This window comes from Corvus kubaryi, unplaced genomic scaffold, assembly GCF_017639235.1.
Source record: "Corvus kubaryi isolate FWS band 111438036 unplaced genomic scaffold, C.kubaryi_AGA036_p1.0 split2-37374, whole genome shotgun sequence".
Lineage (NCBI taxonomy): Eukaryota > Metazoa > Chordata > Aves > Passeriformes > Corvidae > Corvus > Corvus kubaryi.
Window position 1 is genome coordinate 2354971 of NW_024582082.1, and position 141483 is coordinate 2496453.

At 49.5% G+C, this 141483-nt stretch overlaps 4 protein-coding genes across 6 annotated transcripts in view; 3 read left to right on the forward strand and 1 right to left on the reverse strand.

Annotated features, from left to right (window-relative positions):
* Positions 1-4995: 4995 nt before the first annotated feature.
* LOC121658108 (ras GTPase-activating protein-binding protein 1) lies at positions 4996-23849 on the reverse strand. 2 transcript variants are annotated; one of them, XM_042014570.1, is made up of 12 exons: positions 23741-23849; positions 12429-12542; positions 11180-11261; positions 10621-10794; positions 9719-9809; positions 9120-9213; positions 8549-8753; positions 8018-8119; positions 7496-7607; positions 7050-7175; positions 6832-6941; positions 4996-6077 (listed from the first exon to the last, which is right to left on the reverse strand). In XM_042014570.1, the coding sequence occupies exons 2-12, from the start codon at positions 12521-12523 to the stop codon at positions 5871-5873; spliced, it is 1398 nt and encodes a 465-aa protein (XP_041870504.1). In that variant the 5' UTR covers positions 12524-12542; positions 23741-23849; the 3' UTR covers positions 4996-5870. The 2 variants fall into 2 exon arrangements, with proteins under 2 accessions (XP_041870504.1, XP_041870503.1); XM_042014569.1 differs by having other exon boundaries at positions 6832-6962.
* Positions 23850-25899: 2050 nt separating this feature from the next.
* Positions 25900-30970, forward strand: LOC121658098 (copper transport protein ATOX1-like). The gene is made up of 4 exons (XM_042014540.1): positions 25900-26085; positions 27571-27646; positions 28913-29069; positions 30758-30970. Exons 1-3 carry the CDS (start codon positions 25915-25917, stop codon positions 29044-29046), a joined length of 381 nt encoding a protein of 126 aa, XP_041870474.1. The 5' UTR covers positions 25900-25914; the 3' UTR covers positions 29047-29069; positions 30758-30970.
* A 14591-nt stretch (positions 30971-45561) lies between these two features.
* LOC121658097 (SPARC) lies at positions 45562-55843 on the forward strand. Of its 2 annotated transcripts, XM_042014537.1 has the most exons (10): positions 45562-45761; positions 51601-51669; positions 51865-51915; positions 52080-52164; positions 52575-52696; positions 52878-52998; positions 53186-53319; positions 53479-53627; positions 54216-54364; positions 54561-55843. In XM_042014537.1, exons 2-10 carry the CDS (start codon positions 51613-51615, stop codon positions 54587-54589), a joined length of 897 nt encoding a protein of 298 aa, XP_041870471.1. In that variant the 5' UTR covers positions 45562-45761; positions 51601-51612; the 3' UTR covers positions 54590-55843. The 2 variants fall into 2 exon arrangements, with proteins under 2 accessions (XP_041870471.1, XP_041870472.1); XM_042014538.1 differs by lacking the exon at positions 51865-51915.
* A 30720-nt stretch (positions 55844-86563) lies between these two features.
* LOC121658068 (protocadherin Fat 2-like) overlaps positions 86564-141483 on the forward strand; it is a 56602-nt gene continuing 1682 nt past the window's right edge. Inside the window, exons 1-23 of the mRNA XM_042014477.1 lie at positions 86564-86888; positions 98490-101775; positions 102187-102501; positions 108961-109022; positions 109859-110170; positions 110813-111023; positions 113236-113375; positions 115074-115349; positions 115778-115988; positions 116972-121024; positions 123249-123445; positions 124075-124228; positions 124924-125157; positions 125998-126387; positions 127176-127390; positions 127994-128131; positions 128988-129131; positions 129380-129577; positions 130667-131474; positions 132225-132370; positions 135478-135919; positions 138358-138511; positions 140187-140779. Coding sequence (XP_041870411.1) covers positions 98511-101775; positions 102187-102501; positions 108961-109022; positions 109859-110170; positions 110813-111023; positions 113236-113375; positions 115074-115349; positions 115778-115988; positions 116972-121024; positions 123249-123445; positions 124075-124228; positions 124924-125157; positions 125998-126387; positions 127176-127390; positions 127994-128131; positions 128988-129131; positions 129380-129577; positions 130667-131474; positions 132225-132370; positions 135478-135919; positions 138358-138511; positions 140187-140779 — 12658 coding nt within the window. The 5' untranslated portion in view covers positions 86564-86888; positions 98490-98510. The remainder of the gene's footprint in view (positions 86889-98489; positions 101776-102186; positions 102502-108960; positions 109023-109858; positions 110171-110812; positions 111024-113235; positions 113376-115073; positions 115350-115777; positions 115989-116971; positions 121025-123248; positions 123446-124074; positions 124229-124923; positions 125158-125997; positions 126388-127175; positions 127391-127993; positions 128132-128987; positions 129132-129379; positions 129578-130666; positions 131475-132224; positions 132371-135477; positions 135920-138357; positions 138512-140186; positions 140780-141483) is intronic.

Consider the following 141483-nt stretch of genomic DNA (forward strand, 5'->3'; position numbering starts at 1 on the left):
TCTCAGTTTCCCTCTGCATTTACTTCACTGGTCAAACCCTCAAAATCTGGTATCTAGGAAGAATATATCACAAAATCTCCTGAAAAAAAAAAAAAAAAGCCTATTAAGCAGTGGCATTGTGCTGCCCCATTTTCTATATCTGTCCCATCTGCAAGCCATTTGTATGAAGAAAATCTTTGTTTCCAAAGCTTGGCTTACTAAAGCTCATTTGTTTCCAAACACAACAGCGTCTTGATGCTGTTTATAGCAGGGGCAGCCAAGGGCTGGGCTGGTTCAGCAGCCGCAGTGGGAGATGTTACGGGGTGTCCCATCCCGCTGCCAGCACTCCCTGTCCCCCAGGAGGGCAATGCCCATCACCCTCCATTCAGGGTAAGAATGTGGGGTCTGCCAACACAGAGCCAAACCTCAGCTGTAGGACAGAGCCTCCTGCCACACACATCCACCACAGCCCCTTTATCAGTGTTCTTTTGTAAGTACTAAATCCACATTTGAGCTGTTGATTGTGGGTTTTCAGGTGCTTGCTAAAAAAAATAATAAATTTTCCCAAGCTTGTTCATCGTCAGGAAAGGATGGCAACAAGGTGAGTGTTTTCCTTCTTCAATTTTAGCAAGATCTCAAGAGACAGTGACATTAAACTGGCCCAGTTTGATCAACTTTTCAGCATAGGAAAAAAGGAGAGGCTGTTCTTAATAGGACAAAACTTATTGCCCTTTAACTTCACATAAGCATCTTTAAAACAGACAGTGAAGGGTTGCTGCAAATGCAGCTGGTTTCATTTTCTTCCTTGCAAGGTGGGTGCTGACATATCCACATCTCACAGGAGATAATGAGAAAAGTATTCAGAGTAAGAAGCCCTGGAGTTAATGTAAGGAGGAGGAAAGAAGTGGGCAATGCAAGTGCTCTCTGAGTACCTCTACTGGTTCATTTACACAAGTTGAAAAAAGAATGGAGAAGTCAGTGCTTTTTAATTTTCATGGTACTCTCCCTTCGAAAACAAAAGAGGGACTAGAAAAATACAAAATGTAAAGTGCAGTTGTGTTTAAAACCTATGATGTAAAATTCTTCAAAAGGAATAAATTAGTTTAATCATGAAGTACTTACATGTCTTCTCCCTACCCAATCTTAAAAGGGATGTCCCTGTATTTTCTGTATGAGTTGAGTTTACTATATATATATATATGTATAAATCTATACATACACAAATTGGTATGGCCTTACGCTCCATTTAAGGGTATTTTGCTACATTGGTCAGACTGCAAAGCAATTGCTTCCTTTAAATCAGTATTTTTACATCATGAAGAAATAAACCTGTAACTTAAGACAATTTGCATGACCACACAGCCACAGTGGCAGATTATTTTTCTGGCTTGTAAAAAAAGTTTTAAAACAGAAGTTCTATTTCAGCAGTTTGAAGATGGAATGTAAAGTTTCTGCTGTTAAATGTATATAAAATATATTTATTGAAACATACATTCATGCTGATTCCAATAAAAAAAAATTGAAGATTTTTCTGAGATTTCTCTCCATGGATTTTTAGTGCTAGAGGTTCCATGCAGCAGCTGGAAACACAGAAATGTATTTCTTGTACTATTTTTCAAGCTAGGACATTATTTATACATAGCTTTAAAATTCTTTGGTAGATGGAGTGGCCTTGGTGCAAACACCCAAAATGACATTTCAGAATGCAGGGCTGCCTCTCACACTGAATCTCAAAGATGGTCATGATAAAGTATTTTTCCTTTCACTGTCAGGTGCTTTGTCAAGTGTGAAATATCACCAGTGGAACAGCAGATCCCTCTTGGCTTGGGCAAGTGGCATTTTGTGACAGAAAATAGAAGGGCAGCATCCTGCCCTTCAAATCTATTCTGAGAACATGCCATTACTCTGAAAACTGTCTTTAAGGAATGATGGAGTTTGAAAGAATTGTACTCAGTTTCATGTCTCATAACCAAAAAAGCTATTAACGGACCACCTTGCCCCATTCCTCCATATAAGGATAAGGATCTTACTACTGGGAAATTAAATCATCAATGAGGCAACTCCTTCCTCCCACAGCACACACAGCTTCAAACTTCACATAGCGTGTACTCCTATCCCCAAGAAAATCCTTGTAAGGGAGCAGACGCAATTAAGAAACAGAATTTGTTCAAAAATATGCCCTTCCACGATGTGCAGAATAAGCAGCTGCAGAGATCAACTGCAAATCTTCATACCTGCACCCAGAACCATCCTTTTCACTATGGAAAGTGAACTCCCAGGTCTCAAGGACATCTCTGCTGTGTGGCACCAGAGGGGAGTTTCTCACACTCAAGTCAGAGCTCAGTTACCACACAGGCTGTTTCTTGCTCCCAGGGGTAAATCCTCTGCACCAAGCTCTGCTTCCAGCAGCAAGCTCACCATTTCCACACTCACCTGTATGTGGAGAGCAGACACCCAGGAACACCAGAGCTTCAGTCTGAGCAAATTTAAAGAAAAATAAGAGAAGGGAAAAAAAAACCCAACAAACAAACAAACAAACAAAACCACCAAAAACCAACCAACCAAACAAAAACGAAACAAAAAACCAAACACCACTACCAGAGGGCCCTGCAGAGCTAGGAAGTGATCCCAGTCTGAATCCTTAAATGCACAACCAATACCTGCATTCCCAAACACACAAAGATCTCAGTTTGGCTTTACAAAACAGCCCCACACAAGTCTGCTGGTACTTTCCAGTACTCCAGAAGATGTTTCTCCCTGCTCAAGAGGTAACTAAACCTTTCTAATTGTGCAGTGCCCTTGAAGGAAGAAAAGGCAGCAGAGGCAGAGCTTGGCTTCCAGTTCTGGTTTGGGTGCTATCAACCACTACAACTGAAATGCTCTTATTTCTACTTGTCTTACACTATTAAGATCAGCCAGAAGAGGCCAGGTCACACCAGTCATATATGAAACACTCTCTGTACTCTCAGAAGGGCAGATCAACAAGGTATCATGAACACAAAGGTTATTCCAACACTGTCCATGTGGCTGCTGTGGGTACAAAAACCTGATGGCTCTAGACAGCTTTTCTTCACTTCCCAACTCCCTGCACAGCACTGGGACACCAAGGGCACTTCAGTACCACACACCTCCTTGTCTTGATTGAGGTGGAGGCACTAGAAAGGAGACACACAGAGCCTGATTCATTTAAGACTGTAGCATTTGGTTGCTAGAACGAGCTGGACTACCTTGGTTATTACACATCAGCTTTCTTGGAGCTATTGTAGCCCACTGCAGTCAGCTGAGGCAAATCAAATCGTGGTTGCTCCAGTCACCTTCAAGAAGGTATGCAAAGCACTGGAGGCCTTTGACAAGAGATACTGAGGTTGTAACAGTACAGCAAGGCAGGAACCAGAAGGGCTGGAGGCCACCAGCCAGCCTTAACAGCAAAACCAATGTGCAACAGTTTACAGGTCTTTTCAGAGGACTTTGTTATTAGAGAGTCACAGAGCCACCAAAATGCAAATACCAAAATTCAGTCTACAACATAACTTGCTTTTGAAAAGTGTTTCTTTACAAGACATTCCAACAGAATTTTATGTAAATATTTTATTTTGCCTGTCATCTTGGGACAAGAACATCACTTTCTGGGTCAACATATTGAATATGATTCATATGAGAACAAGCATACACTTCACCCTTTTAAATTCATTACTGACACTCTTCTTTCACATCAGACAGCAATGAGTCAGAACTGTCCAGCTCCCACTATGGAAATAGGGGTTCAAGCTTACAGATGCTTTTGCAGATTTGGTTAAAAGTTATAAAAGCTTCTATTAAAAGCACTTTGATAAGTCTGAAGTGCAACCTGTTACTGCAGTCTTCGGATTTAATGTCAAGAACAGTAGAAACCCCACAAAGGGGAAAAAACATATCACAAACAACAAGGACAGGGTTCAGTGAAAGATCTCCATTGCATACTTTCACCTCACAGGCATTCCTGATAGGAAAAATGCAGACAGCTTTTGTTTTTTAAAAAAATACCAGTTACCACCACAAGAGGAAGCAGCAGAATTTCCCCAAATGCTGGCTGTGAGAGCACACCACAGCTCACTTTCCCCCAGTTCACTAAGGTATCAAATCTCCAGGTACAGATGGTAAGCAGGCCAATCTGAGACACAGTTGTAAGGAGGGAAGGGACAAACAGTGTAACAAATGTGAACAGAAAAATAAAACAGAAACCAACACTCTAACAACATTTAGTACAACCAGGTTCAACCAGTAAGTCTGGCAAGTAAAAGGCAAAACATGACTTGAGGACAGGTAATACTGAGGGCAGCTCTGCTCCAGAGCTTACAGCAAGCACAGGGCAAGAGATGACACACTGCATATGCACAGTCATTACAGTAATAAACCAAGAAACATGAAAACAGCAACACCTGACACAGATTAGCGAGCTTCCTACGCAGCTCTGTTGTGCTACCAAGAGATCTAAAGGTCTGGCATAGACACAAATCCACCATTTTCATCTAGATGCTTAACACCAGGCATCACAGAAATACTGCTTTGTGCAGCACCATCTTACAGGATCTCTTGGATTGAAATTACCCAGTTTTGTATTTTGTTTTCAGTTTCATCTTCTTTCAGAGGCAGTGGAGAGCATTCAACATCTTAACACCAGGACACACAAGCACCTTCCATACTTCTGACAAAAATTCCTTCTTATCCACTTCAGGCCTGAAGCAAGGAATGAAGTACTGCAAAAATAACTACTTACAGCAGTTGGAACTGTAAAGGATGTGACACAGGTATTTCTGCTTTCCTTGTACTTTTGCAATAGTTACAACAAGACCCGCCCAGCTTCAAGTTCCAGTTATTAACTTTTGCATCCAAAAAGTATTTCTTTTCAATAATTTAAATGCAGCCAAAGTGATGCACAGAAGGTATTACAAGCTTTAGCTACAACCACCTCTACCTCGTAAACCTAGTGACTGGAGAGCTTTTTTCCCCTGGGAAAAACTCCAACAAACTCTTGACTTGATAAAGCAAATCTAGACCTTTTTTATTTTTATTTTTTTTAAACAATTTGCCAAAACTGGAATGAGAGATAAATAGAAGGCACAACAATTTTGCTTTTTTTTATACAAATACAAACTAAACATGAAAAAAACTCCCTATTTCAATAAAAAATTTCGTAAGTTCAGGAAAAGTGTTTGAAGAGTCAAGTTCTAGACATTTAAAACCTATCCCACAATCCAAAATTTCAAAGTGGTAAAACAGTAGCTTGAATTCCTTGCTGTGATCATGTATCAAAAGAAAAAGATTCTACGGATACCCATTATTCCACTTTTACAGCGCCACAGAGAAAAAGGTGAAAGTCAATTTTTCAAGTGGCAATGTCTCCAGACTGGAGGATGTTCGTATGACCCTCAAAGAAACATCAAGAGTTTTGCTTTTCTGCCCTTGAAATACTTGCCAAGAACTATGTTTTCCTACAGGCTCTTGAACGCATGCACGTGAAATATTATTCCGCTGACTGCACCCAAATTCATTAGAAAGAGGGGAGGAAATTAAAAAAAAAAAAGAAAAAAGAAAGAGACATTCCTTTAGGAAAAACCACTGGTACCAAAAAAACAAAAATCAGTCCGTAAGTTTGAGGTGAACAGGAAAATTCAGTTCTTGTCTTTTTAAAATCCACTTTTCCTAAAACGTTGTTCCACAAAGCTGGAATCTGGGACAAGGACTAGAAAAAAATAAATCACAGAACCATAACACAAACAAAAGGGGCCAAAATAGTATCAAACGTAGCAGTCTATAACAGGCTAGGGCCACATTCCAAGATACCCAAGGCTGAAATTCACAAATCTGCAGGAAAAAGGGTTTGCGCCACCATGTCAACATCTGCGATGAATTCACTGGCGTTGCCCGATCCCCCTTCCAGCTCCAAATCCTGGCTTCTGGGACATTCCTCCACGTGGAGGCCCTCGAATCCCACCTCCCAGCCCCCCACGAGTGCCTCCAGGTCCACGGGGTCTGTTATCTCTACGGTCACCCTCCCTGGCAGCTCGTGTTTTCTTCTCCTCCACATTCAGGCGTACCTCTCCCCTGAACATGATGGGCTGCAACAGAAGCAGAGAAGGTACTTTCATTAACGGGTCACCAGGAGCTCTTCAAGGTCAAGCAGATTCCTGCAACTTTGTCTCATATCCTCCTCTCCATGAAAGACTGAAATGTTTCAGGATCACTTACTAAACAATGGCAATAGTCAAACCATGCAACCAGTCTTGCGGCTTTACTGGAGAAAAAGATGTGAAGGAGCCACCCTTGAAAAGCCACCTCAGGCTTAACACTGAACATTCTGGTTAACCTTTTAGAAAAGAGCTGGGCTGTAAGCAAGCTCACTGCATGGCTGTGAAGGTGCATCCAGAGTCCCTGCCTACCACAGCAGGTAGGCATGGGCACACATTCTGCATTAGCAATCACTGCTGACAGGCTGAGCAGGTACCTCCTGCCTTTGTTAGCAAAATTCTTTTCAGCGTGCACACCAATACGGCTTCTTCCTTTCAGCCTCTGACAAACAAGATTCTATTTGTCCATAGAATCAGACTCTCTCTACCTTGTCCTCCTGAAAGCTATTTATATACTTCCTGTGTTCAGCAACCTCACACTAAAAAAATAAAGCTCTGTAATGAGCTGCTACAAGCTACTTCAATGACAAAAGACTGCACACATCTTGGTAATAGGATGGAAAGGCATCACATCTGCTTTAATATGCTCAAGAAAGACTAAAGGTACCAAGTACAATCTCTTCCTGTTAGGCTGAAAAACACTGTTGTCAACAGACCAAAAACCACTGACTAGAAATTTATTTACCCTGTTGCTAAGGATCTTCTGAACTGGCTCAGGATCATCAAACACCACAAACCCAAAATTGGGGAGCTTTCCACCACTGTTGATGCGAAGTTCAACAACATTGCCATAGCCTGCAAGAGAAAAGCCAAGTTCTTGGGTCATACATTAGAATGCTCTGTTGTCCACGCCCATGGCTGCAACCCCCAACCCCTCAGAGGACAGGAAAGCAACCAACTTACTTTGGAAAAAGTCTTTAAGTTCAGATTTATCCACATCATGGGGAAGGTTCCCAACAAACAGCTGATGGCTGTCTGGGTATCTCACAATCCGCCTGGTTTCCACATCGCCTTGTTCACCCTCTCGAACTTGAACAGAAAAGCAAAACTGATTTTAGAAAAGTCAGTCCTCACAACAAACAGAAACAAGCCATGGTCAGAATTACCACCATTAGCAAGAATCAATTCACACTATCTATCCATTCATATGTAACAAAAGGAAAGCATTCCACATTAGCAAGTTCGTAACTATTTGCTTTTTATCACCAGGCTGAGGCCAAGCTTCAGTTTTCACTTGAGTAAAAATCGTTTACTGACAAAAATGAGATTTTAAAAGCTTTAGTTATCACATTGCTTTCCCAAAAGCCTTAAGCAACAAAAACCAGCTGCTTCTTCGCAGCCTCTCTTACTTGGCCTAGGACCCCGCTGTGGTGGGATGCTCGTTCGCTGCTCCCTCACTCGCTGATCCCTCTGAGGTCTCTGAGGCGGGGTCTGAGATTCAGGCTTTGCCTCAGGCCGGGGCTGTATCAATTCAAAAAGGAGTGAACAACTGAGGGTCAGACAGACATACCAGCAGGTTCAGCTTTTAAGAGCTCACTGTTAAGTTAGTGATAAAAAAAAAATACAGGAAAAGGTAACAGTTTTTTCCACCTGTGACTAAAATGCATGTTAGCTCATGTTGGCTTATATGCTAAAAGCAAGCAGCATTCACATGAACATTCCCTGTTTTCCTCCATGAGAAACAATTAATTCTCAACCTAAAAACCTACAAATAACATCCTGATAAAGTCTATCAGGAATCACAGAATTCTAAAGTCTTTAGGGCCTGGCAAGTCAAATCATAAGCAAGTAGATTTCACTCTATTTTTTCCCACCTCAGTTTACTGTCAGCCAGTTCAGCACTTAAACTTCTACACATGCTGGATTCCTACCTGCGAGACAGGTACTTTCACAACATGAGGTGGTATTCCTGATACTGGGACAGCCCCACTGGGAGGAAGATTCTTGCTGGTTACTGATGCCCAGGAAAATGTCTTAAAAAAAAAAAAAAAAATAGAGAGAGAAAGATAGTAACATAACTACATCTCCTTCTGAAATATATTACTGATAGTACAGCTAACAGACACAGGATAACAGGAACAAATTTTAACTTATACATGAAAATCAGGAGCCAGACAATAGCAGTTTCCTCACAATTTCCTTCAAATTATTGACAATGGAGTCACACTTTACTCTCTTTCTGAATTCCACAGTTGAAACAGGACAGAGCAGTGGCCCAACACCAAGTATCACATCAAGGTTAACCAAAGTATTGGATTCCTGAATATCGATCTGTCCACTTGTACCTTCCTTAACACTGAGAAGTGACAAAAATCCACAGGTAAAAATAAAGCTCTATAAACAGACAGTGGAGCCCTATTGATGAAACCACATCAGAGAGAAAACAGATCCATTGTCATTACCCTGGAATCCTCTTGCACAGCAGGAGCTGGATCAGCAGGAGCTGGAGAAGGACTCTTTTCCACAGTCTCCTCTGGAGCAGATTCCTCTAATACTGGCTCAGACTTTTCTTCCTGCACCTCTGGTTCAGGTTCCTGTTCAGGTTCTGCCTCTGGCTCAGGCTCTGCCTCTGCAGCTGTTTCTTCCAGGTGTTCCTCAATGTCATTGCTATAATACAGCAGCACAATGAGCAGGAAAAAGAGGTGGTACTGTATTTATTCCATTACTGGTGATAAGCAGCACTACTTATCCAATACAGAAGTCAGGCACATGACATCTGAAAGAACAAGGCCAAGTAAGGCCACATTGCACAGACATGCAAATTTTGCATTGCTACACTATAAAGCAGCAAAAAAAAAAAAAAAGATAGAGTCTCCGTGTTCAGCCTAACAGCATTTTGATTTCAGCTGATCAATAAAAAGGAATCTTTTGACTGTCAGAGGAAAACTATTAATAGCAATAAATTCATGTGACCTGTTCTACAAGCAGCCTGTCTCACACAACACCTGACTTCATCTATAAATATATTATTACCTGACAGCCTGCTCATAATAAGCACCACTATCATCAGGAACAGCCTCAGGTGTCTGCTGTCTTTCCTCAGGTTCCTCCCCTTCCTCCTCTGATTCTAAATAAGGTTAGAAAAGAAAACATAATACAACACACGTCTTTAATGTGAGGCTCAAACACAAGGCACCTACCACAATATACAGTTGAAGTTTCTAGCAAAGCACACAGAAAACACTTTCAGGATGTGACATGGAACAGACATTTCCTTGTATTTCCACTATCACTTTGGTTACTCAGTTTTGACCAAGGTTAAAAAAAACCATGTTCCAAATACTTCAGAGAACCAGATTTATAACCTACAAATCTGACTGCAACTGCCAAAATAAGTCTTAAAGAGTTCTTGTAATAGAAACAGAATATGCCAGAAAAATAATCATCTGCATGTCACAACTCCTTGCTGGATTGAAAAGAAACTACAGGCAAGGAAAAAACCTACAAGCATATGAAATTTAACACTGATCTGTCTTCTCCAGCAAGAAGATTTTCTTTAGTCTGGGAATAGACTGTTGATAAAATCTAGAACCAAACACCAACAGAACCATACAAAGATTTCTGCTACTTACCCTCTGGAGGCTCAGTGTCAGAGTCCCCAAAAACCTCATCCTGGTAGCGGAAGATATCGTTGTGGACATAGAACTTGTTTGCAACAGAGCCCTAAAAGCAAATCAAAGGGAGGAATTGATTCAATTACATCAATCCAGTAATGTAAAAACGGAAATAATGTGAAAACAAAGGTTTGAGCGTATCAACCTTCCCACAAGATTAATCCAAATTTGCCTATTTTAAGAAAATAATGTTATTTGGGGCAAGAAAACAATAAAGAAAAAAAGACGTCACTCCTAACAAGTATGCCTGGAACAAAGGAAAAAAAACTGTTGAAGTGCGTTCAATTGCAATAGCTCACAACACTGAAGAAGTGAGTGACAACTTCCTGCTGTCTAAAGTATCAATTCTTATCTCCAAGTCATATCGGAAAATAGAGTGATCTTGCTACACTCCTTTTTCACTATCACTTTTAATCTGTGAGCGACTTTGTTAAAAAAAAAAGTTGTCTATTTAAAAATGCCACTTCAAATGCTGCATCAGCACCTCATGAACAAGAAGATTTGGAACCCATGTTTTCAAGTGACAGGAAGCATTCCTCTCTTTCTACTATTTCTTTTTCAGTAAAAAGGCCAGTTGCTAGGATAGCAAATCAAAGAGAACATAATTTTAATATGCTTAAGAAAACAATGTGTTGCACTACCCCTAGGAGTCCAAAGTCAGGACATTTATAACTGATTTCAATATCCAAGGTCAATGTACAATCATACAGGAGGAGTGTAATTCCCAAAGGAATTTTCAGAACATTACTGCTGAATTTTGTGGCAAGTTACCTTCCCAGACTAACCCTTCAGACTGCAACAGTGAAGCAGACAGAGCTCACCAACGCTGTCAGAACCCCCTGCCAGCCCAGCTGACCCACCTCAGGTGCGAGCACGAAGGTCTGCATGAACCTGCGCACAGGCTGCATGTTATTGGAGAGCTCCCCCATCACCTGCACCACCACGCCGTCATTGAGGGTGGCGTGGGCATCCACATGACGGATCTTTGTGTGGCAATCCTTGAAGTTTAGTGACAGCACCTTCTTGTGGATATCCTAGGAAAGGACGGTACACATGGGTTACACCGCAGAAGCCATTTCTGCCAAGTTAGCAGCTTTCAGAGAAAGCAAAAGCAAAACCATAAAAGACTGGTTTAAGATACATTCCCTAACTTTGGAGAGAAAGCTTGGCAGGATGCTTGTTAGGTTTGCTTTGCAACCAATTTTACATTATGAGCTTTCTATAAAAGAAGCACATTTTGCCTAACTATTGCTGTCTACAGATGAGAGGGTTTTTTCCTCCACTTTTTTTTTTCTTTTTTACAGAAAGCACTTGAAGAGGGTGAAAGCACTGTGAATCACAGCTGGATACATTTCTCTTCTCAACCACAAAGGTGACAAAATAGAAGGAAAGAACAGATTTCTTTTTTAAAGTTCTTACGGATTGCCCATAGACTGCGTCAGCTGGTTTTCCATTGGAATCCAAGCCACCGTGAACATAGGAAGAGTTCTTTCCATAAAACCTGTTGGAAAGAAATATTTTAATGCCAAGCTTTGTTGTGTAAGAACACTGAGCCTCTACATTTGAAGTACAGTATAAATAATACACTTTCAAGTAAGTTTCCTGTCTGAATCACTAGAATAAAGCCACAAAATCTAATAATCCTGTCACCAATCTGGGGGTGGGGGGAAAACACAAAGTTTTCTCACATAAGGTGCAGCATTCAGGTGTGTCAGAGACCCAGGCACTAACAGCCAAAACCAAAGTCTCATGGGAGCTCATGATCCAATCCCATTATCCCCTTTCTGCACAAGGTTCCCAAAGCGACACCCTGAACATCTGGGATGCTGAAGGTTCCCCCTCAAATTCTGATTCCAAGCTTGAGCAAGGAGCAACGGGACTTGTTTTGCTCTTCTACAGCGAAAGTAGTATTGCAGGTAAATCTTCCTTCCTGTAACTGAGACTACCAGCTAAAATGCCCTAAGCACCACAGTATGGTACTGCACTCTGCCAGCAGATAAAAGACTGGAATGGATTCCACGGCACAGAGTCAACTGGCCTCTGACCCAAATGGATGAGGTCAGCTGTCCACCAAAGTGGAGAAACACTTGAATAAGTGTTCCTAAGACTGGAAGGGGGAAGGTTTCAGAAACTGTTTATCTGGCTACTCAAAACACAGCAAAACAAAAGTGTATCTTCATAAACAAGACTAGTTTCATAGAGGACCCATTTGTTTAGATAACAGATTGTAGTTTGCTGCATATCTATAATTTCCCTGACTTTCCTTTAAGAAAGAGCTGGTGTGACTCCCAAGAGAGACCAGTACACAAGCACACAACTTATTCAATGTTTCCTCCTAGTCAGGGAACATTTTATCAAGCCAAAAGAAATGCTTAACTAAGTAGTATTTCTCCAACTTCAATTTATATTGATTACAACCAGAAGTGGAAAGCAGCATTTCAGTTACAACCAGAACTCAGATATTTAAAGAATTCTTGTAATCTTTATTACATCCATCTTTTAACCCAGCTGATCAAAACCAGAAGTAAATGACACTCAGCATCTTGAATAAATCAGGTTCCTAAGTGTCCAAATTCAGCAAGCTAAGTAATAAGATCATTCACCAATTTTAACACACAAGTTAGGGAATTCACACAGAAAACCAGCTCAGACTGAAGCAGAGCTTTACCTGTGCAAGTAGTCAGGTGCTTGGTTCAGCAGGGTATAGTACTGCCTCACGAATTCCCGCCCGACCAGCAGGGGACTTGGCTTCTCCATCACCATTTCTTTGGTCAACTGAAAACTATGGAAAAAAACAAAAGCTCCATAAAGCACAAGCATTTCAAATGGCTGTTCACATCCTGATTCCATAAGCCACCTAATCACAGCGGAAAGCACGCACCAGAACTGTTTTACCTCTGTAAGCAGTTTAAGCACTGTGTTTTCAGAGTCATCAGTGATTCGGTGCCAGGGAGAGGATTCCTGGGTACCAAACCAGAGGTGGGAGAGGCTGCCAGGCCAAGGAAGGTCACCTCATAACATGCCAGTAGTTAGTCATCACACATATCCTCAGTAAAAAGCAGGTGGCAGCAAGTATGGTTCTTCAAGAGGATTTGCTAAGTGGCTAAGACATTTACAGTCGATCCAAATTCTACTTACCTCACTTGACTTCACAATCAGAATTAAAAGTCAGATGTTCTCAGGCAAAGCCTGTGCTACTGTATTAGGGGCATTTTTCAACGGTCAGAATAAGTCCAATCTATTTTTATCAGCAGCACAGCACTACTTGCTCTGAGTGTCAAGCTCTCTGGAGGAATATTGCATTATAAAAAAATTATTATGCTACAAACAAATACATGCTGCTCTTGCCCTGCTTCGACTCTCAGCAAGTCACTTCTCACTTAAATTCAGACCACCACTCAAGTGAACAGCACCAGCCATGCCCAGGGACAATCTGGGTACCTTCTGCCTACATTCTACAGATCTGTAAGTTACAAAAATAAAGTCTTTGCAGGTAAGTTACACAATACATATATCTTCAGGACAGGCCAGCCAAATTCAAAGCACATTCCCACATTTCCTTGCCATCAAATACTCATAAAGACTGTTCAAACTCATTCAAAATAGTTTTAAACTCACAGGGATAAATACCAACACCAGGGCATGATCTTGGTACTGAATACAGAAACAACAGTAGATTTTCTGCTTCATACTCAGCTGTACCAGTGAGCAGCAGAATGGGGGCTTAGCAAACAGTTTTGCTGCTGAAATCACTTTCTCCCCACTACTGACTCCCAATCTCCTTCACCACACAGCCCTTTCCCAAACACATAGTATTCAAATTCCACATGCACATCCTCCAGGTGTGATGTGCAAGTCAAAACCAACAGTATTCAGCTGAGCCCTCTAAAAACCAATTCGGGAATCAGCAATTACTTATCTGCTTTTATTTAATACTGATAATTATAAATAGCTCCAAGAAGTGGTGGCATCAACAACTGGGGAAAAACCCATACTGGATTGCAGCCAGAACATGGAATAGGGGGAAAAAAATGAAGTCAAATTAAGTAGTTTTTAGCATAGACTAATCCAGATAGCTTGTCCTAAGGCATGCCTGGCTTGGCATGAGCATTGCAGGCTCTTTCTCTTGGCACTATATCCAAGAGCATCCCATATCCTGGGAAAACTGAGTTGCCCACAACTTATCCCTTAAACATAGCAAAAGGGAAAGAAAGACTGCCTCTCCCACCTGCTTGTACTAAGCCCTGTTCCAGTTCATCCAAGGATCTTAAACATTTGATACTCACTATATTTAATGAATTTCAGAGAAGTTGTCCTTTAGACACCAAGAACTGATGACAGAGCAGAGCTTCAGAATACAAAGGCGACTAGGTTGGTGTTACTGCAGTGACAATTTCAAACACACAACATACACAGGGCTGCAAAGAAAGTTACAACCACACTGCTGGATGGACCAGGAATGCAAAACAGAAGCTTTAATCCTCAAAGAGATGAGCACACACAAAAAGGTGACACGGAAGCCGTTATTTTGGATGAAGCTAAGTCCAAATGATCCTGGTAAATGCCATACATCTCAAACAACAATCAAACACACAACACACTGCAATCAAAAGACAGAACAACGTGTAGCCACACTGCTGGAACATCCAGGTAATAGATCTGAGGATGTGATCACACACAAACTCCCAGCAGAGGCCAGCATGCATTGCAGCCAGCTTTGCTGGAGGAACGCAGCTAAGGTTCAAGACAGAAGATGTAACAGCAGAGTTGTAATTTTGTATACATTGATGTGTTTTTCTCTGCTTTTAATACAGTCACATTTCACTATCTTTGTAAGTCTAGAAATAAATGAGAAGTCTTCCCATTCTATTTTAAAATACACTTTTTGATAGGTTTAAACACAGGGAAAAAGATCAGGTGGGCTCCAGAGGATGTGCCCATGAACTTTCTCTCTTTCAGCAGGACATGTGTCTTATCACCACCACACAAGGAAACGTTACCTACATGATAATGTGCAGAAAACGCAAGACTAAATATGACCTAGAACTGAAAAAGGCTTTTCAAAACATTCAAAAGCTTTCAAGACATTTGAGGATATTTTCAAGAGCTAACCATGCAGAAAGGAAGTAATAGTCCACAGCTGGGTCTGGCCTGCAGGAAACACCCTGATTCTGCAAAGCACTTTCACTTCAGGAGGGTTCCACTATCTGTGGTTTTGCAGAAGCCTTTGAACTCTAAGTGTGATGTATTATCGGTACAGATGTCCAAAACCCAGCACAGTCCGAAGTGACAAAACCTCCAAGAGATGAAGATGAACTCGTTTGCCTTCTAGTGCATGTTAAATGAGATCCCCATAAAATATTATCATACAGTAAGAAAACACAGCAAAGGTAAAGTAAGGGTAAAGTAAGGCTAAGTGGTGGCTACCACTGCTGACTTCCTCATGCCACTTGCTTCCTCTTGAGTACTTGGGAAGCTCTGTAAGGAGCAGGCCAACCCTAAAGCACTGGGAGCAGAAATGGCAGACAGACATGACTTGCACTTTTTAGCTCCAGTCAGCTTAACTGACAATGCAGGATTTATTTGCTCCACAAGTGTTAAAAAATTTGCTTCTGTGCTGTCAGTTTACAGGCAGGAAGCCAGTCCTACCATATACCAAGATCACCATTTGGAGAATGAGACGAGGTACACTTAATTTCTTTGTGAAGATACAGCTTCCCTGGAATTCAAGCTTATTCCTACAGATGTAAATAGGCAGGTTTTCTATTCAGTTCTGATAAATGATGAATCTGGCTCTTCTGAGAATTATTTTCAAGTGCTTCCTAGAACACCAATGTACAAAGCTTGACATTCTCACATAATGGCAAAATGTTCCTGTAGCACTCAAATCTCAACAGCTGATTCACCAACAGCTCTTTCAGATTTCTGTTCTTCAGTGAAAGCCTTCACCTGCATTAACCCACAGGCACATCATCTTCCATGCTGGTCTCAAGAAATATTGAAAGTGAAGTGGCTTGATTATGTCTGTCATCCTTACATGCTTAAAACAATACATGAGAGAACTTCCCTCCTGCTAAGGGTGAAAAATCTATCAGAACTAACTCCTAACATGAAAAGAAGAATTGCAGAGTGCCCAGTTGTTCTCAAGCAGATCTCAAAAGAAATGGGAAAAACCTTTACATGACCTAATCAGAGGACAACAATCTGTTTTTACTGCTGCCACACCTGCTGCTACGTTGCCAGTTGCCATCTGTTCTTGTTCTCTAGCCAGCACAACCTGAATGGTGGAAGCCAAGCACCTCCTCAGAGAGTATTTGCTCCCTACCATCATGAGCAATTTTATTACTCCACGATTCCCTGATCCAAGAAAAACTGCAAATACTTTATACTACATTTTCATTGCACAGCACATAATAGCACCAAATGTTTGAACTGTCACTACATTACTCCTGATAGAAGCTTATCCACACATTTTCCTGTCAATTGACATAATGATGAAAGGGTGAAAATTGACAGGAAAAACTGAAAATGTGATTATTTAAGATTCATTCATAATCATGCATTCATATTATCCCATATGTAAAACAAATTGGATAAGTCAAATTATAACAAGTACACTATAACAATTCTGCAGCATAACTGAGCCCCTTCCTTAAGCCAAGGACTTAGAGGAAGACAAATACCTCCTTTACAGTGGTTATCACCTGGCTGGTGGAAAATTCCACCATCTGTCACAATGCTCCCACTTGGCAGAAAATCAATGTCAGGCACTGAATTTCTAAAATACTGTTATGTAAATTAGAGCCATTTATGTAAATTCCATATTAGCAAATTCAGATTTAGGTCCACAAAACCTATTAGTATATTAGTATTCAGAAAAATGGACTCAGCAGCTTGCATTGGTTTGTATTTTGTAATTTGTATTACCAAACTGCAACATGGTAAAAGCAAACTAATCATTGCTGTCCCAACTCAATTTGGTTTGGGGGGTTTTTTTGTTGGTTTGTTTTTCAGGTTTTTTTAAATTTTTGAATCAGACAAGGACTTTAGCCTGAATGTTGCTTCTACTGAACTTGCTACAAAACAGAAGTGTGTCTTAAGCACATCACAGGATGTTTGGGCTCTCAGGGCAAACAGTCCCAAGACTCAGGCAAAAGCCCCTTGGCCTGATGTAACAAGCCAAAGGATCAAAACCCAATGAACTAAAACATGCAAGTCAGAAAATCCCAAATTTCACTTCCCAAAGTGTGGCAATTTAAAATATCATCTGTCAAGAAAAGAGTCAGAACTAACAAGAAGACAAGATAAAACTGAATCATAATCTCGACAGGCTCTGCTGTGTTTTTAACGTTAGCCTTGTTTCTTTGCTCTCTACCATCTTTAATTACATTTTTTGACTTGCATTTCAATACAAGGAGCCGTCTCAAAAAATCCAGAGTTCCTACAATGCATTATAGTCCTGACTGAAATAATATACAGCAGTTCACCTATTCTCCTTTGGCTACTCAAGTGCTGTAAGGTGACCATCTGAACTCCACTCCTTCCACCTCTACAAACTGGTGGAGTTTACAGGGTGCCAAAGCAGCCATTCAGAATGTCAAACTTTTCACACAACTCCACTCCCTCATTTTGCAATCAGTGAATTCCTTAACTTAAGAAGGCTTTTTGGAAACTGAAGAAACAGCCAGAGAAGCTCACATGGAGAAGAGGTGTCTGTATCCAAGCACAACGCACTACAAATGTAGTAAACACCAATTTTGCTGGAAATTAAAGGTCTGGTCAATAGTTAATAGGATTGCATAATTAAGCGTCATTTGGGATTTCTCCAAGTTGCTTAGCAACAGGTGAGCATGCTCAAAGCCACAAACCATTTAGCTGGATGGAATAGCACCTCTAGAAGCAGTTACTGCTGCTGTCATGGGCAAAAAAAAAAATCATTAAGAAAATGCCCAGTAGGCCTTTAAGAAGACATGATATAGACTGAAAGTTTAACAACAAAAGCAAACCAAATACAACTAATTCCAACTCTCCATACATTTTACATGACTAGTATCTGCTCTGCAGCTGACTAAGCAATAAAAGAAAAAAAAAAAAAGGCTGGTACCTGTGTGAATCATGATACAAAACATTAGAGTGAACAATGGAACACAAGCTCAACTTGCACCCCTAGGCAAATTCCAGGGCCCATCTCAACTGGGTATTTATATCATCACACCAACTTGCTCTCAAGTAGGAAGAGTGATGTTAAGTAAATGTGCATTTAAAACACAAAGATCACAGATACACTGAGATACACTTCTTTTAATACAGCCTTAGCTATCCAAGGGAACAAAGAAACCCAAAACAATCCAGTTGTTGACCCGAGCCTAAATTATAGAGCTGAAAATGCATCTCAAATAAGCAGGCAAATGAAGTGCCAAAACACTAATGTGCTCTAAAAAACAGGTCCCATTACTTGCTTCCCACTGGATGCAGAGGCAGACAATGTCACTGGGACAGGGTCACAGCAGCACAAGCCTGTATTTTAGACACAAGTCATTACAGCTGCCTACCTGTAATCAGTTCACCTTTTCTGCCTTTGACAGATTCAGAGGGAAAGTATTCAGCGTGGAAGCGTGGAAGAAGGCAGCACTATTTCACAGGAGGCAAGATGCTTGGAACCCACAGGCAGTGGAAGCTCAGTGATGGGGTAACTTATGCAATAAATAAATATCTGAGGATCAAATTGGGACATGTTGTGAGGTTACCAGCATTCAACTCTTACTAGCATCTCCAGGAAACATTCAGATAGTCTGTAAGATGAATGTATTCACTAGGAACTTCCAGAAGCAGGCACCTCAGAGCAGCGTGAATTGTCAGACATATCTTACAGACAGAAGAGGCTTTAATAATCTTCCAAACCTAATCTTCCAGCACCTAATAAAACATGGATCTGGACTGTCCAAACCTAGCACAGCTATTTCTCCTTTCGCTTGTGACTCCTCTCCACTGTATGACCCACACAACCTAGAAAGACAGGCAATGCCTACATTCATAAAATACTTGAGGTGTTACAGGGAACTGGATCCTAAAAAATCATCACACAGCAAGCAGAACCACCAGGCAAACAGCTTTCTCTGTGCTTAATTATCTAGATGCAGCCTAAAGGCAGAGCAATACCTGAGCCCCCTCTGAAGCTTTGAGACACACTGACAAGGGACCCTCTAGAAAAGCCAGGTATTACATCAACATATGGATAAGAAAAATTAACTTAGAAGCTTAACTATTTTCTAATCAAAGCATCCAAGCAATCAAACAAAATTTAAGCAGAAGAAAAAACGTTTTCATCACAAGATTAAAAAATAATTCAGAATTACATTCAGCACTGCCCATGCTAGTACTAAAAAAACCGTCTGCTTGCCAGTGGCAGATGGGAAGCCTTACTCAGCAGCAATGCACAGCCCTTCAAACACTGGGAGAATACAAATAAACAAGCCAACAATTGCTGAAGAGCTGTCAGTGTAGAAGTCTGCCTGTGTTTTTGCTAACAAACCAAAGTGTGATCCACAAGTTGATGGATATGATGAAGTCTGCCATTTCTTAGACAAAATTCAGCGCTTCTTGTATTTTTCAGCTCTACCAAGCAAAAAAGAGACAAACTGAAGACTTCTAATGCTTTCAGTCAGAATCCAAGAGAAAAGAGATCATTTTGGAGAAATGTAATTTCCAGGGCATTAGGCTCAAAAGTAGATTAAAAATACAAAGATCCCCTGAAGTATAAGTTAGGGTAGTTGAGATCAGCATCTGTGCCCCTACAGTAAGGGATGAACATTCATGTGGGTAAGGAAAAAGATACCAGACACTATTCCTCCAACTAAGAGCATACAAGTCTAAAGACAAACAGCAAATTAGGTCCTGTTTACAAGAAAAAAAAATCTAACCCAGAAGACTCTTGAAAATTTGCTATTAAAACTAAGTGATAGAAGAAATTCTCAGCAAGATGTTTGGGGTTTTTTTTAAATTCATCTCTCAAAACACTTTATGCCCTCCCTGAGTGCTGAGCTTAATATGGATGGTGTGGGTTTGGGGTTTTTTTCCTTCCTTTTTAAAGCTGTTTCACCTGGCTTCCAAGTTCCTACTTGATATCACTCAAACATCACTTCAATTCAGCAGTTACCTGCTGTAACATTAAACTAAGGTGATCTGTCCTGAGCTTAACTAGCAACATTTCATATCCTCACAAAAAGAGAGCTCTGTTCCACTTAGCATTACAGAAAAACACAGGGCCCTTGTATTTTGACAGAAGTCCAAAAGGAACTCCTCTTCAAAATCTGAGTTCTCTGAAAACTCAAAGCCTTGAGAATTCCCAGAAATATTCCTACATTTTTAGTAATCCTAAAATCAGATTATCCTAAACAGGCTCTCAAACATGGAGAAGGACTTGCCTTTCTAACTGAACCTACCTCAACCTCATTTACCCTGCAATTAGAAGCAATGTTTTTCTGCACAACTACATTTTAAACACACAAATTTCATCCTAATGGGTGGTAGAACAGTGCTAGCCTGAATGGTTTGTTTACTCTTTCTTTAATGAAAAATAAATCAGCTTTCTGCCTATACTGCTCTCCAGACTGCCTCATGATAAAGCAGCTACTTAGACCCTGTGATTCTGCCATTAGAATAGGTTTTGTTTTGACATCCAAGAGCTGCTCCAACATCTCGATGAAGTTGGCAGCAGGTCCAGTCATCTTCTCTTAGGTCTGCAAATTTTCCATTTGGCTCCAGTGCAGCTTCTTAAAGCAAAAAAGCAGAAGTTACTCATCAGCAGTCAGAAGAGGCAGATCAGAACCCAGAGCTACATCAACATTACAGTGAAATTCAAGCTCACTGCCACTTAGAATAGAATCACCAGGATTAAGATTTAAAATATTTTCTGCATGCCAAGCAACAGATAACTGTAAAGAGAATCAACTCTTTCACCTCTACCCACTTAAGTCATGGAAGACACTTAAACTCGATGTATCAACTGTATCCTTAGGGCTGACCCATCATGGCACTGTTACATTAAAAACAAAACAAAACAAAGTCAGCCCAGCAGCAGCCAGGAAACAGCACAGGGCAAAGCAGATGAAAATGGAAGATGGCCACCAGCATTTTCCAGTGCAGTGCTGCATGTCTGCCTCAGCAAGGAATCAGGTTCATCACAGATCACTCCTACATAACTGACAGCACCCAGGCTCCTGCTCTGAAAGCAGCACTGCACCAGCCATGTCTTCCTGGAAGAGATCCAGACTTAATATAGCAAAAGTAGGACCTCAAACCAGTATAACACTCACTGCCTGCAAAGCTAAGCATTCTTTTACAGTACCTGAGGATCAGACTTAAGTTTTTCTTTTTAATTACTCAATGAGGTAGCTTAAGGTTATCAAGTCTATTAGCAGGTATCTCAGGAAGTTAAAGAATTACTTTAGCTCTGCAGATTTTATATAGGCACCTGTAAAAAAAAAAAAAAAACAAAAAAAACACCCAGTCTTCTAGACCAAACCATCACTTTTGCTTTTGATCTGTTCCAAGCAGAGCAGACTACAGCCAGCACAGCAACTAGTACCACCCTGCTGAAGTCCTGTTCTACTTGGATTTCCTCTTTGATTCTTCGGTCATCACCTTACTTAGTCAGGCAAAAAGGCCCAGGTGCTAATATTAAAAACTAGAATAATGTTTTCAAATTCAAACAGGCCATTATGTCAACCTTATGGGTGCTCTCTCATCAGGTTGTACTGTTTTGAACAGTAGGAATATCAAGAAATATCAGGATGTACTTACAGCAACATCACCTTTGCTTTATTTCACTTTCATAAAAAGTGCTGCTCTGTATGTTTGCCTTACAATTTACAAGGTGAAAAATAAAGCTCTGAACCAAAGAGTTTGCTGTTTCATCGGGTGCATGAAGATTCTGTTTAAAATTCAGATGTTCAAGCTCCATCAGTTGTGTTGAACTCTACTGATGCTGTTGAGCCAGCAGCAAAGTGAGCAGCAGAGCAGTGCTCCTGCCATCACAGCACAAACAAATCCTTTTGTATGCTTTTGTTGTTTCTTAGACTGCAAATGCAAAGATTCCCAACAGAAGATCCTGATGGGCTTGGCACACATAGACTAAGTCTCGTCCACCAGGTTTTCTACTTTAATTTTAATTATGCTTCCCTGCCTTCAACTTGAGGAGTCCACAATTAGAAGAACACAACCTAGCAAAAAAAGGGCAAATTCACACCAGTCAAGAACTGGAGGCCACTATTTACCCTCTGATGTATACAAGATTAAGATTTTTAAAAATAACTATATTTATAAAATTATGATCTACATTTGCAAAGGTTCCAACATTGATTTTTTTTTTTCCCTGACTTTGTACAATTACACTTTCTAGCAGGTTTTAATAGTGCCTTTCAGGCAAACCAGTCCCTGCAGCACATGATGCTGTCAAAAAGGACGTGAAATCTCCATCATAAAGATAAGGATGTAAGACTTAAAGCACATGAGTACTTCCAGCCAACCTTCAAATCAGCTACATATATGCCATCCACTAAGCTTTTTTTTTTAATCTAGGCTCATAACTTTACATTACATACAGTGACTGAAACACCCCAGGAAATGTGAGTTCAGTTCAGAGGATGAGAAGATGCTACCATCAGCACCATGGAAGTATCACAGAGCTACCTAGCAAAACGGTTTGGCTTATTCTGTACAGAGAATAAGAAAAGTGAAAACGTAGTGCAAGGGAAGAATATCAGAAAAGGTCGGAAATGCAGTTTTTGTCTGTCAACTTCTGCACTTCCCTTTATGACATCAATCTAACAAGCCTCATTAGCTAAAAAAAAAAAAATCCAACCCCCCCCTCCCCCCGTATGATTTATGGCGTCTGGAAGCATCAGCTTCCAAAGCTTGATAGCAGTGTCCAGATTTCCTAAAGCTGTCACTCCTGGCTGTGAGAGCAGGGGCTTGCCAAAAATAGCACACACTGGAAACATGGCGGCTTGCTGCAAATGCTGCTTTCCCCCAATGGTAGAACAAAAAAAAAAAAAAAAATCCTTTTTTTGGTAAAAAATACTTATTATATACATGGACGTCTTAACGTAAAAGGTCACCAGGTAAGCCCGCTGAAAATTAGGAACAGGTTAGATCATCCAGATCAACACTGGGAGGTACGGGAAGATGTATCGAAACCTTTTCTCTGGGGTTTCTCCAGCACGTACATCTGGGGCCTTACAGGATGCTGGAAAGTCTCCTTACAAGCACTACTTCGCATTCAAATCTTAGCTTAATCTCGGATTCGGCCAAGGTCATGCGGTAAACCAGGATAAGATCCATGCTCTCTTGCTCGAATTATAACTTCCTTCACCTATAAAGTTACACCAAGGGAACCACCTCGAGCTGATACTCGGGTCCGGACCGTGCGAGCACCCAGCGCTGGCCCTCAATCCACAGCTACAACTCGCTATTGAGCGGGAACACCTCGAGCTTTGGGTGGGCTCCTCCCCGACCCCACCTGCTCAAAACAAAACCCGAAGGCAGAGGGCGAAAAAGCCTCCGAGTCTGAAAATCCGAGAACAAAGCTCTCCCCGCACACCTCGCATCGCACAATGCGGGCCCGCGAGCAGCCGATGCCCCGCCGCCCCCCCTGCCCCGCACCGCTCCCGCCGGGAGCTCCGAGGCCGCCGCAGCACCGGGAGCTCGGGGAAGGCTCCGGACCCCCACGGGAGCTGCGTGGCCGCGGGCCAGGCGGGAGAGCGCCTACTACAAAGCGCCGCGGGGACCGGGCGGGCCCCACGCCGGGCTGGATGGAGGAGCGGGTTAGGGGGGGAGGCGCCGGCAGCGCCGTCCCGCACGGTCCGCGGCCTACTGAGCGCCGGGGGCGCCTCGGAGCCGGGGCGGTGCGTGCGGCCCGCGGCCTCCCCCGGGAAGGCGCGGCCACGCCGGTGTATCCTCGTGCCCCCCACCCCCCCTCACCTGCGGGCGGAGCGGGACGGGAGCGGAGGCGCCGCTTCACCACAGGGCCCGGCGGACGAAAAGCGCCTCACGCAGCGGCGTGCTCTGCCGCCGGCTACATATAACCGGCGCGCAGCCTACCCCAGCGGGCGCGGCGCAGCCAGTCAGAGAGCGGCGGCCGCCCTCGCTCGGATGCCGGTTGGCCCACAGCCGTGAGGAGGCGGGCGGAGACCTGAGGGGCAGCTCAGCCAGCCAACCACGCGGCAGAGCTCCGCAGGGCAGTGAGAGTGATTGACAGGCGGACGAGCCAATGGGCGGCGGAGGAGGCCTGATAGATTTGCCCTTTGGCCAATGGGACGACGCTCCCCGCGCCAGCAGGCGCGCAGGGCGGCGCGCGCCGGACGCCGCAGTGTGGTTGAGCCGCACTGCAGCGCCCTTGAGAAAGTGCTGGTAAACCCCGTTACAGATCGGGGCGGGCCCCGCGGGGCGCGGCGACCAATGGGAGGGCGCGGAGCGCGCTGACGGACAGGCCCCCGCCGCCGCTCTTAAAGGGGCAGGCGGCCGCCACGCGGGGCGGTGTCCCCCGCTCCGTGCCGCCCCCTGCTGGACGCAGAGCGGACGGCGGCCAACATGGCGGCGGCGGCGGGCGCCATGTGCGGGGCTGAGGGGGCACCCAGGGCCCGGCCCTGCCACGGCCGAGGGCTGCGGACCCCCTGCAGTGAACAGGCAGTGGCCACCCGTTTTGGCTGTGTCTCCACAGGGTGCTTGGTGCTCACCTGGCCCACGCACCTGAGAGAAACCCCCAGTGGAGGTGGGTAAAAGTAGTTGCTCACCCCAAAGCACCTCAGCCAGGCACAGCCCCGGCCGCTCACGCCGTGCGGAAGGTGGTGGGCACTGACCCCTGCCCATCCCGGGGGGGCTCGTACAGCTGGTTTTCCCTCACAGCTTTTCACTGAGCAAAGCAGACACAGCATCAACTGCCCCAGAGGAAAGACAATCCCAGCAGGGGCATTTTCTAACACACCTGCAAAGGAGGAGGAAGGCCTGGAAGTTCTCAGATCCTTGCTCACCAGCAGGTGCTAGTCCAGGGACCCCGGAGAGCAGGAGGGAATGGGAACAGGCCGTGAGCCAGAGCTAAGCAGCTTCCAGGCAGCCATAGCTTTCCATTTGTTCGTGTCACGTCCCATCCCACATGTATCTATGACATGAAGCACTCGGAGATAGATCTCACCCTATAAAAATGACTTCCTGCCCACCACCACATCCATGAGCGCTGCCTAAACCCCTCCCTGCCATGCCTTGCAGCAAGAGATACACAGTGGATTGGCGTGGGGCCATGCTCAGCATTAATATCCTCCCCCAATACCTCCTGGCTATTTTTAGCCTAAGCCACGCTGCAATCTGCCAGTCCATAAATCAGCACTGCAGACTTTTACAAAGTTTAACGTGAGCCCAGTGACCCAGAACAACAGCCCGTCCCGAATAAACTCTGCCATGGGGATCCGGGACACGTCTCCACAGAGCAACAGTGGGGCAGGTAATTCTTCTTTTACAAAACCATCAGTGCACCTTAAAACGAGTGCCCTCACCCCCAGCTGGTGTGGCAGCAAACAAGAAACACCCTGGTTGTATTCCCTGCTACAGGTTGGGCTTCTCAACAGGAAGATGCTGAAACCCAGCACGTGGTCAGGAAGCGTCTCACACAGCGCAGCTCCGCCAGCTCTTCTCGGCCCCGATGTGATGCACTGTCCCCTCTCCAGCTTCCCTGTGAAAGCACCTGAGCTGCTCCCGGGCCCCCCAACAGCCTCCTCCACCTTGACACAAGTTTTTCAGAAAGGGACTCGTTTTTCATTCAAAGGACCATACAGCCAGGGAAGGGAAAAAAACAAAAAAAACAAAAAAAAAAAAACCCCAAAACCAAACAAAGCACCGCATCTTCAGGGACCAGCACCCTTCTTCTCAACCTGCTCTGCATTAGAGTCTCCCCCCAAACCTCCCTCCCTCGATATCCAGTCTACAGGACCTCTCCCAAGCCAATAAATCTCAAAACCTTAGAAGACGGAGAGGAACGAGCTTTCTTTAGCAGCCCGGCCCCATCTTCATGGCTCTCCCCACCTCCCTCCCACAGCCATTTGTCCGTGCTGATCTTTAGCCTGGAAGCGGGCACGGCACCCGGCAAGGTTTTGGAGCTCCACATGGACCAGTCCCCATCCCTCCGCCGCTTTTTCCTTCCCCCTCCGCGGCATCCCCGCCTCCCGAGGCCGCGGCCGCGCCATGGGGCCGGGCCCGGCCCGCCCCTTCCTCCGCGCCGCGCCCGCAGCCGCGACCGGCGATCCGGGATCCGGGGCCGCAGCTCAGCCATGCCGGTGGGTGCGGGCCGGGCGGCGGGGCCGGAGGGGCCCCGGGGGCTCTCTGGGGCTCTGTGGGGCTCGGTGGGGCTCTGTGGGGCCGGGGACGTGGCGGGGCGGCGGGGAAGGGAGGGCACTGCCCGGTACCGGGAGCGGCAGCGGGGCTCCCCCAGCCCTCGATGCTCCCGCAGTCCCCGAGGTTCCCCGACTCTCCGAGGCTCTTTCAGCCCCCCGGGCTCCTCATGCCCTCTTCCAGCCCCCGAACATCCGCAGGGTTCCCCCAGTCCTCGGGGCTCCCCCAAGCTCCTCGAGGCTCTCCCAGCTCCCCAGGGCTCCTCCAGCCTCTGGGACATCTCCCAACCCCTCCCCCGACTCTCCCAGTCCTCGAGGCTCCCCCAGCCCACTGGGTTCCCCCAATCCTCGGTGCTCCCCTAGTTTCACAGGGCTCCCGCAGCCCTCCAAAGCTTCCCCAGATCCTGCAGCACCACCACACCCCAAGGGTCCCCCAGTCCCCCAGGGCTCCCCCAAATTCCAAGGCTCCCCCGGTCCCGAACTCCCCCAAACCCCAGGTCCCCCCCCAGCTCCCAGGGCTCAGGCACAGAAGGGGAGCATTGATGGGAACCTCCTTCCCACTGCCCGTACACCTCCCCAAAGCATCCAAGGCCTTTGGGAAATAAAAATGAAGAAAATGGCAATTACACTGAAAAAAAACAAACTAATGGGAACTTCCATCCCAAGCTCCTTCCTGGGTGAATGATCCCAAGAGGATTTTAGCCTCGCAGTGGCAGGGGGCACAGGGTGGTTCTGAATAGAAGGAAATACAGGTTGCTCGTAACAAATGAACAATAGCTTTACTTCCCTTTTTTAAGGAAAGCAAAAAGCATGTGCAAGAGAAAGAAATTAGGACCCATCCAGTGCCAAAGGTTGAAGGCGGTGGTTAGTTACAGGCAAACAATGTTTTGTTGACCCAGTATTGCTCACAAGTGAAGATACTGCTGGGGCCCCAGTGGAGTGGAGGGATGAAAAAACAGCACAAATGCTCTTTAAATTTCTGTTCTATTTATATTTTTATTATTTTGGGGGCCAGAAGCCTTGTAGACACAAGAAGAACAGGGTGGGGAAGCACTGAAAACCTCTCAGACTTAAGTCGGTGAGGAGCTGGAGGCAGGAGATTTGCTTTTCCTGAGCTCCCCTGGGCAAGCTGAGTGAGTCCAGCAGGGGCTGTGGAGATGGCAACCTGTGCTGACTCTGGAGGTAGCCAGACAATCTCCAAAGGCCCCTCAGGATTATGCTGTGGGGGACAGCACAAGGACACCATAGGGAGGAGTACCAAGAGCTCTTGGTTTTGCTGAAGATCTCTTAGTGGGGTGTGTGTGGACCTTTTGGCTTGGGAGGCTTTGAACCTACCTCCACAAGGAAAAAGGCAAGTGTGGAAGACAAGTGCTTGTGGTGTGTTTCCAGCTGTGGCCTCCCTGACCCCTCGACTGCCTCTTTTCTTTCCAGAAACACGAGTTCTTTGTGGACATGACCTGTGAAGGCTGTTCCAATGCGGTCACCCGTGTCCTGCACAGGCTGGGAGGTGGGTCAGTGCTGGGTGTGGGACAGCCAGCTCCAGGGCAGTGCCCTGGGGTCCTCTATCCTGAAGGCTAACGCTGTGGGTGAAAGTTGGAAACTTCTCCTTGCTCTGTTCTGAGCCTGCTCCTTAGCTGGTAACAAGTCACTGGTTGTTTGCAGGTCCGTGACCCTTGGAGAAGTGTCAAGGGAGGAAGGAGCTGCCGTGGCTGCAGGTGGCTCTGAGTCACCAGGGCCTCACCCTGAACCCTCTGGGAAGGACACTGGTAGACCCCAGCTCAGGCTGCCAGAAGGAAGGGAGGTGGATGTCCTGCCTGGCCTTGTTTCCAAGGAGGCCTGGGGTGTCTGTGGTGCTTCCCTGAATGTGTCATCAGCAGTCACAGTGAAGAGCTGCTGAGCAGAGCATTCGGTGGTTGTCTGTGTAGGCTATTTTTAATACCACCTGGAAAATTATAACCCATGTCTCCTGTTTGCTGGCATTTCCCAGAGAGAAGGATCTGGCCTGCACTCGTCAATTGTGAGGACCTGCTCCCCTCCAAGGGAGAACAGCTTCCAGCCACCAAGGCAAAGGCCTTGCAACTTGTTCCAGACCCCATTACCAGGCTGTAACAATCCCATTTTCTCTGTGTGTGGTTGGCAGCACCTCTATCACTCTTCAACAGGCTGGCCAGTATCAGCCTCATGTGATGATGTGGCAGAGCTCTCAAAGGTGATACACACCTACAAGTGTTGTGAAAATACATAACTGGATGGAGACTGCATGTCCAGTTCCTCTCACTGGACTGAGAGTGGCTCACCTTTATTAGCCACTGGGAAATCCACATGTGGAAATGTCTTTTCCCTCCTTCTACTTCTAGCTGTTAGGTGGTACCACCAGTTTAGGAATCCTGTCCTGAGCCTTTCCTAACCCTATCCATACTAAACCAGGCTGAGCCCAGGCTGAGCTGGGTGGAAATCTTAGTGGTTGGTTTAAACTCAGCTTACTCTGATTCCTGCATGAGTGATTGCGTTGATCCAAGGTGGGGTGAGCACATAAAAGCAGGTGAGAGACTGGTGCCTGATGTACAGCTAGAGCAGATCTGGCTTTCTTCACACCACTGCTGGCAGGACACCAGGTTGGTTTTACTGGCTGGTGGTGGTATCAGAGTGCGCTGGCAGAAGATAAATGTCCATTTGACTGGTGGCCTGGGGAGCACAGATGTGTGAAGGTGAGCTTTCTCTGTGCTTACACCATTTGGCTGCTTCTAATTATGCAAAATTTTTTTCCTCATAGGTGTCAACTTTGACATTGACCTGCCCAACAAGAAGGTGTGTATCGACTCGGAGCACAACGTTGACACCCTGTTGGAAACCCTCAAGAAGACTGGAAAGAATGCTTCCTACCTCGGGGAGAAGTCTGCACAGTAGCCTTGCCTGGTGTGAGGAGCTAGGTATATACCAGCTGTATCCAGTGTGGAAGAGAGTCATCTGAGCTTTTTCCAGCTCTCCCAGTAAAACAGGCTTCTTCCTGGAAAGCACAAATTTAAAAAGACCTGCAGGTCCAGCTTCAGCAAACCCCTCATATCCGAGAAGCAGCTGGAGCACACACAGGGACCCCTTAGCTATCCTGCAAAGACCGTGTGATCCCAGCCTTGGCTGTAGTTAAGAGGTAGAACTCAGCCTCTGTGCCATTCCCAGGTGAACCTAGAGTTTGCCAGAGCATATTGCGCATGAAAACAAATCCCAAACGCGCTTAACAGCTGGCCAGAGAGAGTGGTGGGCCCCAGCAATAGCAGTGAGGGTGATGGGACACAAAGACCGCTGTGGGTGCGTGATGCTGTGGGTTGGTTCTTACCACAAGGACCTCCAACAGCTCTTGATAACGCTGTTAATCCTCCACTAAACTCAAGAATGGAAAAACAGCAGCTCCCTGGCACTCTTCTGGATGTAAAATGTTGGGTTTCAGAATAGCTCCCAGTACACACAGTCCCTGGCCAACTGTCTACCCCAGTGACAACCCGATTGTTGCAGCCTGTCAATTTTCCCAGAATTCCAGCACTATGAAGACATGTACAAAACTCTCCTGACTGTAAAATATATTGGCAGACAAGGTTCAATTTCAGTAGGAAAGAATAAAGTGGGAGAGGGCTGCCCACTCACTGCATGTATTGTTCTTTACTGTGCAAAATTATTACATTGCATCTCCTAAGAATTTGTTTCTGTCAGTGGAGCTTTCTGGTCCAATGACATTTTTTTAAATGGTCTAGTTGGATGATCACAAATACCCAGCACAGATGCACTGAAACTAGTTCATGCTGATTTAATTCCCAGTCAGTAAATTAAATCGGGATTTATACCAGCAGGAATTAAACTGATACAAGAAAGAGCTGAGCTGATAGTGATGTGTGTGCAATAGATCTGCATTGTTTAATAGACCGACAACAGATTTAAAATCTGCAGTTTGTATCATTTGAGCAGGCTCTCAGTGCTTCTTAGAAATTGTTTAAAATCATAGCTGTAATCAAATAACACCCCCACTTCAACAGAGAGAGGCGTGCTCTGAATTGATTATTGCCTCAAATAGTTTTCAGTATTGACTGCAAGGGCTGTTACAACTTGCAGGGAGTTGTGGACTATGTGTCAAGTGCCTGCAGAATTTAACTATTACAGCACAGTCAGTCTCAAATAACAGGGATGTGTCTCTTTTCCTGGCCCCATTTTCCCATTTCTTTCCTTATATGACATCAGGGCAGCTGGTGAGTCAGTTCAGCTGGCCAGCGTGGCAGAACATTTCTCTGGATGCGTTTGTTTTCCTGTTGGATTTTTACTGAAGCTCTTTGACTTATCCAAGAATCGTAAGATCCAAAACAAAGGAGAGCAGGGGACTGGACTGCCCTTGCAAGATCCCTTTAGCAGTCAGGCTGAAAATCTACTAAATGTAAGTTTTGCACACCACATAGGGAATATTTTTTAGGGGCCCATCTGTAAAAGGAAGGAGGGAAGTTGCAAGTCCTTGGCTCTGGTGGATTGATTTCCTTTGTCTTGTGACCGACAGAGGGCATCTCTGTATAACATTATCTCTGGGCCTTGGTATTCTTTTCCTTTTATTTATTTATTTATTCATTTATTTATTTTGCAGGAACTCAAACATGACTTCAGCAAAAAGATGGCTTAACTGTTTGCATGTTTCCCGACTTGCTGTGTCATTTGACCTTTACCAGATGTCGGAAAGTAGAGGGCTGGTGGGAGGAGACTGCTGTGCCTTGGGCTTTAGAAGTGGAGAGATCTAGAGGAGGAGGTTATGTCGTGTTTCTAGTCCCACAGTAAATCGAGGCGCTGCTTTTAACTTTCAGTGCATGTCTGTGTGTCCTGTGTGTCTTTGTACTGCTTTGAGTGGTTTTCTGTGAAAGAGATGGCTTTTAGGGATGGGAAACTCCCCTTCCCATGCAAGACAGGTCTCCCAGGAAATTGCAGCTATCCTTAGAAGTTGACTGCAACCTCTGCCTGAGGGACACATCTCAGGAGAACTGTGCTTGAATGTCACTTAGATTCAGGGAATCTGTGTCTTGGAAGTTGTTTTTCCATCACAGAACATACAAGCTTTCCATCTGGGATGCAAGTTCTGGGAAGGGACTTTTGCAGCCCCCATAGGTCAAGGATAACCCGGTGTCCTTTTGAGCTCGGTGGGGCCGTGAGGCACAGGTGTGCAGAGGAGAATGCCTGAGCTGATGAGAAATACAGAAGGGATGGAGGAAGGAGAAGGGTGTGGGCACATCCAAGGTCTCTTATTTCCTGGCCCCAGGGACCAGTGGTCTGGGCTGTACTGTTGCTTTCATTTAATTCAGGTTTTCAGCCCAGGGGAGGGATTGCATGTGTGTGTCCCAGTCCGCTGTCTCTCGTTTCACATGGGGGACGTCTCCCATGCCTACCAGTCACATGGGGCTTGTTCTACAGAAAAGAAAACCAGCTAAGATTTGGAGGAAAAGATTACTCTACATTTTAGAGAATTTTTGCACTTGTACAAAGAGATTGCTTTTGACATAATTGCAATTTATTTTTTCCTAGAGTAGTTTACTGCTTCAAAGTCCTTTACCTTTGATCCAAGCGTGATTAATTGCTGTAGGTGCACTTGCAGGGAGCTGGAGAGGCACTTCAAGGAATGTGTTGCAGACACTTTTTATTACTGTTTAGTTTAAGGGAAGCTAAAGGCCACATCACTGCTTTATTTTCTTCTATTAAAATCTCCCAGTGGCAGGAAGTTTCCAGAGCCAAGACCCAGACTCACAACCTATTTCTGCTTTGTGTCCATGCACTCAGATGCCCAGTGTGACCCCTCCAGGGTCCTGGGGAGTGAGCGAATCCCTTTCCCTAGACTGCCCTTGCTCCTCTGAGCTGATGTTTGCCAATCTCAGTTATGATTTATTGCTTTCAGCTTCCTCCCAGGCTTGGCCAGTGCCCAGCTGGTGCCTGTGGCTCAGCTTTGGTGGCAGTGGCTGGGGGAGGACGTGTGCTGGCAGCTTGGTGAGGAGCTGGATGGCACAGCTGGCCTTGGAGCCAGCAGTCCTAGTGGCACTTGCTGTCTGCCAGGCTGGCAGGGGGACTGGCAGGTGCCCACACAGGGCAGCTCCCACTCTGTCCTGCTGAAACCAGGCTGCTCATCCTCGGTTTCTGTGGTGCTGCTTATGCTGTCCACACTCCCCAGGCTGTTCTGCTCCCTTTTCCTTGCTCTCTTTTGGGTAAAGCCTGCTTATCTCTGAGACAGACGAGGAGAGGTTTCTACCCACAGCCAGCTGGGAGGTTCGTGCTGATACCTGAAGTTCCAGCACCCATCTGCAGGGCTGCCATCTCCCAGCTCTCCCCTCCGTTGTTCAGTGTGGGCAGAGAGGCCAGACACTGCTGAAAGCTCTGGCCTGCTGAGTAATGACACCCTGTGGCAATCCTTACTTTGGAGTGTGGGCTGCACTTGGGCTGAATACAGCTGGGATAGGGAAGTTAGGGCAGGATGGCTGAGTCTGAACAGAGCAGCAGGCCTGCAAGGTGGCTGCTTGAGAGGTTTATGGAGAAGCTTTGGGAGAAAATACAACTTCATAGACTAAAAGTGTAAGAGAGTCCCTGCAAAGTTTCTTTGTTCCACCACTGCCCAACTGCAATGTCTTCATTTATCACGTTGGCCTGAACTTGACTGCATCTCACGGAGAGGGACCCCAGCAAGCCCACATGGATAATGTGGCCACAATATTTTCCACAGGAAACAATATGCCAGACACTGAGGCTGTGAGGCTGTTTTCAGACGCGGAAATGCTCAGTTTGCAATGCAAACAGGAAAGGGTGGCACTTGGAAAAGGAGTTTTCCTATACCACAGACACCCTGGCTCTGCAGGACATCCCAGTGACCTGCTGGAAGAGTGATGTGTCAGCAGGATGAGCAGCTGGTGAGGTCCATGGTGCATTGCCATCCATGAATATGTCGTCCCAGCAGCAGGGAGACTTCACTTCTGATTTCTTTTTTTCTTTTTTTTTTTTATTTCTTCACTTCTGGTTTCTTCAGAAGGGTCTCAGCCCAGCTCCAGCTGAACTGTGAGAATCCATGAACTGCCTCTAGCTGCAGCACCAGTAAGAACTGGGAAAACCCTGAGGGACAGGCTTTAAAAGTTCTTTTGTTTCCCCTGCCTCAAAATGATCTTCCCTTCTGACCCCCCCCCACAGTGTTTCCAGCAGACAGCATTTGCTTTTCTCACCCATCTCTGTAGTGTTTGCAGCATTGCTGCTGTGCTTCTGGGTGTCATTTTTCGCCCAGTGTTACCTTCCCCTGCTTTTTAAACAGAAATCTAATTTCAGTGGAAAAGTCTACAGCCTCCAAAGCCCAATCCTTTATCCACAAAAGAAAAGCCGTGGTTATCCCAGGGCCGCCTTAAGCACCACTGGCTTTTGGGCACTTTCTAATTACCTGATGACAGGCGGGGATGATTTTAGCCAAAGGAGCAGTTGTACTCAGTCAAACCACCCAGTAAATGAGAGAATTTCCAAAATAGCACCGCAGCCTGCAGAAAGCAGGCAAGGGACAGGAGATCCCCCCTCAGTGCCTGCAAATGGTGATTCCTGGTGGCTTGGAGAGGTAAATTGCTGTGAAATTTCAGGGTGGGAAAGATGGCTTCAGTTTGCAACAATCTCAGGAATTTCACAGGCGTGTCGTGTCTGGGTGTCGAGACAGTTACACGGGGGATTCATTACCAAAAGATGGGGATTTTCTGGTCTTACTGTGCTTCTAAATGTTTGCTGTAAGAAACAGCCCGCCCCAGGCTTCCACCTTCACTCACCTGCCTGTTCGCAGCCCAGGCACAGCAGGGCAGAGCTGGGAAGTGATGAGCACCATGACTGATGTTTGGCTGGTGGGCAGGATCATACCCCCACGCTTTTGGGGTCAACATCAGCCCTGAGCAGCTGCACATTGAGCTAAAGCTGTGCAGCTGGACCTGGAGGTTGCCCTGGGCTTGGTGTTCAAAGTCACGAGCGTCACCTGAAGTGGTCAAACATCTCTGCACATAACATGGTCCTTCAGAGGGACTCCAAACTGGCTGGAAAAAGCTTGGTGGTCTCTCTGAACTAAATGTGCTGATCTTGAATCGATAAGGTCTGCAAAGACCCAGTCTACCTCATTGTGAGGCCACAGTTGGGCTGAGGCCGCTCTGTGCTGGGTCATTTGCAGAACTGTCCCAATGCAGCACTGGCATACAGAGCAACATCAAAGGCCCTGGCTGGTTTCCAACTCCCCTGTTGATACATGCAGATTCCCCGGGGTGACCATCACAGGCAGCTTTCCACATTGCAGCTTCCAAAACAGCAAAACACACAGGGACCTGACAGACTCCCCCTCCAAAACAGGAAAACACACAGGGTTCTGACAAACTCCCCCTCCAAGACTGTGGCAGCAAAAATAGAAGAAAACCACCCAACAAATCAAACAAACAAAAACCAGGCTTAATTAAGGACTTCAAGAGCAGGAAATGTGCACACGTGTGCTTGCCAGAGCACAAATATTTTCTTTTGGAGCTGCTTTCTCCAAGGGTTCAGTAAGGTGATCGAGGCTGGGTTACAGAGCAAGGGTAGCAAACAGTTCCCAGCCCCTCCGGAAGGCAGCGGCCACAGGGCACTGCTGTTCTGCATCCTTCCCAATGCTCTGGCTTTTGGCTTTAGGCTCCCACAGTATATACTGAAGCTATTCAACAATTTGGCTAAAAGCAGATGGGGAGGGAGAGAAAACAAAGTCAAACGAGAGGGAGAAAGGCAGCTTTTGTGCAGCCTCTGTTTGCAAAAGACAGCCCAAGCCCCTTTTGGACTAAGGTTTAATTTATTGGGCTCTGGAGAGCTGAGGTTCACAGTCCCACAGCTGCTGCAGGCAGTGGCACATTGGGGCAGCGGCTGGGAGCGGGTGGGAGCAGCTCTGATAAGTGAGGAGCTTCCCCAGAGGGGCTCTGGGATACACAGGACAAGATGCAAGGACCTGGCTGCTCTGGGGGGAGCAGATCTGCCCTCTGACTCTTCTGCTACATGGGCCTGTCCCAGGTCACCTGGAAGGGATGAGGGAAACTGGTCTGCATAGACAGGAGCCTTCAGCCTGGCCCTTCCTGCTATTGTCCCCCTGCTCCTCGTGTCTGTTCCTGAGCATCTCCCAAAGCCCTGCTGGGTGCTGCAGAGCTAGGTTCATATTTCCTCTTCACCAGTCCAGACTAGTGGGTTGCTGTCACTGGGGCAAGACACAGCCAGAAGAGAGATCCTGCAGCATTTCAGACTTTTCCACAATTCCCACCTGGTATGAAATTCCCAGGGCAGGACCCTCTCTCTCAGCCCATCTGAGACCTGCTCACCCATTTTCAACAGATGGGTGAGAAAACACTAAAACAACAAACACAACTCATCCCCTTGTAAAACCTTAAAAAGGAGGTGCCTGAACAGACCAGGAATCCACTGTGTGCAAGTACCATTTCAGATGGAGCAATTCCCCCCCTCCGAAGCTCCTGCTGGGCCGTGGGCAGAGCTTGGCCCACAGAAGCCAATGTCAGCAGAGTGCACAATGCCCAGCAATCACAACCAGGGCCTCGAGCTTAATCTGTTGTGCACAGCTTCAAAAAACCCAGCCCACACAGCTATTGTCAGGGTGATCCCACCGATTGCATCAGTAGTCTGCATGGGACACAGGGCTGTCTCCAGGGCTCCGGGCAGGGGTGCCTGGGGAGCAGCCCTGGGGTCCCTGGGGCTGTCTCGGGCTCTGTGGACAAGCCACAGTGCAGGCTTGTGCTGTGCTGCTCTACAAATAGAGCCTAAGGTCCTTTGGCTTTTCCCTTGCCTTTGTGTCTCTGCTGAGCTGGTGGGAGCTGGTTATTACTATTGTATTATTGTATTATCCCCACAAAGGCATGGGACAAAGGCAAAGGGTCTCCCTTTGGTGGAGAAAACCCTGGTACCAGCATTTGCATCTGTATTTCCCTGTGGTTTTTCCTTCCCCTGCATCTGTCCAGCGCTCCATGCTTGTGCCCTCCCAGGAGCAGCCAGCAAAGCAGGCAGCTCGGTGGGAACGATCCAATTTCCAAGGCAACTGGGATGGGACTGAGTCCAGAGTGTCCTTGACTCACAGAGCCGCTCTTATTTCTCCAGTTTCCTCTCCATTTGCTTTCTTAATTCAGCCTGTCCTTTGCCAAAAAAGCAGAGATGTGGCACATCCAGAGTCCTCCCCACTGGCTTTACAGCTGCTGGGGGATTTTTAGCTTTCCAGTTTCAGTAGCAGCCCTCCAAGCTTGCCTTGCCCTGAGGTCAAAATATGTCAAAGTATGGTCGAAGCAAGAGCATAGGAAGGCAGGAGGCTGGCTCTAACTCTAAAGGCTCTGTGCTGAGCTTCTCGCCAAGGGTCCGTGTACTGAAGACACAGACGTCTATCCCCAGGTATGGATCACTATCCTTTGCCACTAGTGCTGGTCAGCTCTGCTATGAACAGCTGAAGATGCAAGTCCTGATGTGTCCAGAGAAAAACCAGAAACATGGAGTCCAGAAATCATCTTGGCAAAGTGTCTCCAAGCCCCTCCTGCCATCCCCTTGCTTTCCTTCTCCCTGACAGAGAACTGTTCACAATTCCTTCAAGCAGGGTCTCAGCATGCCAGTGGAATGGCATGGGCTCAGCTGCACCCCAGGCCTTGCAGGAAGCCAGCAAACCTTCCCTGTGGGCCACCCAGAGATCCAATGAACAGCAGGAGATGCACTCGGGATCAATGCTGAAGAGCCACTTTGAGGCAAAGGGAGCGGAGCATGAACTGCTCTTTGCCATGGAAAACAATAGACCCAACCCAATGCCAGAGAGTGTTAAAATTCATCCCTAGACCAGGATAATGCTGAAAACCTCCAGCTGTTATTTCCAGATTTGCAACCCCAACAGAGGAGCGGCCAGTTCCTGCCAGAGCAGCAAACTTGTTTGTGTGTCTGCGTCAAACTGAAAGCCAGGCGTTGCTCCCCACACCGTCATTGTCCCTCTGTCCCCGGCGGTTTCAGCCTCGCAGCTGGGGGGGAGCAGGACGGAAAGTGTCCCTGTCCCAATTGCGATGGGCCCACCCTGGTTTGCAGGGCAGACCTTGCTCCCGGGCTGGGGACCAGCGGCTGGAGCCCCTCCCAGACACATCAGGCTGGGACCACACTCCAGATGTGACCATTGGTAGGGGCAAGAAGAGGGGCCAGGAGATGAGATCTCGCTCCCAGTTAGTCCCTCCCTTCATTTCTTCCACACAGCTCCCAAAAACTCAGGAAGACAGATAAACCTTCTGATTTGGGGAGGGGTCAGAAAAAGAGATCTCACTTCTCATCCAGCTTTTTCACCCACACTTTCCATCCAGAAGCAGAACAGATTCCCTCGGTAGCACTCACTATTTGTAATGCCTTGGAGAAAAACCAGCATGAATGGCCCAGCCTTGAGCGAGATGACATCAGTGTCAGGCCAGGCACACCTCAGGCAGTGAGGATGCTGTTCTTGGGGGTTGCAGTGGATGACTTTTAAAGGTCCCTTCCAATCCAAACTCTTCTATGGTTCTGGGATTCCTCAGAGTTGCCTGGGGAGAGAAGCAGGAAAGGAGCCCTTGGGCACAGGCAGGAGCCAAGCTCCCTCGGCAGCTGCCCGGGTGCCCTCGCTGTGCACAGCTTCATCAGCCTCTGTGTGCATTAGCGAAGGGAATAGGTGAACATCCCCACAGTGGGTTTGGTGCCTGGATCCAGCTGGGTGGCCATCAATTATCCAAAAGCACAGTGTGGTCTCCCTCCTGTTTTGCAGCTGAGTATCTCCAGACGGGCCCAGACAATTCCCTGCACCATCCCCCTCATTGAGAAAGCTGCTGTTTCCTTAATTTCCCAGTTCCCACCTTTTCCCCCTCAGTGAACAACAGAATATTTTGAGTGTTCATGCCATTAAAAATCCACTCCATTAATCTTGGTAGTAAATCCTGGGCAATCTTGCTGCCTGGGGTGACGTGGGCAGGCACGGGAGAGGATGCAAGTTGTACCTTTGGGCACATCTGAAGTTAAGGGACTGTGGGGTGACATAACCAATGCTTGTGTCTCATCTCTGTAATTTTCTGGTTAGTCTTTGCAGATGCCTGATACAATTAATGTTCATTAGCAATCTCACAGCAGCATCACACAGGAAAGAGTCCAATGTTCTCTCCCTCAGAGCCCCCATTTCAGGAAGAATTTTTTCTCTCTGCTTTTCCCATAAAATAGAAGCTTAAAAGGGACTTCTCCAAATCTGGTAGGGTTTTTTAACTGTGATTCTGGTCCCTCCATTTCCTTAAACAGCTGTTGATAACATATGCAGGGCATACGGCGTGGGGAAACACTGCTAATTTTAGCAGCAGGTCCTGAGGGAGGGACCCTGCTCTGGGCTAGGCGCAGGATGGAAAGTCACTGTGTTTGCTCAGGGCCCCACATGACCTCGCTATTTTGGGGCTGCCCACGTCCCACCTTGCCCCAAGCTCACAGACACGGTGCAGTATCAGCCCCAAGCCTTCCCACAGCCCTGCCCACAGCACTGCTCCTGCCAAACCCCGGCCAAACGGGATGGTGGTTTTCTGAAGGGAAGTAAACAAGCTTCAGGGCTAAATTGAGATCCCCAGAACTCATCACACCGAAGCAGTGATGGACGAGGTATTTTCTGCCCACATATGTCCGCTGTATTTTCATCCAGCTAAGGGGGTTGTGTCCTCTTGGGTTTCCTTTACTCCCTCATCAGTGAAATTCCATCAAGCTCCATACAGATGATGCAAATGATTCCCCCACTGACTGGCCCTTGCAAGGAGCAGAATATCTGTGCATGGCCTTAAAGATCTGAATTGCTCAAGGTAGGAATATTTTAAGGAACTTGAACTCCCTGGAGTAAAATCCACACTGGACAGGGGAGCTTAGAGTGGTTCAAAAGTGCACTAGGAGATGATTTGAAAGGAGCCAGCAAGCAGAGATGGTGTGGAGGTCAGTGCTTGCACTTGGTGTTGGCCTGGAGTGGCTGTGTTTGTAAATCACAGTCACCAGATGTTAAAATCACGAAGTGGCTCTCAGCACTGCCTTTTACTAGCCCTGCCTACCTGACCCTACACCCTTTCACACGGCTCCTGCATGACAGGGGTGGCTCAGGCTCACAGGATATCCTGCCCCAAAGTCTTGTCAAAAAATATTTCCTACTGTCTCCCCTAATATCCTCTTTGCCAGCTTCTACAGCTGCCTGTGACTGGCTGTGGTGATGTAACCCCAGTGGGCAACCAAGCACCAGCACAGCTGCTTGCTTTTCCCTCTGTAGCCCATCCTTCCAAAAGAATGTCGCCAAAACCAATCCCATTTTGTCTCTTCTAAGGGGCACCCTGTTCATGGAGCCTCCTGCATCTGGCAGCCTGGCTCAGTCATCTGGTACATCTCAAGCCAGGGCTTGTTCTGAAGTGAGCTCAGCTCGAGCAGAAAGTGTCAGAGCAATAGATAGAAAAATGTGGATTCTCAGGGTGGATATGTGTGGGCTCAGCCGGGGGTGGCCCAGGCACCTCAGGCACCTCCCGCCCTGTGTCCTGCCTGGATGCAGCCACAGCTCTCGCACAGCTCAGCTCCCACCCAGGGATGCTGTAGGAGTTCATCCACCAGCAGTGCTAGAGGGGATGTGGCCTCTCGGGATCGCTCTGTCCGGTGCCTGTCCTGGCTTGTGTCACAGCAGGACACAGGCTGTGCAGGGGGCAGGGGATGGGGAGCAGCTGGGAGCACGGAGCCGTGCACACACCGAGTTACTGTAAGCGGGGCAGGGCTGCCCGGGAGCGGGGATATTTTGATAGGGTTTTGCCAGCAATGAGGGTTAATAGGAGGACACTAAAGTCCTGTTTTTCAGCCTCCACAGGGAACTGCTAAACTTTCCAGGCTTCAACTCATATTCCAGCTTGCCTGTCACCAGTGTGCCTTGCCCTCCTCAAGACTGGCTTTCCCTCCTCCTCTTTGCCTCTGGCAATGCACAAGCCTGGAGCGAAAGCAGCCCTCACTTAAAGCCCATGTTCTCAGCTTCTGGATCCTGGGGACAGCAAGTTATGCTGAGGACACCAAATCCTGCTGCCTGCTTTGCTTCAGCTGCAATTCCAATCCATGGCAGCTCTGCCCCATCACTGCTTGGCCCCACAGACACTCACCAGCCTGCCCACTGCATCACATTCCCAAAGGGAGCCTTCTAAATGGGCTCCCAGCATAGACATGGCCCAGAAAAACCATTGCTTTCCTCCCTTAGATGTAAGTTGGTATGGCCAATTAAATTAAGAAGGGTTGTAGGGTAAGTAGCCAACTCATCTGAGAATCAAGCTTCTCTTAGAGGACCTCACACTCATGACCCAAAAAACCCAATGCAGCTGGCCCCCGAGAGCCTTGTGAACCCTCGAATTTGCCTTTCTGGTCTTTTCCTCACCCATGGTTATGTCCACTGCTCTCCAGATGGCATTTGATGTTCTGGGGCTGGCACAGCTTCACCTGGGTATTCCCATCAAAGCTGCCTTTTAGACTGTTTCTCCATGGAAAAGAGCTGCCACTGCAGCCCAGGAGCTTCCCTCTCCCCACATGCCCCAAGGGCTTGAAAGTGGATTCCTGTTTATTTCCTCAAGCAGTTCTATTAATATCCTTCAAAAGCTGCCAAACCGCATCTGTCAGGCCCAAGAGGACTCAAAAGTGCATTGTAGGTAAACACCAGGAGCAAGGTGGGACTACCTGGACGTAGCAGTCCTTCCCTCCTGGAAGTTTTATTTCACCTTCTGCAAGTCACAGGCACAAGTGCAGCACAAAGCCTCAAGCAACAGCAGAGGAGGGCTGAGACACCCGACTGTAATTCAGGCACACAACATCCTCGTGCCCAGGACTAATAGGGAACAGCCCCTTGCAGAAAGGGGCCTTTTGGAACAATCAGGTTTTTTGGATACTGTAGGTGTTGGGCTGGGACTAAACTCAGCCAGGCTGGATGTGCCTGGGTGTTTCAAATCAGCTGAGGACGGCTCTTGTGTGCCGGTGCCTGGTGCAATGTGTCCAGGCAGGGCTGTGGGGACTCTGCCACAGGGACATGGTGAGGGGCTACAGCCAGAGGGGTTTAATCTGCCACCCTCTCTGGGTGTTCAGACGTGATGCCCATGAGCAGCATCCTGGGCAGCGCAGGGGCAGCTGCAGCACACAGAGCTCCTGTCTTGCACCACAGCTGAGGAAGGTGATGGATTTTTTTCCCCTGCTTCTTTGGCCTCAGTTTGGTTTCAGGGAGGACAGACAGGCTTCTCCCAAGCTTGCAGCCCCACACATTTCCAAGTGAGTGAGATGATAATGCAGGGGGAGTTTGAAAGAGGCAGAGGAGAGACCTTCCCCATGGGGCATGGAAGAGCCTTCCACCAGAGAACCCTGGGACAGCTGTGAGAGCCCACACACATCATGGAAAGAGCAAGACATTTCACAGTAAGCCTGTCCTGCTTTCTAGCTCTGCAGCCTGCTCCCAGGCTGTGACTCACTGCAGAGCCGTGCACAGCTGGTTTTCCATCTCCTGCCCTGCTGGCCTCTGGATTACAGCTGAGAATCTGCAATGACATCCACTCCTCCTTCTCCGTCTGCTTCTGACCAGCACCCCAGTGCAGGCACAGGAAAAGACCTTGAGCATCCGTCTGCTCCATCTGAACCAGGCATCAGTCCTATGGCTCAGCTCAGGGGCAGAGTCCCATCCCATCTTCCTTGTCCTACATGAGACACTCTCAGGCATGTTCCCAAGATAGTTTGGGTTCATCCTGCCCTGTGCAGATGGTGCTTTCAGTGGCCCTACATCTGCTTAGTGCGAGCCCAGAGAGCACAGCCCTTCTGCCTCTGATCTGCTTCTGAAATGGAAAAAACCAGAAACCCTCCAGCTGACACACTCCCAGAGAGCAGGAGAGATGGGAAATTCCTGGGATAAGCAGATTCCTGTCTGCTCTGCATTTACTCTCAACTTTTCCTGAGCTGGGTGCTGGGCTCCCACCCCTGCAGCCATTGACTTCCCCCACACTGCCCTGCACCTGTGAGGAGCTCAGGCTTCAGCCACACACCCAGGGATGAAGACTTAGCAAATTACATTACCACAGTGGTTCCAGGGCATCCTGTTTATTTATATGCACTTTGGGTTCATTGTTTTGCAGCAGCCTCCACCAGCAATTAATGCAGACACATCCTCTAGAGAAAAACTCATTAAAGAATCCCTCCCAGAGCAGAGGGAAGGAAAGGCTCCTCAGACTGACAAATTAGTGAGCAGAAGATGGCAGGATTATTAATCCACACTTGTATCACTCCCACAGAGCTGCTCACTTGCCTTTTCCCCCATCTCTTACAGCAGAATTGTTCCCCTCTTGGAAAGCAACAGGATTTTCTCAACTGCGCCAGCCCAGATCTGCCCAACCTGGCTCAAAGCACGATGAAGAAATTTGGATTTTGAACAGGGGTTAGCTGGAGTTCAAACCTCACCCCTCCAGACCTCTTGGCTTTGCTGTAAAATGAGCTCAAGCCTCAAAGGGTCTTGCCCTGTTTGCTGTTTCCATCTGAGTTTGTGCAGTCACTTGATCTGGGAGCGAGCCCCAGGAGCCCTGGGGTTCATCCACTGTGCCCAAAGCACCCACTGGCACATGGTCAGGAGCCTGAGCTGGACCTGCTGCAGCCCTACCAGGGCTCCCAGGGCTGTGGAGGCCCCTTGGGCAATCCCCTGCCCATCCGGTGCCCCAGATGGCATAAGACAACTTTCTAAACGTGTGTGAGGTCCAGTTTTCCTCCTGATAGCCTGACACCAAAATCTCCTCTTTGATGACCCCACTAAGCCTTACAAGAGTGGAAAGGACTTTCCAGGAGTTCCTTTGCAAGCTCTCAGTTGCTTCTGGAGCTTTTTAAAGCTGCTGAGTTTAACGAGCCAGCCAGTTGCTGCAGGCTCTTGTTTCCCCCTCCGTGTGGTCCCCCTGCATCCCACCGCTGATGCCTGGCAGTGTGTCCTTCCCAAGGTGCAGGACCCGGCTGCCCCCACCATGTGGGTGGAGCACCATGAGCACCCCTCACTCCCACCCCGCTGGGCTCAGGGGATGAGCTTGGGGGCCATTTCCAGATGTGACTGCATCACTGCTTTTTGCTTTCGCTCAGACCCAGGGTCTAAGCCACCACATCCATAAAGAAATCCCTGCTATAATTATCTCCATGGCACTATCATTTGTCTAAGCCCTTAGCAGAGGTCTTAGCTTCAGGCTACAGTGCAGAGCAATTGCCACGTTGTCAGTTAGAAAAGTTGTGGTTCCTTTTCTCTTCTTTTTTTTTTTCCTCTCTAAAATTTTTTCCAGATGTCTTTTTTTTTTTTCCTGAGAAGAACCAGCAGCGGTACAATTTCAATGCGAGTCGTGACTAATCTATTGCAGAGAGCATTCAACAGCTGTGTTCAGCTCCTTGGGATATGAATCAAGCAAATGAAACCTTGGCTTAGGGGATGTGTGACCTCTGGAGCCAAACTGGACCTACAAGTGGCACTGGGCTGCACCTGGGAGCTACGGACACTTGTGGTGGGAGGACAAGGTGCTCCAGCTGGTTCCATTAGAAGGACCCATGGAGTCTTAGACACCATTATAAATCCAGCCTCCCCAGGGACCTGGGAGGGTCACATGGAATATTTATGGATGTGTCTGTGAGTGGTATCAACACCCACATATCAACACCCAGGGGTGGCTTTTGGGAAGTGTGCAGCCAAGAAAAGAAATGGGTGAAGAAGATTTTCTTCCCTTGTTCTTTGCCACCAGCCTCCTGAGCTGCCTGATCACAGAGATTGACCTGTTCACTGGGAAGTGATGATGGGTTTTCATGAATCCCTCCCCTATCTTTCCCCGCTGCTTTCCCTTTCTGTTGTGGTTATATTTTGTTCCTTGTTGGCCATGGGATGTTTAGTCTTACATCTGATCTCTCACATGCAGCAGAAGTGCTGTAAGAGATACAGATGATGAGAGATACGGAGATGGATGAGGAGTGAGCTGATACAGAGCCACAACGGCATCCTACAGAGCAAGGAGGCATCCTACAGAGCAAGGAGGCATCCTGCAGGGCAAGGAGGCATCCTGCAGGGCAAGGAGGCATCCTACAGAGCAAGCAGGCATCCTGCAGGGCAAGGAGGCATCCTGCAGGGCAAGGAGGCATCCTGCAGGGCAAGGAGCCAGCACAGCCCAGAGGTCATCACAGGCCAGTCCCTGTGTTGACATCTAAATCCTCAGCAACATCAGTGGGAAGAGTTAAGCACCCAGGTCCATGTCTCAGCCCCTCTCAAAGATAGCACATAATCACAAGGAATGAACCCAAACCCCAGGCAGCCAAAACAAAACATGATGTTGAATTTTGTTATGGTCTTGGGTGTCCTTCACCCAGCACAATCACACTGCTGGTGCCCAGATGTCCTCAGTCCTGCTGGCTACATGAGACACCATCTTTCCAGCAGCCCCTGGAGACCAGCCCTGGGGTGAGGTTTGATGCCACAGGAGGATCACAAGCTGCAAAGGGCTGGATTATCCACAGGGCTCAGAACAGCCCTGTATGGCACGGAGACACTCTTTAGGGATGCCCAAACTGTAGCAATTTTTGGCTGCTGGCTCTCCTTTGCAGTGCAATGCCATGGCCATGCTGGTTCTGAGGGAGCAGATGCACCTCAGATCCTCTCAGCCATGGAGAGAAGCAAGGAGAGAAGAGCTGGGTTTTCACCCTGAGCATAGAGAGGAACAGATGGGAAAACTCAACTCGAAACAGCTTTGCTGCTTGGCTCCCTCTGGCTGGGCAGCTGCTCCAGCTGAGTTATGATCTGTAAAGTCAAAATACTGAGTGATGTCTGAAGAGACCACTGAATTCAGCTGACTGGCAATTCTGACTGTGGGTTTTGTTCAATCAGTCCAGATCTGCTGGACGATAACCACAGCAGAGAGACCAGCCCAGCATTTCTCTGCCTACTTACAGCATATTTCAGATATGTCTCTATCCTCCACATTCCCTGCGTCATTCTTTCCTCTCCCTCTCCACAAGGCAGTCACAGATATCAGCAGTGTTAGGGGACAGGATGGACGAGCAAAAGCTCTCCCGCTTTCCTCTGCATGCCCTCGAGGATGGGAAACACCAGCTCAGGGAGTGAGCTACTCCGCTGAGAAATGACAGCATTTAACATAATTGCAGCAGGTGAAGTGGTTAAGAGGTGCAAAAACCAAGCAGAGAGCTGGCACTCCCCCATCCCCCCTGCTGTCAGTCCGAGAGGGACAGAGCACTGAAAACTCACGGCAGCAGAGCAGGGAGCTGCTGTGACAGGGACTCTGCTGGGAGGGCTGCGCTGAGGGCTGCTCTGTCCCCGCGAGGGACCCCTTGATCTCCGGCTTGATTTCTCTGGTCTATCCTTTGGAGCCAGGCTGTGCCTCAGGAGGGACTGCCCACTTAGAGGGGGAGAGGAAGAGACGGATTTGGAAAGATAGCGAGGAGGAGGAGGGGGAGAGGCAGCGGGAAACCCAGCCCACCCTTCGGCTTCCTCCTGCCTCCTTCTAAAACCCACAGATTCCTCCAGCCTGTCCAAGAGCCTGAAGTTCCCTCAGCCGTGCTGCCGGGACTGCGAGGTATGGCCCGAGATTCGCGTTTGCCTTTGCTGTGCTTTTCCTCCCGACATGGGGGTCCCCACAGCCCGGCTCGTGGGGGACCCTGGCCAGGGGAGTGTGTCCAGGGGAGTGTGTCCAGGGGAGTGTGTCCAGGGGAGTGTGTCCAGTGCTCGCAATGCATCACTCGGGATGGGGAGCTGGACGCTCTCCACCCCAAGCGGTGCATTTGGAAACTCCTCCTGACTTCACCCCTTTCTCTTCTCTGCAGCATTTCCACTTCTAAACTGTCTCTTACTCAGTTTCGCTGCCAGAGCTTTAATGCTGGCATCTGACTGCAAAGGTTTAACCCGCCCTCGTTCTTCTTTCTCCTCCCTTTTTCCCCTCTGGGTTTTCAGCTGGTGGGTAGTTCCTTAGAGAGATCCGAGAGACCAAGGTCTGGGCACAACCAGCCTGCAGAGAAAATCAGATCTAGTTACGAACAGTCCCCACTAGTCCCAGCCTGAGGTGCGTTGGCAGGTGATGTTTTACTCACCAGAGTATCCAGAGGAAGAACAAAAGAGCTGTCGACTTCATCTCAGCGGTTTTATTTTTTCAGTGTAGCCGGTCTTATTCTTCCTTTGAAAAAAAAAAAAAAAAAAAAAAAGACACTCGGCTTTTTGTTCCGAGCAAACTTTGAAAGCCTTTCAAGTCTGCTGCCCTGGCTTGCCGAACTCTGGCTGATCGACTGTTAGGGAGACGGCGACTGCAGGAGAGGAGGAGTAAAGCTCTTTTGGGGTGGTTTTTTAAGTTTTAGGGACTTGGGTTCGGTCAGGCACTATTTTAGGTCCATACAGAAGAGACAAGGGCTTGCTTCCTTTAAAGGCAGCCGCTGTCCTTCCCGGCCCGGTGACGTGACAGTCTAACTGCTCTTTGTGTCCCTTTTCTAAGAAAGCTCCACTCGGTTGCATCCAGCCAAAAACAAGGAAATTTAACCGTTTGGGGGCTGAATTCCCACCCAAACCGAAGGGCAAAAGTTTCAAGTTGGAGCGAAACCGGGCGTACCGGGAATGTCACCGGTGCTCCCGAGCCCTCAGAGAGGACCAACTCGAAACAGCCCAAAAACTCAGCATCCCTCCAAAAGGACAAAAGTTAATTGCAACCGTTTGTTAGGGTGGATCAGGCGACTTTCAAGTGAAAATGAAAGGCTGTTGCATCCTGCGCAGCAGCAAAAGCCAAGCCATTGTCTGCCACATAGGCAGGAGCAGAGGTGCGGGCGGTGTTGGGAGGGGGAAGAGCAGAAATAAACTTTTCGAAGTTTTTTTCAAGCCCCTCCTTCTACAACACTCTGCTCTTCTATGACTCAGCCCCAGAGGAATGTCGGCTCCCATGGAAACCTTTTCTGGGTCCTCTGGTCCGAAGGATGTCAGGGCTGTTATCGCTGGAGCGCCTGTGGCAGGGCAAGTCCAGGGAATGCTTTGGAGATGGTTTGCATTTTTGCAGAACATTTATCGGACAGTTTATTCTCTCCCTCCTTTGTGGAGCTGTGCGGGATCAGCTGGTTACATCCCCCGGGAGCCGGAGGGACCTCTGGCACCTGGCACTAAAATATCCGGGCTACTTTTGACACTGCCTTAGGTCCAGCCCACACAAAAGAAAAAGCTCAGGCAGGACCGCAAAATTCTGTCTCACCTGTCTGCACAGAGCTCATCCATGAGCCGCTGCCTGCAGACCCCGGCTCGTCCAGGCACTTTTCTTTGTACTAATTTGATTGTTTTCCAGTATGGATTCAGTCTGCAACCTGGAGAAACTACGGCAGCTTCAGCACACAGCTGTGATGGGCTCTTGCCGTTGTATCAATAAGCCCTGTAAGATCTGGAACATTTCCTAGTTCAATCAGAGCTGCTCAGCCCCCAGCACAGGGAATGGGTTCACACAGTGCTGGGGTGTAGCCGTGTCTCTGCTGACTCTGCATGGGCACATGGAGTAGGTAGATTTCTTCCCCGCCGTGTTTTACTTGGAGTGTGTAAATGTGTGTGTGAGCTAAAGGGAATTGCACTTCCATCTAAACCTTCCATGGCTGTCTGAGCCTGCACACTGCGTGAGAGGGGTCTGTGCAGGTGGCAGGAGCCAGGCTGGCTTCCGCCCACTCCCCTGCCCTGCTCCCCAGGCACCCAGGGCAGCTGCAGCACATCTGGGTGAGCCAGCACCGAACATGCAGGGACCTGTTCAGCAGGGAGCTTTATGGGGACTCACGCAAACAGCTCCGGCTTCAAATGGAATTTTAGCCTGGGAGTGGCTGCTGAGCAAAGCTCAGAGGGTCTTGCTTGCATAGGGAGGTCAGGGCGAGGCAGTGGGGACCCAGCCCTGGCGTTGTGTCTCTATGGGGGTCACACTCGGTCACCCATCTGCACCTTGAAAACTGTGGCCCCAGTGGGCTTTGGCAGAGTCTTTTTCTGGGCCAGTCTTGCCTTTACACTCCGTGTGAGGTGGGGGAATGTCAGCTCCTCCAGAGGCTTGGATGAGCCGTGAGCAGAAGGAGGGTGGGTGCAGGAGACCCTGCTGCCGGGCTGGGCTGCAGGCAGGAGCTGAGGCATGGGAGGGTTTTGCCCAGCCATTGCCCATTCCTGCCTCCAAGGCTGCAGTGGGAGGAGGCAGCGGAGCCCCTCACCCGGGGTTAGCAGGGGTGGCAGCTGGGGTGAGCCCGGTGGCCTCGGGGAGGAGCTGTCAAAGTGGCCAGGCAGAGACTCCTCCCCACGCTAACGTGGCACCCCAAAGGGCTTACGCAACCCTGGACAGGGCCAGCGCCACATGGACCACTTCCCACCATCCATGGAGCCTCTCCTGGAGGCTGCGCCTGCCTCGTCAGTGTCCTCCCCCGACCCACAAAGGCCCCCAGGCTGGGGTCCCCATGAGAGACCCACAGACCCAGTGGCACAGATTCTCCTCTGTGCATCGCTGCAGGGTGTTTTCCCCATCAGGAGAAACCGATGATGGTGCCACAAGCTTGGGGGGAGCGTGGCAAAGAGTTTCCCAGAGCAGCTTGCTTTGAGTTTATGGAGGTGCTGAGGGTCAGCCTCAGACCTCTCTACACCCCGTGGTCTTCTTCTTTGGGGTATGCAATGAACAGCTGGTGCTGAGGGCCATCCTGGAAAGGGGTTGTTTGTGGGAGCCCCCAGACCCTGTTCATAGAGTGACTGGGAGCTGAAAGCCCCATGTAGGATGCAAGTGGGGTCAGGTATTAAAAAGGCTGTGCAGCCCATGGGTCCTGCAGCCCATGCGTGCCCTGTTGTCTCCTCAATTCACAACCTTCAGGAGGGCAGGCCTGAGGAGAGGGTGGTGACCATGCAGCTTCTCTCATTCTATACTCAGCAGCCCTTTCTGTGCTGGTTTCCAGCATCCTGCAAAGTGCTGGTGTCTGTTGATTCCTTTAGGATGCAGAAGGACATAAGTCCCTGCTTGCTAAAATCTTTTTCCCTGTTTTCTTCTGTCCAAAATGACCCCTTGGCTGCACCCCCCTTGCTGCCCTCTGCCCTCCGTGGGGCTCACAAAGCAGTGCCAGCCACTCCCAGTGCAGAGCCCCTCAGGGATCCTCCCAAGTCCCTCCAGCTGGGGGATGGATGCTGAGCTCGTGGTGCGGCCCAGCTGCCTGCTCCAAAGAGCATCCTCTTGGATAGCAGGACCATGGCTGCTCCACAAGGAGGGAGACTTGCACCACGGACCACATTATCCTGATGGAGCAACTCCGTGTGCAAGGCTCCTGAGCTGTTATTTCAGGACTTTTGACCACCAGGCATTCAGGAATGACCATTTGCAAGCCAGCCAGGGGCTCACAGACACTGCAATGTCCTCGCTGCACAGGCTTTGCCTCCAAAAGGTTGTCGTTTTATAATAAATTTGTTTTACCATCTAAGGCACAAGACAGCTCTGCAGAACTTGTTTGCTCAGACTTTTTCGTGTTCCTTCTTCCTCCAAACACAACACTGGCAGCTCCAACCGTCTGCTGGCTCCTAGCAAACATGTAATTCCCTGACCCCAGCTTACTGCATGTCCAGACTTTGAAATTCAAGGCTTTTTTAAAGCTTGGGGAAATGATCTAAGATGGCCTTGGTGTGGGGTTGGGTTCTTGTTAGTGCCACCTTCCACATGTGCATGCACTGCCCTCTTCTTCAGGCTGGGCACTGCCCAATGAGCATCACTGAACCTCAGAGCATCTTCCAAAGTAAACAAGACCCTTGGGAGAAGCCCAGGAGGAGCCTTTACAAGTCAGGGGATACCAGCAAGAGGGGAGATGGCCAGAATCACCAGTACTTTTCCACCTCCCTCCCCAAACAACCCTTCCAGGAGTGAAGAACCAGTGATCTCTGCTCGCAAATGCTGGCAGAGCTCACAGAAGCCTCCTGAACAAATCAAGACCAGGGGAAGGGACAGCTCATACCAAGCAGGAGAGGAGGGAGCTGCTCAGCTGCAGCCTTGATAGAGCAAAAGGGCTCATCACCCCCTCCCCACAGCTCCTCTGCCACAGGTCCTTCATGCCACCACAGCAGCCATCCCCAGCACCCCCTCCCAGCCCTCTGACATCCCAAGGAAGCTGCCATCCATTCCCTATTTTGCACAGACACCCCACTGGGGGCTGGGTGAGGTCCTGAGATTGGAAAGAGGATTTTCTCTGAGTGGCCAAACCATGCTAAGTTCGAAAGCAGAGCCCAGCCTGGCTGGCGTCTCGGCAGCACAGGTTTGGTGTGGTTTTACACCCAGAGAGCTGCTGTGCATGGAAAGGAAAGGATGCAGTGACATCAGATATCCTGGGAGAGAAGAAGAGACCTTGTCCAACACTTTCTGTCCCAGCAAATCCCTCCCTTTGCTGGCGCCAGGGCGGGCTGTGCTGGCCCGGGCGCGCAGGTGGAGCGGAGGAGCGCAGGCGGAAGGGAGACTTGGCAGGGGGACAGGTCCCCTCGCTGGCACAAGCGAGAACGGCGGAGTTCCACTGTCCCCGGGGCGGAAGGGAGCGGGCAGCCCTCGCTGCCACCGGCATATTAAGCGGCCAGCTGAGCTCCTCTCCGCCCGCACACAGAGGGGCTCGTCCCTGCCAAACAGGAACCGGGGGGGACAAGGCCAGGGGGATGTCACCAGCTGCACTCTCCTCCTGGCTCACATCACAGCCACTGTTAGCTGGGCTGCCTCGTCCTACAGAGGCTCTGCAACAGCCCAGACTGGGAAGGTGCAAAGGGCTCATCCTTCTGGAGCTCGTCTCCCAGCAGGACACAACCCCCAAGTGGTCTTGGGTCCCTCAAACCCAGTCTGGGGACCCTCAGGTCTGAGCAGGAAAGGGAAAAACAATAGTAGACACCTATACATGTTAGGCTTTGATATCCCTAGGGATGTCTGTGTCCATAGGGGAAGGGGTTTTCTAAAGGATTTAATTGTCAAGTGCTCTGTCTCATTGTCTCTCTGTTATCTCTTTCCTTCCTCCACTTCCATTTTTCCTCTGATTGACAAATAAGATGATAGAGCTTCATTCCTTTTACCTGGCACTCATAACAGGGGATTTCTAACATGAAAAATATGGGGTGATTTGTAAAAAAAAAGCCTCCAGAGAAGGAAAGAGCCAATTTGACTGTGATTTTCCTAAAGGCATCCAGGAGAGCAACAGACATCTAAACCCCACTGTCTCATTTTGCAAAATCAAATGAATTTATCTTGGAAACACGATTTGGCCCAAGATTTTGGCTAGAAGAGCCATCATGTGGGTCTGTAATGCTGAACAGACAAGGCAGGAAATGGAGAGAACGCCCTTCTCGAAGTGTCTGAGTGCTCAGCCTGGAGCCCAGCGGTACACAGTGGCCTCCTTCCTCATCCCTCCTTTTCCTCTGCTTTATTCAAGGTCTGCTGAAAGATGAGGGCCTGGATTTTCTTCCTTCTCTGCCTGGCAGGCAAAGCCCTGGCAGCGCCGGTAAGTGCAGGAGACAGCAGAGCCTCTGCTGTCGGGGATGTCCATCTGGAGTAGCCGATGGGGATTTTCTTTTATAACAAATAAAGTACTGAGGGATGAGGGGCAACTTGAGGGTGGCCCTACTGCCCATTCCAGTGGGTCACCCCCCTTGGGACTGCCCCACGGATCCCCACTCACGGGTCTTTGCCCCTGCAGCAGGAGGCTCTGCCCGATGAGACAGAGGTCATCGAAGATCCCACCACAGAGGTCAGTGGTTCTGTCCCTCCTCCTCACCCACCCCCTCAGCACCACAGCTCTGGGCAGAGCATCCCCAAAGCGCTGGGGAGCCAAGGGGGAGCTGCTCTGCCCCCCAGGCAGCTGGGGCTGTGCTCTGTGTGCACCCACAGCAGAAACACCAACCTCTTTTGCAGGAGCCTGTGGGGGCTAATCCTGTCCAGGTGGAGGTGGGAGAGTTCGAGGAACCCACGGAGGATGTAGAGGAGATTGTTGCAGAGAGTAAGTCCCTCTTTCCCTGCCCTCCTGCTGGCAGGGACACCATCCCCTCCCTGTGTGGGGGAGTTTAAGCCACCCCAAACACTGAGGGGCTCCTTTGGGAAGGGCTGTAGCACAAGGACAATGCCAGCCTGGGTGCACATTTAAAGCAAAAGAGGCACATGGCCTCTTCCAGCCCTGGGCTCTCTGTAAGCCCATTTTTGCAACAGAAGAATGGCTAAAGAAAGGAGTTCAGGATTAGCTCAAGGGCTAGCATGGACTTCTGGAAACCTTCACATCTTCCTGGTGTGAGAATAGATGCTGGGGGCTGTCCCTGGCAAAGTCTCTGTCTTCCCTCTGTGCTGAGGTGCGCTGAGCATCTCATGGGAGGTGAGGATGTGGCTGGCTCTGACTTTGCTCCCCTCCTGCTGCAGACCCCTGCCAGAACCACCACTGCAAGCACGGAAAGGTGTGCGAGGTGGATGATAACAACTCGCCCATGTGTGTGTGCCAGGACCCCTCCAGCTGCCCCGCCACCGCTGGCGTCTTCGAGAAGGTGAGGGCAGCAGCTGCTGGGTGGCCCAGGGCAAGGAGGGACCCACATGGGCTTTGCCAGATGGAGACAGAGTAAGGGTGGCTGGTGAAGAAGGAGCCATTGCCCACCCCAGGAAACAAGTCAGACATCTCGTTTGGAGGCTCTCCCTGCCTCTCATGCAGCATCTGCCCTTCCTGTGCAGGTCTGTGGCACTGACAACAAGACCTACGACTCCTCCTGCCATTTCTTTGCCACCAAGTGCACCTTGGAGGGAACCAAGAAGGGACACAAGCTGCACCTGGACTACATTGGGCCTTGCAAATGTAAGTGGGGCCAAACCCTCAGACAACAGGATCCCTAACTGGGCACACCCCCCCCATGTTCACAGTCTGAGGGAGAGCAAAGGTCCTGGCAGGCTCGGGGCTGAGGTGGGAGGGCACTGGGGCTGCATGTCCAGGGTGTGGAGCTGCATGTCCAGATGCTGCACTGACCACTGTGTATGACCTGCAGTCATCCCTGCCTGCCTGGACACAGAGCTCACCGAGTTCCCCCTGCGCATGCGGGACTGGCTCAAGAACGTGCTGATCACCCTGTACGAGCGCGACGAGGACAACAACCTGCTGACCGAGAAGCAGAAGCTCAAGGTGAGGGACAGGGGAGGCAGTTCACCCCTGCAACGGAGCCAGCACAGACAGGGAGCCTGTCCACAGTGACCTGTGGGATCCCTGTAAAGTCCCTCCCAAGGTCCCCCCTTGCACCCCATTTCCCTACTGACAAGGTCTCCCCGGCCTCTCCCATGGCAGGTGAAGAAGATCCATGAGAACGAGAAGCGCCTGGAGGCTGGTGACCACACCGTGGAGCTCCTGGCCCGGGACTTTGAGAAGAACTACAACATGTACATCTTCCCCGTGCACTGGCAGTTCGGGCAGCTGGACCAGCACCCCATTGATGGGTGAGTGCCAGCAGAGCAGGACAGAGACCCCACCATTTCTTGCCCAAGGACCAGGGTGATTCGGCAGTAGAAGGTGCCAAGGCAGGCTGGAGATGTGACACAAGTGGGTGGCTGGTGGCAGAGTCACATCTTGCAGAGGTTGTGGCAAACCAGGCTGGGGTAGAGGCACCTTTGCCTCCTGCAACCAGCTCTTCTGCAGGCCTCCCCCAGCCCCAGCTGCTCCCACCTCCCTTGGGTGTGGAGTTTCTCTCTTCTCAGATTTACTGTTCTATGATAGTCCCCTAAAATATCATAGTCCAAAGGCCCCGGGATAACTGCAGCAGCTGAGATAGCAGCTGCTGGCTTAGCTGTGGGCTGGAGATGGGCATGAGAGTGATCACACACGTGGGCCTGTGGGGTGGGGGCAGCTGGCAGGGACCCCCAGCTGGTGGCTATTTCATGACCAGCACAGCCAGCTGCAAAGGCAGACACCAGCCTTGACCCTGGTGACACTTAGGGGCTGATACTGGGAGGGCACTGGGACAGCAGCCAAAACAGAGAGCTGGGGCAAGCATCTACCCTCCTGTGACCACGTGGTCACCTTGGCAGGTACCTGTCCCACACCGAGCTGGCCCCGCTCCGTGCCCCCCTGATCCCCATGGAGCACTGCACCACTCGCTTCTTCGAGGCCTGCGACCTGGACAACGACAAGTACATCGCCCTGGAGGAGTGGGCCAGCTGCTTTGGCATCAAGGAGCGTAAGTGCTGAGGAGGGCAGGAATGGGGGTGGAGGGGAGACTGAAGAGCACCCCCAGAGCCCCCACTCTGGCTGAAGCAATGCATTACAGCCTGCCCTGGGTGAGGGAGAGCAGGGGGGAGTGGGGAGGGTGCAGGAACAGTGGGACCCTGGCACCATCCACCTCCTGACTTTGTCTCTCTCTTTTCCTTCCACAGAGGACATAGACAAGGATCTTGTGATCTAAACGCTCGCCTTCCTGCTCTGCTGCCAACTTTGTCATGTTTTAACCTTCCCACTTCCTTTGGTTTTTAAATTGCTTTTGTTTTGTTTTGTTTTTCCCCTGGGAACAAGGTGCTAATATAGGTCTAAACATATGTAGTAACGGTGCTAAGAGAAATAACAGTCCTCCTTCATAGCCTTATCTATCACCACTAGATTACTCACCCAGCTGTTTCCACATGTTCTTACCAGCCTTTTCTCTCTCTGATGTGTCTTTACCGCGGACTGTTCCTGTGCTAAATATCCGCTCTGCGTTGGCATCCGCTCTCGGATTGGCTTCTCCTAACTTCTCGCTAACAGCACGTTCCTGACATGTCAGACACAAAACCCTCTCAGCTGATTCACCGCCCCAGTCACAGATGCCAGCGAGGGAAGGCAGAGCCAGAGGATGTAGGAGGATTGGGTTCTCAAGCAGAGCAGCTGCAGGTGACATTGTGGCCACCCAGCTCGTGGTAGGAAGGATGGAGAGGGGTGAGAAAGACGGAGTGGTAGGATTTTGTTTTCCCTTTTTTTTTTTATTTTTCCCTCCCATTCCCAGGGCTTGAATTTAGCAGTTATTGGGCACAAAAAAAAAAAAAAAGAGAAATCGAACAAGTGAATAGGGAAGTGCACAGAATTTCAAACAAGTAAGATGAAATGATTCCCAACCTGTAAAATCGTCTTCAATAATAAAGGTTTGAAAGTGCTACATGCTTCACCATCACTCAATGACCACGCTGCTGTCGTGTTTTCTGTGCTAGATGGGGTGTGTGTGGCTCACCTTGACCTTGTGATTCAGCTGTAGGTGAGATAAAGCTCTTGGCTCTCCCCAGATCACAGTGCCCATAAGCACTGCTCACCCCTCTGCCTTGGCTGTGCTTAAATTCCAGCCCTGCTCTCCCAGGGAAGCCGTGTCACACTTGGAAGGAATGTTTCTGCCCAGAAAGTGGCATATTTGCCACATGCTCGAGGGAAAGGCTGTAATATTTTTTTCCTCTTGTGGATTTAAGGGATGCAAAGGATGGAAGGGAAAAGGTATTTGGATTTTGCTTTATAAGAGAGGGTCCTGACAGGAGCAAAGTGATGGTTAAATCTCCCAGGCTGAGAACTCTTTTTTTACCTCTGAATGTTCCCCGTGCCTTATATTATTAAATTCCTGCCACAGTGTGAGCAACCTCATGAGTCTCTGTAATAAAAAATATTGATTTGAAACACTGACAATAAACCAGACTGCAATGTTCCTCTGTTTCATCCCATCCTGGTGAGGGGGGTTGCCCCCTCAACACCAACCTCATGGGTTCAAATTGTTACCACAGGTCTCCCAGCCCCAGAAAAGGTTCTGGTCCAAGGTAAGCTGAGGTGCTTCTGCCCATTCCAGCCCATCACTGCAAAGGGCTTGGGGAATATCAGATGAGTAGCATGTGGGTGGAGATGGGGTCACTGCAGCAGCCAGCACAGACACTCATGTGGCTCTCAGGCCCTTGCTTTCATCAGCAATAAGATCCCTGGGAAAGGCAAAAAGGCACAACAGTAGGAAAAGAAACACCCCCATTTGCATGGGCTAAAAATAGCCAAGTTGCAAGAGCTCTGGCTCAGCTGTGAGGTCCCTGTTGACAGCCCCTGTGGGATGTGCTGCGCTCCCAGTGGAGCTGTCGGGTCAGATCCTGCACAGGGTCACTCCCAGCTGCCCAGAGCCCTGGGCAGATCCCACAGGAGACAGTCACTCTGCAGTGTATTGCCAAGGTGTTTCACCCCAGTGGGAAAGCTGTTGCCCAGAGTGGCCAGGGGAGGGTTTTCTACCCCTGCCTTGAAGCACAGCACCCATTCCACCTGGCCACACTGCTTCCCAGGGCTGTTAGCCAAAGGGGGGTTCTCAATGGAGACACAGTGAGTGTCTCCCCACCACGGGAGCAGCCTCTGCAAGCAGACCTGACACAGAGAGGGGCACCACCACCCATGACCCCTGCAAGAGCCAGCTGGATGTGACCCACCTCCAGGCCTGGAGAGTTGTTGAGAGAAGGTTTGGGCAGGAGAGAGGACAGGAAGACAGGCAGGGGCTGGAGAAGATCAGCCATCCTGTGCAAGCCTGCTTTCCAGCCACTCCCTCTCAGCCAGAAACCCTCATTCCACTCCCTCGCCGAGATGCAGCTGCATTCTTTCCAGCTCAGCCCTCTGCCAGCGCTGCCGGACAGGCACCGGAGCTTCCTGTGCAAGGGAAGGCTTTCCAGCCTTCCTGTCCCCTGCCTTCAGTGCAGGAGTCAGCTCTAAGTCCCAGCAAGCTCAGGAAAGCCAGCAGGAGAGCTGGTTATCACAGCTCTGGAAGGTGATCCATCTCCAGGGCCATGTCCCATCCCATGGGACAATACCCATGTCCCAGCAGTCTGGGAGTCCCAGCCCAAAGGAGCCAGTCCAGTGCTATAACAACGTGCAGCTGCCCTGGCTTTAACTGAGCATCAGAATGAGCTCAGGAGGTTGAAGCTGGGGCTCTCTTAACCCTTCGAAGGTCACAGCCTGAAGTATCAAGTGGCTGGAATTTCACTGCCTTGGGGCAAATGCCATACAAGGGGTTATGTCAGGACTCGAGGAATAAGCTGGCCTCTTTGAGCTTTCAGACCTAGACAGTCCGCAAGGGTGGAACAGAACAGCCCTTTCCCTGTTAGAGCCGAAATGGAGCCTTCCCGTGCCTGTACAGCAGTAATGAAACTCGCCTGTACTTTCCGAGTGGAAATTCTCCCTGTGGTTAGTGCTGACTGAGGACACAGTTTGCAAACCAAAAAAAAAAAGGAAATAGAAAAATAATAGAGAGATCTGGATCCAAAGCCAGCATCAGCCTGACCCGAATGCTACAGTGCATCTGCAGAGATGGTTCATTTTGGTGCAGTTACTCGCTGAGCCATGTCCTGCACTCAAGAGAGGAAAGATGGGACAGACAAAGATTTCTGTAGAGATTCGTGCCGTCCTCTCTGTTTTCCTGACCCTTGCTTTTGTAAGAGAAACAAACTGTGGCATGAATACTGCATTAAGCTTTGTGGATTAAAGGTACAAAATGCAGGTGATGAAAAAGGTGACAAGCCAGGGATCACCGTGACTACTCCAGCCACACACCTGGAGACAGCCTGGACTCAGAGCCTCACTGTCTGCAAGGTGTGGCTACACCTGGAGCTGCTTCTACTCTAGCTAACAGTGACACTGGAAACCCATGGAATTAAACTCATCCTACAGCAGAGAATCATGGAATCACAGAAAATTCTGAGTTGGAAGGGACTCACAAGGATCATTGAGTCTAACTCCTGGGTCTGCACAGGACAACCCTAAGAATTACACCACGTGCCTGAGAGGCTTGTCCAAATGCTTCTTGAGCTCTGTCAGGCTTGGTGCTGTGACACTCCCCTGGGGAGCCCCTTCCAGTGCCCAACACCCTCTGGATATTCAATAATATCCAACCTAAGCCTCCCCTGATACAGCTTCATGTCATTCCCTCAGGCTCCATGCTGGTATTTCACCCAGGTTCAAGTCTCCTCAGCTAAAATCAGCCCTGCAAAGGAAGATTGAACCATATAACTGAGGGCTTTGACCCGTGTTCAGGTACGCAGGGTGGTGGGGTTGATGGACCTATCATTCCCGGTGGGAATCTCACACACGGGTCTCTCTCCCAGCAGTTCAAGCACACCCAGAATTGCTGCTGAGGGGGGATCTCATCATGGGTCCCCCAGTGCCAGGATCACCTCCACCCCTCTGCCCTGCTCCGGCTTGTGGCACAGCTTCCAAACTGCCCGTATCCCTGCGGAGCATCCTTTTGTCTTAAAATCTCTTACGTATTTCAAAGATGGACAAATTCAGTAAAATCTTGCCCAACCTCCAGCAAAGAGACAACACCAGGGGAAACACTTCCAGGGACGCATCTCCCTGCGGCCGGCCTGGACGGAGGGCAGAGGGGAAGGAAGCGAGCACCCCTCTGCCCCTCGAAACTGTGAGAGGCGCGTCCTCTTCTTCCTCCTCCTCCTGCTCCTCCTGCTCCTCCTGCTCCTCCTGCTCCTCCTGCTCCATCCCCAGCAGCGGCAGCGGCGCGGAGCGGCCAGCGGGGGGAGCGATGTGGCCGGCGATGGAGCGGGGAGGCTCTGCCGGAGCGGGGTGCGGCGGGCAGGTTGTCCCGGGGCTGTTCGGGCGCCGGGCGGGAGGACGGACCCGCTCCCGCATCCCTCAGCCGAGGGCTCTGCCCTTCGCAGCGGAGCGGCTCAGAGCCCTGGTCCCTTTAGGGGCTACGTCCCCACCACGCTTGGCTATCCCATCTCATCCCATCTTGTCCCATCTCATCCCATCCCGTCCCATTTGCTAAATCCTTTCGACATAAAGCAGTGTATCAAGTCTGAGGCTAAGTTTGGCCAGGGGGTCCACTCTGAACCTCATGACTCAAGGGGAGGCTCTTCCTTACCCTTTGCACTCTTATCCTTTTGTACCTCTGGTCTCCAGGCAAATCCCTTTAAGACGGTTCTGATCGATTTTCCCTGTGTATGCTTCATCTGTGTAGGAAGTGACAGAGTGGATGTTAAGCTGCACTTTCACAAACTTAGATTAAAACTTTCTTTTGCCGATACCTTTGTCAGTGACTCTTTAGGTGACCTAAGCCACTCATTCATGACACCATCCCACCTCACCGAGAGGGGTCTGAGCCCCCCCAGCCCTTCTGGAGCACAGACCATTTTTCACTCTAAAGGACTCATGGCTTATATGATCCCAAACTTTGTGTTTTGCAGCTCAGTCTGTCTCTCTCAGTACCATTCCCTCTAATTTTTGAACCTACTGTCTGGTTTTAACTTGATTTGATGGAGCATAAAACCACAGCCATGGCATTCCTCAGGGTGGCCTGAGGACACAGAGAGGATGCAGACAGACGGACAAGTACTTCACTGCACAGTGATGCTGAATTCTAACAGGAGCTGGGCTCAGTCTGATGCTCTGGTGCCAAGTTAATTGCATGGTAAGTAATTATTTGTGTCAGGTTTTATCCAGTTTCTGCACTGCCCATGGAGGACTTCCATTACTTTCTATTTTATGTCCTACCACATAAACCAGGGCCATTTCCCAATTAAGCCCATTTTTTGTCAGGCTCAGTATTATGCTCCCAATCAAAGAAACACTGATTCCGTGATTCTTGGGAAACAACTCGCCCCAGGACACATTTTTATGTGCATTCCCTACATTTTTCTTAATTTCATATTCCTTTTGATTGCTGCTCCATTTGGACTCGAGAGACTGTACAAGTCTCTTGTTGTTTCTTGTCCAAACACCTCACTGATCACCTTTACTGCCTGGGTTTTGGAGACTCTGCTGCGGTCAGCTCCGGGGCCGAAATTCTCCATGCACAAAGCCAAGCCTGACCGCAGCCTGATGGTGACTGTCTGCGGCTGCCCAGGGCAGTCATGGCACCATAACCATGCCTGGCAGGGCAATTCCTGGTGGCTGGGGCTGTACCTGAAACTCACAGGGCTTTTCACAGCCAGAAGCAGTGTCAAACCACCACAGGACTCCTACACTGAGCATCCAGTGCCGACCAGCCAAGTGATGCTTTCCTTCCCATGAAATGAGGGATCTCCTGGAAACTGGAGGCTCTTTCTCCACCAACACTAATGTCCCCAGAAGAGCTGCTTTGGCTCACAAGTGCCTGAACTGGATGCAGTCTGGAAGCTGGGTTAATATCTGGGCCAAGTATCACCCCTTGTTTGCTGTGCTCCTTCTCCCTGAAGTATCTGCTATTGAGTGCAGAGATGAGTCAGGGCAGACCTTTGGTCTGACCCAGTCCTGCTGCTCTTCTGCACTAACCACACCTGTAATCATGCCCTGTCTGCTTGAGCTTGAGCAGCACGATTCATCCTGCAGGACTCCTGTTGTTTCCTCCTGGCCATGGTGTCCTTAATGAAAACCTTACCTTATCTACCATCAGATATTCCCCCATCACTTGCGAGCCAGCTCCAGGTTTTAGCTCTGGTGTGGATTTTCATGCCCTTCAAAGAGCTGTTCCCTACTCTGAGCACTGCCCACATGCTGTCTGTTTGGTGAGCCTTTATCCTGCTCCACAGGAATAATTTCCTTTTCCTTTACAGCTTGCTCATCCTGGAGTATTTTACTTAACATGTCTTGTTTGCATCCTTCTCCTTTGCCTGGCAGCTGGCATCGGATGAACTACCTCTGGCAGGAAGAAACATGCTGTAATAATCAGAGGGGAAATCTGGAGGGCTCCAGAGGTTTGCTTCTCTTCAGAGGCAGATGCCCATATCCCCTGCACGTTAACCATAACACAGGGCCTGTGCATGCAGATGTTCTCAAGCCAGTGCTGGCAAACTACAACCCCTGGCCATGGAAACTCATTTCCCCTGGAGATCCTGGCATGGTGGACAGACTGGAATGAGCACAAATTTCCCTCTCTGAAAGAGCAAAAGAGGATGGGAGGAGAAGACCATCCTTCCCTCCTTGGCTGCCTCTGCCTAAAAACTGGCAGGGATGAAAGTGGTGCACACAGAGCTCACACCTGCAAACCCCTGCCTGTGCTGCCCACATGGGCAGCCCTCCAGGGAGGAGAACACGGGTGGGAGCCAAGCAGCCTCTGCAGCCCTCAGCACTGCTGGGCTCAGCCTGGCGCTCCCACACCGCTGTGTCCATCCCTTCTCCCACCTCCTCCAGACCCCATCACCACCATGCAGCTGCAGTGCCACAGCAGTGACCCCTTGGCAGACCCCTGGCTTGTCTCCCCGAGGATGCTCAATTCTGGCTTGAAAAGCCAAATGTTGGCTGAGGAGGAACTCCTTTGGAAAGGAGCTGGGCTGGGATGTCAGGGCACACCTTGCTGCTCCAGCAGCCAGCCCCCCTTCCACAGCCCCAACCTCGGGGCTCTGCTGAGGGCTTCCCTTCTCCTCCACACTGAAGCCGTGGCTGGCTTCCCTGCTTCTCGCCTCCAGCCGTACCTTTAACATGTGTGGGCAAACCCAGGTTCCTGAATGCAACTCGGTTCAAGCAAAGGTGTTGGGGCACGTTCCGTTTGGGAAAGAAGGAATGATTGAATTGCTGGGGAAAGGCCAGCCTTGGACTGCCAAAGCTGGGAGAGGCCTGGCTTCCTGATCCAGCCCTGTCTGGGAAGGCTTGTGAATGGACCCAGGGAGGAGCCACAGGGACAGAGGAAACAAGATGGGGTTGAGACATGCCCCCTGCTGCAAAAGGTTCCTTCTGTGAGGGTGCCAAAGGATCTGCAAAGAGAGTGAATGAACCTGCCTTGGCATCCCTGCTTCTTTCTAAATGTTTCCTCTTTCCATCCAGGTGGGAGAGCAAAAATCTTCCCCTTCCATGCAGACCAAACTGAGACCACATGGCAGAGCCGTGCTTCACACACACGTGTGCACACCCACGCACAAACAGGGGTTCTTGGGTTATCTGACAAGTTCCTACTTCTTCTTCCATGTTCTGTTCCCTCTCTGCTTCTCCCTGGGCTCAGCTCATCCTTGCACAGCTCCTGCCATCTCAATGAGTTATACCACAGTCAAGCTGCGTCCAGGTGTTTCTGACTCTTCCCAGCCCCACAGAGAACAGGAGTGGGGCTTGTTAACCCGAGACAACTCTGTGGGTGCCTCTGTCTGGGAGCCATCCATTCAAACCCTCCTGCCAGCCAAACCCCATGTCCATCTCTGCACACCCTCTCCTTGCCTCTGTCCCATCCTGCCAAGCCGGCTCCTCAGAGACACAGATGCTCCCAAACTGGCCCCCACACACGACTGGAGAGCTTCTCTGAGCTTCTCTGAGCACCCCTTTGTCCTGTCCACTTTTCAGCCTGCCTTCTCCAGAACCCAACCAGACTTCCCAGTAAATGCTGGAAGGGATTTTCTGCCTCTCTGTGCTGGGGTTTCCGGGAGCCAGAGAAACCTCCTACACATCTTCAGATCTAAATCACCAGAGACGTGCCAGAGCCAGCAGCCACCCCAGCACTACCCCCATCTCTCTGGAGTGAAGCCAACCTTCCCCCAGAGCTAAACAGGAGGCTCTGCTCCCCACCTCCTTGGCAAGCCCATTGCTCACCCACAGGGGAATATCAGCCTTCATTCTCCTGGCCCCGTCAGTTTCTCCTTCCCCTCTCAGCCCCAGGTGCTGGGAAGGAGGAGGCACTGATCTCTCAGCACGTTTTCCTATCAGGACCCTGCCTGTGACCTCTGCCTACAGACCTGCGGAGGAGCAAGGTTGAAAAACATGAGCACAAATTGAAGGGTGTCAACGTTCCAGCTGAGTTGATTCATATGCAGGCACCCCAGGAATGGGATCAGCTGTGGGGTTCAGCTCTTATCTGAGTACTTTTGGCTTGACCCTGCATTGTTGAAGAAGTGATGGTTGGATTTCTTGTAGATTATTTAGGGTATCAGAAATAGCCTGGCAACAACCTTTTTCTTCCTTGCAGAACTCAGAATTAAGCCATGTGCTGCTTTGGGAGTGGTGAAATGATGATCACACAGGTGATCATTGAAAAAAACACACCGAAAACCTCCACTGACTTCTACTCATTTCCAGTTTTGCTCACTTCCAGTGCCTCCCATTTCTCCTGACCCTGATGATGACAAGTGTGATTCCAGCACTGGGAGGCATTGATTGACCAAGCTCTTCATCCTTTTATTTACTTTCTCATCCACCCACACGTGGCCAGGCTTCGATTCTCTGAAGAATCAGCCCCTTGGCATTCTTGGAGATTCACCTACAGCAATAATCAGCACAGATGCCCTCAGCAGGGTTGAACAGTTTGCGGGAGGGAGTGCTGATTTTTTGGTGGGAATCCAATGAATGATCTCATCCTAGAAAAGAAGCCAGAAATCACCATCTCCACCAGGCAAGTCACGGTGTTCACTGTCACGGTCAGCTGCACAGACCACCCCATGCTCTCTGCAGATGGTCTGTCATGCCTCTCCACCCCTCAGTCCCACCAACACCTCCACCTCCACATTCTTCAGCTTTGATTTCTTGGCAGGAATAGTCAGGACTGCTGTCATGGCTGTGACTGCTATCAGAGCCACTCTGCCACCAAATACCAACTGGACATCAGTAGATGAAAAGTAGAAGAAAACAAGTTCAGTGTCAGAGTAGCAAAACAAACCCCAAAGAAGGTGGCAGAAGCAAGCGGTCTGTCTGATAAGGGCTGGCTCAGCATGTGTGGTGTGGTAGATGCTGCTGGGCCAGAGGCAGATCATGTATCCCTGCAATAGTCCCATCCCTGCACTGTCCCTTCCCCATTTCCCTGCCCTCGTGCTGGCAGGGCAGCCTGGTCATCATCCACAGAGCTGGGGGCTGTTCTGCACTCCAGGTGTTGTCCCAGTGATGCCTTAAGGACCTAGAAATGGAACAACACACTTTCAAGATATTAGTACAGGAGGTACTGGAAAGGTTGGGGTTTATTGGAGGCCTCCAGGGGCAGATATGGAAAACACCCACAAAAGCCCACCCCTACAGGGTGAATACAGTGTTATAAGTTTAGCAAATTAGCGTAAGTGACAAAAATCACCAATTAGAGACATGAGAGATGAGGTAATTCCTCCCCAGTCCAAGCCCTTCTAAATCCTCCTCCCTCAGATGGGATTAAACTTTGTTGATGAAAATGTGTCTCGAAGAGCTGGTTTTTAGCCTTGGTTCCCAGAAAGATTGGGGCTTTAGAATGTGTTTTGTCTTTCTGCCTAGGAAAATACTGAAGCTAAGCGACAATAATAGACTACAGAGCTACAAATACATGTGTAAAGAATACAGAGAATATATAAAAGGAAAAGGCAAAAATCAGTAGGGCATCACCAGTCACCCCTTCTTTCCTCCGTTGTGGCACTTCCTTAGCAGGCCCAGGCAGCAGCAAATCAATGGCACCACGCTGGGGCACCATGACTCTGCTGAAGTCCTCAAGATGTCCCTTCTCAGCCCTGTGGGAGGAGGCCAGCAATGCCATGACTGATCAGCACCTGATTTAATTTCTCACCTGAGCCCCCTCCTGCCTCTAAGTCCCTTCCTGTCTGCCTCGCAGCTGTGTTTTCTAAAAAGGGGCTACAGGTTCTGTCTGTGAAACACAGGAGCCATCCAGCTCCTCCGATGGTCACTCAGCCTCCATCCATCACGCTGCAGCCACAGCTCTACTTTAGACCGAGCCCTCAGGCTTTGGCTTGCTGAAACAGCCTGCTCACCTCCTGGAAGCAATGAGACAGAGCACCCTGCCAAGGTCATGGAGAGGGCAGGGAAGAGATGAGGTTTGTGCCTGTCCACAAACACCCGTCGCAATGCTCCCACTGCCAGCGGGTCAGAGGCTCAGACTGGATGGGAAGAGATCCCTCCTCAAGGTCCCTCCCTGTTGGCAGCAGGGATGCTCCGTGGTGCAGTGGGGCCCACCTGCCTCTCACACATGTCCATCCTCTTAGAGAGATCTCGTCTTTGTTCTCTGTACCCCTGTGACATCTTTCTTCCCCTCCTCTGTGTGTCTCCATACAGACCTCCAGACCTCTGGCTCTTCCTTCCAGACTCTACCACATTCACCATCTTAATTCTGCATTCCAGTGCCTCTTGTCACAGCCACCCATTTCACACATCTCATCTAATTATTTCTGCTCTATTTCTGTCACTCACCAGCACATCCCTCACTGGCTCCACTTCCCTCCCCAGTTCCCCAAAAACCACCTCCACCCCCCTTCCATCTGCTCCCAAGTGTACTCTCTGCCCACCTCCACCCACAGCTTCCACAGCACTGCCTACCTCACACGTGGCTTTCCATGCCCACCTTCAGCCCTCCCATCTTCAAACTCTTTAGGAGGGCATGGAGCCACCAGAAGAGGTTCTGCCCTCCTGGAGAGAAATCAGCCTGACCCAGATCCCCTTCCACGAGTGTAAGAGCCAGCCAGAGGGAGAGCTACTTTGGAGGGTGCCTCCCTTTGGTGGGAGGAATTGGGGTCCACAGGCAACAGGTTTTGGTTTCCTGGGCTGGAAAGGTCCTGTGGGACCTCCTACCTTCCCTGCCTACCAGCCAACTCTTTCCAGATAGCCCAGGGTACCCTCTGCTGAATGTGGTGCAGCTCCTTCTCTTTGTTTCTTTTCCAAACCTTTGCAGTACCTTTGTTCCCTGCAGATTTCAAATTGCTGAAAGATTTATAAGACCGCAGTAAATCACAAGATGCAACACCCAAACAGGGGCATTAATTATCATCACAAAGGTATTAAACATACATCCAAAAAGAGAGGGGGACTGCTCATCTCTTCGTGGGTATAATTCCCTGTTGATGTGTTTGGGTACATCTCTTCCCCCCACCCTGCATATTTGTATACCAGTGCATGAATTCATCTTTGAAGGCTTTACAAGAATGTGTAATCTCTGCCTTTTATGTGCTTCCTTATCTTTTCTCATCTCGATTAACAGGCCTCCCCTTCAGTCATGTTCATGTTATGCCATGAAAGGCATCTGTGCACATACATGGAGAGGAGCATAAACTGCTGTTTACTACCTCCAGATGTATTTCCACATAAATATATTCTGCATCAGCGCCTGCTTTTGCACCTTGCAGAGATGTTTTGACACATGTGTGTGCTATGTGTTTATTCCATGTCCCTAAAACCACTCATTTCTGTACATGCACAGCTTTGGCATGGTTTTCTCCACTGCTGGTGTCGTATCCTTGGATCAGCACCATTCCCCACCAACCTGCCCCAGCCTCTGCATCCTGGCTGCCCAGCAGAAGAGAAAGCAGAGATGTGAAGAAGACCTGGTGTATTTTCCAGGTCACTTATTTTATTTACAACACCTACCTTAGGTTAGCCTAAGATGCCCAACCAGCTTTGAAGGCAATCCCTTGATCCTAAAAACACCCAAATGTCTGTGTTCTTTCCCTTGGAATTAACTCTGCCTTCAGAGTTGGCTCTCATCAAAGGCCCTGGCAGAGAACAGAATTTCCCTCACCTTCAGTTTACTGTCTCCTGAGCCCCACACAGGTCCACATGTCTCTTTAAGAATAAAAGCACACTCAGGAAGGTTGACTCCTCTGTAACACCACAACCTGCGGTCACTTTGCCTTTGTCCTCTGTTCACACAGTCCATACATGCACAAATCCACCGCAGAAAAAGACTTTGGCCAGGTGAGGAGTTCCCAGGGTATTTGTCCATCTGGCATTCACATGCCTGCTGAAAACCCATGCTCCCAGTGCCTTGCTGGTCCATTCCTGTATAAACAAGAGCAAGCTGTGTCCATGCTGTTGTTGTTTCCACGTTCCCTACAGCCATTCTGCCCTCTGGTAATTTTGGACAGAAGCACTTTGGAAATTATAAACCACAGGGTAATATAGAGGGCCCTTTCAGTGCTGCTGGCAGCCAGGCTTTCTGTTCCTCATCCTTAGTGATTTCAGGTATGAAGAGGAAGGAGATAAATCAGAGATACCAGAACTTGTGAGGATCCACATACTCTCCTGTTCTGCCAGAAAACAAAGAGCAGAAGAATGTCAAATCCTGCAGCCAGGAAGCAAATATCCCTGCTGTGCACCGTGGGGCTCGTGTCCATGCACACACTCTCTGCTGGACACACTGGGCCACATTTGGAGCCAGCCTGGCCAGCAGGCACACCAGCTGCCACAGGAAGCCTCCCAGCCTGCCCCACTCTCCAGGAGTGCTGCAAGCTTTGGCTCAAGGCACATTTTGTGAACTAGGACCTGCCCCTCGCTTTACACCAGCCTTGGCACTTATGCTGATGGATGTTCTGCTTCCCAGGACTCACAACCAGAGACACAGCACAGGCCCAGCACAGTCACTGAGCACCTGCTTCACCCCTGAAACTGCATCCCCCTGAGGAGAGCACAGCTCAGCAGGTAGTTCCTGTTCACCTTAAACCCCTTGAATTCAGTGGTTTGAAGCCACCCTGAATCACGACCCTCAGGAGTTCAGTCAGAACAAGTGGTCAGCTGATGGCTCTTCCCCTCCCCTGAGGATTCAGTCACAACCACGGATACCTGACGGGTCCTTGGTGCAGGAGCTGCAAAGGCTGATCTGATCTGCCCTGGGATGGGCTCCTGAGGGCACAGAGAAAACTGTGCATAGTCAGGGGGCTTGGCTCTCCCCCTTCCAGCTCAGCATGCCCCATGTCTCCCTGTACCCAGCCCAGGGAGCTTCCACAGGTGCCCACAGAGTCCCACTCCACTGCATTTTCCTGTACTGCTCTGTCCTTTCCTGTCTGCTGCAGAGATACATTCCCTCCTGATTCCTTTATAATTTCTCCCATTAACACAACATGCTGCTTTTGCAGAAGACAATCCTTTCCAAGTGCCTAACAAAGCAATGCCCGGTAATTTTCTATTTATTTGGGAATCCTGCATGTTGCTGAAATACCCCGAGCTCTGCTAAGGACTGGCAGGGAGCGCATGGTAGTGTCTAAAGTAGAATTTCCTCTATAACCAGCTTAGGGAGCATTAAGAGCATATTAATAGCAATCTGGGCCTGGCTGAGGATCAGCCAGTACTGATCCACACCTGAACACCTCACGCTGCCACGCTCCCCAGCAGCAGCCCGAGCAGAAGAGGCGAAGTGCATCGACGTGGAGGGGTGTGTTCCCAGCTGCAGCCAGCCTGGGCTCCTCGCGCCCTGGGGCTGCAAGCATGAAGTTCTCCAGACTTAAAACTGGGTGAAACACTTGGCCCCGAGCTTATCTGAGAGCAGATGTGCGTCTGGAGTGGCTCTGTGCAAGAGCCACAGCCCCTGTGCCTTTGCTCAGCTTTGAAAAATGTTAAATGAAGAGACAAGGGGTGGACAGCAAGAGAAGCACCTCAACCAGCTGTGTGCATTTAGTGACAACAGAGCAAAAGAGAGGGAGCAGGATCTGTCCTCTGAGCCCAGAGCAAGACATGAAGCAGCACATTGTGCCCTTCACCATGCTCCTACAGCTCTGTTCAAGCTGATCACAGCCAAGCAGAGCTCCAGCTGAGGCACTGGGACACCTGAAGAATTACCCCTCCCTGGCTGTGCAACACTGGTGTGATTTGCATAACAGCAAACTATTGCCCAACAATCACTTCTAAGCTGCTCACAGTCATCCTTCGTACACATACAGCAAGCCATGTCACTATTGGCCAATGTTTGTTAGATCCCAAGCATCCATCTGCCTGCCTACATCTCTGCAACACTTGTGCTGAAGCTCACCAGAAGGCTGGGTTTCCCAGGATCAGTCAAGGAACTGGTTATTTCTCAATTCCTGGTCTCCTGGTCCTTCAAATTCCTTATTTCAGGGGCTTTACCCCTCTGATTTGATACCGAGGATGTTCCAGCTGTTCCCCTGCAGATTACTTATTTTGCATTAAATAAAACCCTAACAGCAAGAAAATGTAACTGAAGTGAGATGCACTCCAGATACCAGGGAGAGCCCCTCCGAAGGCAGAACGACCCCGGTGGTCAGCTCAGCCACCTGAAGCACAGACACCCCCTCCAGAGCCTGGTGTGTGAACCCTTAGGTTAATTCCCTAAGAATTCTCTAAGAGAAGCCACCTAATACCTGATGACCTCTCCTAAAACTCCGTGTCAAATCTCCGCCCTCAGCCCCAAGGGGCAGTGGTAGCACACAACGTTCCCCTTTCAGTGAAGCACTGGGCTCCATGGAGCGACAACCTCCTACAGAACCATGCAGAGAAGGGGTGCACCAGAGACTGGAGAGGTGGGGACGCTGAACAGGAAGATGATTTATGCCAACACACCAGCCTAGGCTTTAAACGTCAGCCTGGGGTGCTCTGGTGCCCTGGAAGACGGTCCCTTTGCTGCCCAGTGCCCTCCACAGAGCCCATTTGCTGTTATTTATCCGAGTACAAGTCAGCCAGGCTCAACACTCATTGTGACAGGAGGGACGCAGGTTTTACAGCAGAGCTTCCTTCAGGCAGCTCGATAGATGGCCGGGAAATAAAACCCAGACAGAGCTTCGCTCTGAGTGCCACCCACTGTAGATAATTGCTGCTGGATGCTTGCCTGGGGCTAGGGAGAAGTTCCTACATCAGCACAGCAGAGCTGCTCCCCAGGTACCCCTGCTCCTTCACCTCCACATCTTCCCCTTCCAACCTGCACCAGGGCAAATTCAGCCACAAGGCGAGTGAGATTGCTGTGAGAGGGTGCAGCAGCACAGCCGGGTGAGATGGGCTGAACCGCAGTGCCAGCAGCAGGATCCCACCTCCCACTCCCCCTCCTTGTGGCTCCTGCCTTTTCCTGCTCCCCCCAGACGAGTTCTGGTTTGTTCTGAGGTTTGCTTCTTGCTTGCCTTGTTTATATGAACGATAATTTTGGATGTGGTAATGGCAGAACTGTAGCAACATGCCTCCCTCCCACCCCCCTTTCTCCATCAGTGGTGTGGGGCACCAAGTTGCACATTGCTGAAGCCCAGACATTTTGGGGCCTGGGAAGGACCAAGCTCCTCACCACTCACCTCCCAGCCTCCTGCTCACTTCCTCTCCTAACCCCAGGTCCCGTGAACAAACCTCAGACCCATCCTGGCCAGTGCTCTGGTGTGTCCCTGGGAAGCCTCCCTGCAGGCTGCCATGCTCCCACCACCCTCACTGCAGCAGCAGGGATAGAACCAGCTCTGGGTTTCACCTGATTTATTCCATATGCCTTCTATGGGCCTGTCCCACACAGGTCTAATAAATCATGAACCAGATCCTCTCAGAATAATATTAATGGCCATGTTTATAGTCAGCACTTTGCAGGAAATTCCCTCCCCACACCTATCACTGTCAGGCTTATCACTGAACTTTCAGGGGCTGCAATTTTATTCTTGATTCCTGTGCCAGGAATACACAAGCTGCAGGTCCCTCACCTTGCCCCAAAGATGTGTACCTGAGATTCATCCCCTGCAGTTATTGATCACGTGAATCACCACAGCACCTCGCAGCCCTTGTCCCGGGATGCTTCAGCACCAGCTGCATGCACGTGCATGTGTCTGCCAGCAGCAACAACACCAAGAAAGTGCCTGAAGAATGGTGACACCACCAGGGCAAGGTTCCCTTCTGCCCAAGACCAGGAGGAAACAAGCCCATCGCTTGGTATCAAATAAGGGATACATGGATGGGTGGGATAAGCCAGGACCCATCTTGACAATGAAGGCAACGAGCAGAGTCTGATCTGATGCAGGACAGGGAGATACAAGTGAGTGCATCCATGCTGTCCTTCAGGGACCTGTTTCCAGATCAGACACAGCTTTGCTGCTGTCCAGATCACTCCTTGAGTAGACTGAAAGGAGCCAGCAGCAAGACCCAACAATCCTGGCCAATATTCTCAACAGCAAACTCAAGCCAGAGTCACAGCCAAGCACAGAGCAGCTCCACATAGGGGAACCCCAGGCAGGATGTCTGTGGTCCCCAGCACCTGGTCCTGCCCTTTCTGAGTGCAGCAGGCTTTTCAGTGACTGGTCATGGGGTTGTTCTGACCTGTTAGGGACATATTTTTGTGAATCCCATCTATACAGATGCTCACCAGACTTACCCATCACATCAGCTTTTTGGGGAGCCCACAGCAGCCTTACCCTCAGCTCCTAACTCCCTCCTCCCAGGACCTGGTAGTGCAAAGAGGATTTTGCTCCAAGTGACTAATGCTCATTATGCTACAGAGTGCACCAAAAGCAGACAGGTCAAAGAGGAAGACTCACCAAGTGGCTTTCTTTTAAAACTGGTGTCATTGCCACAAGTTGTTTTTATTGTAGTAGTTCTTAAATTAGATGCTCTTAACTGCTCTGGGCCAGTGGACAGCAAATGCAGACCACAGCAAATGAAATAGCAGAACAGAAAGAACACAAGGAGAGTTTGTTCCATCCACACAAAATGCCACCCACTGCCTGTGGGAGATAACAGCTGGGCAGGCAGGCCCTGTACCAGCTTCCCCACTTGGAAAATCCCCAGCCTACAGCTCCAGTGAGAGGCTGTGGGAATGGGCAGAGAGATCAGCCTGGCATCAGCTCAATGCTGATGACACAGCGACGTCCCCTCTGCGGTGGCCGTGTCCCAGCTTGCCTGAAGCACCAGCAGAGGATGCGCCCGGGGCTGGAGACAACCTGCAGCCCATGCAGCCAGCACAGGGCAGGCTGGGCTGCTCCCTGCTGCGGGGTGACAGCCACCAGAGTGCCCCGCAAGGCTGTACAAGAGCAGCCAAGTGCTCCATCCCCGCTTGATTCTTCTTCCTCTGCACCCCAAAACCTGCGTGTTGCATTGCAAAGCAGCCCCAGTCCCAAGTGCAGCAGGCAGGCTGCCCTGCCTGTGAGTCCCCAGCCACATTCCTCCTCTCCTCTCCTCTCCTCTCCTCCCATTCCCCTTCCTGCTCGCAGCAGGCAGGGCTGGGTAAGCCACTCCTGGGTGATTCACTCCCCAGTAGGCAGAAATGCTTTCTTGGATACACACAGCTGGGCACAGGGAAGAGGCGCAAGGCCTCTGATCCCAGCTGAATCACTGCACCCCAATGAGCTCCTGCGTGCAGGGACAGGGCTCCTGCTGAGGTCGTGGCCAGGTGAGTATTGCAACAGTACAGCGTGACTCACCGGCAGAGAAAAATGCCATTTGGGGTAGGAGTGGGGAACGGGGGAGGAGAGCAGCCCGCCGGGGCACAAACCAGGGGTGGAAGGCACGGAAACACCCAGCTCTGTCTCAGGGCAAGGAGGAGAACAAACTTGTGCAGACAGTGAGAGGGCTCAGGGAATGGGGTGGGGCGAGCAAGCCCACCCTGAGAGCCACGGGCTCCTCATCCATGGCTTCTGCATCCCAACCCTGTCTGAACTCAAGTGGAAAAGATCCTCAAGCAGCCATGGTGCTGGGAGTTTTCCTCTTTTTGCTTCAGGACAGGATCTAGCCACATAAGTCCCCACATGAAAGGGATGGTCACCTAAGGTTTGGGCTGGATGGTGCCAGGTGCACCTTGCTGAACTCTGCCACGGAGTCAGACTCTCATGCCAGACAGTGGCACTGCCGGGCTCTGGGAAAACCAACACCTGGGACATTGTCCCTCTCCTCCCCAGTCCCTGGGGCAGCAAGACCTGCACCTGTGCCCCAGCACTGCGCCAATGTCCCCAGCACCCAGAGGCCTCCACGGGCACTGCTTTGGGTAATTCCAGTGGCATGCCCTGCACCTGCCCTACAGGGTAACAGGCTTTTTCCCACACCCATGTTTTCTTGCCTGTCCCTGAAGGCAAGGCAGCCTTGATCAGCATTTCCATGTTGTGTTGAAACAATACAAACTCCCTCGAGTCAACTGTCCTAACAGCCTTGCCAGGGGCAGCAGGAAAACGGGCAGATATTCCCAGCAAGGTAAAAAGACTTCCCTAATTCCTGCTAGGAAATGTGTGTCCCTAGTCCAGGGCACAGCCCCATCCCTACTTCCAAGGGAAGGGTGTTGGCTGAGAGCAGCAATGCTGAGTTGACAGGTCATGACGGAAAGCTGCATCCTCCTGCATCCCTCTGAGCCAGCTGGATGTCCTGCTGGGGAGTGCAGAGGAAGGGAAACAGGGCACCATGAACCACCCACACCCAGACCAGCAGAGGGGTTCCCCTGTCTCACTCTAGTGACTGCGGTCCTCCAAAGATTCCCGGTTAATTAGGCTGGATCATTAGCTCAAGCTGCAGCCCCTCTGGTTCATGGAGCCCTGGGACCTATTGTTCCAGAGCTGTGTCCCCAGAGAGGTGGCAGTGTTTATGTATATGACAACAGCATGTCAGAGCAGGGGTACAGAGCCAGAGCCCTGTTGTGCAACATGCTGTTCAAATGGAGAACAACAACAAAAAATAATATCTACCTATATAAATAAACCAGGCACATCTCCATTGGGAATTTCTGAAAAAAAAAAAAAATCATCACCCTTTGGGATGCAAAGCAGCTAGGCCTGGAGAGCAGCTAAGAATTGTTATTAAATAAATTAATTAGCTCAGCAGAGCCCGCCAGGTACTGAACACTTTCCACTTCCAAGCAGGTAAATGAGTCCGTGGGAACGGAGGCTGCTCCACGCCTGCCAGGCAGCGCAAGCTGCACTTTAATATTAATGCAATTTCTGCAGATCTGCCCCTGGAAGTGGCACACCAGGGCCTGTGTGTCCCCCAGGAGGGACCAAAGAGCCCCTCAAATGTCAGGGGCCACAGCCACCTTCCTGTGTGCCCCAATGCAGAAGGGGGTTGTGCAAAGGGATGGATGCCTGTGCTCAGCACAGCCCGGAGCCTTCCCTGCTGCGAAGCAGCAGCTCTGCAGCCAGGGCTGTGGGGGGGAGGCACAGAGCAGGGCTGGGGTGGCGAGGAGTGCTGAGCATCCCCTTGGAGAGCACAGCCCCACACTTTGCATCGCCAAGTGCTGCTGCAGGCGGGCAGGATGCCTTTGATCCCCTCCCCAGCCCAATCTCGCTGCCTTTAAACACTAACTTTCATCACCCTGGGGTCTGGCAGGAGCAGGCTGAGTAAACTCCTCTCCCATCCTAATTGCAGCCGACACTGGCAGGCACGAGCCGGGCTGGCAGCATGCAGGGCAGGTGACAGGGCAGCACTGCCCTCCCTGCCAGGGCCAGAGGCTGGGCTCTGATCCCGGTCAGCAGGAGGTGACCCAGGGCCTGGGGTCAGAGCATGCTGAGAGGAGGCAAAGGAAAACAGGAGCTGGGAAGGAAAGGTGGAGGTGGTAAGCAGGAACTCTCCTCCCTCCATCCTCGTACCAGGGCAGGTCCAGCTGCAATGACCCTTCCTGCATCTCCCGCCCCAAATGTTCTGCATCAAAAGGTGAACAAATCTCTGTCCCACACCAGCTTTGCTAAAACTGAGAATTTCAAGGGGACTGTAGAAAACACCAGCAGTGCTCAAGCCGCCCTTCCAGGGAAGAGGGGAGGTAGATCTCTGTTGTAAGAGGAAGTTCACAATTATAGCACAAGTCGTTGCTGGAAAACAAAATTCCCTGGCATGTTGCAAATAAAATCTGAATTCCCCAGTCTGGGGTACAAGACAGCCCAAAGCCTTCATTCCAGGGCCCATTTGAAAGATGAGATGATATTTATGATGGCGGAGACAGATAAAAGTTGGTAGGGGAAAAACTCTGGGAGGGCATTTCAAACAATGACTATTCCACCCAAAACAGCACAAGATTCACTTGCAAAAAGAAGCCCACAGTGCTGAAAACTCCTGAAATTAAATCTCTGTGCACACCCTCCCCTGTAATCTGAGCAGAACTACTACAAACAGCTCCAGAGAGAGCAGGAGCAGGCTGCCTCTTCCTCTCCTTGGGGAAAGAGGGTTATTAAGTCATTGAGAATCTCTGAACATTCACCATGGGTGACAGCAGCTGTGTCCAGGGCATACCAGGGTGTCCAGCTGCTGCAGCACACCAAGCTTGGGGTCTGTGCTTTAATTCCAGCTCTGAGGTACCAAGAGTGACCCACAAACAAGCAGCCAGTGCTCTTCCCACCCAGCAATGGATGCCCAATCAGGCTGATTCCTTAATGGACCCTGATACCCATCCTGGATCAACCCTCAGCATTCCCCATGGGGGCTGTCCTAAGAACAGAGCACAAATCCAACCTTCCAAGTGCCTGCCCATATAGATGTGCCTGCCTGTACAGATGTGTCTCCCCATATAAGCATATCACCTGCCCTTTCCTCCCAGCCTCCTCCAGAGCCACAACAAGCCTCAGAAGCTCCCCAAGGGGCTGCAGAAGCATCTCATGTCACCCCACAGCTCAGCAATCCACAGATTTGCCACAACTTGGGCAGGATTAGGCAAAGCTGCTGCCAGGCTGAGCTGCCCAGGGAGGACAGATTATTCCTGCCAGGAGCCAAGACTCTGAAAAGGGACATTGTTTCAAGGATGATTTGCCGTTTCCCCCTCGCACACACACAAATCTGTAGCTCCAATCTGGCTTTCTTGCGAGGCACCTGCTACCACCTGCAGTCAGCGACGAGATCAGAGAGGGATAAGCAAAGGAAGGAGGGAGCCAAAGCCAAGCTGGTCAGACGAACCCGGGATGCCCTGCAGAGGGGCTGAGCTCTGTCTGGGTGCTCAGCCTTGCCCAAGCCCAGCTGCTCCAGGCGCTGCACACTGATCTGAGGGCACCCCAGAGCAGAAGATGCTCTGCTCCCCTTCCAGGCCAAACCCTGGCTTCCCTTCCAACAGCTCCTGCTACACCCAGGAGCCACATGTGCAGTCCTTGGTGCAGGGAACGGGCTGCAATACCTCACTCCCCTCCCCAGCCCACCTTGGCTCGGGGCGTGCTGGCAGCTGGGAAGAGGCAGCGTTGGAACAGCGATCGCAGGTCCTGCAGGAGCTCGGCTGGGAAGGCGATGCATGCTGTCCCGGCCTCCTCATCCAACCAAACCTGTGCCGAGCCACAAGGACCAGGGCACAGTGCAACCTCCACCTCAACTGCTCAGGGATGTGGGATCTGATTTCAGGGGCTCTACAGCAGCAAACCCACATCCCCGAACACAGTCCCTCTGTCAAGCCCCAGCCTTCCCCAGGAGAAGGCAGCAGCTCAAAGCTGATCTCACAGACACGCTCTGGCTGGAGAGCTCCGTTCCTATTTCTCTCTGCCCTGTGAGATCCCCTGCACCCCCTGCCCATGGCAGCACTTCCCTCCACTCCTCAGCACAGCTAGTCCCCCTGAGGTGGGCTTACCCTTGTCCTTCTCCTGCTCCAAAACCAGCGCTCCAGCCTGGCTTTGGTCACACCAGTCTGAGAAGTGATGGGCAATCTCTTCTCCTGCCCTTAACCTTAACCTTAGTCCGAACTTTAACCTCCAGCCAGCTGCTCCCTCCCCTTTACCAGGCAGCAAACTGCCTACCTGCACCTTCTCCCTGTATCCTTTCTCTGCCAGCACAGTCCCTGCCCAGATGTGATGCAGGCAAACCCAAATCAACCTGACCTCTCAACTTCAGCAACTCAAATTAAAATGGGCCTGAGAGATAAACCAGCCAGGTTTACTTTTAAGCTCAGTGCAAATGAGTACAGAGGACATTTTGCAAAAGTCAACATTGCCTCCTGCTGCAGCACTTCAGCTCTGTTATTAAAACAAAAAAAGAAACCCCTTGGATTTTGGGATGGCTCGGTACCAGGTTTGGTCAGTGGGTCAGAAGCATCTGTCAAACGTGCAGCCAAAGAGGTTGGAGAGTGCCTTGAGGTCTCTGCAAAGCTCCTGCAAAGGACTTGGTGGGAGGATTTGCATCTGCTGAGCAAAGAACAGTGCCTGGGGCTGTGCCCCTGTCTTGGGGTGTCTTTATGGTGCTCCATCCCCTATCGTCTGCCCTATGCCAGACATGAATCCTGTGCCTTCCTGTGTCTTTAAGCTGTTTCTCAGGAGAGGGGGGAGAGAAGCCAGGCGAATTTTTCAGAGCGGTTTTGTGCTCAAGGACACATACACTCCCCTGCGTTCTGCTGCTGCAGAGCCAAAAAAAAGCACCTTCTTGCTTTTTCCCAGCTCTCGGCTCCTTTTCTCAGGAGAGACAGAGAGTTAAAATTCTTTGCTTTTTAGCTAGCCTGCTAGCTGAGGCCAGAAAGAACCTTTCCTGGGACTTCAGTTTTTCTTCTTCTTCTCCTGGAACCGTTCAGCTCCGGTCCAGAATAACATCACTGGGAGGCCCCACACCGTGGCCTGGAGGGGCCCACGCAGGTGTCCCCCAGCTCCAGAGAGGGCACAGCCACACCTACAAAGAACTCTGAATCTTCCTAGGTCTTCTCCACAGCGAGAGGTTTTATTATTTAACATTATTCATTCTTTTTTCCATGCCTGTGTGCACTTCGCTTGTTAAATAAATAGGGTTTTTTCACTTTCCTCTGAGGAATTTCTTTCCGAACCTGGTGGGGGAGGGGCTGCTGAAATCTGTCTTCTATTAGAGGGATGTTCATTTCAGGTGTTTTCCTCCAAATTTGTCTCAAACCAAGACAGCCCCCAAGACCCACGGGTCCCAGTGGTCGGGGTTGCTCAAGCTCCAGGGTTCTGCTCTGCTGTGAAGGGGGCAGAAGCACCGGGTGGAGGAGTCACGTTCGCACCCTGGCTCCCTCCAAAACACTCACGGATGTTTGGAGCAGGATGCCAGAACCACCCATCATCATACTTCACTTTTTTCCTTTAGTCTTTGCCTTAATCCTTTAATGAATTAAGTGAAGCAATTAAGCAGGATTTTTATTTCTTTTTAAAGTGAATGCGCATGAAAATGGAGATGGGTATTTTTGCCGTTTGAATGCTTAATATGATAATTAATGCAAAGCCCCTCAGCTTTAGGAATTCTCCACACCTCTCACCCAGCCCTTTTTCTGTTTATCTTTCTGGCAGACTGCCTCTCGTACTTATTCCAAGGAAGGTTGCCCCTTCCTCTTGCTCACGCTATGCCTGAACTGCACAGATCAGGGGAGGAGGGAAGGGTGGGTACGCAGAGCTGCTTCAGAGCAAAAGCCCCAACCCAGCATCAATGGTGGAAAGCACTGCAGTAGCAGAAAATGGAGAAACCTCCTTTCTGGGGAAACTCAGAGGGCACCAGCTTTGCTGTCCAGCAACGTATCCAGCTGTCACCTCAAGCAGCTGAGTTGAGCCCTCACGCCCAGCTCACTGGGGAAGGGTTTGCTGGACAAGGCGATAAGGGAAGTGCTTTCTCTGACAAAACTGAGAGGTTGGCTCTGCAAAGGAGGCTGGACAGGCTCACCTTCCGAGGCAGCCTTTCCATAGCCTGTATCTTCTGGCCCCACCAAACCTTCCAGTCCTCAGGTCCCTGCTCCCTTCCTCTGCTCCTCCTCATCCATCTACTCCCTGTTTGGCTTAAAATAATTGCAAGCATGGCTGAACATCTCCGTGCCTCAGTTTCCCTACCAGTGAAAAGGAGGTTAACAGATGCCCTTGCTTCCCTGGAAGGATGCAGGCACTGGGAGATGACAGACGTTTGGGGGATGCTGTGGGCCCAGGTGAACACCTTGGGGGCTCTGCCACCCCTGTTCTCAGCACAAGTTTTTTACCAAGAAGAGTGTCAGCCCTACTGAAATCCTTATCCCCTGTCCCAGGAATGAAGGGAAGGAGCCTGGGACTGATACAGATCAGAGAAGCACAACTCCAAAGGGAAATTTCTCGGCTATTTCTCCAAATGGTTGGACAAAGCGCTTCAAGGACGAGCAAAGCCTTACTGTAGCTCCATGAGGTGTTACCAAACACAGATCACTTGAAAGCAGGCAGTGGGCCACCAGTGAATCCCAGGCAGACCATCCCAACTGGGCTGGATGGTATCCCTCAGCACTGGGATTTGCTGTTTGGGCTGGAGAAATGCCTCTGCAACCTGCGTTTCTTTCGTTTTTCACTCTTTTTTCTTTCAATTTATTTTTAACTTCTTCCTTTTTTTCATCAAAACACATTTCTTGATACAAAAAGGTCTTGGTAAACGTCCTCTGACTCACTGAACTGCCCAAACACATCTCCTGCCTCCACAGGAACTGGACCATCCTGTTTGTGGGTACAACAGCCACCCCCAGCCATGTGCCAAGGGCTGAGGAAAGCAGTTCCCATTGTGAAACACTCCCTGCCAGATGTGGGCAAGCCATCCCTTACATCTGGAGACCAGTCAGGCATTTTGATTTTCTCTCTCAGTTGTTTGTTTCCTAGTCCTGAGCAGGACAACCCTTGGAGATGAGGCTCTTTGCCTCTTTCTGCAGAGCAGTCCACCAGCTTTTTTTTTCCTATAGGACTGTGTTTTTGCAAACCCAGAAGGAAGACAGTAATACCCCCTGAAAAGTAGCTTCAGTATTGGGAGAGAAGTTTGTCTCCTCTCCTTTGCTACCCTGTGAGGAATCTGGGAGTTGGGCAGTGGATTTGTTCAGTAGTACAAACTCATGGAGGTTTGGGCTGCTGGTACTGCGTCCCTTAGTGACCACTGCCCTTTGCCACATGCCTGAGACCCAACCTTTTCCATCCCAAGGCACAGAGTTCTGCAGAGGTTGCAAACCCTGTGGTGATCATGGCCAAACATAGCAGTCAACAAAGCTGATGACCTTTGCTTGGTTGTCCAGCCAGCCAAAGGAAACACTTTTCCCCTTGGGCTCCTGTACAAGATGCTTCAGAAATTAGGGAAATTGCTCCCATAACGTCCCTGGGAAATCTCAGGGACACACCATCCATCAATATTTTGCAGTCTGAGACAGCAACAACATCTCCTGCTACATTGGTACAAGCCCAGACACCGTGCTCTGGCTTCCTGTAAACAAAAGCTGTTTAGCTCTAAATTCTTCTTTTGGCTCAGGCTCCCCTGGTTCAGTGAGGATGGTATCGAGATAATCATCACATGGATTGTATTCCCGGTACAAGGCTCGTTGCACAATGGCGCCTCTTTATAATGCCCTTGGAGCAAGGAACTTCCAGGTTGGTTTCTCTGCCAGGCAAGACTGGGTGTCAGGTCTAAGCACCAAGGCAAAGGAGAAGTAGAGAGCAAGGATCCAAGAGGGGAGCATGGAAGTCTGGGATGGAGCGTTAACAGATCAATAGACAAACATTTACGGACTGCAATGCAAAGGAGAGAGTACAACAGATCTGGGCTGGAGTAGAACAGAGCTTTTTTCCCAGAGCAAGGCAAAGCAGGAGAGGAGTGGTCTTTCCTAGGGAAAAGAGTTAGTGGTCCAGGATTTTTCAGGCCAGACCAGAACAAACACAAATTAATTCCCTACTTCAAAATTAACCTCCACTTTGAAAGAGTTTCTGCTTGAGCCGGGCAAACCAGAGACATTTGAGTGAAGCAAGACAGTGGGCAGACCCTGCTCTGCCTGTGCCTGATCTCCCAGTGCCTGTGCAATCCCCAGCACACAATTCAGTGTACTGGACTAAAAGTTAAACATCCAGTCCAAACTGGTTGTGTGGCATCAGTGAGGGGAGAGAGTCATCTTCTGGGTATGGCTCATTCTCCCTGGACAGACACCTGAACTATCGAGCTGTAATTTAACCTCTCGTCCTTGCTCTACCCTTCAGATAAATTAACTCACTGTCCTCTTTCCCCACCTCCTAGTACAGACCCAAGCAACTCCCATGTTGTCCCCTCCTCTACTCTTCACTGCCACCCCCACCAGTCTCTTCCACAAACACCAAGCTGAAGTCTGGTTTCTCAGCCAGGGTGGTGGAAAAGCACACCTGTGTTAATCCACCCAACACAGCCCCAGCCCCTTCCTGAGGACTTGGGCCAGGAGGAGGCACTTCCTGGGTCCCTGCCTCAGCCAGAAGCCACCACGCCTTGCAGTGCATGGTGGGGAGCAGGGGGTCCAGTGCAGTAACTTCAGAAAGACTTACGGTGGCCAGGGACATTCCTGGTGGACAAAAGCATGACCCAGCAAAGTCCTGTGAAGGGGACCAGCTCCTTAACTAGTCACACCAGGAGGGTTAAGGAGTCTGTGGTACACGAAGCATCTGGGAATGGCCAGCTATACTGAGAGAGAAACCTCCTGCCAGACCTGGAAGTGAGATGCTGTTCCCTGGGCATGCCAGCAAGGAATTCACCTCGTCCCCCACCACCCACTCAAGTCTGGTGGGCACTTTTGCTTAAGATCATTTCCCCAAGCCTCGCTGGGAGATGGTGGCTCCTCTTCCCACGGTGTCCTGTCAGGGACTGCGGTGACACACTGCTCCGGAGTCAGTGCCGGTGGCACAGCCAGCGATGAGATCAGCCATCCATGAGATCAGCCATCCGGCACGTGGCGCAGGACGAGCGGCTTGGGATGAGCTCATGCCTGCTCTGCACGGACGGATGGAGGGGGAGGAGGAGACACGCTGACTCGCTAGCTCATCCCATGACGAGGGCCTGGACCAGCCCACTGTCCTCCCAGGGAAACGCGCAGCTCCAGCCTCCCAGCGGGGCTCTGCTTGGCGTGGATGATGGCAGTGGGGCCATGGCACACCTTGGGACTCTGCTGGAGCGTCTTCGCTGCCTTCCCCGCGACACCAAACCTTCGCCCGGGCTCTTGCGCAGCATCTCTCCCCATCCCATCAGGGTCCCATCTGTCTGTAGAGCGATGACATCCCCTCTGCGGGCTGGCATCCCAGCCTTCTGTTGCTCTGAGCTTCTGACTCTGTCCTGGTGCCAGATGGCTTTGGAGGCAGATGACTTCATCTCTTTTAAAGGGGCAAGAGATCTGTCAGCAGTGCCCTGTAGGAATCAGCGTGCATCATGCTTGGTGGGAAGCCAACACAGGGAGCATTCCACAGCAGTCCTTGTAATCCCACACAGGGCCCAAAAGGTCTTGGACTCCAGTCCAACACTGCCAACAACCTCGTGTCCTTCACTCTTAGCCATGCGTCATGTTTGAGCCGTCCCACACAAAAGACTTGTGGAGTGGGGGACCCAACTGCAGCATGAACTCCATGGTAGTGCCCTCCTGAGTGTCTAAGGGCAGGGACTACCCAGTGTTCAGCCTCACGAGCCAAAGATGTCTTAATAGAGGCTACACTGAATGCAGGGGAGTGGTCTGCAATGCACCAGCCTCTACTCCCAAAACTAAGTATGATGGGTGGCCTGAGTCACTCACTCATCATTGGACTCCTCCTGGACTTTAGGCCAGGATAACCTGGAGCTCAAAGGAAATCCCAGTTCAAATTTGTACTGGGTACAAAGGGTTGAGTGTCAGAGTGAGAATTAAGTGTGCTCACAGAGATATGATTCAAGGTTTGTGATTACCACTCCGAGGGTCTGCTGCAAAGGGAGAGATGGATCCAGCCCGTGCCCCTGGGGAGATTCCAAGCAACCCAAATATCCCTCTCAAGACAGCACCCCCTTATTCCCCCACAGATTCGGTCTGTCTGGGAGCTGCAGGGTGGTTTGCAGGCCTATAGGAACGATCCTGAGTCATTGGAGCTGCTTCACCAGCGCTGGTCAAGGAGGTTGCAGTCAGACACAGCTCAGGGAGCTGATCCCTGCACAGGACTGGATCCTCCCCGCCCCCAGCACAGGCTCCCGCTTGCTGGGGAAAGTGCTGCCGCCGTTCCAGGCAGATAATCGCCCCTTCCCTGGCAAGTCCCTGCACGCTGCCGTGCAAACAGACCCACAGAGTGCTGCAGCATGGCAGCAGATGCTGGGGCTGAAAGGCCAGACACACAGACAGGCTCTATTCTCTGCAAAGGGGAAACAAAAGTTGTTTGTCCCTGAGGGAGGTAACTCACAGATCCCAGCACACTTCTGAGCAGACATTTGCTCTAGCTTTGGAGAGGGACTGATATATCAAGTAAGGCACTGTGGGAGAGCAGTGGGAGCTGGGATCTCTGAGGAAATGCCCACCAGGAGTCTGGCTGCCCACCCTCACCAACACAGCAGGAGCATTCCAGTCCCCAGCTCTCCCAGACCCTCAGGAGGGATGATCAAGGGGGTCACACCATCATGGCTCTTTCTGAGGGCAGAAGGGTTTGGAGAAACAATCCAGTGCCACAGGTCAACAGCACTGCCCTGACCTCCTGGTCCATGGAGGCAACACTCCAGTGGGGCCAGTTGCAAGCGTTGCCAGGAATGGCACATGTTTGGGAGGATGAGCTGGAAGATGGGCCTGCAGGCATGTCTTCAGGAGACAGGCAAGGCTGGTCCCCAGGGCAGTGAGTACAGCCATTGGCAGGGAGGCCCCTCTAAGTGTTTCTTGTTGGTCCAGAGAGGCCCGTGGTGATTTCCCTACCCCAGCCTGAACATGCTGCCTCGCTGCAAAACTCTGCATGCAGGTAACCCACAGCAGAACGTCTTGCCTTTATCACATGGAGATCTTGGGTGGAACCAGGAAATGAAATCTCTCCCCATGATTAGGGAGAAAGAAGCACTCTTGCCAGCCAAGTGATGGAGCTCTGACATTCCCCACACCCTGGAAAAGGTCCTATTGCTTCTGACAGGATGAGATCCCGACAGCAGGACATGGTGGCATGAAATGTTGATGGCAGCTTATGGAGCTTTGTTGGCTTGTTTAACTGACTGTCTGAGTGGTGTGAAGAAGGACAAAGCCAGGGATCATGCACAGCTCCATCCTCTTTCATTCCTCCTGGCACAGTTCCTCCAGCCAGGCCAACCCTCTCTGCCTGCAACCACAGGTAATTCTGCAACCCACCCCTTTCTGCAGGAGCAGGAGTTGCTCCTTGGGATAAGCACAACACTTTTCTTCCCAACCCAGCCTGACTTCAAGTTGAGCAGGAAAGCTGAGGAGGAGGCAGAACCAAAAAGTTTCCACCAGTCCCAGGCTCTCACCCACCACTGATACGGAAGTAACAGCCGGACCTCAGGAAAAGTTCTCCTGTGCCTCTTGTACTTTCTGGATCACTGGGATAGTAACCAATCCAAACGTGCTCTAAGAGACCATGTTTGTCTTTGTGTGGAAGGCAGAAGTCCATCTTAGTATCCTAGCTAACTATAATATGAGGATTTGGGGGGTTCCATAGCTAGATGGCTGCTCACCCCAATGCCATGATTGAATTAGGAAAGGTATTGTTTGTTATTACACCAGCTGGTACATTTGTAGGAGTAGGTGGGCTTTAGGACAATCAAGCTCTCCTACAGTCATGTCCCTCATGTTCTGCTGCTCCATAGCCAAGGAGCAAAGTTTTCTCTGAGAGCTGAGTCCCCTGCAGCCAAGAATGGTACCATGCTCTGCCACCTCTGTGGGAAGGAACACCCAGTGCCACCAACCTGCTGGCAACAAGGCGGAGCTGTCAGTGGCTTTTGCACTCACTGGATAGTGTACACATTCTGTAAGGGGATCAGGTAATAACCAGCTTATGTCCAACATTTCTGCAGGGCCTGCCTGATACAGGGTTCTACCATGAGCACCAGCTTCCCCAAAGAGCATTTCATCAGCAGAGCAAAGAAAAGGGACGAAAGAGGGCCCCTGTCACCACCTGGGAGAGCAAGAAGACAGTGCAGACAGGAGAGCTGGCTTGTGGGTGGCATTGCTGAGATCAGCACTGCTGGCCTTGCTAGCTGAGGGTTCACACCTTGCTACGCAAGATGAGACCAAGTCCCCACTGCTCCAGACTCAGGCAAAAGGAACAAGGCACCCATCCAGCCGTGAAAGGCTCCAAACGCAGGGAAATGCTGGTTCTTGCAGCAATCAGCTGATGCCCTGAAGCCAGAGGTTTGCTCACTTGCACCTTGGTATGTCTAAATATAATACAAGTATTGTTCTGAGCCCTGCGTCAGCCCTGCTGAAATCCAGCCACCAGTACCTGATTTTCTCGCCTTCCTCAGCTGCAAGACATGAGACATGCAGCTGTGGGAAGGAACTCTTCCTTTCCTTCCTCCCAAATGCGCCTCCCATTGCCATCACTGACTGATCACCTGGCCTCCTCTCATGAGATGTCCTAAAGAGGAGCTAATTTGCAATTTCAAGGTACTATTACTTCTACTGTCACTTTTAGAATCCTTTCAATTTCACTACAAGTTTCCCTAGAAATCATCTGAATAAACCAGCTGGAAAAAGGGACAAGCTGCACATGTAAATCCAACTGGACTTTTGCCTTCTTCCCATTCAGTTCAAACTGTTTCTGAAAGGCCATGATAGGCTTGAAATCAAGGTCACTTTCCAAGTGGCGTTAAGATGCTGTGAGCAGAGTACGCACCATGAACATTTGTAGTACAAAATCCATCAGCGATTTCCCAACCCAGCACTGTCCCACAGTGACCCAAGGGAGATTGTTCAGTCTCACCATGCTGTGCACATTTCCTCTCTCACTCCTGGTACAAACTGTTCCCTAGATTTAATCTAAGTTCCTGACCAATTTTGATTCCATCAAAACTGCATTTTCTGGTGAATTTACCATATTGCTCTCACTCACCTCTACCCACAACTCCAAACAGCCCAATATATCATGGGTCAACTTCTTCACTTGGACTTGCACCATGAAATCACATGGATTTTCCAAGGGATTGGTATCATGTGATTTAAACTAGTCTGAGACAAGTTCCAGTCGAGGCTGTACGTGTGGCCAGAGGATCAATAACCTGCTGTCCTGGGGGCTGGCTGGTGACCAGTGAGGTGCAAGTTTGCACCAACCACTTCTCCTCAAATGGGATGTTAATAGACCCTGTCTCTCTCCTCCACTCATTCCTGTGCTCAGTGCCACCATCGTACGTGCAGCCTCACGAGGAGCAGCCAGGCACCTACTGGGACAGTTTGAAGTTAAAAATTTCCACTTTCCATATTCTTTTTGTTTTCCTAAAACCATACAGAAAGCTTTCTGGTAATTTCATCTGCAAAAATACACCAGAGGGGGAGGAAACTTCACCTAAAGCTGAATATTCATTTCCCATGTTGAGAACTACCCCTGTATCTGTTCAAACCTCACTGCAATCTAAAGGGGGAATGTTAGCGTTTACTGGGGTTTGGGGTGGAAAGGAGAGGAGGAGGCAGAAGCAGACTGGGACAAAGAGGACTGAAGAAGGGTCCATGTCCCTTCACCTTGGTCCAGCCCTGAACAACTCCCCCACAGTCAGGATGCTCTATTTGTACAACAAAAATCCCCCAAAGCTCCTGCACCGTGTCTGGTCTCCCCACACTGCCATCTCTCCTTGCTGCCTCCCTTCTCTTCCCTCTGCCTCCTGCCTTTTCAGGACAGGACCACCTTTTCATCCTCTCCCTGCTGCCTGTGCAGCATGGAGCACCCTGGGGCTTCTTGGCGGCAGCCGAGGTTTCTGGGGGCTCCCCCAACCCAAACAACAACAACCACCTTCAAAGTGCCTCTCGCATGCAGCTGCTCTGAGGGCAGATTCAGGTTTCCCCCACCCCCTTCTCCCCATCCCTCCTTACAACACCCACCTGGCAGATAGTTAAAAACAATCTTTGAGTTTTTCAGGTGTGTTGGAGGGATTTACCTGACATATTCCACCAGCCCACCACCCCCCCCCCCCCCCCCCCCCCGTGCAGTTGAGGTCCTGGATTTCATGGCAATGCTAGTTAATCTAACAGTAAAAAGCGCTGCAATTATTTGGCTCTAAGGCTTGGGTCCTTGCCCAGCTCTGACACACGCACACATACACACACACACAACTTCACTTCTGCAGCGAGGGAGCGGGCGATGCCTCTCCTCCTCCTCCTCCTCCAGCCCATCACGGAAGGGCTGGCGCTCCTGCGAGCCAGTTCCACCCCTCGCAACTTTCTCCTTCGCTGCTCCCGACCGGTGCCGCCGGAGTTTTAGCCGGCAAAACCCCTTCTTGCAGGAATTTCTCGGAGCCCTCTCCTCTGATCTGCAAGCACCATGGACCCCCGGCAGCCAGCGAGGTGCTGCTGCGGGAGAGGATTTTCAGCGGAGGGAGCAGAGAGGCAGTAAACTTCAGGAGAGGTCTCTCTCCTGTTGCAACAGGTAAGGCACGCTGCTAGCCGGTGTGGGGAGCTGAAATGACTCAGGGAGCAGTCTGTGCAGCATGGATGGAGGAAGGCATGGAGGATGCAGAGATTTACTCGTGAAACTGCTTTTGCACGTGAATAAATTTCGCTGGAAGCAGCTTCCTCCTACAGAGAGAGGTTTGGGATGCAGAGCTCTTCGTCCCTTCCTCCCTTCTGGCAGCCTTAGCATGGGGCATATGGAAGGAGGCAGGAAAAGCTTCATTCGTGTTTGCATCTGCTCTTAGCTGGGAAGCTTCAGCAGGCTGCAGCCAGTGCAAGCAGGTGGGCTCCAGGTATCAAAGGCGAAAGCGACGCTGCAGAGCAAGGCAGGTGTGGAGGGACTGAGCAGAGAAGCACTCCAGGTGTCTGAATGGGGCAGGATTTCTGCAGGGAGTGAGCTTGTGCTGGAGTAAGTGGATGAGCTGGGGCAGGAGCAGTGATGGCGTCTGGCTGTAGGCTCAGCTATTGGCCATGTACAACCCCACTAACCGGGCTGAGGTGGAACCACTCCAAACTCTGTCCCCACATGCCCTGTTAAGCCACTTCCACTGTCACCTCGAACTGGGCTGTGCCTTGGGGATCCCCGAGTGCAGTCACAGCGCTGGTGTTTCCCAGCCCAGCTTCCCTGTACACTCAGGTAAGAGCTCCTCACCTGCCCTTGTCCCCCTCCACGATGGGCAGCAGAGCCAGGGAGCTGAAGCCAGAGCCACCGTTTGTATCTCTGCACCTTTGTTCACTGTCAGGTGCCTTGTGACAAGATGAAATCCCACAGCAAGCCCAGTCCCACTTCAGGGCGTGCAGGAACTATTTCCTATGTACATGTGCAGGACTGATAAAAGAGGTGGAAATACAGGGAGGGAGGCCTGGGCACTTGGAGCCAACGGCGCCCTTCCAAACTGCAGTTATCAGCTAATCAGCCTCCCGGGGAACTGAAGGCGGACTCGGTGGAGCACAGCACTCCAGAGGGGCAAAGATCAGCGGTCACGCGACTGGGGTTGCTTCAGAGAAAACCCTTAAAAAAAGCTGTTGCTCCTTTGCGTTTGTGGCTGCGGAGGGCTGAGAGTTTCCAGCATGTGTGGAAATTCAGGCTGTGTGGTGGTATGAGCTGGGCAGGCTCTGCTGGGCAGGTAGGGCTGTGGCCAACTGGCTCCTGCTTCGCCCAGGGTGCCCTGGATCCCGGCAGGAGGACATGGAATGCTCTGTGCCCCCTATTCCGGCACTCAGAGGGCCAAAGAGCAGGCAGGGGATGTGTAGGGAACTGCCGTGGCTCTCTAGGCTGGCGGCTAGAGAGACCTGGGAGGTTATCGGAGCTTCGGGACGGAAAGCAAACAGTCTGTATTGGGCTCCTGAGGAAGGCTGGGCTGTCTCGGTATTCGAGACAGCAAACTCTCCGGGCTTGGTATTGTGTACCTTTATCATCTCCTAAAATGCAGCGCACTTCACCTTACCGGGAATGGTTCGGGGACATCCTCGTGTCTGGTACGGGGTTGGGGTTCCTGCGGGTCTGGGCAGGGGAGAGGTCTCTAACCCAGCCGGGGGGTTCTGTCTCTGCTTCTCCCCATCTGCCTATTGTGCTCCGGCATGCTCTGTAACATTCCCAAAATGAGCCCAACTGCCCTGCCTGTGGAGGAGAGAGCGCAGCAGGACCTGCTCTTCTCCCGAGCCTTTCCCGTAGCTACAGCTCACACCATGGATGCATTTCAAACCCTAATGTTCTCAAGCCAGTGCATCTCCCAATCCTGCAAACAAACAAGCATCATTCATGTACGAAGGGAGAGTTCAAAGGAGGCACAACACCTGGAATCAGACATCTGTTAGGAACTAATGCATTTTGCATCCTGCTCTCCTGCCAATTGCTCCAAGGCAAGTCCTACAGGATTGTTCCAGCTACCTCCATGCTACAGCAATGGCATTCCCTGCTCCGTGCACCTCGCTTTGTTTCTTGCCACGTGTGGAGCATGCAAGTGCAGCTGCACCTCGAGCAGTTAGCAGTGGGCTTCCTCCTGTACCATGGACAAACATAAGAGTATTAAATACCCCTGAGCCCTTTTAAATTTTTCAAACTGGGTTCGCAGCATGGATGCTGCATTGTCTACTAACAAGCTGATTTGCTGAGCAAGCAATTTTTCCTCTAACCACACTTTTTCCGTGGTAATGAGGCAGGTACTGGTTTATTAGCTAAGAAACTTTCTTTCCTAATTCTTGGAAGTAGGAGCTCCAGGGAGGGGCAGGCTGTTAGGAAGGTTTGTAGCTCAGAAATGGACAAGCAACAGGATTGAAACAAACCAAAGGAAATAGTTTCTTTTTCTATACAGAGAGCATAATTACCTTGTGGAATAAATTGCCACAGGATATTGCTGATACCAAAAGTTCTATTTGGCTTCAAGCAAGGTTTTGATCCGTTTGGGATGGATGGCTCCAGTGAAGGTTTTTAAATGCAACAGCCCAAGATCAGCCATGTACATGCACTAATGCTGAAAAGTGGGAGAAAGAGCAGGTTACCTGAGCCTTCTTTCTTATGCTCCTCCACTAAGTAATCAAAACTGCCCATTTTGGGGCAGAGAATAGAGAGGTAGCCAAGCAGGGCTATTTTGATGCTCTTACATTGTGTGACTATTTTTGAGTGGCTGTACATTGGATAGATGCTGTGACTCAGGCAGGCTGGGAGGTGCTGGTTATGCCATGAATAGATACTCCATATGGCTCAGGTTGACAGGGACACTCTGTGCCCAGCCTGGTTGTCACAGGTGCTCCAAGCAGTGTCCCTGTGCCACTGCTGGCTCCACAGAGGTGCTGCAATGGCAGGAGATTTTAGAAGTCTGCTTCCAGCAGAGTCCGGAGCAGGAGGGAGTGACCAGTGCTGGGAGCATAATGAGAGCTGACAAGGACACACTGTGGCAATGAGACCAGCCTGGGCAAACGCGTCTGTCCCGGGGGTTAATCTTTTCTCCGGGGAAACCCTGAGCTCCCCAGGGCACGGGCTGGCCTTGCAGCAGCTTGTGCAGCGCTGTGGACACAGCACAGCAGGTGGGTGGCTGTGGTTAGGTCTGGGAGCTGAAGGTTTTCTATCAGTTTGCAGGTATCCCTTTGCATTGAATAAATGTCTGCTGCAGGGAATTTTTGTGGCGCAGCTACTGGCGTCCTGGCCAGCCATCCTTTTACGAGGGAGGGTCATGCCCTGATTGTCTCGTTCATTTTCTGTCCTCTGTGTCCTTACGCTGCCTCCAAACACAGGAAAGGGACGGGAAGGAGCAGCACAAGGCAGACAGATGGCAGTGGAGTGAGAGAGGCTGCAGGCAGAGCAGAAAGCTGCTCTCCGTGCTCACCTTCGGGCAGCAGAAGGGAAAGACCAGCAGGGTGCTGGGCAGGGGAAGGAGAAGATCGTCAGATGAGTGCAGGGACAGGTCTGCGGGTGAATGAGAATTGCCGGGCAGGAGGGAAAAGGTGAGGGAGGAGCACGGTGGGCAGGGCTGTGCTGCAGGGCAGACAGAAGCCTCTCCTGCTGAGCGCTGGGGCTCCTCACCTGCATCCAGCCGGGCACAAGGTCCCTCACGCAGCTCTTCGTGCCAAGGTGCTCTTGGGCTCCTTCCCAAAGAATTTTAGCGATTTTAGGATAACATGTATGCTCCTCACAGGGAATCACAGAAAGGGCACTGGAGGACTACCAGCACTCAGGGGATGAGGGCAGTGGCCTCATGACCAACACCAGGTGGAGTTAAGGTGAGCATGAGGACTCACAGGGTCAGAGCCCCTTCAAGACTGGGCAGAGCTGCTGCTCTCACCAGGCCGGGGTGAACTGAGCCCTGTTTGGATTTACAGCTCTGGTGGGTCAGATGGAAGTTGTGTTCTGGGACCTCAGCTCTCCCAGCTCTGCAGCACCTAAGTAAACAGCTGTTTTGTGAGCAGCAGAATTCATGAAGCTTGGTTGCCTGCGGCGCTCCCTCTTGTGTGGATTCTCTGATGTCTAATAATTGGGTTGGGCTCACATTAGAGCTTTTTCTTCCAGCTGGGAGTCCTAATTTGGATTTCTCTCCTCTCTCCTGCTACTTTTCACAAGCTTGTGCAAACTCCTTTCAAGTCTTTACCTATCTGGTTAAATTTGGTTGAAGCTGGCCAGTGGATCTGAAAGGTAGCAGGATTGACAGTATGGTCCCACACACCAGCTTCCCTCAGCAGTCTGCAGACAGGGGAATGGTTATCAATGTAAGATAACTTGCATCCCATGCATGAGGAAAAAAGGCTCAGTATGAGTTTTGGCAGGAGAAAGCAATGAGAGAAGATCCCTTGTGGGCTCTCACAGCTAGTTTGCAGTGACTGAGGTATGTGGTCCTTGGTGCTAAAAAGCCTCATGGCAGCTGAATCACAGGGTGAGTGCTGCACAGTCCCAGCAGCAGCAGCAGAGTTGGGGCACACTCATGTGAGATCCTGGCACGCTCCACCTGGCTCTTGTGCCAACATGTTTGGGCTGCTGCAGTGTGGGGCCCAACCCCAAGGCCCCTCACACCCTGCCTGGTGAGCAGCTCCCACCAAGACCCTTTCCTACCAACACTGCTCCTTCTCCAGCCCCCAGGGCTGTTTCTTGTGCCAGGTACTCCATTTGCATGAGAGCCACCAGTGGGATGTGCTGTCTCCTTCCTGTCTTCTGGCTGTCATAGCTGCTGTCCTTGTCCACCCCTCAACATTTCCCTGGTTATCTGTGCAGTGGCAGCTTTTGGATCATAAGCAGGATTTATCCCCTGGCTCCCATAACTGGGGAGAGCAGAGAAAAGACATTAGGAATAATGCATAAGAATGCTTCCCTCTTGGCACAAGCAAGTCCACCTCCCTGATGTCACACTTTCCCTGGGATAGGAGCCAGCAGTTGGCACTGCAAGGTTCCCTCACCGCCCAGACCCTACTGAGGGCTCTGGAGCTGTTTGATTAATTCTTGCCCTAGAATGATGTTGCAGTGCCAAGACAGAGAGAGATCATTGACCCTCACAACTCTATGGAGAGTTCAAGCCTGTTCTAGTTCTCCTGTGCCTAACAGGTGAGCTTACAGCAATGACACCTCAGCTAGGTGACAAATCTGAGCTAGGCCTGGGTGTTGGCAGCAGTACAAAATCCAGCTCTCCCTGGATTTCTCACAGAGCAGTGGACAGAAATGCACATTACAGGTGGAAAGACAGCAAGAGAAAACCTTTGCCTTTGTGTACACTGATGCTCTTGGACAGAGGATGGCTTGGAGGCAAAGACACACAGCACCTGCTTGCTCCAGGGCAGTAGGAGCTGCATCAGGGCACAGCCAAAGCCCCGAGGATGGGGGAATGGGTGAGATGTCCAAGGGGGAAGGGGGTGAGTGTCTGGCTGGAGGAAGCCACAGTAAGATGTCATGGAGCAAGGTGCCTTTAGAGCCAGTCTGGGTCTGAGCATGCAGCCTGTGAAATCTGGCAGTGACAGAGGTGGCAAAAGCATCCAGCTGTAATGGACGGAAGGAGGAGTTGGACATCAGAGTAACTAAATGCTTCCCAGATACCCTTCCCATGTGGAAGGCCATCCTGCCCTCTCCTCTCCTGCTCAACTCATCCTTGTCTTGCACCACTCAAGGGACAGCATCCCACCCTGTTCCCACTGTCAGCCCTGAAGGGTGGTTGTTGGCAGGACCCCTGGCAGGTCCCCTGGCCATGGCAGACCAGGCCTGGGGAAGGCAGGGCTGCCTCAGAATGAAGCATTTTTACCAAACCCTGCAGCAATACACAGAAAAAAGGCTATCTCTGCCATATCTCCCAGCCTGGTCCCAGACTGCCCCACAGAACTCAATGTCTCACAGGCTTCCCCCAAACTCCTTCAAGGGAGTCTCTCTTCCACCAACCCCCCATAGAGGCTGCCTATCCAAGCTCCCTGGGGTACCCAAACCCCCCAGGGTTAAAGCACCTGCCTGGTTTGGCTGGGGGATGATGGAAGGAACATCTCTGTAGTGCTTTAGGACTGTGCCTGCTCTGCTCAGGGACATTTGTGTGACCCCCTGCCATGCTGGGCAGGCCAGAGAAAGAGTCACTGCTCTGCATGCCAGCATGAGACTCATTAATCCCACGGCTTTCCGTGGCTCTGCAGCTGAGGAGCCCTTGGTACAGCCCACCCCAGCAGTACACAGCTGCTTTACCCCCAGGAGCAGAGCTGAACCGTGACAGGGTCATGGCGCAGGTCTGGCGCTGCCACTCACTGCCGTGACAGGATTTCATGGGACTCTCCAAGCAAGGGCAGCCCTTGGTTGTAAAAGGCACGTGCACCGGGTTCTACCTGAGCAGCCACCTCGCTCCAGGCTGTCCAGCAACCTGGAAACAATTTCCAAAACTCTGTCCAAGCCATTCAGGGATTGGAAAGTCGACATGGGGAAGGAACAGCCCAGCCGTGCCTGGATGGAATCTGCAAGTCCAGCAGAAAGCTGCACCCACACTAACACAGCCCCCAAGCAGGCTGGTGCAAGCAGTTCTGCACACATCAGCCCTAAGAAACCATCCACAGGCGCTGGAAAACCCCGAGATACATTGAAGAAGGAAACACCGTAACTTCAGGGGCTTTTTCATTAGTTTTCTGGCTTTGTGTAGTACCTCCAGGATGTGTTTCTTCTGCTTCGCTGCAGAACCAAGCAGAGGCTGCACAACCAAATGCAGGAGCAGGATCTCCAAGGATGGGATGGTTTTGTTTGTTCTTTTTCGAAGCCCAAGAAAAAACAGTTTGAAAAATACCCATCTCCACAGAGAATTCAAACCCCACGGGGCTGTGAGCAACCATCAGAGAACTCCCCAAATGGAAAAGCATCCAATTCCCACTAAAATCACTGTGGCAGAGGAGAGGGCAAACATTAACCCAGCAGCATAATCCCCCTGGCAGGGTGTACAGGGGCTATTTCAGCATTGGGAAGCAAAACATCTCACACGTGGCTCAACACCGCGTCCATTTAACTCTGTGCCTTTGCAACACTGAAAGCCCAGGGACTGCTTTCTAGTTGATGCTATGTGGCAGGCAGCTGTAAGGATATTGCCCCACCTGTAGCTGAGCCCCTTCTGCTCTGCCAAGCCAGCAGAAGACAGTGTCCCATCTCCTATTACCTTTCCCAAAACCTTGCACCCACCATTTTATGGGATTTACTCCCTTTGCTTTCTGTCTCTATTTCACAATGACAGTTGAATTCTTTGTTAAACTGATTACTTGAACAGCCAATCTCATCTCCCGTCTTTCCCTGAACTCACTCTTCTTGCAGCCTCTGACAAAGAAGCTGATGTGTTTGGAGGTGATTTGGCTTGTTCCTATCCTGGGGAAGAGGCTGTTTCTTGTAGTGAAGAAAAAACTGAGAGAAAATGGAGGGAGGTGAGGGAACAAAGCAAGAGAGGAAGAGAACTTGGTATACATGCTGGCAAAAGAGTAATAGGGGAACAGTTGTCCTTATTTTCCAATGAAAATGATGATTTTTCTTTAATCTTCTGATCTCAAAACCTTGGGCCAAACCTCCACCACAGCTCATGACGGGAATGCTGCTCTGGGTGCACACAGCTCTTGCTTTGTTTTGTGTTTTGGGTTTTTATTGCTTTTAAATGCTCCTCTTGAAGGGAATCAAAAGGAGGGGCTGGGGCCACACCTGCTTCCTGGCAGGCTGCAGCACTTTTCCATGATACAGCCAACAAACATAGCAGCCCACATGGTGCAGGAGACCCCTGGGAGGGCCCCCAGAGGACCCCCTGGCTATGCCCCAGCCACTCACACCAGCTGGCCAGAATAGCCCAAATCCCTCTAAATCGCCCATCTCCGTGGCCTCCACACACACACACTTCGAATCTCAGCACTGTGTTTGTTCCCTCCTTTTAAGCCAACAGATTTGGGCATGTCTTTGACAGAGGTTCACAATTTGGATGTTAAATTTAGACGCGCGCTCAGGCTCTGATTAGAGATACACCGACTGTTTACTCGCTTTGCGGGGAGTTTGCATCTACAGGGCTGAGGGCGAAGCCCCCCGAGGCTCTCTGATCCTTGCCTGGTGATTAGCAAAGGAGGCTGAATCACTACATAATGATGCCCTGGTATTTCCCTCAGTCGGGAGCGTGCCCTACCTTCCACACTCCATCCCACCCATGGGCTTCCTCCAGCACTTCTACCTCCCCATGTGCAACCAGCTCCAGAAGGCCATGAAAGGGAGAAGTGGAGCACTCAGGAGTAGAAATAAATGATCCCATGGAATGGCATTTCAGAGGTAGGTAAGGGTGTTCAAGTGTTAGATGCTTGCAGCTGATCTGGCAGCCCTGAAGTGGGCGTGGCCCTTGCCACAGGTCCCATGGATCACGCACTCATTACTGTCAGCACAAGAACATGGGGTAGCACAGCTCAGAAAAGCAGGAAGAATGGTTCTCTTCATCTGCATGAAAAATCTCTTTGCTTCACCCAATTTCAACTTGGAGATCCTTGAATTCCATGGCAAAGACCCCTGAGCTTGGCAGTGCTGCCCCTCCTTGGTAGCCATCTACATTTGGGACTAAGGGCCCATAAATTGATTTTTTTGCTGGTTTCATGCTATGCACAGCTTTCAACCCACAGAACAAAAGTCATAGAAACCCACCTCATTTCTGCTGGTTCATTGCTGTCACCTTCCAGGGCCAGTCCCAACAGGATTTTCCCTGGAGCTGAGCCAAGGGAGCAGTTACCCAGATTACCCCTCTGTTCAGAGCACTGTCCCCTGTTTTTCTGTTAAGTTTCACCACAGCCTTTGATAATGTCCCAGTCCCACTTCTGGGTAGTTGTGCATTGTGAGTGGGGCATAAATAATTCCAGAAGCAGGAGGCAGAGCAGGGACAGGACAGTCATCTCCTGGAAGATCTGTTACACTTCAAATTGCACTAAAACCATGCTGGGGAAAGAGAAACAAGACCTTAGAGCATGATTGCTTCCCAGTGCAGCCTACTAAAGGAGAGACTCCAGGCTGCAGGTTGTAGGTGATTGTTTCCAGGCCCAGGGTGGGAAGTTGCTGTCAGGGAACGCAACAGAGACTCTCTGTGATACTGTTCAAGCTTTGAGCATGCTCCTGACACAAAGAGAAACTTTTAGACTTGAAAAGTTGATGGTGATGCCTCCTAGACAATTCTCCCTAAGTTTTGATGGTGTTTTTCAAAGTTTCAGATAATTTCCAGAGGAAATGAGGTTTCTGCCTCATGCCCCAGATGCACAGTCACTCTCCATCCCTCATAATAATAGCTGAAGCCATTGATTGCTTTCAGTCCAGCTTGTAATGGAGAGCACAGCTCTAAGAAATACTGAGGTCACAACAGGTTTTGCAAAATAATTATCTGGACAGAGGAGTAAAACCCTGCTAATACAGAGGAAAAAAACAGCAATGTAAGTGAAGCCCTTCTTAGATGTCAGGAAATACACAGGGAAGAGTGAGGTTAAGTACATTCCAGGAGAGATTCAGACGAAAGCTTGCATCTTGTTAAATGCCAGAAAACCCACTCCTTGCTCAAGGTTATCCTCCCATTTTGAATTGCTGGTGCCCAGGAAGGCATGTGCTCTGGCTCCTGCTTTTCTTGTGGTTGTGGAGTTCATAACGTCTCTGCTTTGTGGGTTCTCTGATGTCTTACGCGAGATGAGTTCACATTGCCGTTTCAGTACAATTCAATTAAAAAGTCAATTAGCCCAGATACAAAGCGATCGGCTTCATTAAGTCTGCTGTTCGTGGAACAGCTCTGGTTTTGTTGCGGGCTTGTTCTGCTGCCTTACTCCGCTCTGGATTGTGTGGATTACCCCGCTCCCAGTGCTCGCAGACACGCGCGCGCAGCCTGCGAACGTCTTCTCTCCAAGTTCAGCAGTTGAAAAAGTTGGAAGGGAGTAGCTCTAGGCAAGTTCCTACATGCTGCACAGCTCTGAAGCACTGTTAAGCAACAAGCAACAAGCAGAGCTTTTAAGAACATGGTTTTCAACTTCTCAGAATGAGCCACATGCCTTTCTGGGTCACCCATCCCTGCCCTCCAAGATTTTCTTTAATTTTCAGCGCATTTGGGACTATGCTGTGTTTCCTAGAAGTGGAATGATGGCATGAAAAAATGAGTCTGAATTTTGTCACACCTGAATTTTGTTGATTTCTCTTCAACTTCTGGTAGTTTGGCTTCAGCTTCAAACCATTTGTTTCAAAAAGGAAAGACCACAGAGATATTTTTGGATGGTTGGCATCTTATTTAGCAAGGGAAGAAGGATTTGAAGCAAATATGAAACTTACAGCTTTGTATTTATCAGTAATTAGATACCTCAGTGAGAAAATGTGACACATACTGTTAGTTGGGCTCTAACAATTTGTTCCTAACATTCAACTTGAGTTACAAATTGAACTAGTTCTGGCTCTTAAAGAGATGAGTCTTGAAAAAGTGTCTGGAAAAACAAGTCTTCCCTGTTTAAATTAGGAATGTGCCAAATGACTGGCAGGTACTTGATATATAATTTAAATTTAAAACAGGAAGAAACAGTTCTAGATAAAGATCTCTTAGGATATCTAGGGGAAATATATGCACCTATATTTAGCTTATCCCTGGTTTCAACCCCTAACTGCACACACAGCAGCACGCACTTAGCTTTTGAAAAGAATGGGCCTTGATCCTTTAACAAGCTCTGCAAAGCTCCCTAATAAAGTTACATCCCTGTTAATCACATGTGTGCTCCCCAGTTCCTTTTTGATACACCTTGTGCACAAAGATAAACCGTGGAGCCGCAGATGCTTGGGAGTTGTTAGAGAAGGAAGCTGATGGCGGGTGGTCATGGATGGCAGATCCTCCTCAGGAATCCTGACCCTGGGGCTTTGCCATGAGAAGGCAGGAACCAGAGACATTACTCAAGGGCTGAGGGTGACATGGGCAAAGTGTCTTGCTGGAAACCTTCAGTGAACATAGAGGAGGCAACAGGATCAGGCCTATGAATTAGAAGAACTTTGAGGTAACTGAGACACGGCTTGACTAGAAACTGAGTGAAAGCTGTTGGAAAGGCCACACCGTGGAGGTGCACATTCAGAAGGAATTTATACGACATGACATCACTGCTGGGGAAGGACAACACATCCTGTAGCACAGGGAGAGAAAAGGGAAGACAAGCCACGGAGAGGCACACAAAGCAGTTTGTATATTGACTCTCAAAAATACTTAGCAAAAACTTGTGTGGAGAGAGAGGTTAAGATGGAGAAGGGAGGCTGGAGAAACAAAACAAGAGGGAGTTTGGATTGGGGGTGGAGGGTTTAGATATGCTGTTTGACTTGGGAGAAGGCAGAGCGAAGGGAGAGCAAGATTTTTCACAGAATAGCAAGTCAGCCTGATCAGAGCATCTTGCATGACTTTGCACATTTTGCCCTCCATAAGGGCAGAAACTGAAGCAGAAAAAGTGAACAAATCTGAGCCAGCATAGGGATGTGGGAGGACGCTGAGACGGAAGGAAGAAGAGCTGAGCTAACAACTGCATCAATAAAGGTCAGGGTAGAAAGAGCAGGGAGGTGAGGCTGAGCCTATGCAGACTTTCTTCTGTAACACACTGACCTTAATGAGAATTACCAGTGTTCTTCCTTTGACACCTGCAGGGCTCAAGGAGACACCACACCATGGAAATCTCCATCAGGAGGCACTTGCTGAGTGTTGCTGTTTTCCTGATGCATTGTGTGGTCCACAAGGCAAGCTGTGAGAAGGGCAACACTTCCCCTCTGCACTTCACCCACTTTTTCTACAATGCCACCATCTATGAGAATTCAGCCCCCAAGACCTACGTGGAGAGCTACGTCAAAATGGGTATCTACAAGAAAGACCCTGAGTGGGACATCAGGTACAGAATAGCCTCTGGGGACAACACTGGTCTGTTTAAAACAGAGGAGCACGTGATTGGGGATTTCTGCTTCTTGAGAATAAGAACCAGGAGCAGCAACACAGCACTTTTAAACCGTGAGGTCAAAGACAGTTACATGTTAATAATCAAGGCCACAGAGAGCACCTTTGCCTATGAAGCCTGGGCCAAAGTCTTGATCCATATTCTGGACAGAAATGACTTGAAACCTCTCTTTTCACCCCCCTCCTACAAAGTGTCCATCAGACAAGACACTGCTCTAAAAACAGTGGTCAGCATGCTCAGTGCCACTGACGCTGACGCTGGCCAGAACGCGGAGTTCTACTATGCCCTCAACACCAGGTCCAACCTATTCACCGTGCACCCCACCACAGGGGCAGTCATGGTCACAGGCAGGCTGAACAGCACCCATCGAGGCAGGCATAACCTGCAGGTTTTGGCTGTGGACAGAATGAGAAAGATCACGGAGGGGAATGGCTTTGGGAACTTGGCCAGTCTCACAATCCAAGTGGAGCCATCTGCCAGGAAACCCCCCTCTATCTCCTCGGTGGAGGTGACATCACCTGACTCAGACGAAGACTTTATCTATGCAACTCTCTCTGTAGAAAGTGGTGACTCAGAAGCAGGGATTGATTCAGTTGAGTTTGTGGATGGAGATCCGGGAAGACATTTCAAAGCCATCAAATCCTACTGTGGGAGCACTGAGTTCGTGATTGTGTCAAACAAAGAGATAAACTGGTTACTTTACCCATTTGGTTTCAACCTCAGCATGCAAGCCAAGGACAAGAGCAAGCCACCACTCTTCTCTCCTGTCAGAGCTGTCCACATACCTCCCTCCAAGTATGTTTCTGCCAGGTTTGAGAAAGACGTGTACCGGGTCCAGTTCAGTGAATTTTCCCCAGCTGGAAGCCAAGTTGTTATGGTGAAGATCACACCAGTTTTCCCAAATCTTAAATATATTTTGAGACCTACTTCTGACAGCGCAAGCTTTAAGATCAATCCTCGCACTGGACTGATAACTACAGTCAGAGCAATGGACTTCCATGAGCAGTCTAGTTTTGAGCTTGAAGTTACAACCAGTAACAGTCACACATCCACAACTGTTATCGTTGACATCACTGACTGCAACAATCACGCTCCAAGTTTTACTCAGTCTTCGTACCATGGGGCTTTTGATGAAAATGTTCCTCCTGGTACCAGTGTCTTAACAGTAAGGGCTACAGATGAAGATAAAGGAGACAATGGCTTTGTCACCTACAGCATAGCCAACCAGAAATCAGTTCCCTTTGTCATTGACCCCTATTCTGGTGTCATTTCCACCTCCAAGTCGATGGACTATGAGCTGATGCAGAGATGGTACCACCTGCGAGTGTGGGCATCAGATTGGGGCTCACCCTTCCGCCACGAGACAGAGGTGTACGTCTCCCTCACGCTGAGCAATGTCAATGACAACGCTCCTGTGTTTGAGAAGGCAAGCTGCAGTGGCACCATCCCACGGGACTTTCCAGTTGGGAGCCCTGTGGCCACAGTCTCTGCAATCGACAGTGATGAGCTGCAGCATATCAAATATGAAATCAAGTCTGGCAACGAGTTAGAGCATTTTGAACTGAATCCCATCTCTGGAGTAATATCCCTTAGAATATCTCTGCGAGATCTTCCTTCTGAACAGCCGCTTTTCTACTCTTTGAAAATAACTGCGACAGATGGAGAGAACTACGCTTTGCCAACATCTGTAAACATCACTGTGGTCAGCCAAGGTCTCCCCGTCAAAATGCAGTGTGAGGAAACAGGAGTCTTGAAGCAACTGACAGAAACCATCATACACTCCATCGAGTCTCAGTCTCAAGGGCATGGGCAGGATGATGAAATGTCTCCGAACTTGCACCTTATAAACCATAATACTCCTAAGTTCGATGACAACTTTCCACGGTCTATTGATATCATAGAGACTGTTCCGATCAACTCAACTATTGCTGACCTTTCAGCTATTGATCCTGACACTGGTTTTAATGGAAAATTGGTCTATGTGATCTCAGATGGAAATGATGACAGCTGCTTTACCATTGACCTGGAATTGGGTCTCCTTCAAGTCATTTCTCCTTTAGATCATGAACAAACCAGCTTCTACATTCTTAACATTACTGTGTACGACCTTGGCACACCACAAAAATCATCTTGGAAACTATTGGCTGTGAATGTGTTGGATACCAATGATAATACTCCTAAATTCCCTCAAGGTGCCTATTGGGTGGCAATACCAGAACATGTAGCAGCAGGGACAACAATAGCTCAACTGAAAGCAGAAGATGCTGATACAGATGACAATGGGAGAGTAAAATACTCTCTCCTAACCCCCACAGACAAGTTTGCCATTAACAGTGTCACTGGAGAAGTGACGGTTACAGGTGCTCTAGACAGAGAACTGTGGCCTTGCTATGTGCTGAAAATAGAAGCTAGGGACCAGCCCAAAACAGGCTTCCAGCTGTTCTCCATTGCAGACCTCATTGTGACTCTGGAGGATGTAAACGACAACACCCCACAGTGCCTCCCAGCCATCAACAGTGTGAAGGTCCCCGAAGACCTGCCCGTGGGGACCATTCTGCTGTTTCTGGAGGCTTTTGACCCTGACGCTGGCTCTGGGGGGGAGGTGAGGTACAGCCTCATTAACAATGAGGAGATGATGTTCCATGTGGATAAGCTCACCGGGGCGCTCCGTTTGGAGAAGGAGCTGGACTATGAGAAGAGGGACTCTTACAATCTAACGGTGCAGGTCAGTGACGGTGGGAAGCCCTTCTCTCGCTCTTCCCTCTGCCGCCTGGAAGTGAACGTCACTGATGTCAACGAGAACTTGCACCCACCACGCTTTGCCTCCTTTGTCTTCAAAGGCTGGGTGCAGGAGAACAGCCCTAAGGGCACGTCGGTGATGATGGTCACGGCAAAGGACATCGACAGGGGCAAAGATGGAGAGGTTCAGTATTTCCTCCGAGAAGGCACTGGCCTGTCCATCTTCCGCATCGAAAAGGACACAGGTAAGGACATCTTAATTTAATAGTGTACCTTGAAGGCTTAAACTACCTGCTGTGTTTGGCCTGGCTGTTTGCGATGTTGAATGCATTCAAGCCTTTCTTGCTTGTGCGGGGTTATACTAAGTCTATCCCTGTATCTGGGTAGGAACAAGCAGGGGTTTTTCTCCTTAAAATAATGGCAAATCAATGTCTGTCCTCCCCAAAAATACTGAGATCTTCTCTTTCACTTGTGTAACAAAAATGACCCTCAGCACAAGCAAGCCCTCAGCTTCCACACAGTCTCACAGCCAGACACGGTGGGTGCTAGAATTGGTGTCTGCAGCAAAGAGCAGGAGGCAGACTTGAGATACAGACTGCTCTGGCATCAAGGACTGGTTTCCTTAAATCCCTCACAAACACTCTCTGTCCTTCTAGGCACCATACGGACCATAGGATCACTCGACCGAGAGGCAACGTCTCACTACTGGCTGACTGTGCTAGCCCTTGACCAGGGAACAGTTCCTCTGTCTTCCGTGACTGAAATTTATATTGAAGTTACTGATACCAATGACAACCCACCTCAGATGTCCAGACCTGTCTTCTATGCCTCTGTGATGGAGAATTCCCCACCAAATACATCTGTCCTTCAGCTTGATGCCTTCGATCCGGACTCTAGCTCAGAGGGAAGACTGACTTTTCACATCCTAACTGGAAATCCTCAAGGACTCTTCACCATTAACCTCATTACAGGTAAGACTGACCCAGCTCAGCATCTGTTTTTTAGGCTTCCAAGTACCCAGAGGATGTTACATATTCAGTGTAAACAGCCCACACAGTTGCCTTTGTCACACCTTCCTCCTGCAGCAAAAGTCCCAGTCTCCAAATACACTCTGTGGGGGGCCTGAGGATTGAAACCCTCAACCTGAGGGCTGCGATTTGCATCCAGATGGCTCTTAGAATGACACAAATGTGCTACTTTCAAAGCCCTGAACAGCACCAAGCAGTTGTTTTTAATCTTCCCCCTTATAAACAACTGGCCTGTTGCACAGCCTGAGCCAGGCAACACCCTTCTGGAGGTGACTGTTCCTGAGACAGACCCAGGCAGGATTAACGAAAATGAATTCCACTGCACTTAAAGGCTCCACCCATTCTCCAGCACTATTAATGTAGTAAGTGTAGTAAGCCTCCTCTGCCATCTTCCTAGACTGTATCTTTCATCTGAGGATTATTTACCAGATCTTCCAGAGCCATCAAAAACCCACTGATATTTTGTGTAAACAGCTTCCTCAAACTATCCCAGCAGAGCTGACATTGGGCCAGTCTGGCAAGGAAAGCTGTGCCGAGCCCTTCACACCATCAGCTTCTGGGAGAAGAAGGAAGGGGGGGCACAGAGCCTGACTATGGGAGAGGATTATTGCATGACTTTGATCTCCTGCAGATGATAAAAGCAGTTCAGCTACTGCAGCGGGATAGAAGCTTGCTCTCAGGTGAGGAGCTGGATGTATTGAAAAAGGCTAGAGCTGCTCTCAGCTACGTGTTACCAGTGGTGTAATGGCTCTCTGGCAGTGCTCTACAGCTGGCTAGGAGGGGAATGGAAGAAAGAAATTAGTAGTAGTAGTAGTAGTAGTAGTAGTAGTACTAGTATGAAACACTAAAATCCTTTTGTCACAAGAACCTCACAGGGTGTATTTACATGACACTGTATAAATGCACCTGGAGATGTCAGCTAACTGTGACCACTGCTGCCCACAGCTGTAGTTGTCTGCGCTGCCAGAAGCTTTTTAGCCTGGTCAGGACATTGCTCTGCATCCAACTTTCCCACATAATCCAACCAGCTATGCACAACCCAGCCCTGGGACAGCTTGCACAATGTGGGGTTCTGCAGAAATGTTCCTTCAGAAGCCTTGTTGCATAAAACCACTGCCTTTTCAATGGGATGTGGAGCAGGATGGCTATCAGGACACCAGGCTGGCTCTCCTCATCAGCAGAGCAGCCATGCACCCTGCAGGAAATTCAGCCTAATTTATGCTGCAGGCAAAGCTTTCACCTCAGTGTGAGTGCAGCCCTGCAAAGTCACTCATGTTCCATAGCAAAATGAGTGACCCTGGCAAAATCCAAATGTTTGCTAATGAGACACCTCACCTCTAAGCCAACCCATTAATCCCCATCTTAGACAAAAAAAGCTCTCTCAGGTATGAGTCATCTCCTCTCCATCTCTCCCTATACTCAGGTGATTTGGGTGAGAAGAGTGATAAGTTTGTCAGTTCTGAAAGAAACCCATGGGCTGATCTTATCTCTTGGACAGTTGCTGGAGGTCTCTTCTTTAAACCCCGAGCTTGGAGGTTGTTTAAGGTCCTGCTTCCAAGCCTGATGAGGATTCAGTTATCCATTGTTTTACTTGCATGTCACCCAAAAGAACCTATAATTACCTGTGAACATTGGCATAAACGGAGCAGTTATTCCCTCATCTTTACAGTATCTAAAGAGAAGTCTGCTGCTGCTGCTGCTGCCAGGAGCAGTATCACAGCTTGTCTAACGTTCAGGGCTTTAGGCAGCTTGTTGGAAACTCAGTGGTATTTCCATTCTGCAGGCTAGTTGCTCCATTAAGTAGAATAAAACAATAATCCTTGGTGTCAGCTTGATAGTGCAGCACTGGAAGATGAACTTCTGGTCTTTCAGAGCCTGGTCATCCCCATTAGTGCAGGATTGTATGCAAAAAAAGAGGGTTATCCCAGTCCAGGGCAGAAGATTGTGATCAAGACATCTCTTTTTCTCCTATCCCACATGGTCATTGTCATCAAAGGACAAATAAATCACACTGGCACTGAAATAAGCCAGAGCACAAGAGGGCCAGAGGTCAGTCTGGGTCTCTCCTAGGTAGGACATTCCTGGTAGTGGCCTCTTGGCAAAGGGAGAGCAGGAGGAGGGTGAGGAAGCTTGTTCTCATCCTGTGTCCTGATAGGAATGGAGGTCCTGATGTAGTGCTACAACAGGAGTATCTACACCCGGAATAACCCTACAGAATAGCCCTGGATAATCATTTAGGGCACAGTGGCACACTATTGCAAGTAACCTAATTCTGCTCCTGGTTCTGTGTTTGATCCAGTACCTTGACACGGGGGTGGATTGGCCAGTGGAGACATAACCAGCAAGGCCCCTTGACTTCTCCTGAGGCCTTGCAGGGAACCAGGAAAGGCCATGGTAACTGTCCTGGGCATCTCCAGCATCCCCAAACTACCACAGAAAGGCTCTAAGATCTTCCAGGTCTCAGTTCCTAAAGAGGGTGGAGAAAAAGGGGGAAAATACATGAAAGGGTAATGAGAAGAGGGAGCAAAACTGAGCACTGAGATGAAAGCTCTGTGCCATTGGCGATGGAATCTCTCCAGCCCAGCCTGGCAGCTGGTGTGGAGCAGTGTTTGTGGGAGACAGGGATAGATAGCTGCACGGAGAGATGGACAGATAGTAGGGTTTGGGGTATTCTTCTGCTGGAAACGTTTTCAGCTTGTTTTGTGCAGGGTTTGATGTGAAGGGGGTTCAAGTCCAGACAGGACCAGGAGGAACTGGGAGGCCGTGGCAGGAAGAGTCAGGATGAAGCCATTCATCCTGCTGGAAGGCTGTTTGAAGAATCCTTTTACTTTGGATTATTTGTCTCCAGCTCTTATCTAGTGCTTGTTCTTCTGGTGTTTCTTGTGCTGTGTCAGTGTCCATGGGCTTCCCCAGGATGCCTGTGGCTCCCTGCATTTCTCTTACGAGGAAATCCTGCTCTTTAGGTCTGAGGGATGGCTGCATGGCTGCTCTCCAGATCAACATAACACAGAGCTGAGCATGGAGCAGTGCACAGCAGGGTCAGAACAAGAGGTGGGGTGGTAGGTGGAGAAGGAAAAAAAGGTTAAATGGAAGCAGGAGTGAGAAAAGAGAAAGAGAATTTCAGGAGAACAACCTCTTCCCTTCTCAGGCTCTTGTGAAAGCCTCAGTGCCTGCAAACCTGATTCTGGCTATTTTAACTATCTTAGATTTTCCCCCCTGCAGCAAGGGCAGGGGGCCAGCAACCTCCACCCCAGCCCTGTTCTTGCCAGCAGAAGTTATTATTATTTTTTGTTCCCTGACAACAATGCCCTGGTAATTTTGGTGCTCCTGTTCCAACATGACCAGCCTTCCTCTCTGCCCTTTCCAGGCAGCAAGCAGGAGAAAGGCAGACGCTCCTTTCCCATTGCTGTGTGCAGACAGGCTGCTGGAGCACAGTCTGTGCCTGCCTGCATGCAGGCAACAGAAGGGACTGTTTCTGGACCTTCAGGTGGATGCAGAGCTTGGCTAATTGGACGGGTGTAATTAGGACCTTTGACAGTTTTGTTCAGTCTCTTTAGGATTCAGCAGAAACCTTCAGGGCCTCATGCAAGAACACAAATAAAGGACACCCACTCAACTCCATCACAAGTCCCATGGGACAGGCTGGATGGGGTTTTCCAGGAGGGCAGGGTGCTGATAACTCACACACATGCACATGCACACACAAAACACTCATTAAAACTAAACATGCACTTCCCAGGCCTTGTAGTGGACAGCAGAAAGAACCAAGGAACTGTGTCCCCAGGCCACAAAAGCTGATGGCAGATCCCCTTTAATAACAGCTTCCACTTCCATTTTAGCCCTCTGGCCTCACAAGGTGTACAACCAAGCAGCAACAAATGAAAATGTGCATTCATTCCAGGGGGCTTCTCTCAGGAGTCGTGTGCAGTGTCCATCTCCCCACCTCCGGCTGCTCCGTGGCCATGTGAACGTGGCTGTCCGTTTGTGCATCTCGGCATCGCCCAGCATTGCGGCTCCAAACGGGAATTAGGGTGATTAACCCTAATTAATTAACCACAAGGGCTGTCAGATCCCAGGGCAGAGTGGTAACTGGCTCCAGAGGGGAGAACTGGGAGCCGCGGTTGGGCGCAAAGGGACAGAGTTTGCCTGAGGTCAGGAGGAGAAGCCAACCCTTTGTCTTGTGGCTCAGCAGATGTGAAGATAAACCAAAAAATTCCATCTGGTGAGACTCCCAGCTGGGATACAGTACAGGTTATGTGACAGAGAGCAGAGTCAGCTCTTACTCCCCAGGAGATCTGAGCATCTTCAGTGGTACAGACATTCAAGAGTGTCATAAAGTCCAGTTCATCTGCCTTCACTGCAGTCCTCCTTCTCCAGCACTAGAAAGCTGAGCTATGATTCTGGTTTTTTTCATTTTTTTCATTAAGTCATGAAAGGATTTCAGGGTGTGGCCAGACAAATCCAGATAGTCACTTCAGAGTGGTTAAGTTCCCTTCCATCAGCTGGCATGCAGTAATCCAGTGCAAACAAGGTGTAAGTCTGCTGCAAGTGGATTTTGCAATCTGATAAACCAGAAACATCCCCAGTGTCCACATGGGTGTCAGGCAGCTCTCTTGTCAATATCTGTGTGTCCTGTGGGCTTGTTAGGCCAAGATTATGAAGCATTCCCTGAGGTAGCTGAAGTTCTGGGCTCAATAGCCAACCTGTTGGGACAGGAGCATCAGAGATCTCCGTGAACTGCTGCTGCAATTCCTTCTCCAGGCCCCCATTAGGAGAGCATTTCCATGAGTTTTGCTGTTAATGGACCCCTACAGCCTCTCACTAACCTGGGAAAGTTTTAAGAGCTCCAGTGGGCTCTGTGCTGAGTCCTCTTCACCTGCTGAGATGGTAAAAGGATGATTAGGGAGAGAATAAAACCACTATGACAGACAAGCAAACAGAATTTTTCAAGCCATCTTGTCATAACACATAAAGGAGTGTTGATTTATGATTGTAAAGGCATCAAATAAATGTTTAGCGCTGTGGCTGGTGCCAAGTGTGAATAATCCCAGAGAACAAGTGGAAACGGTGAACAATAGTCATGCTCCAAGCAGCTTCTCCTTGCTCCCTCCTTCAGCTGCTTTCCTGCAGCCATTTGAAGTTTTCTCCTGCCTGTCGTGCTCAAAAGCATGGTACACCTGAATACAATAGTATTAATTAAAGCTTTCTGGCCTTGGACCAGAAATGAGAGTTGAGGTGGGTTTGTGCAGTTGGGATTTACAAGTCTCCCAGGACACACAAGTTCACATGCTCACACCACTGCACATGCACACGGCATCACATGCAAAGCATTTCCCAGGGTAGCATGAGCCTGGGTCACTGCTTGCTGTACTCAGGGAAACTCACCCTGCCTTTTGTTGGTGTGAAGAAGCAGAACTTCCCTTCACAAGGAAGAGGAAGACCTTGATAACTGGGAGTGGACAAAAACACTCACAGGTGTCAGACTTGATGACTTTCAGGAGGTCAAACATTACATATACAATTTCCATCACTGGTAAAGCAGTTGTGAAAATGATCTAGAGCTGCTTTTCCCCAAAAGTGAAGAGTCAAGGCACTCTGCAATGATTGTTATGAAACCAGACATGGAAACAGAAGCCTCAATTCCATCCTTTCCACACTTGTGTCTAGTCAGCTTAGTCGTGGACAGGCCAAAAAGAGGCAATTATGATGATTTTGTTTCAACTCCAGTTTATTATAGCCACAGTTCCTCCCTCCTGCATCCATCCTATTCCCTGTGGTTAAACTGCTGTGTATTTTTCAGAAATCCCTCAAATATTGCAATTGTTGGAGGACTCATCCTGTCTCTCAGCATGGCTTAAATAATACACCAACATTATTATCGACCGTGTACCTTATTTTTAGCCCCAATGCATTTGTTCTAGCAGTTGAATAGAGGGTATTTCCCAAGACAGAAGACAAACTTTTGTCAAAACACTGTAAATTACAAAGAGCAAAGTTCAGCACAGGGAAAAGAGGAGTTGGGACTTGTTAAGAGGCCAGGCTTGTGCCAGCACATGCAGAATGTTTTTTACTTAGAGGCATAAGAAAAGTTTTGTTTTCATGGTCCTGCAGCTTTTCTCACCTAATGCCTTGCCAACCCTCAACTGATGCAGGCATCTGGTAGGTGTTCCCCCTCCTCCATGGTCTCTGTGATCAGAGAGCAAGAGCAACACCTCCACAGAGGGATTCACGCTGGGAGGGGATGGGTTACCCTCTGGGGGTATCTGTCTTTCTCCTCTGATCACAAAGGGAACCTGAAACGGGACAGGTGGGCAGGCTGATCTTGGGCATTGAGGGATCTGATCAGCCCTGGCTTTTCTTGCATGCTGAGTCTTGGAGCTCAAACGGTTTCTTTCTTGGCAGGTCTGATTTCCACGACTTCACGGCAGCTGGATCGAGAATACAAGGCTGAACATATCCTAGAGGTGGGTAATGATGATTGTAATTAGCTTTATTTACCTACAAGTGTATTAAGTCCTCAAAGAGCTTTCCTTGCAAGTTGGAGCACAGAGAAGGAATCTCATCCCATCAGCTCCCAACTGCTGGGAAACTTAATTAAATGGTGTGTGTTAACCCAAGAGACAGCTGCAGCAGTACTGTGGGGTTTATTATTTTCTTGCTGAAGACTGGAGCAAAAGTTCTGCTCTGGAAGCTGTGGGAATGCAGAAGAGGACTGGAACTGTCCTCTAGCAGGATGGTTTATACATTATGGGGGAAAGAGCAAGCCAGAAAAATCCACCCTTGTTTATCTCATTGTATCAGACATTGCTGTGTAGCTTTGGTCACCGGCCCCCATCCTCAGCTGCTCCCAGCTATGAGTATTCCCATCAGAGGGATCTGGAGGTTTTTGAGTCCATCGGGGTGATGGGGATAACACGTTTCTCTGTGCAATGCAACATGCTGTGAGCATGCACAGGCAGGGCAGGGTGAGGATGGCTGGTACCTCGCCAAACCATTGCAATATGAACATTTTCAGCAGCGTGATCTCCAATGACCAGCCTGACCCACTGCCCAGAGCAGCTGGGAGCAGGAGCCCTGCAAACTCATCCCCCTGTGCATGGACAGGCCCTGCACAGTGCCTGCTAGAGCCACCAGGCTTTCCCCTGCAGAGAGGAGCAGCACCTTTGAAAATGTTGAGATAAAATGCAGACCCACACAAAAACCGCTGGCTGAGTCATTGCCCACCAGGATGGAGGCTGGCTGGACACACTCCAGGTCACGTCTAAGGGCCCTGTCACCTACTCCCTTTGCTTGCTGACAGGTGGCTGTCTCTGACAACGGAGAGCCAACCCTGAAGTCCACCAGCAGAGTCGTGATCCAAGTCTTGGATGCCAACGACAGCCCTCCCAGTTTCCCCCACAAGCTCTTCATGGTGCAGCTCCCCGAGAGAGAGGCCTCGGAGACCCCACTGCCTGTCTACAGGCTGATCGCTTCCGACCGTGACCAGGGCCAGAACAGCCAGATCACCTACACCATCGAGGAGGAGGAGGAGGGGATATTCACCATCAACCCCACAACTGGCACAGTCTTCTCCAGGAAAGCTTTTCCTGCCTCTGAATACAACATACTCACGGTGAGAGAAGAGGGAAACACAAAGAGCTGATGGGGAGAAGTGTGTGGAGAGGGAAAGAGAGAAAAGGGTTCAGAAACAGAAAAGATAAAAGGAAAGAGATGGAGAAAATGCAGCAGTGGGAGGAGAGCTCGAATAAGGGAATTGTTTTACAGGGAGAGAAACTGGAAGGGAATGATGGGAAATGCAGAAGGTAGGAACCTATTAAAAATGGACAATAAATTTAAAATTAACTGTCCAACCTAACCTTCAGAAAGGAATACAGTAATCCATGATCCCATATGGTTATGGACCCAACCTGAACAGCCTTGAACATCATGCCTCTGTTTGGCATTCTGATCAGGCCATGGAGCTTGGATGCTCAAAGCCCTTTCAGAGTCTGTGGGTCCTTGCAATAAGACTTGTGATCCAGGTCTCTGCTATGGATAGAGCTTGGCAGATTTACTTGATGGTAAAGAGGAATTTGGGTTGCATGGCTCTGCCTCGGAAGCAGCCAGAGCATGGACCACTGGCTCAAGATTTGTTTCATGGGATTTTGGGCACACTGGGAGCTGAAATTCCTGGTGGGTGGGAGAAGAAGCTTTCCGTGGAGTTCCCATGAGCTAACTCAGCCTTCTCCCTGACTGCATGCGCCTTTCTCGGCAGGTCAAGGCCACAGATGGCGGCAGCCCCCCACTCTCCTCCCACGTCAGACTTCACATCAGCTGGGTGGCCCGGCCCAGCCCTTCCTCAGAACCACTGGCTTTTGATGAACCCCACTTTAACTTCGCCGTGATGGAAACAGATCCCGTGAACCACATGGTGGGAGTGATCAGCATCGAGATGGGCCCCAGCCAAGTGTGGTTTAATATCACAGGTGAGACACAGAAACTAGAGCAGGGCAGCAGTGTCTGGGAGCCTTTGCTCCGGCTCCCTTGGCTTTCAGCGCTCGCATGCCTGAGCTAATGAAGTTGTTTGCTTTAGGTGTAGGTGAGCTACAGGGAGAGCTTTCTCACGGGCACCAGAAGGTTTAAACAGCCATTAGACAAAGCTGCCCATCCAAGGCCTCTGGTGCCAAGTGCAATTACCTAACACGCTTTTTAAATTACATTCTGGAACTTGCCCGTGTTTGAGGTGCTCTCCGATGTCGCATGAGAGGCAGGGCATGCCAGTGCCAGCTCCTCCTGGGAATCAGGTGACACTGTTGGTTTTGTTAAAACTGCCTGCAAGGATCCAGGTGTGTGGCTGGGTGTTACGGACACCCCCTGTATTTCCCTCCATGTTGAGTCTTGAGCAGGGAACTGAGAAGGAAGCATTCCTCAAAGACCTGGTCTGCCCTAACTTGTGGGGCTCTCCCTTCCACCTCACCACATCCCAGGGATGATTTAGACATGGAATGTGGAACTCTAGGGCCTCCTCTAAGACACACGATTCAGAGGGGACGTGGGCTGTCACCCCAGGGGACTCTCCAGGCAGCGTGTGCAGAACTGGTCCTACCAATGAGGGCCAATTGTGCTCACGTAATTTGATGTTTTGAAGTGGTGCCCCAATCTACCTTGCACAGCCTTTCCCTGGTACTGCCTGCAGGGCCTGCCCTTGTCAGACAAAGCCTTAATTGGGCAAGCGAATAGTTTTTCCCCTTACTGTGTTAGGGCAAGGATATTGGTGTATAAATACAATTAAGCAACAAGAGATACAATGCTACAAGGAGCAAGACAATATCAGTGAAAGGTTTATCCAGCATTAGTAGTGTCTGCTTGGGTCTGAAGAATTAATGGTGTATTCCTCTGAATGCTACCCCATCATTTCCCTGCTGAGTGCTGGAGCATAGCTTGGCCTCATCTTTCCCAGTACCCAGTGTACCAAGTGATGCTCAAGGCTCTCTTAGTTTCTATCCTGGTGGAAAAGGACAGGATTTTATTTTCCCTGCAAGGGAAGGAAAGTTCACGGTAGCTAGCAAGCAAGAGGGTGATGGAGAGATTCAGGAGCCTTCAGCACCTCATTCAAAGTTTCACCTTTCCCAGACCACAAACACTCTGTCACTGGGGTTGATGGAGTCTGCAAAAGCTCTGACAAAGCAACATTGGCCTTCCCTCTTTTGTCAGGGAAAGACATCCAGGCATCTCTCACTCTCTGTCTGCTTCTTTCTGTCTCCTTCCCAGGAGGAGAGCAGTGGTCCAGATGGCTGGTGAGCACTGCATTCCTCCAGCAAGGGAAGATATGTAATTTTACAACCAGCAAATATTTTACCAGCTGGTAATAGAATAAAGCAGAATCCAGAGCATCTAGTAGCCAGGAAGAAAGAAGTTGAGACCTGGGATCAATCACAGAAAACTGTTTCAGCCTCTCCATATCTCAGAGGAGCTTTGCAGGGTTTAATGTGCAAGAGGGGCCCAACTGACCCCAGCAAGCGAGGCATGAGAAAGGAGCTGCCATGCCAGGGCTGAGCAGCAGTAGAGTGAGGGACAGCCTTCTGCTGCTGAGCTGCTCAGGCCTGCTGTTCCTGGCACTTCTCAGCCATCTGGGTTGGAGGCAACAGGCTCTGCTCACCCTGGAAGCACCGTCTGCCTCCCCAACTGTTGGTGTGTTGGGAATTCAGGTAGCTCACAGGCTCCCAGCCATGATGATGAGGACCAATGCTGATATGCCCACAGTGTGACCTTGAATCAGAAGCCAGCAAGAGCCCTGTTCTACCCAGCAGGTCCCTGATCCATGCTAAGCCAGTGATGCTGCATGGCTGGAAACCTTGTGCAAATAAATCAATGCTCAAATGTGCCTGTTGCCAGTCTAGCCAGGACATCACATGCATAAGTGCATCCTTCCCCCTTCTCTCCTCCTCTTCATTTTCTCTAGTTCTGTTCACCTTCCTTTTCACACTCCTTTGTCACCGTCTGTGAGTACCTCTTTGTCCAGCTTCTCCTTGTTCTCCCTGTCTCCTGTGTCTGTCAGTCTATCTATCTATCTATCTATCAATCACATGTTGTTTTAAGTTTCCAGATTTGGGAGAAACCTTACCTATGGCACTATCCCCAATCTAGCTGACAGTAACTGCCCTCCTGTTTCCCTTTTCCATCTCTCCCTTGTCCCAGGTGGTGATGATGACATGGATTTTGACATTGAAAAGAGTACAGGCAGCATGGTCATTGCAAGACCCCTGGATGCAAGGAAGAAGTCAAGCTATAACCTGACAGTAGAAGTCACTGATGGGTCCAGTACAATCAAAACCCAGGTAATGTTTTTTTCTTTAGTAGAGACCCTATTGAGAGGGAGCATGTGCCAAAGGGAACCTTTATTCTGAGTCTACTGAGCTGTGGATCAGGTGCCAGGCACAGGAATCTCCTTACCCTGTGATCTTACATTACACAGTGACCCAAGTCTTACTTACGCCAAGCTAAGATTGTTTTTATGTTGTTGGAAACACAACTGGTCTAGGAAAGCCTGGGTCTTTTCTGTTGATCCCAGCCAGCATGCAAGGACACATCTACACCACCAGCCAAGCTGGGCTGGCAGTTCACACACTCACACCTCAGCTTGGTCTCAGCTGCTCAGGCTGAATTCCAGCACAGCTGGGACAACGGCTTAAGGAAAGTGTGTACACAGTTAGGTCAGGCTTGGGTCCGTGTTCCCATGCCAAGGGGTGTTCTTGGGATGTGTTAGCCCAGGTACAGCCAGCACAAATGCATCTGCAAGAGGTGAGGTCAGGCCCAGGGAGTGAGTGGGGCAACTGCAGAGATGCTGTGTGCTCTGAGTTGCCACGTAAAAAGTAAGTGCTGGTGAAAGGAGGCACTTCACTCTCAGGCATGTCCCTGAGCCCCAGCTAAAATGATGAGATTTGCCCATCTTTACCTACCCTGAGGAGGGATGTTCAGGGCTCGATCTTTCACTCATCATTCTCTCCACACTTCAGAAGCAGCCAAAAATCCAGCCCTTGCTGCACAGGAAGACCTAGAACGTGAGTCACCTGTCAGTGACGCTTATCATGGGAAGTTCACTGTGGGGGGTGATGAGTGAGGAGCTCCACCATTCCTGTGAAACGTGATGCTAAGATGCTAACGGATGGCCACTTGTCTCAACTATCTTCAAGTATTGTTCCAAATAAACAAACAAAGCCCCACCTTGCCTGGTGTGCATGCCCTGCCACCTTGCATCTCATCCCCACGTTTATTTTGGCACTCGAGGCCGCTAGCAGATGTCAAGAAACCTGCTTCTGCAAAACCCCCGTGGCATGCTCAGGTCTGCTAAAGGAAGCAAATTATTACACTTGGTTGGGACTTCCTAAGATGCAGGAAGCACATCAGTAGGAGGGTCAGGACAGCCAGAGTAGGGGACCACACAGAAGAAAGTAGTGACTTCCCAGGCAGGATTCAGGATTCCCTGGGGGGGGCTGTTAAATGCAGAGAGGAAGACTTGGCTAAAAAGGGTAGAACAGAAATTTTTGAAAATATCAGAAATATTTTGAAAATACCAGAACAGAAATATCTTGAGATAGGCCAGCCCCTCCCTTCTTTTACCAAACATCCCCCTTCTGTCAGCTTTCTGGTGAGTAAATAATGGGCTTGCTGTGTAGGCACCAGCCAGCAAAGCTGGCACCACAGCTGAGCCACTGCTGCTTTCCACAGCAGGCTGTGACTGTTTCCCCATGTGCCAAGTGCAGGCGTGTTCACTCTGAATGCTGTGCCAGACTGGAGAGATTTTAAAAAAGGAGAGGAAGCAAACTGAAAAACACGAAGGGCAAGGCACAGCAGGAGTTCCTTCGGATGAAGGACAAAAGGGCTCCCAGTCATCGCGGATGGGAAAGCTCCAAGAGGTGGAAAACTGTGGTGGTTACGGCACTCAGAGTGTGTCAGTGCCCAAGAAGGATTGGTAGCTGAGATTTTACATGGCTGCATGTCCAGTTGCTGCCCTCACTGTGCTGTCTCCCCCACAGGCATTTATCCACGTGATCGACATCAACCAGCACCGTCCCCAGTTTCTTGAGAGCCATTACGAGGTGCGGATTCCTGAAGATACCCCCTCAGGGAGAGAAATCCTTCAAGTCAGTGCAACAGACAAGGACAAAGGAAAGGGGCTCATCTACACCATCCATGGCAGTGTGGACTCCAAAAGCACAAGACTTTTCCAGTTGGATCCAGGCAGTGGAGCCCTCACAACAGCAGAAGGCTTCAGTTCCCAGCCCATGCCTCAGCACACCCTCACAGTGATGGTGAGTCCTAACCAAGCCCTGCTGAGTCCACCAGCTTGGCTGCAATATGTGGGTCACTGGAGAAATTAAAAGTGGTTCTAGTCTTTGAGGGAGGATTTGTCTGGAACAATGGGGAAGAGGAAAGCAGGGTGTTAACCCTCACTATATGGCTAAATGTAGTTAACACCCTGCATTCCTCTAACCACCTTCTTTGGAGGGCCACTGGATTCTTACAAAAGAAAACAGAGTGCATAATAGTTAATGTTTGGTTTCAAACTCCAGGCTGAGGTTTGGTGCTGAAACTTCCAGGCTCATTCCCAGACAAGGGCTTGGTACCACTGCAAAACACCCCCCTCTGTAAGAGTGCTGATGAGTTACTTGGAAGATGGTGTAGGCAAGACTGGCTTGTCCCTGAGTGTGACTGTTCCTGCTCTCTCTCTGCCATTCAGGTACGAGACCAGGAGGTCCCCATCAAGCGGAACTTTGTCCGAGTCATCATCCACGTGGACAGCTGCAACCTTCACCCTCCCCAGTTCAGCAGCATCCATTACGAAGCAGAAGTGCTGGACTCGGCAGTGGTGGGCACAGAGGTTATACAAGTCAGAGCCCTTGATCAGGACCAGGGAGCCAATGCTGAAATTCACTACTCCCTTCAGGCAGGTGAGAGCCATGCAACAGGACAGTTTAGGTTATGATCATACCTGCATTACCATGCTCTAACTGGTGGCCACTTGACCAGCTTTTCTCTAGCTGTTGCAAAGAACAGCAAATGGCTGCACAGTTCTAAAATGTGATTTTCTTCCTACCCAGGAAAAAATCTAGAGTAGGTAGTTTCTGTATTATGGAATATTAGCATCTTTTCTTAAGAAGACAGCTTAATGTTGAGTCACTGGTCTAAGAAAAAATGTGACTGGACGAGTTAGAACAATCTAAAATCTGAGTTCATGGACAAAATTCCTCTTTGTCCATGGGAACTATTCAGTTGTTAGGCAAAAGTACTCCAATTCCCACAGCAGTCATCATCATTCCACTATTTCTACCAAGAAACACATCCTCAAGGAATGGCGAGAACCCTTTCAGCATTGATTGGTGGTGGTTTTGAGTCATTCGTGCTCAGTGGGCAAATATTTTATCATTCACTATAAAGGTTAAAACTTAAGTATTTATGTCTGTGCCACACGGCCTATTTAGCCTGTAAATTCTTCACAGGAGACAAGCCATCCTTTGCTCCATCTTTCTCACTGCAATTTAGATGATCAAGGACTGAGGAATTTAATTGCTCCTGAAGTATTGGTAATTACAAGCATGACAGGGCTTGAAGGAACTAGTACTGTGTGTGCTACCATGTTCTGCACACGAGGCAAAAGCTTCAAGCACATGCTCTGCCACCACTAAATATGCTTAAATTAGAAGGGTGTTTATCTCCAATTTACATTTTGATTGATTCAAATGTTAGTTCACAGATCTCAATGGGTTCATTGTTCTTATAATTAAAATTGTTTAGAAATGAATTAATTTCTCCCAGTAAAAGAAACAGATGTTAATCAGGTCTGAAATCAGGAGAATCTATGAAAAAAGAGGTTCAGAAAACCAAGACCAGTAAGGTGTCTGCATTCTTCACTCTGTAATTTCTGTTCTTGCAGGTAATGGGGAAGGCTTATTCAGCATCGACCCATATTCTGGAATTATTACAGTTGCCCAGAAACTGGACCCATCCAGGCAGGAGCGATTTACTCTTATTGTAAAGGCAGAAGATCGGGGGTTTCCTCAGCTTAAAGATTCTGCTACGGTACATGTCCACATTAGACCCTCGGATCGAACCCCTCCAAAATTTCCAGAGGCCGAATACATCACAGAGATCAGTGAATCCACTCCTGTTGGCTCTCCCCTGATCCAGGTTTCAGCCACAAGCTTGTCACCAGTTAGCTATGAAATAAAAGATGGAAATGGAGATGGAGTGTTCTCCATGAACTATCAGTCAGGCCTGATTTCCACTCAGAAGAGCTTAGATTTTGAGCAGGTGTCTTTTTACCAGTTGAAAGTCCGTGGCACCAACATGGCTGGAGCATTTATGGATGCAGTGGTGCTTATCTATGTCATAGATGAGAATGACAATGTGCCTGTCTTCGTTAAGCCTTTCTTCCTTGGCTGGATCATGGAGAATGCCCCATCCCAAAGCATGGTTCTGGATGAAAGCAATGCTCCTCTTGTGACCTCTGCAACAGATGCTGATCAAGACTCCAATGCTCTGCTGGTCTATGAGATTTTGGAACCAGAGGCACAGAAATATTTCACAGTGGATCCCAGCACAGGGACGCTGACTAGTCGTGCTGATATAGACTATGAGCTCACCCCAGTTTTCCACTTCAGTGTACATGTGCATGACAGTGGAAGTCCCAGCTTGTTTGCATCCAAGCCTGCCAAGGTCACAATCCACGTTAAAGATGTCAATGATTCACCTCCAGTCTTTCTCAAAGACGCTTACGACATTTCTGTCTTGCTGCCTGCCCACCCAGGGATGGAGCTTCTCTCAGTGCAGGCAAAAGATGCAGATTCAGAGGTGACCTACAGCATAGTGGAAGGGAACCTTGATAATGCTTTCCATATCCACCCACTCACAGGTCTCATCTCCATTCTTAACACCACTGGCCTGAGAAGCTACCGAGAGCTCACAGTCAGAGCTGGTGATGGCTTATATAAGAGTACTGCTCTGGTTAAGGTAAATTTAACTCAGGTACAAGGTACTGGCTTGAAATTTGATCAAGACATATATACAGCAACTGTGATGGAGAACTCTACAGACGAGAAGACTCTAACCATTCTTGGGGTCAAAGGGTATCAGCTAAATGAACCCCTTTCCTATTCGCTTTTGAATGAAAAGGAAAGGTTCAAAATGATCCAAGCCTCAGGAGTTCTTCAGACCAAGGGTGTGAAATTTGACCGCGAAATGCGAGACATGCACGAGGTAGCTGTGGAAGTGAAGGACAACAGGAAGCCACCGAGAGTGTCCCAAGCCACAGTCAGGGTTTATGTAGAGGATGTCAACGACAACCCCCCACAGTTTCAGAATGTGCCATACTACACCTCCGTGCAGGATGGCACAGAGCCAGGGGATGTCCTTTTTCAGGTGTCAGCAACAGACAAAGACATAGGGGATAACGGAGCTGTTACCTACTCATTTGCAGAGGACTACAAATACTTTCGGATTGACCCTTACCTAGGAGACATCTCCCTTAAGAGGCCTCTTGATTATCAAGGTTTAAATAAATACAACCTCCGGGTCATTGCTAAGGACAAAGGAGAGCCTCCCCTGCATGCTGAAGAGGAGGTTGTGATCAGTGTGAGGAACAGGTCCAACCCTCTGTTCCAAAGTTTGTACTACCGAGTGAAGGTGCCAGAAAACATCCCCCCATACACATCTATCCTCCACATCCAGGCCCGCAGCCCTGAAGGCCTGCGCCTCATCTACAACATTGTGGAAGAAGATTCCCTGAAACTCTTCAACACCGACTTCAAAACTGGTGTCCTTACTGTCACAGGGCAGCTGGACTATGAGCTAGAGACAAAACACACATTCACTGTTAGAGCCACAGACACAGCACTTGGATCCTTCTCAGAAGCCAGAGTAGAGGTGGAGGTAGAGGACATTAATGACAACCCCCCCATATTTTCTCAGATCATTTACACAGCATCTGTCTCAGAGAGTTTGCCACCACAGACCCCTGTTGTCCAACTCTTTGCCTCTGATAAGGATTCAGGTAGAAACAAAGTGGTCTCCTATCAGATCATGGATGATGGTTCAGATGCTGCCAAGTTCTTTAATATTGATGCCAGCACAGGGCAAATAACAACAGCTCAAGCACTTGATTATGAAACAAATCAACAGTTCCGCATGAAAGTCAGAGCTGCAGATCATGGGGTGCCTCCACTCAGTAGCGATGCCCTGGTAATCGTAGATGTGACAGACATCAATGACAATCCCCCTGAGTTCAGCCAGCTTCAGTATGAAGCCAAGGTCAGTGAAATGGCTACGTGTGGGCACATTGTGATCAAAGTCCAGGCCCTGGACCCTGACAGTGGAGACACCACCCGGCTGGAGTACGTGATCCTCTCGGGTAATGACAACAGGCATTTTGCCATCAACAGCACTTCTGGGATAATATCCATGTTCAACCGCTGCAAAAAGGACTTGGAGCCATCTTACAATCTCAGAGTTTCTGCTTCAGATGGAGTTTTCAAGAGCACTGTGCCTGTGTATATCAACACCACGAATGCCAACAAATACAGCCCCTCTTTTCAGCAGAATGTGTACGAGGCAGAGCTGGCAGAAAATGCTGAGATAGGAACCAAAGTGATTGAGCTGCTGGCTATTGACCCAGATGGTGGCCCATATGGCACCATAGACTACACCATCATAAATAAACTCGCCCATGAGAAGTTCTCCATAGACAATAAAGGCTGTATTTCCACACTGCAAAAGCTGGACAGGGAAAATTCCACAGAGAGAGTCATTGCCATTAAAGTCATGGCCAAGGATGGGGGTGGGAAGGTAGCCTTCTGCACTGTGAAAATAATTCTTACAGATGAGAATGACAACCCACCTCTGTTCAAAGCCTCTGAATACACACTGTCCATCCAGTCCAATGTCAGCAAAGGCTCCCCTGTCATCCAGGTACTGGCTTACGATGCCGATGAAGGTGCAAATGCAGATGTCATTTACTCTGTTGACTCTGTGGAAGATGTGGCAGAAGACCTTGTGGAAATTAATGCTGCCACTGGGGTTGTTAAGGTCAAGGAGAGCCTTATTGGTTTAGAAAACAGAGCCTTTAACTTCAAGGTGAAAGCTGAAGATGGCAGACCCCCTCACTGGAACTCCCTTGTTCCAGTGAATCTCCAGATTGTCCCCAGGGAGGTGACATTGCCAAGGTTTTCTGAGCCCCTTTATACATTCTCTGCATCTGAGGATCTTCCAGAGGGGTCAGAAATAGGGTCAGTCAAAGCTTTTGCAGAGGATCCCATTATATACAGCCTGGTGAAGGGAACCACTACAGAAAGTAACAAGGACGAGGTGTTCACACTGGATGAACAAACAGGGGCTTTGAAAATCAAAAAACCCATGGATCATGAGACCACCAAGTGGTACCAGGTTGATGTCATGGCTCACTGCTCACATCAGGAGACTGAGCTGGTGTCTCTGGTCTCTGTGAATATCCAAGTGCAGGATGTCAATGACAACAGACCTGTGTTTGAGGCAGATCCTTACAGAGCTTTTGTCATGGAGAACATGCCTTCAGGAACCACAGTCATTCAAGTGACAGCTATTGACCAGGACATGGGAAGTGATGGGCAGGTGACCTACAGTCTGGAAGCAGAATCTGGCAACCTCCGCGGGCTCTTCACCATCGACGGTGAGAGCGGGTGGATCACCACACTGAAAGAGCTGGACTGTGAAGACCAGGAGATCTATCGCTTTTATGTGGTGGCGACTGATCACGGCAAGAAGGTCCAGCTCTCTTCCCAAACCCTGGTGGAGGTCACTGTCTCTGATGAAAACGACAATGCCCCGCAGTTCACCTCAGATTTCTACAAGGGGTCGGTCATTGAGAACGCAGAGCCGGGCCAGGTCGTTGTCACCCTGAGCACCATCGACGCAGACATCTCTGAGCAGAACCGGCGGGTCACGTGCTACATCACTGGTGAGTTTTTCCTGACTTTGAATCTCCAGTGGGCAGGAAGAGAGTATCATCTTAAAGTGAGGATTTGATACCTTGTCTTACAGCTTATTAGTGCAGAAATAGTGTTATGCTGACAGTCCTATGAGAAGCAGGAGATGAAGGCTGAGCTCCATCATGAGTTGGACTCTTCAGTTAATATATCTGGAGAATACAAAACCCTTTAGTAACTAACTGCAGTGGGAGGAATGATCATTAAAATAACTATCTCACCACTGAATCGTCCTATTTCTTTGGGAATAAATAAGTAAGATACATATAAGTAATTACACTGTACTGTAGAAATATTTATTTACACTTTCTCAAGAGAGGAATAATTAAGACAGTGTAATTGTAATATCTATTGGAAGAACAGAAGAGGTGGCACAGCAGGAAGGACGATTTTTCTCACATACAGATACTGTGATCTGTATTTAAGTTCTTTGACCCAACTTTTTCTCATGCCAGCAGTGCAGTCAGTTTACACATGACACATATACCTGTAGCCTGTCTGTGTTTTTAGTAACTATATATAACTTTTTGGTATTAAATGTGTTTCCTACAAAACCACTTGGAGTCTGGCTTAATAACAAAGCTGCAGTTAGTCACTCTGCACTGGGGGATGTTTAAAACGCTCACGTCAATCTTAGTAAAGGTTGTGGCTAACAAGAAATACTAAAACTTACACTTGCATCCCTGAAACATCACATAAGCCAACTAAAATTAACCACTGCTGTAAAATAGCAAGGTACACTGGAATGTTTGTTGTGCACCTGCACAAGTAGAAGCTTGATTTTATGGTATTTTTTGACCCTAAAGGGTCTTTCTAAGACCTGGAGCAGATACTTCAAATTAAAATGTTTGTTCAGACTCAAATGAGGACCCTTCAGGGTCAAAACATTAGGCCAGATCATGCTGCAGCCCGTTATCTATTATTGTAACCATCCAAAACAGGGGAGGAATGCTGGTACTTTCATTTGGTTTATGGCATGCCTAGGTATTTGAAAGCCTTTGGGAGGAAAGATTTAATCTATTATGTATTCACATTTCTGCCATCTTAAAGGTAGTAGTAACTTCCAAGTACTTTAAACCTGAGAGGATGCACATCGTGTTAGGGGGTGAACACCTTGTGCTCTCTGTGCTCTGCACAGAAGCAGCACAGGTCAAACACTACAAATAAATGTAAATGCAACGAAAGAGAGGATTAGGTGAACACAGAGCCCAGCTTCCCCCTGTCCACATTGATTTCAAACACTCAGAAACTAAATTGGGGCATAGGCTGGTGCTTCCCAGCATCAGAGGAAGAGCTAGTAGAGGTGTCACTGTGCCTCCAGCTCCACCACCTCATCACTGCAGCACAAATGAAAGCAGAAAGGGAGTGAATTTAATTTACCCCACTGTGCAAGACCCTTCAGAGTCCAACACAAACAGGATTCCACAGCCAGCTCTCTTCACTGACTCCCATTTCCTGCCGTGCTTCTTCCTGGGTCAGGAGAGGACACCAGCTCCTTCCCAGGAGAGGGGGATTCTCCAGTGGCAGCATCCAGCCCATTTAAAATCCAACATGTGTAACAACAGTAGGAGCAGGATTAATCTGGTGGACCAGAGAGCCTGCCTAGTCTGGATTTACCTCTCATCATTTGCCTCTTACAGAAACAAAAAGTAGCCCCAGAAAACAAAGCTATACATTAAATACCTATAGTTTAAGAGGAAGTACAACTACATATGGTGCCATAACAACAGGATCCAAACAATGTCTGCAGGGTATTTACAACTCTCAGATCCCTTTAGGAACATGCACCAAGAAAGACTGACAGGCTTTGGGAAGGTGAGACACTGGTTTTGAGGCAATGAATATGCACATCTGCAGAACATTACTGACTTTTCTGCAATCAGTTGTTTCCTTCTCCCACTGTAATGTGCAGACAGGGAATAACTAAAACATGCAGGGTATTTCCCAGCTGTGCAGTGAGGTTGACCAAAAGCTCCTCAGCTGCTGGATGCACCACCAGTGCCCTCTCTGCATCACCAGTGTGAGTCAGAGAGTCATGGAATGATTTCAATTGGAACAGACCTCTAAGAGCATCAAAGTCCTTCAAGTCTCCTAAGGAACCATCAGTTGGACACACCTATATTCCCTTTCCTTGTCACTTCTGATTTTAAGCATTTAGTAAATGCCTTTTTTTACTTGCTTCCTGCCCCCTTCTAGAAGGAGACGTACTGGGACAGTTCACAGTTGACCAAATTGAGGGTGAATGGACAATTTCTTCCAAGAAGCCTCTGGACAGAGAAGATACGGAGAAATATCTCCTCAAGGTTATGGCCTCTGATGGGAAATTTCAGGCTACCACTGAAGTGGAAATTTTTGTACTGGATATCAATGACAACAGCCCTGAGTGTGGCCAGGTGAGATGTCTGTTCTGGGACATCAGGGGCATAAAGGGAGATCCTGGGAGGGAAAGAACACAATAGCAAAGAAGAAAGAACAGGCAGAGCATGTTAAAGGGTTTGGCTTGTCATAATTCTTCTCACACGATCCTGTTGCTTTGATTATGCTTAACTATTTTAATTAAGCTGCATGTCAAGCAAGAATATTAAGTCTAGCCTCCAAGCGTGTTTGCCAGCAGCAAGTGAGAGCCTAAGCATTATGAAGAGTAATTTTTGGCGATAAACAATGCCAGGAAGCCTCCTGGGAAGGGGCATGTAAATTACTGAGTTTTATATCCTGCTAAGCTGGGAGATTCCCATCAGGAGGTTTGTTGCTGTCGAGAGCTGATCGCTGGTGTGGACGTCACCCCTGGTGAGAACGAACAGAGGTGGTTACTTCCCAAAGGAGATTTAAAGGCTTGTGTGAAATAAGCTCACTGGTCCCAGTCCACACCCCAGCAGCCAAGAATGGGAGGCACATTGTGTTCCCCTATAAACCACAGGGTTTATCCTTCTCTGTGAAGCTTCTGTTGGTCTGTTCCCCCCCATATGGGATGAGGGATTTTGGAGATGGCTCAGATGCCAACGATTTCTTCTGTCCTGTCCAGATATTCTACACTGGGAGAGTTTCTGAAGATGCTGGGCCGGGTCTTTTCATTTTGAAAATATCAGCGACCGACCCCGACGTCGGCAGCAATGCCCAGATAACCTACAGCCTGCACGGCCCCGGCGCGGAGGAGTTCCGGCTGGGCCCACACACAGGTGAGAGCAGGGCAATGGGATGCTTTTGTCCTCTCCCTCAGCAACCCCCAAGAAATGCAAGCTCCCAACATGGCTCAACACTTACCTCCTCTTGAGCAAACACAAGGAGCTCTTCATTCCAGCTGTCCCAAGCTAGGAAGGAATGGCCACAGCATCCAGGAGAGTGAGCTTCGCATCTTCCTGCTTGCTCTCTTTACAAATGTTGTTAAAATGAAGGGCAGACACTATTGCTAACAGCCAGGTCTCAAGGAGGAGAGAGCAGCAAGTATTTGGCTTGAGCCAAAGACACAAGTTCTAAATTCCAAAACACCTCTTGTCCCATCTTGGGCAGTGTATTTACCCAAACAGACTTTGTGATCATTCTAGAGATCACTTGGAGTTTGCTACATTGCAGAAAGCTCAATGCAGTGCAGTTTAGAAGTACAATTTATTTATGAACAGTTTTATCCCATGATGGTATCCCTTGGATGAAGTTCAGCTGAACTTGCAGGACTCCCCATGCGAAGCCTTGCCAGGGCCCTGGCTGGCAGTGATCCGAGGATAGCCCTGAGCAATGTGGCGTGGACACATCACCACTATTAGCTCAATTATTGTCTCCCACGGTTCATCCAGGAAGGCAGCTGAACCTCTCTGAGGTCTTGTAGGCTGTGGCTGTGATTGCTGGAGACAGGACCACCTCCTGTTCTTTCCCACAGGGGAGCTGACCACATCTGCACCCCTTGACCGTGAGCAGAAGCCCACGTACCACCTCGTAGCCAAAGCCACCGACGGCGGGGGCCGTTCCTGCCAGGCTGATGTGACGCTGATCATTGAGGACACCAATGACAACGCACCAAGGTTCTTCCCCAGTCATTGTGCCGTGGCCGTTTTTGATAACACCACAACAAAGACACCCATTGCCGTGGTTGCTGCCAGGGACCTTGATGAAGGTGAGTCAGAATGGGATTTATGTGTTGGTAGAGTTCATCTTTCATTCTGAATAGAAGCTTTTGAAACCTAGGGAAGTGCTACAGCAATGAGTTTAGATGATTGAATCTTGGCGAAGATGTGCCTGGATCTCATCACTGACATGTTCTTGACTACTGGGCTGGCATCAGCATTTTTGTGACCCTGTTGGGAGTGCAGTATCTGTAGAAACACGCAGACCTTCTTTGAGAGCGTGCTCAGTAACTGTAACTGTGATGCACAGCACAAACTGTGACACAGGGATCCAAACTGGACAGAAACTTTATCAAGGGTGGGGACTGAGAATGTGTGGAGTAAGGAATAAAAGGAGTTTTAGATATGGGCGAGGTAGGTAATCTGGATGGAGAGGTCCTCCTGAAGACACAAAGATATAGGTAAGGCTCCTAAGAAAGGAACTTTCAATAAACCTCTCCAGCAGAGACTGAATTTAGGATGACAGAGAAGCAAGATCGTATTTATCTTCTTTGGAAGCAGATATGAAGGGAAATTACATTTGAGAACAAGGTAATTCAAGAGGGGAAACGCCAGTAAAGGCAGGCAGGTGACACTGGTGGATAATGGTGAGGGTGGCCAGATGTCTGAACCTTCAGATGAGCAGGGGCGCACTCAATGTTCATATGATGTTCATAGAACATCATATTGTCCCTGGGAACTCCATTGTCCCTGGGAACTCCATTGTCCCATAGAACTCCATTGTCCCTGGGACTGAAGGTCATTAAGTTCATATAGTCTTAATAGATTATAAATAAACCCAGCAGCATCCCTACCCATGAATTACTGCAGCCTGTCCCTTACCCTTCCAGGTCTCAACGCTGAGGTGGTCTATTCTCTGTCTGACTCTGCCAATGGACACTTTTCAATTGAGGAAACCACAGGGGTGATCCGCCTGGAAAAGCCTCTGAAGGATTCCCAGCACTCAGCGTTTGAGCTGACAGTCTGTGCCACTGACCGAGGCACCCCGGAGCCCCTTTCTTCTCTGGGCACTGTCACTGTCTCTGTTGTGGATCTCAATGAATACCTGCCTGTTTTCCTGGCCTCTGAATACGTGGCCATGGTAAAAGAAGACGTGGCTGTGGGTACTGAGGTCCTCAACTTGTCAGCCCTGACGAGGGACAATGCAGAAAACACAGAGATCAAGTATGAAATTGTGAACGGCAATGACCACGGGAAATTCCAGCTCAATTCAAACACAGGTAAAATGATCTTGTGCCCGAGCAGGTCCAGGTTGATCCAACATCAAAGGCTGTCTCTGTGTGCATCTTCTCTGGTTCTTCTCCATTTGGCTCCCACTTCTGCTCCCTTCTGTCTGTACCCAGCACAAGGGTAGGGAATACAGTCTTCCTTTCTACTCCAAATTTTGCCATCCAGGTCACTTAAGGAGTGATCCAAATCTTGCTGAAATTAATGGAAAGATATTTCTATGTGTCTGAGACCTGAGACAGGTCCATGTGAATGAGGGATACATGGAGAACATGATGAGGAAATTTTCCCACTTCAAAACGCAGGAGAAAGCGGTTTCATTTAAAAAGTCTTTCCATCAAGGTCCCACGAGGAACCTCCAGCCCAGGGTAACAGGCAGCTTTATTGAGTAGCACTCAATGAGCACAGATAATAGCACCCCAACCATGGGCAGGTGTTGAGCCAGGATTACCAGACAAATAAAGCCCTGTTCTGTTTGCACAGTGATGTGATAAGAGCTGTTATCAGAAGGCCAGTGTTAACTCCCTGAAACGAGCCCTTGGCTGCGTCAGCAATGGCCTTCTGCCCTCGGCTGTAACATCCTCATCAATGGAGCCTCAGCCTCTCTGGTCACACAGCTCTTACTAATTATTCCACATCAAGGTGGTCAAAGTTAGGTCAACTACACCGTTTCAGCTGGCAGTTTGGCAGTTGCCTTGGCATATCTGAAGTATTCCAGGAAATCTCATGTGCCATTCATTCAAAGTCTTTTCTGTCGTTTCTTCCCCATCTGACAATGCAGGTGCCTTATACATAAACGGGAGCCTGGACTTTGAAGCGAGTCACGAGTATTACCTGTCCATTGAGGGCACAAGGAAGGGCTCAGCCTCTCTCAGCGATGTGACCATGGTGGTGATCAACATCACTGACATTAATGACCATGCACCAGAGTTCATCCAAGACCCTTACTTCACTGACATCCGGGAGGATGCTGCCGTGGGAGAAATCATCCTCACGGTATGATTATGAACCAGGCCAGCTGTCTTTACCAAGTCTTTATTTGTGCTATGCATTATTCACTCCTCTTGTGCACTTTTCCTTGGACACAGCGACCTCAGTGGGCTTGTGACATTCAACATCTAAAAATAAAGCATGACTTTAAAAAAGGATGATTGGCAGAATTCCTGAGACTCCATAGACAAGGAAAACACTTTGCTTTATAAGACACCTTTAAGGGAAAATTAGGAGTGGTCTCAGGAACTTTGAGAACATCCCAAGAAAACTAAAATGCTTGAAAAAAGACAATGCCTTTGTGACCTGAGGAAGGCAGAGGCTTCTCTGGGCAGAATAGCAGAGCCCAAGGGGATGTGGAGTTCCCTGTCCAGCCTGTTACCATCACAGGCATGGTAAAGTCAGGAAAGGGACTAGGAGAAAGCTGAGAAAACTATGTTGTCTTGAAAAAACTATTGGATGATACTTACTCAAATCACCTTCCTTTCCCCCTCCTCATTTGAGGCAAGCTCAAACCAATACCCTTAAATGACAAAGTGGTCCCTTTTCTCCATGGCATGTCCTTTTTGGCCCAAGGGTCCTAGCAGGGTTTTTTTTTTCTCCAAACAGGTGTCAGCTGATGACTTGGATGGGTCAATGAACAATCAGATCACATATTCCATCGTGGAAGGGAACCCTCTGGGACACTTTGCCATTCAACCCAAAAATGGGCAGATCAGCATTGCCAAGCATCTGGACAGGGAGGAGGTGAGTTCAGGAAAATGAGAATGGGAAGGCTGAAACAGATTTGTCCCAAAAGACTGAGGGAGAACAGTATGCTCAACTACCTCCTGTTTTCTGAATTATTTACTCATAATATTGTAGGTAGAAGACAAGGCATTGATTTGTTTTCTAGACTCAAAAATACTGCAGTAGGAAGGCTGGGATTTAGGAAAGGCAGTATAGCATCATAGAATGGTTTGAGTTGGAAGGGACTTAAAGGATCATCTAGTTCCAGCCTCTTCCATAGGCAGGGACACCTTCCACAGCTCTGAGTTTTGGTCTGCTCCACTGGTACTTCAAGCTGGCTGGGTGAGAGTCAGCCCCAAACTGGAAACCAGCATAGCTGGGTTCTGCTTCTCTGCATTACAGCATTAGAGAAAACAGGTGTGGGGAGGAGAAAGGTCACCTGGAAAATCTCTCATTCATAAAACACCAGCAGCTTGTCTAAGCCTGCCAGAGTTAGAAGCCTTTGGACAAGGTGGTGCAATTCTTGGGATGTCCTGCACAGGAACAGGAGCTGATCCTGATGGGTCCCTTCCAGCTCAGCTTATTCTGTGATGCTACTATTCTTAAACCACTACTGACAGGTGTTTGCCCAGCTTAGTTTCATCCATCTTTGCCAAGTTGTTTCTCTTCTCTGCAACTGTTGTAAGGCTGATTTAGTTTAGCAATGAGCTTTGATTGAGATTTATGGATGGAGAGCCCTAGCCAAGGGCAGAGCTGTGAGGCCATAGTGCATGGCCTTGGGCATTTCAACAAGATGCAGCAGAATAAAACTTCATTGTGAAAAAGCCACCATTCTGCCATTTCTCCAAGTAATCCTGCACTACAAATCCTCCAGATCCCCAGTTACTCCCTGACAGTTCGAGCCACAGACAACGGCCACCCTGCTCAGTTCAGTGATGTCCCTGTGCACATCCATGTGTCTGATGTCAATGACAACCCTCCTCGGTTCTTCCAGCTCAACTACAGTGTGGTGGTGCAGGTAAGCCAGGAGACACTTTGTTGTCCCGATCCCTCTCATGGCACTAAGGAACTCATGCCTGGGCTGCTGTTGGAGCAGAGTGGGGAGACAGTGATGAATCATATTGCTGCTTTGTGCTCTGTGTGTTCTGGGGAGGGAGTGGGATTCGTTTCCCTGTTCCTGATCCAGCAGCTGCTGGGGCACTGTAGGTACCTCTGGGCCATTTCTCTTTGCTTACCTTGCTCCAACAGCATCTTTCTCCATTTCAGGAGAAGGCTCCCGTGGGGACAAGTGTCCTGGAGCTGATTATGAGTGACAGAGACTCCCCAGAAAATGGACCACCATACTCATTCCAGATCACCCAGGGCAATGATGGGAAAGCCTTTGAAGTCACTCAAAATGGTCTGCTGGTGACATCATCTGTCCTGAACAGAAGAATGAAAGAACAGTACCTATTGCAAGTCCAGGTAGAGCCTGTGTTACTGTCCTGGTGTCTGAATTCCCCAGCCAGCTTAAGTAGCAATAAAATGTGATTAGCATGGCCCAGCTGAATGAAAACATCTCTGGCTTTGAAGAAATCCAATCCAGGCACAAATTGTGCAGCTTGGAGCCAGCTGCAGAGCTCATTTCTCCACACAGTCTGCCCACAAGAAGCAGGGGGCCAGCTTCTCTGTTGATAAAATCAGATAATATGATCATGAGAAATACTCTGTCAGCAGTTTCCTTAGACAGATGCTTTCCCCATAATCATTCTAGTGAATTCCAATTTAGAGTGAGACCTGGATCTGGTCCTACAAGCTTTCTCTAATTATCCTTGTCATTTAAGAAGTGGTTCAAGTTCCTCTTCAAAAAGGATTTGTATTGTTGCAGAATGAATTCATTATTTTTCAATGTTATCAGTAAGGATAGTCCATTACAAACAAAAGGATAATAACATGTAAAGTACATACTTCTTCAGTAATGGCAGTTGTTGTAAAAGCTGGGTACTATTATATTACAAACCTCAACCTCTAACTGCTTAGCATTAGGGAGAAACTTATCCCATAATCTGATTATTCGCATTTTTCTGTTTGAGGTTCCTTGACTCAGTGCTAGACAGACATTGTCAGAGGTGGCACAGGGGCTTAAAACAGCCCGGAAGGTGAGCGAATGTGCTGATGTGCGTAACTGCTTTACACCTCTGTGCACTCAGTTACGCGTGGAACTGCAAAGATTGGCAACATCACCAAAAATTGTGAACCCCCAGGAATTCAGAGCCACTCAGAGGTGCCCCAGCTGTTGCTGAGTGCACAGGAAAGTGAGCGTGACCCCATTGCTAGCAGAAGGCCTCAATCAGTCTCCATCCTGGAAGGGATGCTGCTCTTTCCCTGGAGCCTTCTCCAGGCAGAGCACCAACACTGCTGCCAATTTTTCCTATTCCTTCTTCATTCCCAATCTGCTGCCTGAGAGCTTCTGCTCACTGCTCCCTGAAAGGCTCTCTCCTTTGCAAGACCTCGCCAGTCAGGTGAGGTGGCAGTACATCAGCATGTGGCTATAACAGATCCTTCTGTTGCCAGGTCTCCGACAGCGGCATCCCTCCCCTCTCCTCATCTGCATTTATAAATATCCAAGTGACTGAGCAGAGCCAATACGCCCCCTCGGCCCTTCCCCTGGAAATATTCATCACCACCAACGAGGAAGCCTTCCGAGGTGGCGTTCTGGGCAAGATCCACGCCACGGACCGGGACCCCCATGACACGCTGGTGTACACTTTGGTGGCACAAATGCCCAAGGAGGGTCTCTTCTCTGTTGGGGCTGCAGATGGGAAGATCATTGCTGGGGACAAGCTCCCCCACGGCCACTACCTTCTGAACGTGACAGTCAGTGATGGAACGTTCACAGCCACCACGAGCGTCAGCGTCCACGTGTGGTGCTTCACGCAGGAGGCCTTGGACAAGGCAGTGGTGCTGCACTTCCGACACCTCTCCCCCGAGGAGTTTGTGGGGGACCACTGGCGCAACTTGCAGAGATTTCTGGGGAACATCCTTGTCACCCGGCGCCAGAACATCCACATGGCCAGCCTGCAGCCTGCAGCCGCCTCTGATGGAGTGGATCTGCTCCTGGCTGTTGGAGAGCCACACGGCTCCCTGTACGAGCCACGGGTGTTGGCGAACAAGCTCACTGGGTCAGCTGGGGAGATGGACCAGCTCGTTGGGCTCCGGATGAAGAAAGCGATCCATGTGCCCTGCCACGGGTCAGACTGTGCCCACCGTGTCTGCAAGGAGACCATCCAGCTGGATCCAGGCATGATGTCTACGTACAGCACTGCCCGGCTCAGCGTCCTCACCCCACGGCACAGCTTGGAGCAAATTTGCTCATGCAATGGTGAGCCATCCTTCCTGGCAGTGTCTGACCCTATAAACCTGGGCATGTTGTGTTTTCCTTCAGTACATTGTAGAGCATCTGGATTTTCCATGGGATTAGGTTGCCCAGTGACCAAGAGCTCTACCCACAATTTCAAAGACTCTTAGAGTCTGAAAGTTTCACATAGTCTACTTCTAAAAATTAATCTCCTGTAGCATTTAGTAACAGCAACATCTGTCTCTGTCATTGAGAAAAGTCACTCATACATAGCTGGTAATGAAGGTCAATGACCAGAATTTTGATCCATGATCTCATGTGTTAATCCTGGGCCTGGAAAAGCACAGAGTGATAAATTTGAGGAAAGCCAAATAAAGCATATTTGTTATACTGGCTCTAGAATACTTCAAGAAATAATTGGAGGGAGCAGGGATCAGTAACACTAAGGCAGGAATGTAAGGGGATACCACAGAATAATATAAAGACTTATTAAGGATGGAGAAATTCAAGGGTGTTGTAGACCACACTGAGAGCACTTTGAAGGACAGAAATAGCCAGGCTGATATTTCAGGGCTCCTTCACAGCTGAGTACATAGAATACCAGGAGCTCCCAGTGGGACTGTGGTAGATGCAGTGTGGGGATGCATGGGTTGCCGTGGGTGGGACTGCTCCTGGACAGCTGTGGCATCAGGCTAGGAAAAGAAGAAAAGTTCGATGCAGTCCACAGGCTCAAAGTGCCACAAAGATGAGACCTTTCTTTCATTCTCCTTTCAGGAACAGCTGTGAGGTTTGGAGGCCACAGTTTCATTTGGTACCAGCACTCCCAGGCTGGCTCCTGGCACATGCACTTTCGCCTCAAGACCCACCAGCATCACGCGGTCGTGTTCTACGCCAACAGGACTGACCACGCCACTCTGGAGGTGTGTATTGCAGTGCAGGGGGATTTCTCTCCAGAGTTACAAAAACCTTACTTTTTCAGGGAAGGGAATCACAGAAAGGATATGCAAAAATATGTACCCTTAGCAATTTATGTAGCTGAAATGTAAGACTTGGGAAGAGCAAGTGAGAGCCAAGCACAGTTTGGCAATTGCTGCAACCACAACTGTGAATTGTTCTTTACATCTGTGAATGCACGTGTTGGTTTCTGGTGTGAAGTCATCAGACATCCACAGCAGGTGTACATCACCTTCTTTCCTACAGCTTGCTTCTTCATTCCTCTCTTGCACCACACCTCCCAGGACAAAGAATTTACCAGGTGGAGTTGTCCACAGACTGATCTGCTTCTACTTTAGCAAAGGGCAAACTTCCCCTCAGACCTCAAATTAAAGGTCCTTTACAATAATGGGCAGAACAGACAAAACAGGAGTCCTAAATTATATTTTTCACACACACCCCCTCTTTTCAACCACTTTCTTCAGATGGTTTCACTATTTTAGACACCTGCAGAGACAGGAACATTTCATTTTGATCACTCTCCTCCCTTTGACTGAACACTGAACCTACCAAAGCATTCAAAGATCATCTCCCTCTTCTGCCTTGGCAACAGAAGGAAAGCAGCAGATGACTTAATAGGGGTTTTGTATATTCCTCATCAACTGAACTCGGACTAACTGGAGGCTAAGATCACAGGACATGCTTACAGCTTACAGAGATTTGTCCTTGAGACTGATCACATTGAGATCTACACACTATATCCTCCCTGGAAGTGTTCATCCTGTCCTTGAATTCCCCCATCCCTTCTCATGGTTTCACAACTCCATCTTCCTATTGTGAAACACTTGTCTTTCCACTGTTACAAAAGGCAGGGAACTGCACAGCAGCCAACCCCCACACACATAACCTGTCACACATATTTCAAGCTCCTGCTGCCACAGCCATCACTCCTGAAGAGCAGGAACAGAGAAATACCATCCATATGTCCTCATCTCTGAGAGTGACCTTATGCTGCACTGTAAAGGGCCAGTGAGAAAAATTTCTCAAGAAGGGTCTCAAGCTTTCTACCTCACCTCTGGGAAGGAGAGTCACCAAATAGTTCATCAGAAGGAATCCAGCACTTTAGATGGTGCTCAGGAAGTACAAGAAGGCAAGGAACTCCATTGATCCAGGCCAAGGGATCAAGGGAGTCAAGGGAGAAAAGGCTCATTGTTGGTGGAGTTCAGTGAGCCCATGATCTCCTGTGCCCAAGCTTGTCTCCACAAGCTTTTCAATAGGAAACATTCATAAAGCCTCCTCCATAAAAGAGCCTGTGAATCATTTCTTTCCTGACTCACTTTATTAGCAATATCTTGGGGATAAAAACATTTCTAAACAACCTGGCCTGATAAAAATGAAGGAATCCCTCAAGATTTTAAACTTCGTAAATTGCAGTACTCCGGATAGGAGCCAAAGCCTTGAAACGACCATAAGTGATGGTTTGTAGATTTGGTGAAGAGGATGAGCTCTCCCAAGAGCATGAATATCATCACTTTTCCAGTCTCTCAGCTCTCCTGATGTTCAGAAATAGGTTGCAGCAAGAGGATGGCAGACCAGGCAAACTGGGAAAGGTTTGGCAGCCTGTCAGTTCTTGCTCCAGGGAATCGAGTTCTCAGCTGTCTCCCAGCCCCAGAAATTGATAAGCCAAATCTACAGACCCATCTGAAGTGAAATCATGTTCCTGCAGATGAAGTGAAGTGACAAAGTTCTCTGGTGTGCTTGCCAATTGTGCAAAGGGATTTACACACGTGTTGCCCTGAGGCCCTTCCATGGCATGTGCCAGCTGCTTCTTTTTCTTCCTTCCTTCAGCAGTTGCTTTCTCCTCCTACTGGGATTTATTTATACCATGGGCTTCTCTAAGTTAACTATTGTGCTGCTCTGCTTTTTTCCCCTCCAGAGTAGCCCTTTCATATTGTATGTGGGTTTTTCTAGAGTCAGTGTAGCCCATGATCATTCCTCCTCTTCTAAACCCCTTCCAAGAATCATCCCTCCTCGTCCCCCATGGACATCACTCTTGCCTGGGTTGAATTGCTTGATGTTACACAGCAGGCTTTGCAGGTTTCCCACAAACACTTCATTCCATCTCTTTTCTCCTTTTCCATAGGCTCTTGGCTTCTGTGAGAGAGAGGTTTTATCAACAAAGCACTGGGGAGATAAAGGTGAAAAAGGGGTTTAACCCTGACTTCACCCTGAAACAACACAGCTAACTTTTCCTTTCTCCATCCTCTATGACTTTTAAAGATGAATCTTGGGCCAGGAATAGGAATTTCTGATGTTGTTGTTTAATGCAGAAGACATTGGTCTGGTTCACTTTCAGCAGCTCAGTACCTTGTCTCTCTCCAGTCTGGTGGAGATCAAGGATTGGATTGCAGCACGTATCAGTAGCTTTGGCCTGGCATTCCAGCATGGGTACAAAAGTAATTCCTTTCTCTGCCTCCCAAGTCCTCCTTTTCTCCTCCAGAGAAAGCTGCCAGTGCTTCTCCTCAACAAGATTCTTTCAGCATCCTCACCCCTGCCAGAGGGGCCACTGCTCCAGCACCTTTCCCTGCCACTAATGAGACATTGAGAATAGAACAAAAACCACGTGGCCCAGAACAGGAGTCCATCTGTGACTGGTGATGCACTTATGGATAGTCTGAATGCAGGGCTCTGATCAGGCTCAAGAAGATGGGAGGAAGGGCAAGCAGCTGCAGCAGTAGCGGTATGATCCCATGGCTCTGCTCTCTGTTACGTGGAAAGATGAGCTTCCCTCCTTGCATGCTGGTCAAAGGCTGCAGGGAAGGACCACAGCTGAAATTGTGTCAGAGGGATATTTTGCAAAATAAAGGAAGTTGCAGTCACTTAAACAGGCTTTAATTGATCCAAGCATAGGTCAATACTGGTGAAAGGGACTGCATTTGCCTAGCTGGTACTTCTTGGAATCAGAAAGTTGGGAGTCATCTCAATTGTCAATGTGAAGGCAGGGAGAGAGGGGAACAAGCAGCAGAAATGTTGAAACCCTTCATAAACACCAGCCACCCGTGTCACAGCTACCTGTGACTTGTGTGTTTTACAGATGGTTAATGGAGTGCCTCAGCTTGGGTACAGCTGCCAGGGGATCTCCGCTGGGAACCTCTCCTCCTCACGCTTTGTGAGCGACGGCGAGTGGCACTCGGTGTTCCTGGAGGTGAAGAACACCTCGGTCCGCCTGCTCATCGATGGCCTGGGAAATGCCTCTCTCCAGCTGCCAGGGACCTGTAGCATCTCCCAGGGCAGACAAGACCTGATTTTTGGGGGCCTCCGGCAGTCGCTGCAGTCGCAGAGAGTCACACAGGGGTTCAGGGGCTGCCTGGACGTGGTTGCCATCAACGGCAGAGAAGTGGTTCTCCTTCCTGGGAAAGGGCAATCGAAGGAAGTCTTGGAGGAGGTGGGGATAAGGCAGTGTTGCTCCCCCACTGGTGCCTGCAGCAGCAACCCTTGCCTCAACAACGGGATGTGCTCCGAAACTCATGGAGGAGGTATGTGAACATCCCACGCAGAGCTAGAGGAGGGCAATAAGCAGTGGGGGGGGGAAAGATGCAGCAACTTTATTCATCCCCATGGAGGGGCTATTCCAGAGGGGAAGCAGAGGTCCTCTGTCCCAGGGGACCTCAAGTGACTCAGTGCAGCAGCAGCTGCAGGGTATGAGATCATCATCCTGGCTCTCACCAGTGGACCATGGCCCCAGAGGGCAGGAAGGTGTTTCTAAGGAGTGTGCATGACATAGGAGAGCAGAGTGTTGCCAAAAACTCGAATGCAAATAGAAATTCCACCCACCCCTCTGCATCCTTTTTGCTTAAGGAGCTGTTAACAAAGGTGGAATCAGGCAAGATGGGATCATGCGGTGATGGCATCTGGGCAGAAACAAGCCAAGATCTTGGCCTCTTCCCACTGCATCGAGCAGCTCCCCAGGGCTATGCAAAGGGATATGGGAAAACCATAAGCTCAGATCCAAGAGTCCCAGGCTAACATGGTGTGCACACCCCCAAAAGAGGTTTGATACAGGCTCTGCCCTAGGCAGTGTCACTGCTGCCCCGTTCCTGCCATCAGAGGGGCTCCTTGCAGTGAGCTGTATCACAGGAACAGGGGCTGTGAGGAGAGGAGCTGCTCCCAGTGATGTCCACCCGTGTGTCACTACCCTACACCTCGTCGTAGCTGCCAGCACAGCAGGGCTGCACCCCATAACACCCCGTGTATGAGATGGGTACTGCCTGTGCCTCGGCCCCTCTGAGGGGCAGTGGGATGCTTCCCACGCTGCTGCGTGGGGCAGAAGCTGCTCCTGCAGCTCTGTGCTCTTTGGGGCCCTTGCCAAAGCACACCCTGCCCAGCGAGCAAGTGAGGACAGAGGAGGCACCACCTTCTCCTGCCGTGCCCGCTGCCTCTGGGAACAAGATTCCCAGCCCTGTCGACTCAGCAGCTGCCTGGTTCAGGTGAACTTGTTTGACACCAGATGTAAATGTACAGAACAGTTAAGTCTGGCTGGCACTCACAGCTCAGCCTTCAGACCTTCTGCAGAGAAAACCTCTCTGGCTGGGCTGGAAGGGGCTCAAAGCCCATGAGGGGAAAACACATCTCTGCAAGGCATCCCCTGCTTTGAGAGTGGGAGGGGGAGGTGAAAAATCACTCCCTCAGTAATAACCTAATGATCATCCAATGCCCTTCCCATAGTTTCCTTCCAAGATGAGCAATTTCTCCTGCAAATGGCCCAACTGACCAGGAAAGAGCTTGTGAGACATGGCCTCAGGCAGGACACTCCTGCAGGGAAGGGATTGCTCAAGGGATGTTTATTTGTGAGGTTATCCTGGTTGCTTGGCTTCCCTGAGTGCCATGGGCTCAGTCCTGGGGACCCTGGGCAGGCAGCACGAGTTTATGCAAAGCTGTGCCCAGGGATCTCAGGCGTGGGATTAGAGCACAGGCAGGGACTCGCCTGTGGGAGCGAGCCCAGGGAACCACGTGGCCGTGTGAGAACTCACCTGTGGGGAGAGAGCCCGGGCCAGCCCAGCACCACCCCAACCACAGCGCTCAGGACCACAAACACCAGTGAGCCCCACATCCAGGACATGTGTTTGGGCACACACAGCCCTGTGGGCAATGTCCAGCACCTGCTGCACCGGTGTCAGCACGTCCCTCTGGTACAGCCACTGACACACATGTGGGAACAGGCCCACCGTTGTTTGCCCCATGCTCTACAGCAGGGTTCAGCTTGTGGGTGAGTAGCAAAGACTTTTCAAGTGTGCTGCAAGGTGGAAACTCTGGATTTCCTGCATGACAGCACCAGCCAGGTGACGAGCAGGAGCTCAGCACAGCCAGGGACATTCCCATGCTTAGGGCTACACTAAACAGCAGCCAAAAGCACAAACAGCCGGAGCCCCCTCCGAGTCCCTGGCTGTGCTGGGTTTCTCTCTGGCTGTGAGCAGACAGCTCCTGTAAGCAGGAGAAACTCGGCATGTTGAGACAGGCACTTCATACCACGAGAACTCGCAGGACCAAAGACTCCTGAGAACAACAAATTACAGGGGATTGCACTTAGCAGAGTCAGAAACGGTGAATCAGCCAGCCAAGTTCCCTTTCTTGTATCCCAGATTTGTCCCTCAGCTTCTCCATGCAATAAAGCTGTGCCCTGACTGCATCTCTGGTCTGTGTCAGGAGAGGACAAGCTTGACTTGTTGCTCAAACAGCTCCCTAGTGCCACTGCATTGCCCCAGAGTGGCCACCCAACCTCCAGCAACTACACCAGGTCCTGTAAAACACCCACCAGGCCTCCAGGGATGGTCTGGGTGCCCCACAGCACCTGCTGCAGCAGCAAATACCTGCGCCTGGGTAGCTGTGTTGAGCCCTCTGTGGGGGCACCAGGCACTGCTCCTCCCTGTTCCTGCCCGTTTTTCCACACAGATATGTTCACTCTCACCCTCTCCAGGTTACACCTGCATCTGCCCCGGGCTGTTCTCTGGTGAGCACTGTGAGCTTGGGGACAGTCCCTGCGAGTCCAAGCCCTGCCTGCACGGGGGGACCTGCACCGTCTCAGCCACCGGCTACTCCTGCCACTGCCCTGACTGGTACCTGGGCGAAAGGTAAGGCCTGGGGGGGCTTTGGGACAGGTGGCATCCCATGATGGGCTGCAAACATGAGCATTGCACATTTCTGGAGCTCGCCAGATCCACGCACTCTGGGATTAATTGCAAACAGCGGGTACCTGAGCATTGCAGCTGGGAGGTGTAAGGGCAGAGCTGAGCGGAACAGGACACAAATAACTCTGCCATCGTGTGGCCATTGCCCCTCTGTGCCCATCTCCTCTGAGCAGGAGGGAAAACAGAAAAATCTCCTCTGCTTAACAGCTGCTTTGGTGCCTGCAGGTGCTGTGGGGTAGTTCAGTGCCTCTCCTTGCTGGGGGAGAGTCTCTCCCCGCACGCTGCTGCTCCCCATGACGGGAGCTGAGTTCAGCAGTGATGGGAACACCTTGGCTGTGGTGGGGGCAGCTCAGCTGTGGCGGGGGGCCTGGCAGCAGGGTACAGGCAGACACTGCACTGGGTGGCAGGAGGGTGCTCTGAGGTTGGGGGAAGCTGCCTGTAAGGTGCCCCCTGCTTCAATAGCCTGAACACCCATCCTGCAGGTGCTAAAGGCACCTTTTCTATCCAGGACCAGCTCTACAGAGCTCATGTAAAGGAAATCTCTGTCCCAGCTCATAGCTGTGATTCATCCAATTCAACCAATTCAAATCTCAGCTCAAGGCAATGGGCATTACCACCCCACCCAGCAGCCCCTCCAAGACCCCCACCCTGCCTCCAGCCCGGCCTGGTCAGAGATTTCCAGTGCAGGCTCCAACAGCATCACACCCAGTTCATCTTTCTGCCTTGCCCATTTAGCCAGGATGAGCACTGGTCCTGTGGATCAAGGCAAAGACAGAAAGTATCCGTGCAGCTCTTGGAATAAAAGCCTATAGCTGAGCATTAGGTGGCAGTGTAATACCTGAAATCAGCCGGAGCCTGTGGGTGCACGTCGCACGCACCAGCTCACACATCCTAAATCACTGACTACAACAAGAGCAGTGCAAACCTCACAGAGTTTGTTCAGTAATAACAAAAAAAGGAAGGAAAGCCAATAAAGCCTTGTATGTTCCCCCTAGCATGGGGAGGTCATTGCTGTTGGAAGGTCCCCTGTACTGTTGGCAAATATTTAGGTTGTGTGGGCTGGAGCAGGACAGAGAATCAGAAATTCCATCTTGGTTCTGCAGATGGTCCATAAAATACCAAAAGTCCTCTCCAACAAGGATGTCCACTCACCACCTCACAGGGTAGTCTTTCCCCCAAATATTTGCAGCAACCTGCAGACATCCACCGACCATCCAGAGGCTCCACAGAGCTTGAAGGACGTGGGAGACTTCTTAAGAGGTTAACACACCTTAGACTGACCCTGGGCTCCCTGATTTAACAGGATGAGAGCATCTCTCTATGCAGTGTTAGCCCTGGAACTACAAACACCCCTCTGAGGCAGGAAGCCCCCCATTTTAATTTGGGCACATGACTGAAAAATAGGACCACCCTGTAAAACATGGTCTCTTGAAAAGCATCGTTTTATACTCAAAGATCCTCTGCCAGGATAAGCAGGGAGCAAGAATCCAGCGAGGGAGGAAGAGCAGACCAGGATAGAGCATCCTTGGGTGGTGTAAGCCAGAGCCCTGAACAGGATGAGGCAGTTTTGGTGCATCCCAGACTGATGGTGGTTATGTCCATCCCTTTCTCCCCACAGGTGTGAGAAGCTGGCGGAGGAGTGCCAAGACAACCCGTGCCACAACGCCGGGCGCTGCGTGAGCAGCCAGGGCTCCATCCACTGCATCTGCCCGTCAGATTACCAGGGGGACTACTGCACCCAGCCCATCATCACCCCCGCCATCGTGCCCACGCAGTGGGCACTGGGTCCCGAGGAGATCGCGGAGATCGCGGCCGGCGTGCTGGGGGCGGCCATCCTGGCCGTGGCCTTCGTGCTCATCCGCAAGCGCTGCCGCCACCGCGCCAAGGCGCACAAGCCAGTGGCCCGCGAGGACCCCGACCTGCTGTCCAAGAGTGAGTTCTCCAAGAGCGTGGGTGTGGGCACCCAGGGCGTGCCCCCCATCGAGCTCAACATCCTCAGCGACGCGACGCACAACAACCTGGACCGGGCCACGCCGGAGCAGCGCAAGGCCACCAGCACCCCGGAATTCGTCACCTTCAACTCGGCCAACGCCCCGAAGCACCGGGGCACCATCGTGTGCAGCGTGGCCCCCAACCTGCCCCCCGCTGCACCGCCGTCCAACTCTGACAACGAGTCCTTCATCAAGTGCACCTGGGCAAGGGAGGAGATGGGTCAGTAGCCACAGCTTTTTCTTGCTCTTACACATCCCTCTTCCCCTTGGGAAGTGGATCTGAGGTTTGGAAACGTGAGGGAGAAATGGTGTTGGCTAAAGCCAAACTAAGCAGGGGCAAATACTGCCTGAGCCCTGCTGTAGGGCCTTCATTGGCTCTTTCTTCCCTGTCCACCAGTACATTCCAGTTTTCTGCTTTAACCTGCTCGGTCTCATACACAGTCAGCAGGGAAACCATTAATGCATAGCAGGCTGTGATCCTGGGTAAAACCCCCTGAAAAAAAGAGAAAAATTGAAGGAAAAACTTAAGATCCTAAAAGTCAGTGGGAGTTTAAGTGAAGACATTTGCATCAGTGCTCCTGGGCAAAGGGATCATCACATTCTCGGGGAAACACCTTGAATGGCTCTGGACAGCAGGGTTACTCCATGCAGGAGTTCCTCACAAGAGTAACTGCAGGGAAAGGGAGAGATCCAGGGAATCACTGGATCACTGCCCCAGTCCCTTCATAGCATGAGTTTCTTGCATCCAAACAGCATGATGAAGTGTGTCTTTTGGGTGCTCAAGTAGTGGATACCTGTAGGCTGGTGGAAACATTGCCTCAGCACAACCAGGGGTGATCTCAGGTCCCTGCAATTCCCAAAGTAGCAACTACACCTCCCCTGTCCCCATGTCTCCTCCCCAGTCTGCCACATCTCCTACAGGCT

Coding starts and splice junctions, on each gene's coding strand:
- LOC121658108 (XM_042014569.1), bottom strand. CDS start 12,523: ATGGTGATGGAGAAGCCAAGTCCCCTGCTGGTCGGGCGGGAATTCGTG. Junction 9,810..10,620: donor CCTTCGTGCTCGCACCTGAG/GTGGGTCAGCTG, acceptor ATTTGCTTTTAG/GGCTCTGTTGCAAACAAGTT. Junction 6,078..6,831: donor AGAAGATCCTTAGCAACAGG/GTAAATAAATTT, acceptor CTTCTGTTGCAG/CCCATCATGTTCAGGGGAGA.
- LOC121658098 (XM_042014540.1), top strand. CDS start 25,915: ATGGACCAGTCCCCATCCCTCCGCCGCTTTTTCCTTCCCCCTCCGCGG. Junction 26,086..27,570: donor GCCGCAGCTCAGCCATGCCG/GTGGGTGCGGGC, acceptor TTTTCTTTCCAG/AAACACGAGTTCTTTGTGGA. Junction 27,647..28,912: donor TGTCCTGCACAGGCTGGGAG/GTGGGTCAGTGC, acceptor TTTTCCTCATAG/GTGTCAACTTTGACATTGAC.
- LOC121658097 (XM_042014537.1), top strand. CDS start 51,613: ATGAGGGCCTGGATTTTCTTCCTTCTCTGCCTGGCAGGCAAAGCCCTG. Junction 51,916..52,079: donor TCGAAGATCCCACCACAGAG/GTCAGTGGTTCT, acceptor CCTCTTTTGCAG/GAGCCTGTGGGGGCTAATCC. Junction 52,999..53,185: donor CTACATTGGGCCTTGCAAAT/GTAAGTGGGGCC, acceptor TATGACCTGCAG/TCATCCCTGCCTGCCTGGAC.